The following is a 144,179-nucleotide window of genomic DNA, read 5'->3' on the forward strand; positions in this document are numbered from 1 at the left end:
ATGGTATCTAATGAGGAGTTGCACGGCGGTTCTCGACCACCTCCTGCAACGGCGCACAATGTCAACGGAATTACCACATGCCCCTCTATGCAGGACAGGCGGATGCCATTTCAGGGGGGGGCATGTCATGGCACCTAACTGCGTCAAAGTACACTTAGGCACCATTTGCTCCTATCCAACCATTTACTGTTACAGTCACAACATGCAATGCAGTGTAGTGTTTGGAAATATGGAATACTGACCAGCTGCTCACCATTTGCTCCCTAGATTGCAACCGCTGCGGATGAATAGGAGATGGAGACATCCCCCGCATATAGTCCCCTGGTGGACTTGGCAACAATGGAGGACAGGCACATTATCCTCACCTATAGACTGGACAGGGCCACAATCACAGAGCTGTGTGCCCATTTGGAACCTGACCTGATATCTGCTATCCGTCAGCCCACGGGGATCCCCCCTCTTGTGCAAGTGCTCTCAGTGCTCCATATCCTGGCAAGTGGCTCCTTCCAAGTGACAGTGGGCTTGGCAGCAGGAATGTCTCAGCCAATGTTCTCAACAGTGCTGACCAGAGTGTTGTCTGCCCTGATTAAACACATGCGCAGCTACATCGGTTTCCCCCAGGTGGAGGATTTGGCCACAGTGAAAGCTGATTTCTATGCAATGGGACATATACCCTAAGTTATTGGGGCTATTGATGGTACACCTATTGCATTTGTCCCCCCCTGGAGAAACGAACAGGTGTTCAGAAATCGAAAGAGCTTTCACTCCATGAATGTGCAGATTGTGTGCCTGGCGGACCAGTACATCTCCCATGTCAATGCAAAGTATCCTGGGTCTGTGCATAATGCCTTTATCCTGAGGAATAGCAGCGTCCCATATGCGATGGCTCAACTCCAGAGGCACCGGGTGTGGCTAATAGGTGAGCCCTGGTTCCTACCCAGTAGGTGTTGGTGTATGGGTATGATGTGGGCCCTAAGGGTTAGTGTGTGTCTAACAGTTCTCCCTCGATATTTGCAGGTGACTCTGGTTACCCCAGCCTCTCATGGCTACTAACCCCTGTGAGGAATCCCAGGACAAGGGCAGAGGAACGCTTCAATAAGGCACATGGGTGAACAAGAAGAATAATAGAAAGGACATTCGGCATCCTGAAGGCCAGGTTTTGTTGCCTCCATCTAATAGGTGGATCCCTGTAATACTCACCCAAGAAGGTGTGCCAGATCTTCGTGGCATGCTGGATGTTGCACAACCTTGCCTTTCATCGCCAGGTGCCTTTTCTGCAGGAGGATGAGGCAGGAGATGGGCGTGTGGCAGCGGTGGACCCTGTGGACAGTGAAGATGAGGAGACAGAGGATGGGGACAACAGAAGTGCAATAATACAACAACACTTCCAATGACACACAAGTAAGAAACTGTGGGCCATATTTATACTTTTTGACGCACAACTGCGCCAACGCAGTTGTGCGTCAAAATGTTACCGCCAGCTAACGCCATTCCATCGCGCCATGCGGGCGCCTTATTTATGGAATGACGTAAGCCGGCGCTGCGGACTTGTACGCGTAAAAAAAAATGACTCACACCAGGCAGCGCCGGCGTATGGGAAAATGGGAGTTGTGCGTCAAAAAATGGTGCAAGTCAGGTCTGAGGCAAAAATCAGGCCTCACACCGGACTTGCGCCATTTTTTTTGACGGCCAACCTCCATTGACATGACTCCTGTCTTAGCAAAGACAGGAATCATGCCCCCTTGCCCAATGGCCATGCCCAGGGGACCTATGTCCCCTGGGCATGGCCATTGGGCATAGTGGCATGTAGGGGGGCCCAAATCAGGCCCCCCTATGCCACTTACAAAAAAACTGAAAAAAATACTTACCAGAACTTACCTTTACTTCCCTGGGATGGGTCCCTCAATCCTTGGGTGTTCTCCTAGGGTGTGCAAGGGTGGCAGGGGGTGTCCCTGGGGGCAGGGGATGGCACCTCTGGGCTCCTTCCAAGCCCACAGGTCCCTTAACGCCTGTCCTGACCCAGGCGTTAAAAAACAGCGCCCATCAGGCTGTGTGCCATTTTTTAAGGCCCACCCCGTCCTGTGCGTCAAAATGACGCAGAGTATAAATAAGGCGCACTGGCCTTAAAGTCATTTTTTGGAAGGGAACGCCTACCTTGCATATAATTAACACAAGGCAGGTTCCCCCTTCCAAAAAATTACGCACATGGTGGGATTTTGACGTCCGCGGGGTCGGGCGTCAAAGTATAAATATGGGGCAGGGTTTGCGCCGAATGTGTGTCAAAATTTTTGACGCACATTCGGCGCAAGCAGAGTATAAATATGCCCCTGCAATTTCACTTTATATTGACAGTTTTGTGTTTGACATTGTCACTGGCAGGCTGATTTTCCCACTTCTATGGCCACTTACTGTACCCTTTGGCATCTCTATTTTCAGATATTGTGCTTCACTCTTGGTGTGTTGACTGCAGCCGACTACAGGTCATTCCTATGTATACATTACTGTACAGTTGTATTGCAGTGTTTAAAAAGCATGTTAAACAAATACATAGTTCAATCATTTGACAGACTCCCTACTTGTATTTATTCAAATGGTGTTTATTTTAGTGCTAATAAGTAGAGGGGGATGTGTAATGGGCTGGTGTGATGGTGGAGGAATGTCCAGGATAGAGTCCAGTCTATTTGTATCACAGGTGCATTGTCCAAGGGGGCATAGGAAGTGGAGCAATGGCAGGTCAGGGTGGACAGGGTTACTGAGTGGGACAGAAGGGTGACAATCAGGAGAGTTTTATTTCCTGGCGGGGGTCTTGGCAATAGTCTCTGACTTCTGCCTGGATGACAGGGACCGTTTTCCTTCTGCAGGGGGTGGGGTGCTGGTGGCCTGTTGTTCCTGTGGCGGGCCTCCTCAACACTAGCAGCAGCGGAGGTGGAAGGCTGTTCATCGGTTTGGCTAGTGTCAGGGGCCCGCAGGTGTGCCACTGCCTCCCTCATGGTGTTGGCCATGTGTGCCAGCACCCCTGCAATGGTGTCCAGGGTGGTGTTGTCCTTCAAGGTTTCCCTGATCTCCAGGTACTGTCCCTCCTGCAGCAGCTGGGTCTCCTGCAACTTGTCCAGTATCTGGCCCATCGTCTCCTGGGAATGGTGGTATGCTCCCAGGATGTTGGTGATTGCCTCCTGGAGAGTCGGTTCCCTGGGCCTGTCCTCTCCCTGTCGCACAGCAGTCTTCCCAGCTTCCCTGTTGTCCTGTGCCTCTGTCCCCTGATCCATGTGCCCACTGCCACTCACCCCAGGTCCCTGATCATCCTGTGTTTGTAGGGTGGCCTGGGGTCCCTGTAGTGGTGGACACTCTGCTGATTGGCGTGTCCTGGGGACAGAGGTATGGGCCCGCTGTGTGGGTACTGTGCTGGTGTTTCCTGAGGGGGGAGGCTCTGTGGTGGTATGAGACTGTGCCAGGGTTACCGACTGTCCGGAGATCCCTGATGGGCCAGGTTGGTCATCCAGATCCAGGTGTCCAGAGCTGCTGTCATCACTGTGGGCCTCTTCTGGCGGTGAATTTGATGTTGCTGGCACCTCCTCTCCAGTGACGGTGGGTGGGGGACCTATGGGGATGTAAATGTAGTGTTTTTGTTTCTGTGTGTGTCAACTTCTGCATGGGTGTGTTGCCCTGTATGGTTGTTATTGCCCGTTCAGCTTTGCCTTGTGTGAGTAGTTATTTGGTGGGCGAGGTGATTCTCTCTAGTGTGCATGCTTTAGTGATGGGTGTCCATGCAGGTCTGTGATGGGGGTCCGTGCATTGGTGTTACATGCAGGGCTTGGTATTGGGAGGGTGGGTTGTGATGGTGGGTGTGTGTGAGGTGGTGGAGTGATTTGAGTGAGGGTAAGGGTGGGGGTTTGTGATGGCATGCAGGTGGGGGGGTGATAGTAATAGAGATTTGACTTACCAGAGTCCAGTCCTCCTACTCCTGCCAGGCCCTCAGGATGCATGATTGCCAAGACTTGCTCTTCCCATGTTGTTAGTTGTGGGGGAGGAGGTAGGGGTCCAGCGCCATTCCTCTGTACAGCTATTTGGTGTCTTGCTGCCATGGAACGCACCTTCCCCCATAGGTCCTTCCACCTCTTCCTGATGTCATCCCTTGTTCTGGGGTGTTGTCCCACGGCGTTGACCCTGCCCACGATTCTCCGCCATAGTTCCATCTTCCTAGCAATGGATGTCTGCTGCACCTGTGATCCAAATAGCTGTGGCTCTACCCGGATGACTTCCTCCACCATGACCCTTAGCTCCTCCTCTGAGAACCTGGGGTGTTGTTGAGGTGCTATGGGTGTAGTGTGAGTGGTGTGGGTGAGGGTTTGAGGTGTGCTGTGTTGGGGTGTGCGATGTATGGTGCGTGGATGGTGTATAGGTGATGGTGGTGTGTGGCTGTGGTCTTGTCTGTGGTCTTGCTATCTCTCTTGTGGCACTTGTTTGTAGTCGTAATGGGTTGCGGGTAATGCGGGGGTATGTTCTATAGTGGTGACGGTGTGTGGGTGTGGTGTGTGTATGTGTGTTAGGTGTGTGTTATTCAAATTGTCCTATGTGGTGTTGTTTTGTTTGTGTGTGTGTATTTTGAGCGCTGCGGTATGTACCGCTAATGGTTTAGCGCCATTGAATGTCCGTTGCGGTGATTCGTGGGTCCTAATGCTGTTGGTGTAGTTCAGTTGGCATAACGGTGTGGGTTTTGCTATCGCCAGTTTATCACTGACCTTTGGGCTGGCGGACCTGTGTGTGTGGCTGCATAGTGACGGATTGCTATGTGCGGGTCATAATATGGGTAGCGGTAATCCGCTGCGGCGGCGATATGTTGGCAGCAGTCAGCATGGCAGTAAGCGGTACTTACAGCCAATGTCATAATGAGGGCCTATGCCACTCCACTCTACTTTACACCACTCTACTTTACTCCACTCCACTGTACACCACTGTACACCACTGCACTCCACTCCACACCACGCCACTGCTACTCTATTGCATGCCAGTGTACTCTATGCCAACATTTGACACTTTTCTTTATGCCACTGTACTCCGCACAATACCACTTTATGCCACTACAATCTATGCCCCTCTGCCAGTCTACTCTGCACCACTCTATTCTACGCCACTCTGTGTCACTCTACTCTATACTACAGTCTATGCCATGCAAGTTTACTGTATGCCACTCCATTCCATTTTACTACTAGACCCTATTCTATGCCACCCTACTCTATTGACTCTATTTTACACCATTCACTTCTGTGCCACATCACTCTACAAAACTGTACACATCTCTGCTGTACTCTGTGCTACCCCACTCCACTCCACACAATGCCACTCTACGGCACTCTACTCCACTCTACAGATTGCCACTCTTTGTCACTCTGCACCACTTAACTCTATGCCACACTACTCTATGCTAGTCTATGCCAACCCACTCTGCACCACTCCACACCACTCCAGTCTACTCCATGACACTTTATTCCATTCCACCACCACTCTATGCCACTCTACTGTATGTCACTCTACAGCATTCTACTGTACAGCACTCTGTGCCACTCTACTCTATGCCATCACATTCTATACCAATCAACTTTATGCCACTCCACACCAATCTACGTTATGCAACTTCACTCTACACCACTTGTTGCAATTCTGCTCCAAGCCACTCTATGCCACTACACTCACTGCCACTCCCTGGCACTCTACGCTACTCCACTATATGGCACTCAACTATACTCCACATCACTCTCCTCTACCTCACTCCACTCTATGCCACGCCACTCCAGTCTACACCACTCTACTGTATTCTACACCGCTCCCCTCACATCAATAGCACTCTACTCTGCTCCACTCTATGCCGCTTCATGCCACTTCACTCCTCTCAATGCAACTCCCTTCTGTGCCTCTCTACTCTACACCATTCCACGCCACTCAACGCCACTCTGCTGCATACCACTCTACTCTATGCCACTCTACGCCATTCCACTCCACAGTGCAACTCTAGAGCACTCTATGCCACTACAATTTATGCCACTCTATATCACTGTACTAATTTCTACTTTACTCAACACCACTGCACTCTACTTCACTCCATTCTATGACACTCCCCTCCACTCATCTTTACTCTATGCCATTCTACTTTACACTACTCCACTCTATACACCACTCAACTCCACTCTACACCACTCCATGCCACACAGTACTACTCTATAGCACTCTAGGCTGCTCCACTCCACTCCATGCCACTCTACTACCTGCCACTCTACTCTATTCCACTCTACACTACTCCACTCTATTTTACGCCACTACACTCCCGACAGTGACACTATTTTTTTGGGAAAATATATTTATTGGGTTTTCTTTGCATACAGCAATTGCAATTGGCAGGGTCCGTTAAAATGATAAACACAGTGGTACATGACATGAGCATCGCATTGTGTAAGAGAAAACATGAAAAAGAAGTTAGGTAATTATGTGTAAAACAGCAATGTACCTAAAAGACCAGCCAATGAGTGACTATAAATGCCAGGAAAGCATTGCCACAATAGGAGGGGCTGCGGGTATCACCATAAACTGGGCTGGGACTGATGATGTATGGGGCAGTGGCAGGACACATCTTTACAGAGGAGAAATTAATGTGCTTGGGTAGAGGGACTAGTGGTACCAGAGTAGTGGAGGATGTGGGGGTAGAAACAGTGATCAGTCGTGAGTGCAGGGGTTCCCTATCACAAATGCAGTGAGCAGAGGTGCAGCGTGTGTAGTCATGGTAGTCATGGAGGAAGGTTGTCATTCCCCACCTCTTGTAGGAACTGTGAGAGGAGGGTATCCCATTGAGGGAAATAATTTGCTTGCGCAAGGTTTGAACCTCTTCATAGTAGAAGACACACTCCTCAGCAACGCCTCATTTGCATACTGCCCCATACCACGCCTTCAGTCATGGGGCTTTTGGAGAGTGCCGATGGAAAGTGAGCACGTGCTCAGCAAAGGAGAATCAGCAGGGATGCAAAGGGAACATGTAGCTTGTGTTTGCGATATTTGAAAATGCCTAAGGAGCATGTCTCCCAGGTGTGTATATCTGGTAGTCTCATGCCTTTCCGCAAGGTAGTGTGCACCTTGCTCCAGTAACTATGTAGAGATGGGCAAGATCATAGCATATGAGTAAAGTCTGTGTCAGGGGTGTGGCAAAGCGGGCAGTCCTACTGCGCACTGGGGAAGTAGCAGTTGTATTGGGGTACGGTGAGGTATGCTCTATGGAGTATAAAAAACTGAGGGCCTGATTTAGATGTTGGCGGTAACAGTCCCTCTGTCAAGTTTTCGACTGAAAACCCATCCACCGCTGTGACGGTCCGCCCACCTTACTTAGATGTTAGCAGGAGCAAAGGTGAAAGACTGCCGACGATCTACCATCACCACCAAGAATCACCACCTGCGTCGACGGCGCAATAGGCTAAAGCGTCTGGCAGCTGGACGTCAGCTTTTTTCTCGTTGACCCAATCATGATGTGCATTCCCTTCCAGTGCAATTGTGGCAGCTAAACCTCCACACCTGAGTTGGTGGATTGGAAGCCACTTAAACATGAAACTCACCATTTTTTATGTTTTTCACATTTCTTGCTGCCAAGAAGCCCTCTTGTACCAGTCCTGCCATTGTTCCTGGGCCAGGTCCAAGATGGAAATCAACACCATTGTCGCCAGGACAGAAGGTAAGTCATGGTTATTACTTTTATCCTCTGAGCTTCACATTAGTACTGGACTTGTGCATTGGTAAATATATTTTTGGAAACACCTTAATTATGCGCTATGCTTAAGTGTATAATGAAGTAGTCAGAAAATGTATCAGAACAGACCTCAAGATGTGAGTAGCACCCACCAATCTGGTATGAACTGCTTTCATGGCAATGGACACCTACACAAAGTCACAGCAATCATGGAGAGGAATGTGTCAGCAAAGGTGTGTGCAATAATTTCCCCAAAATATTGAAAGCATCAACTGAAACATTAGATCCAAATCTGACCCAAACAATCCCATGATAAAGTAGAAATTCCTCTACAACATGCAAACGGTAAGTGTACATAGAATGTACTACCAAGCTTACCACCAAACTGCAAACATGGCAGAGATGTTGAAGGTCACAGGTCCCCTTGGTGTGTGAAATATATTACAAACATGAGATTTCACCTAACTGTAAGTGTCAGGTTCTCTGTGTAATGCATATGTGCATATTACTGACACATCATATCAAAATAATCACACATGCAGTCTCCAGTCACACTGACAGAAACATATTTAATTGGGTCTAAGTGTCCTGTAACAACATGAATGCTTGCGCCAAAATTAATATGTCCATCTCAAATGTACAACACTTATGTATGCAATTTTTTAAAATTAATTTCAATCTACAAACTATGCTGGTCACTGTCACAAATGAGCGAAAGAGCAAAGCACACACATTAGTAGAATTACATTATCAGAAAACAATTAGTAACATTCATCAAATAAGGAAAGGACAAAGGTGGTCTCAAAATAAAAATATATTATAAACATGAGATAAATGTCTCATAAAAAAAATTAAAGAAACAGTACATAAGATAAAAGGTGCTATGCATGTAGTCCACAGTGTGGGTGCATGCCCACAATGTGCCTCCTAAAGCCACTGCCAAAATAAACCTCCTTTGGAAGGGGCATCTATGGGCCCGAGAGCAGGCGCCTCAATGATCTCACTGGGGGATGGGGCTCCTTAGTTTTGGGAGGGTGGTTTTGCTTTTGGCAGGGGTGGATTGGTAGGAGTGGGTTGGGATTTGGAAGGGGTGGAAAGACATTTGGGAGGTGTAGATTTACGTTTGGGTTAGGTGGTATGTGGAAGGGGTGATTTGGGAGGTGGAAGGGCTGGAACGATGTTTGGGAGGTGCGGTTTGGGGGTTTGGAAGGGATCGGGGCCAGGGAAAAAAGTAGGTGCTCCTTAGGAAAATGGGTAGGGTGTTCTTCTGGGATTAAGAGTTGGGAGGTAGAGGGAGTGTCTGTGTCTGTTGTGCATGTGTGTGTTGAAGGTGTGGGTGCCTGAGGGTCTGGTGTATGTGCTGTATGTTTAGATTTGTGTCTCTTACTGATTGTTGGGTGGGTGAGAATGGGCGTTTCGGTTCAGTGTGTGTGTATGTGGATGTGTGTGTTGTTGATGTGGTGTGTGTTGGTGTGGTGTCTGTGGGTGTGCAGTTGCATAAGTGTGTGGTGGTGGTTCGCTGACTGGGGGTGTGCTGGTGGTGTGTGGGGGTGTTGGTGTAGTGGTAGATGTTGTGTCTGTGGGTGTGCTGATGGTGGGTGTGTGTGTTTGTGTCATGGTGGGTTGATGCCTGTGGGTATGCTTGTGGTGGAGGAGGTGGTGGTGGGCTAAGTGGCGTCTACATGTATGTATCTGTGTTGGTGTGAGAATGTGCTGCTTGTGGTTGTTGTAATGGTTGTGTGCAAATGTTTGTGTGTGCTTAGGATAGGGATGGGTTGAGGGATTTTTGATGGGGAAGGGGTACGGGTCTGGGCACGAGGTTGGGGTGAGTGTGAGGCTGTATCCAAAACAGAGGCCGGACCCTTGAATAACCACTTTAGGCCAAACAAGACACTGTGAGTGCCACCCAGGTAACCAGTATCTAGGTGTTCTGGGCATCCCCTGCTTGTATGCAGCATACTGAAAAGCACCTCACTTGCCCCCTAACCCTGCAGCTTTTCCTGTATGTGATGCAGACCATGGATTCTGACTATTGGAGGCTGAGGCATGAAGCCAATGTAGCTGTGTGAGGGGTATGTGCACAGATTGCACGTAGGAGACTCAGCATATCCTAATTTGTTTGCACCGCTTAGGAATCCAACAATGTTAGGAGAAGTCCGCTTCAATGAGGCCCATGGAAAACACGGAGGTCAGTGGAGTGGGCTTTCGAGCTCCTGAAGGCTAGATTTAGGTGCCTTGACAATACTAGTGGAGCCTTCCTCTACTCTCCCGATAAGGTATGCCAAATCATGGTTGACTGCTGCATGCTCCCTAACATCACCCTCCAATGGAACACTGCCCTATAATCGCAGGTGGGAGACTGTGATGATCCACTGGGTGAGGATGATGAAATACCCAATTAGGATGACAGTGGTGAAGAAGGAGTTGACTTATGTCAAGATGTTATTGACCACTTCTTCATCTTAGTGTAAGTGTACCTTTGCAAATTGTAACCTCCAATGACAGAACAACTTGTGACATAGGGAACATATCAGTCTGCAATGGTAATTTGTTATGAACGGTCAGTGCAGGAAAGTCCAACGCAAAGATGTTAGTGGATCAGTGTTTCCCTACATTGACTACTATGTTTCTTGCCATAGAGTAACTTTGCTTGTGCTAAGTATGTATATTCTCCTAACTTGTCATTTGAGTTAAATGTAATATGTGAAATCATGAATACTCCCTTGGTATTCTTTTTTAGGGTCCTTCACCATTTCATCTTCATTTGGACCTTTCAAAGTTGTGACATTTGCAGTGATATTGTGTTGGTTGAAAGTAAAAAGTTAACATGTGTTGATCCTGGGACAGGCACCCACTTGGGATGGGCAAATCTGGTACCAAGACAACTTACACCCTGATAGGATAGAAGTTCTGGAGATTGTATCTGAATTGTTTCCTGGGTGATGGTGCCATCAAGACAATATGTGCCACTTACCTTGCTCTGACCACATGTATATGCCAAGCCCAGCATACTGTTCCTCCTTCACATTGGCTAAATCTTCAATTTGTGTTCAGTGGAAGTAGCTGTTAATGTATCTCCTCACAGACGATAGCCCTTTTTTATAGCACACCACTGACTGTTGGTTGTGTAAGATTCTGCCACAGTGTCCTGTAATGGTCATGTGGCCACAAAATGTGTTACTGCCATGATGTTGACTGCTGGTGTTAATAATGTAGGATTCCTATTGCGAGGGCAGGATGTATGACTCCAGCTGAGGTCATGTATCCATGGTAGTTTGCTTATTCAATGTGCTCCCATGTGATATTCCCTTTCTCCCACCTTGTCAAGGTCATGGAGTGTCCACCTCTGAACAGGACGTGCTATTGGGGTCCTTCATATTTTGGAGACATCTGTTCAGAATTTCTTGATAAGTAGTTTCAAACATCTGTATGAGAACAATAAATTGGGATTTTGTTTTGTCTGAATGAAACGGGGCACACATTACCTCGTGGTATTTTATATTTAAAACTGTTGGGTCAATACATTTGACAAAATCATAATGAAGACAAAGATGTAAGATTGAATGCCACTATAGAAGCACCAACACTCTTGTAGTTTCTTCCCATTGTACCAAGCAAAATAAAAGTGTGCAAAATAATGTGAACAAGGTAGCAAAAAATGTCTGTCATGGTAGATGAAAGTATAGTGGTAGAGGCAAAACTGGTTGTAGTCCAATGTCCAAAATACAACTGTCCTCAGAAAAGGTAATTGAGTCCCAGAAATAGTCCACAAAGTGAATGGTAGACACACACAGGAGGACATTAGGTATGATGTCTCTTGGAGGTGTTGGTGGAGGTCTTACTATCCTCTCCTGGCAGGCTGGATGACTGTCCCCTCCCGGGTGGATGGGGGCACAGGTGCAGAGACTGGGGTGGGGGGGAGCAAGTCTCTCTTGTGGCAGGGCCTCCCTGTCTGTGTCTGGCAGTGGGTAGTTGGGCCAGAGGTATAGGGATCACAGACAGGGGCTGATGGAATTGGGAAAGCCCTACTCATGTGGAGCTATATATCAAATAGCACCTCAGTCAGGGAGGTCATATTTTCATTATGTTGACATATTTCCAAAATTAACTCCCTCTGCACCTCTTTGATCTCTGAGCTAAATTACTACCTGGCCCATTATGGCTTGGGACTGTTATACTACCCCCAAGGCTTGGTCAATGGGGGTCTGGCTGACAAAAATCCCAGTGTCCTTACATTGGTGGCCCACAGATTCTCTCTCACTACCACTATGCCCCACTACCCTGTGCACTTGGAGCAGTGTGCCCCATCTCACTGGGTCCTGGCAGAACTTGATGCAGAGTGACTTAATGGAACAACACCTGCCAGGACTTAGGGGGGAGGCACAAGATAGGTGTTGGGTTTCTTGGTATACAGGAAGTGAAGGTGTCCTGCTGCTGTGATGGTGTTTCAGTTGGGGTAGGAGGTGTAAATGTGGGCCGAGTGTGACTCACTGGGTCTGTCTGACCAGACGGACCAGATGGACCAGCTGGCTCTGGATCATCCTGACTTGCAAGAGTAGACTCCTTACTGAAGGCCTGTTCCTGGTCTGGAGTGGAGGTGTTTTGGGTGACAGATGTTGCTCCATAGGTCAGGGGGGTTGGACCTGAAAAGAATGCAGAGAAAAATTGATTAATATCTAGTTTGTGCATCCTATGGGTCTCTGCTTACAAATGGGATCACCTAAAAAAGAAAAATCAGAGTATTAGTATGATTAGGGCTTTGTGTGCTTTTCATATTTTTACATGTTCAGGCTGATTTACACAGATACAAAGGTGGTCATTACAACCCTGGTGGTCGGTGTTAAAGCAGTGGTAAAACCACCAACAGGCCGGCGGTAAAAAAAATGGAATCACAACCGTGGTGGAAGCCGCCAACATAGACAGCCACTTTAACACTCCGACCGCCACGGCGGTACAAACAAACACCACAGCAATAACCGCCAACAGACAGGCAGAAGACAATGTACCGCCCACAGTATTACAACAGGCCAATCCGCCACCTTTTCTGGGGCGGATTCACCGCAAACAAAAACACGGCAGAAACAGGACTTGGAAGGGAAAACGCTCACCTCTGCACACCCCACGAGGAACCAGGATGCCATGGAACCGGAACTCCAGATTCTCCCTGCCTTTGTCTTCCTGCTCCTCTACCAGGAGCACGAACGCCGGTGGCGACGACCACGGTGAGTACTGCACCTACGACACAGGGGAGGAGGGGAGGGAAAATAGAGTGACACACACACGCAACACTGTATTGATACCTTACAGTTACACCCCCAACCCCCCCGGAAGAATGCAAAGACAAAAGGAAATGATTTGAACGTTTGTAATATATTAAAATCCAGTACTCAAAAATATATATACACTACAAACAAATATATACAAAAAAGAATACAAGTCCAGGAATTGCACCATTAAAGTCCGAGGACCACTGGGCCCAAAATGCATGGGCGAGGCCCACACTCAATACCTGATCAAAACGGAGACAACACTGCAGGGGCATCAGATAGAAATACAACAGGCACCTCAGGGGGAAGGGAAGGAGGGGCACCTCAGCCGGATGAGTGCACGATGCCAGATCCACGAGAGGGCTCCATACCCACTGCTGTATCCTGGGGAGTGCAAAGCCACAGTCTCACAAGTCTCTCCAGTGGGTGGGTTGCCCACAGCTTTATCTCACAAGTCTTTTCAGTGGCTGGGTTGCCCATTGCTTTATCCTGGGGAGTGCAAAGCCACAGTCTCACAAGTCTCTCCAGTGGGTGGGTTGCCCACTTCTTTATCCTGGGGAGTGGAAAGCCACAGTCTCACAAGTCTCTCCAGTGGGTGGGTTGCCCACTGCTTTATCCTGGGGAGTGCAAAGCCACAGTCTCACAAGTCTGTTCAGTGGGTGGTTTGCCCACTGCTTTATCCTGGGGAGTGCAAAGCCACAGTCTCACAAGTCTTTTCAGTGGGTGGGTTGCCCACTGCTTTATCCTAGGGAGTGCAAAGCCACAGTCTCACAAGTCTCTCAAGTGGGTGGGCTGCCCACTGCTTTATCCTGGGGAGTGCAAAGCCACAGTCTCTCAAGTGGATAACAGTCTCCACGGTTCTGGAGGGGGCTTTGCGCCCAGAGTGCTTCATCCTGCCAAGGACAGAGGTAGTGGATGTCTTTCTCCACTGGTTCTGGAGGGGGCTTTGTGCCCAGAGTGCTTCATCCTGCCAAGGACTGAGGTAGTGGATGTCTTTCTCCACTGGTTCTGGAGGGGGCTTTGTGCCCAGAGTGCTTCATCCTGCCAAGGACAGAGGTAGTGGATGTCTTTCTCCACTGGTTCTGGAGGGGGCTTTGTACCCAGAGTGCTTCATCCTGCCAAGGACAGAGGTAGTGGATGTCTTTCTCCAGTGGTTCTGGAGGGGGCTTTGTGCCCAGAGTGCTACAACCTGCTCGTGGTGGACTCAGTAGCGTCGGAGCTTTCTTCTCTCATTGGCCTGCGGTGCTGGTGGCGGCGGTGTCCTGTGAAGCGGTGCTGGTGGCGGCGGTATCCTGTGAAGCGGTGCTGGTGGCGGCGGTGTCCTTGGCAGCGGTGCTGGTGGCGGCGGTGTCCTTGGCAGCGGTGCTGGTGGCGGCGGTGTCCTGTGAAGTGGTGCTGGTGGCGGGGGTGTCCTTGGCAGTGGTGCTGGTAGCGGTCTTGTCCGCCGTGCAAGTTTGCAGCAACTTGTCTTTCTTTCTGTGCCCCTTCCCCACCTTGGATGGTGGCGCAGCTGTCTTCCCACTCCCAACTGTACTCATGGGAGAGCCTTTGGTGCCAGATGTGTTGCCTTTCTCCTGCCGAGCAGTGGCCAACTTTTTATGCTTCTGAGGTGGGGGACTGTCCGTCGTCTGGCTCCTTGGCACACTGGCTGCCCTGCTGCTTGGTGCACTCCAGAAGCCGGTTACCGCTGGCACCACTGTTCCCGGTGATGTGGTGGCTGAGGTGCTGGGTTGGGACCTGGAAAGGCAGGCCCTAGGGGACTGAAGGGGTGGGGGAGGTGAGGGGAAGAGGTCAAGGTTGGACAGGGAACATTTTTTGGACACATTGGGACGGGTAGATGGAGACGGTTTGGGAGTGGAGAAAGAGGTAGTGGTTGTATGAGGTGTACGTTTGCTGACTTTGGGTGAAGGTGCATGGGCTGGAGGCTGTCGTGAGGTGGATGGCTGTTGGGTGGGTGTGTGCCTGCGTTTGTGTGCCTTGGGAGGTGGGCTCACAGACACACTGGGAGAGGACACAGGGGCTGTGTGAATGGTAGTGGGGGTGGTGAGTGCACATGAGCAGGTGTGGTGATGGGTGTGCTGGTGATGGACATAGTGGCTGAAGATGTAGTGCATGCAGGTGTGAGTGGAGACGATACTGGGAGGGAGGAGGGAGATGAGGAGGAGGGGGACACAGTGGAGGCAGTGGATGTTGGCATGTGTGCGTGGGTATGATGCTTGTGTGAGTGCCTGTGGGATGTGTGGTACTTATGTTTGCCAGAGCTTCCCTTGTGTGTTGAGGTGTGTGCATGCTGGTCTGATGGTGTGCTTGGGATAGGCTGAGGTACAGGGGATTGGGGCTGGGTGGAGGAAGTTGGAGGGGGGGAGGCTGGACACAGGGACAATGGCTGCCATCAGTGCTGAGGCCAGAGTCTGAAAAGCTCGCTGTTGGGCTGCCTGACCAGAATGAATGCCCTCCACGTATTCATTGGTCTGTTGCAACTGCCTCTCTACACCCTGGATGGCATTCAAAATGGTAGACTGCCCAACAGTGAGGGATCTGAGGAGGTCAATGGCCTCCTCACTGAGGGCAGTAGGGCTGACAGGGGCAGGGGCTGAGGTGCCTGGAGCAAAGGAGATGCCCACCCTCCTGGGTGAGCGGCCATGGGGCACACGCTGAGGGGCTGCTGGGAGGGCGGTGCTGGTAGGGGGGTGGCGGCTGTACCTGTAGATGCGGGGGGCACAGAGGGGCCCGCCACCGCAAAGGAGCTCCCATCAGAGGAGGAGTCCGTGTCGCTGGTCTCAACTCCCGTCCTCACCGTGGAGCTCGCCCTCCGTCCCACTGGTGGCTTCAGACTCCATTGTGTCGCCCTCCAGGGCCATGTGGGATGCAGCTTCCTCCTGCTCCGGTAGCACTGCTCCTCCGCCTGATAATGCTAATGCACACAAGAACAGGGAGACCACAAAAAGGGGGGGGGGAAGACAAAAGAAAGACATGTTCAGTGCATGCAATACCGCTACCGTCGGCGGACACTACAGACACAGAAGCCCCCTGCACTACACAGTGCACTTTGAGTACCCTAATTAATCACAGGGACATGGGTTACAAGGCCTATGCCCGATTGCTGCACACATGGAAGTCAAAGGAGCCTGACTAGGTGTAGTTGCCTCTGAACACAGGTGGAGGGGGTGCCACATGGCCTGCCTTACGAAGGGACCTTGTCTACTAAACACGCCCTGGCCTAGGGGAACCCACAGCCCACCTCCCCTACCCAGACACCTCCAATGCGCGCTGAATCAGCTGAATGAGAGTGTACTCACCCCCTTGTGGCTGCTGTGATGCCCTCAGGTGCCCATCCAACTCCGGATACGCCACCGCCAGGTTCCGGAACATCAGGGGGGTCATGGTGCGACGGGCACCCCTCCCACATTGGGAGGCCATTCCCAGCTGGGCCTCTGCCATCTTCTTGCTCCAGCGGCGAATGTCCTCCCATCTTTTCCGGCAGTGGGTGCTCTGTCTGTGGTGGACCCCCAGGGTCCGGACTTCCTTGGAGATGGCACGCCAAATATCCTTCTGGTGGGCGCTGACCTACAGGAATAGTACAGGGGAAAAGGAGAAGGTATAACCGTCCGCACAGTCATTGGCCCGCATCCCTTGCCATGACGCACATACACTCACTGTCGTTTCATGCACGTCTCATTATCTCCCCCCTATCTTCTCTCCACACCACTCCACACAGGCATTGCCCACACAGCATGCTCACGGTGTACTTACCTGTTTGTCTGGAGGACCGTAGAGTAGCGTGCACTGGGGTAGGACCCCATCCACTAGTTTCTCCAACTCCTCTGTGCCGAAGGCAGGGGCCCTTTCCCCAGACACATGAGCCATTGTCTCTTCCAGACTGAGGTCACAGCAGCACTTGCAGTGTAGGTCCTCTCCTGTCGAAGATCAGGTATCAAGTGAGTGAACAGAGAGAAAATGGCGGTCATGTCCACGGCGCTGCGTACCGTCACCGCCGGCGTACATCGTCATTGGCTCTTGGGACCCATAGGGTCCAATGTTAACCAATGCAGGATTGCGCCGCGGTCTTCGACCGCCTACCGCAACGGTGTACAACGCCAGCGCAGTTACCTCATATCTCCTTGTCCCACATTACAGGTCAGGCAGCCGCCATTTCAGGGGGCCACAATGCATTCATTTTAAATGCGTCACACATATCTAGGCCTTGCATACACACTAAGACAGGCACATAATGGATTTAAAAAGTTGTGGAATAAAGTTGTGTTTTCGTACCTCAGTGTTGGCTGACTCTCTGCTCGCTCTTCTCCTCCATAGAGCACGTCCGCTGGGGCAGGTGAAGAGATGGCGGCATCCTCCGGTGTACAGGCCACGGGTGGACCTGTTGACAATGGAAGAGCGACATGTAATTGTCACCTACAGACTGGACCGTGCCACAATCCAGGAACTTTGTGCCCAGTTGGAGCCAGACCTGATGCCAGCTATCCGCCATCCCACAGGAATCCTCCCTCTAGTGTAGGTCCTGTCAGTACTCCATTTCCTGGCAAGTGGGTCTTTTCAGACGACAGTGGCCATAGCATCAGGGATGTCCCAGCCTATGTTCTCCAACGTGTTGTCCAGAGTGTTGTCTGCCCTGCTGAAACACATGCGCAGCTGCATCGTTTTCCCTCAGTTGGAGGATTTGCCTACAGTGAAAGGTGACTTCTATGCCCTGGGACATATCCCCAACATCATTGGTGCCAATGATGGGACACATGTGGCCCTTGGTCCCCCCCCACACAGGAGTGAACATGTGTACAGTAACCGGAAGAGTTACCATTCGATGAATGTGCAGATGGTGTGTTTGGCCGACCAGTACATCTCCCATGTGAATGCCAAGTTTCCTGGCTCAGTGCATGACGCTTACATTCTGAGGAATAGCAGCATCCCTTATGTGATAGGGCAACTCCAGAGGCACCGTGTATGGCTATTAGATGAGGACATGGACCCTATACAATGTGACTAGGTGTTTGGGTCTGGGGATATCCCTAGAAGTTAGTGTGTGTCTAACAGATTTCCCTCAACATTTGCAGGTGACTCTGGTTACCCCAACCTGTCATGGCTACTGACCCCAGTGAGGAATCCCAGGACAAGGGCAGAGGAACGCTACAATGAGGCCCATGGGCGAGCTAGGAGGGTTATAGAGAGGACCTTCGGCCTCCTGAAGGCCAGGTTCAGGTGCCTCCATCTGACAGGTGGTTCCCTATTCTACTCACCAAAGAAGGTGTGCCAGATCATCGTGGCCTGCTGTATGCTTCACAACCTGGCTTTGCAACGGCAGGTGCCTTTTCTGCAGGAGGATGGTCCAGATGGAGGTCTTGTGGCAGCTGTGGAGCCTGTGGACAGTGAAGACGAGGAAGCAGAAGAAGAGGATGTCGACAACAGAAACAACGTTATCCAGCAATACTTTCAGTGAGACACAGGTAAGAAGATATCACTGCCTGCTACATCTGATACCCTTGTTCTACCTCTCATCTGTCTGTCACTTTCACCCAGTGTATGGACCCTGAGTTGTCACTTTCCCTTTCAATTTCACAGATGTGGGTCCCACTGTGTGACATCTGCTTTGTTTCCTCATGGACTAGAGCTGTGTGACATAGGTATTTTGACAATACAATGGATATAGCAGTTTACCACAGTTATTGCAAATACACATTTTCAAAAGCACAGACTGACTCCAGATAGTTTTGTGATTTAAGAGTGTTTATTTAAGTGCTAAATAGTGGAGGGGGTTGTAAAATAGTCAGGGGTGATGGTGGAGGAATGTCCATGGCAGAGTCCAGTCTATTAGTATCACAGGTGCATTGTCCAAAGGGGCATAGGAAGTGGAGCTAGGGCAGTTTAAGGATGGACAGGGTGACAAAGTGGGACAGAAGGATGACAATCAGGGTGGTCCCATTTTTTGGCGGGGGTCTTGGCATTGTTCTCTGTCTTTGTCCTGGATCTCAGGGACCGCTTGTGGGGTGGTTCTCCATCTGCAGGGGTTGGGGTGCTGGTGTCGTGGTCCTGTGACGGTGCCTCCTGTCCACTAGCGCCGGCGGAGGTGGTGGGCAGTTCATCGTCCAGGCTAGTGTCAGGGGCCCCTTGTGCCATAGTGTTCCTCCTGGTGTTCACGAGTTCCTTCAGCACCCCTACAATGGTGCCCAGGGTGGTATTGATGGATTTGAGTTCCTCCCTGAACCCCAAATACTGTTCCTCCTGCAGGCGCTGGGTCTCCTGAAACTTGGTCAGTACCGTTGCCATTGTCTCCTGGGAATGGTGGTAGGCTCCCATGATGTTGGAGAGGGCCTTGTGGAGAGTCGGTTCCCCTCACACTGGCACAAGCCACCACAGAGCCTCCTCCCTTAGGAAATACCAGCACAGCACCCACCCAGCGGGCCCATCCCTCTGTCCCTAGGACACGTCAAGCAGCAGTCTGTCCACCACTACAGGGAACCCAGGCAAACCCACCAACCCAAGTAAATCAGGGACCTGGGGGCAGTGGGCACACGGTTCAGGAGACAAAGGCACAGGAAAACAGGGGAACTGGGAGGACTGCTGTGCGACAAAGGGAGGACAGGCCCAGGGAACCCACTTTCCACGAGGCCCTCTCCAACATCATGGGAGCGTACCATCATTCCCAGGAGACGATGGCAACGGTACTGGCCAAGTTTCAGGAGACCCAGCGGCTGCAGGAGGAACAGTATCTGGGGATCAGGGAGGAACTTAAATCCATCAACACCACCCTGGTCACCACTGTAGGGGTGCTGAAGGAACTTTTGAACACCAGGAGGGACACTGTGGCAGAACAAGGGGCCCCTGACACTAGCCTGGATGATGAACAGCCCACCACCTCCGCCGGCGCTAGTTGACAGGAGGCACCGCCACAGGACAACCACACCAGCACCCCACCCACTGCAGAAGGAGAACCACCCCGCAAACGGTCCCTGAGATCCAGGACAAAGACAGAGAACAATGCCAAGACCCCTGCCAGGAAATGAGATCCCCATGAATGTCATCCTTCTGTCCCACTTCGTCATCCTGTCCATCCATCAACTGCCCTAGCTCCACTTCCTATGCCCCTTTGGACAATTCACCTGTGAAACAAATAGACTGGACTCTGCCATGGACAATCCTCCACCATCACTCCTGCCCATTTTACAACCCCCTCCTCTATTTTGCACTGAAATAAACACCCTTGAATCACAAAACAAGCTGGAGTCAGTCTGTGCTTTCACAAATGTGTATTTGCAATAACTATGGAATAAAGTAATGTCGATTGTATTATCAACATACCGATGTAACACAGCTCCAGTCCATGAGGTAATATAGCAGAGGTCACACAGTGGGACCACATCTGTGAAATGGAAAGGCAAAGTGACAAGTCAAGGTCCATACACTGGGTGAAAGTGACAGACATATGATAGGTCTAACAATTGTATGAGAGGTGTGAGGCAGTGACATCTTCTTACCTGTGTCTCACTGGAAGTATTGCTGGATAACGTTGTTTCTGTTGTCGATATCCTCTTCTTCTGCCTCCTCTTCTTCACTGTCCACAGGCTCCACAGCTGCCACAAGACCTCCTTCTGGACCATACTCCTGCAGAAAAGGCACCTGTTGTCGCAAACCCAGGTTGTGCAGCATACAGCAGGCCACGATAATCTGGCACACCTTCTTTGGTGAGCATTAGAGAGAACCACCTGTCATATGGAGGGACCGGAACCTGCCCTTCAGGAGGCAGAAGGTCCTTTCGATCTCTCTCCTAGTTCGCCCATGTGCCTCATTGTAGGGTTCCTCTACCCTTGTCCTGGGATTTCTCACTGGGGTCAGTAGCCATGACAGGTTGGGGTAACCAGAGTCACCTGCAAATGTCGAGGGACAACTGTTAGACACACACTAACCCTTAGGGACAACCCCAGACCCAGACAACTATTCACAGCATATAGGGTCCTTGTCCTCACCTATTAGCCACACACAGTGCCTCTGGAGTTGCCCCATAACATAAGGGATGCTGCTATTCCTCAGAATGTAAGGGTCATGCACTGAGCCAGAAACTTGGCAATCACATGGGAGATGTACTGGCCGTCAAACACACCATCTGCACATTCATTGAATGGTAGCTCTTCCGGTTTCTGTACACCTGTTCACTCCTGGGGGGGTGGGTACCAAGGCCACATGTGTCCCATCAATGGCACCTATGATGTTGGGGATATGTCCCAGGGCATAGAAGTCACCTTTCACTGTAGGCAAATCCTCCACCTGAGGGAAAACAATGTAGCTGCGCATGTGTTTCAGCGGGGCAGACAACACTCTGGACAACACGTTTGAGAACATAGGCTGGGACATCCCTGATGCAATGGCCACTGTTGTTTGAAAAGACCCACTTGCCAGAAAATGCAGTACTGACAGGACCTGCACTAGAGGGGGGATTCCTGTGGGATGGCGGATTGCTGACATCAGGCCTGGCTCCAACTGGGCACACAGTTCATGGATTGTTGTACAATGAAGTCTGTAGGTGACTATTACGTGTCTCTCTTCCATTGTCGACAGGTCCACCAGCGGTCTGTACACTGGAGGATGCCACCATCTCACCACCTGCCCCAGCGGCAGTGCCCTATGGCGGAGAACAGCGAGCAGAGAGTCAGCCAACACTGAGGTATTACTAAATGTCATTAGCCAACATTTGTAAATCTGCAATGTGCCTGTTACTGTGTGTATGCAAGGCCTAGATAGGTGTGACACAGTTAATATTAATGCCATGTGGCCCCCTGAAATGGCAGCTGCCTGACCTGTAAGGTGGGACAAGAGGATATGAGGTAACTGCACTGGCGTTCTACACTGTCGTGGTAGGTGGTCGAAGACCGCAGCGCAATCCTGCATTGGTTAACATTGGACCCTATGGTCCCAGGAGCCAATGACGATGTACGCCAGCGGTGAGGGTACGCACTGCCGCGGACGTGACCGACATTTTCTGTCTGTTCACTCACTTGATACCTGACCTTCGATAGGAGATGACCTACACTACAAGTGCTGCTGTGACCTCAGTCTGGAAGCGCCAATGGCTCATGTGTCTGGGGAAAAGGCCCCTGCCTTCACTTCGGAGGAGTTGGAGAAGTTAGTGGATGGGGTCCTCCCCAGTACACGCTACTCTACGGTCCTCCAGACAAACAGGTGAGTACACTGTGAGCATGCTGCATGGGCAATGCCTGTTTGGGGTGGTGTGGATGCAAGATAAATGGGGGTGGGTGGGACTGAGGCCTGCATGTGCGGACGGTGAGTGTATGTGCGTCAGGGTAAGGGTGGGAACGTGGGCCAATGACTGTGACGGTCCGGACGGTTAAAGTTTTTCCTTTTCCCCGGTACTATTCCTCTAGGTCAGCGTCCACCACAAGAAGGATATTTGGCTTGCCATCGCCAAGGACGTCCGGACCCTGGGGGTCCACCACAGACAGAGCACCCACTGCCAGAAAAGATGGGAGGACATTCGCCGCTGGAGCAAGAAGACGGCAGAGGCCCAGCTGGGGATGGCCTCCCAACGTGGGAGGGGTGCCCGTCGCACCATGACCCCCCTGATGTTCCGGATCCTGGCGGTGGCGTATCCAGAGTTGGATGGGTGCTTGAGGGCACCACAGCAGCCACAAGGGGGTGAGTACCATCACATCCATCTGACTCTGCGCGCATTACGAGGTGTCTGGGTGGGGGAGGTGGGCAGTGGGTTACCCTAGGCCAGGGCAAGCTTTTTAGGCAAGGACCCTTTGTGAGGCAGGCTTTGGGGCACCCCAACCAAACCATTGGTAAGAGCCATCTACATCTAGTCAGGATCCTGTGACTTCCATGTGTGCAGCAATCGGGCATAGGCCTTGTACCCGATGGGCATGTGATTAATCTAGGAACTCTAAGTGCATGGCGTAGTGCAGAGGGCTGCTGTGTCTGTAGTGTCCGCCAACGGTAGTGGTATTGCATGCACTGAACATGTCTTTCTTCTGTCTTTCCCCCACCCTTTTTGTGGTCTCCCTGTTCTTGTGTGCAATAGCATTCTCAGGCGGAGGAGCAGTGGCACCGGAGCAGGAGGGAGCTGCATCCCACTTAGCCCTGGAGGGCGAGACAACAGAGTCTGAAGCCACCAGTGGGACGCAGGGCGAGGGGAGCTCCACGGCGGGGACAGGAGGTGACATCAGCGACAGTGACTCCTCCTCTGATGAGAGCTCCCTTGCGGTGGTGGGCCCCTGTGTGCCCTCCGCATCAACAGGTGCAGCTGCCACCCCCCCTACCAGCACCGCCCTCCCAGCAGCCCCTCAGCGTGTGTCCCATGGCTGCTCACCCAGGAGGGTGGGCATCTCCTTTGCCCCAGGCACCTAAGGCCCTGCCCCAGTCAGGCCTGCTGCCCTCAGTGAGGAGGCTATTGACCTCCTGAGATCCTTCACTGTTGGGCAATCTACCATTGTGAATGCCATCCAGGGTGTTGAGAGGCATTTGCAACAAACAAATGCATACCTGGAGGGCATTCATTCTGGCCAGGAGCCAGGCAGCCCAACAGAGAGCATTTCAGGCTCTGGCCTCAGCACTGATGGCAGCCATTGTCCCTGTGTCCAGCCTCCCCCCTCCAACTTCGTCCACCCAGATCCAATCCCCTGCACCTCAGCCTATCCCAAGCACACCATCAGACCAGCATGCACACACCTCATCACACAAGGGTGGCTCAGGCAAACATAAGCACCACACATCCCACAGGCACTCACACAAGCATCATTCCCATGCAGACATACCAACATCCACTGCCTCCACTGTGTCCCCCTCCTCCACGTCGTCCTCCTCCCGCCCTGTCTCGTCTCCACTCACACCTGCATGTACTACATCCTCAGCCACTACCTCCATCACCAGCATGCCCATCACCACACACCGCTCACGAGCACTCACCACCCCCACTACCATTCACACATCCCCAGTGTCCTCTCCCAGTGTCTGTGAGCCCTCCTCCCAAAGTACACAAACGCAGGCACATACCCACCCAACAGCCATCCACCTCACAACAGCCTCCAGCCCATGTACCTTCACCCAAATTCAGCATTCGTACACCTCCTACAACCACTACCTCTTCCTCCACTCCCAAACCCACTCCATCTACCCGTCCCAGTCTAAAAAAAAAATCCTGGCTAACATTGACCTCTTCCTTACACCTCCCCCACCCCCGTCCGTCTCCTAGGGCCAGGCTTTCCAGGTCCCAACCCAGCACCTCAGCCACCACATCACCCGGCAAAGTGGTCCCAGCAACAGCGGGCTTTTGGAGTGCGACAAGCATCAGGGCAGCCAGTGTGCCACGGAGTGAGGGCAAGGACATTCCGCCACCTGCGAAAGTAACAAAGTTGCCCACATCCCGGAGGGAGAAGGCGAAAACACCTGCCACCAAAGGCTCAGGGAAAACAAAAGGGGATAGTGGCAATACAGCTGTGCCACCATACAAGGTGGTGAAGGGCTAGAAAATCAAGGGCAGGTCAGGAGGGCATGGTGGCACCGACTATGGGACCAGTGTCACACCTTCTGTCCATGTTGACGCCAACCGGTACGGCAGAGAAGACCGCCACCTGCACCGCCAACTGCACTGCCACATGCACCACCACCAGCACAGCAGTCACTGAGCCCGCCACCAGCACCGCCGCCACAGAGCCCACCACCAGCACAGCCACCACATTGCCCGCCACCCGCACCGTCACCAGCACCGCCGCCACAGAGTCCGCCACTAGCACCGCCACCACAGAGCCCGCCGTCAGCACCGATGCCACAGAGGCCGCCGCAAGCACCGCTGCCTCAGAGTCCGCTGCCAGCACGGATGCCACAGAGGACGCCGCCAGCACCGTCGCTACTGACACCGCCGCAAGCACCGCCAGTGGCCCGCGACATCCTGAACCAATGGCAACACCGCAGGCATGGCTGCCATCCCCAGTGGTCAGTAGACCGAGCCTGGTGGTCAGTTCCAGGACCATGGGCAGCTTCCATGATGCAACACCTTCAGTGGAGAAAGGCATCCACTACCTCAGTCCTTGGCAGGATGAAGCACTCTGGGCACAAAGCCCCCCGCAGAACCAGTGGAGAAAGGCATCCACTACCTCAGTCCTTGGCAGGATGAAGCACTCTGGGCACAAAGCCCCCTCCAGAACCAGTGGAGAAAGGCATCCACTACCTCTGTCCTTGGCAGGATGAAGCACTCTGGGCACAAAGCCCCCTCCAGAACCAGTGGAGAAAGGCATCCACCTGAGTGACTGTGGCTTTGCACTCCCCAGGATAAAGCAGTGGGCAAACCACCCACTGGAGAGACTTGAGAGACTGTGGCTTTGCACTCCCCAGGATAAAGCAGTGGGCAAACCACCCACTGGAGAGACTTGAGAGACTGTGGCTTTGTACTCCCAAGGATAAAGCAGTGGGCAAACCACCCACCGGAGAGACTTGAGAGACTGTGACTTTGCACTCCCCAGGATAAAGTAGTGGGCAAACCACCCACTGGAGAGACTTGAGAGACTGTGGCTTTGCACTCCCCAGGATAAAGCAGTGAGCATGGAGCCCCCTCGTGCAGCAGTGGCGTTGTGCACTCATCCGGCTGAGGTGCCCCCTCCATCACTTCCCCCTGAGGTGCCTGCTTCATTTCGATCTGATGCCCCTGCAGTGTTCTCTCTGTTTGAAGTCTGGTATTGAGTGTGGGCCTCGACCATGCATTTTGGGCCCAGTGGTCCACGGACAATTATTGGTGCACTATCCGGACTTGTGTAGTTGGTGTACATAATTGTATATACTGTGTTTCGACTTTTGACTACTGTTTTCTTCATGTTTATAATCGTTCAACTCATTTCCTTTTTTCCTTGCGTTCTTGAAAGGGGGGTGGGAGGGGTAAATGTAATATTGCAGCATGTATTTGTGTGTATGTTGTTGTGGGTGAGGGTGGGGTTGAGGGTGTTGCGTGTCACTCTTTTTTCTCTCCCCCCTCCCCTGTGTTGTAGCTGCAGTACTCACCGTGGTCGTCGCTGCTGTCTTTGTTGCTCCTGATAGAGGAGAAGGAATACCATTGCAGGGAGTATTTGGAGTTCTGGCTCCATGGCGTCCTGGTTCCTCGTGGGGTGTGGAGAGGTGAGTGTTTTCCTTTCCAAGTCCTGTTTCCGCCGTGTTTTTGTCGCGTTGGTTCCTCCCCCGAAAAGGTGGCAGATTGACCTCTCATAATAGTGTGGGCGGTACATTGTCTTCCGCCTGTCTGTTGGCGGTGACCGCTGCGCTGTTTGTTTGTACCGCTGTGGCGGTCGGAGTAATAAAGTGGCTGTCTATGTTGGCGGTTTCCGCCACGGTCGTGATTCCATTTTTTCTTCCGCCGGCCTGTTGGCGGTATTACTTATTTATGCTTTTTTGCCGCAAAACTGCGATAACCCAGTTTTTTAGGCAAAAAGTTTAGTACCAGCTTGCGTCATTTAGCAATGCTAGCCGGGTGTCATATTTATTGAATGGCGCAAGCCAGCACTAAACTTGGGCTAGCATCTTAGAAGAAGACGTTAGCCGGATGGGGGTGGTGGTAGAGAAGGATGGGGTTGCGCGTCGAAAATGACGGTAGCCTGGTTAGTGGCAAAAAAATGCCTCCAACCAGATTAGCGCCATTTCCTGCCACACAACCACCAAAAACATGACTCCTGTCCTGTCAGGAGTCGTGCCCACCACCCCAATGGCCAGCACAGGGGACAAGTTAGGGCCCCGGATGGCAAAAAAAAAAACGTACCCTACTTACCTAGATGGGGTCCCCCATCCTCCAGTGTCCCTCTGGTGGGGGCATTTCTGGGGAGGGCACCTGTGGACCCATTCCATGGTGCTTAACCATGGAAATGGGTCCAAAGGCCCCCTAACGCCTGGTCTGACCCAGGGGTTAAATAATGGTGCAAAGCAAGCTTAGCACCATTATTTAGCCCCTTCTCCCACCCGTGGGTCAGATTAGCATTGGGGGATAAATATGGGGCTATGGGGATAGCACCATTTTTTAGATAGAAATGCCTACCTTGCATCTCATTGACACAAGGCAGATGCACGCATACAAAAAATTTAGCAAAATCCTAGTTTTTGAGGTGTGCTGTGTCTAACATCAAAATATAAATATGGAGATAGGTTTGCGTCGAATTTGCATAAAAAATTACACAAATTCGGCACAAGTGAAGTATAAATATGGGCCATAGTTTTCAATGAATACAGTGGAGATTAACACACATTTGCAACATGGACACACATATGAGTATGATGTGAATCAGTGAAACAACCTACTTAGAAGCAGTATACCTTCATGTGCAAATGGATGGAGTTTTGTACCTGTTTTTGTGAGAACAACAACATACATTGATATACAGCAGGGGACTAAGCAAATGCAAGGGATGATCCATGGGGCACAACAGAGAAACAAACTTGACATTTTGCTTATTGATACAAAAGGGAAAGGCAACCATGATGCTAGTAATTGGTGTGATACAAGATATTTTGTGGAGTCAAGTTTAGATATATCTGTTTTGATATGGGTGTTGCACCATTTTAGATGTCTACCTTAAGGACAGGGCCCCAATTGTGATTGTTGAAACACTGCTAAGTTCAACTTACCAGACTCCACTCTACCAGGAATTCCAGTCAAGTCTTCAGGAAGTAGGATCAGCAAGACCTTCTCCTCCCAGGGAAAGATTTGTAATAGGGGTCTGGGAGAACTACTACCAGTCCTCTGGGCCTCAGGTGACTCTTGGAGGCCACGGAACACACTCTCCCCCACAGGTCATTTGACCATTTCCTAATCCCCTCCTGTGAGTGCAGGTTGTTAGCTACAGCATGCAATCTGTCAGCTATTCTGGCCCCAATTTGCCTTTTTTGGGATATTGTTGTATTTTGGCCTTTTGCTCCAAACAATTGTGGCTCTACTATAATGATTTCATCCACCATGACAGACAACTCTTCCTCTGAAAAAAGTGGATTTCTTCTCCCTGCCACTGTGCAAATACTGAAAATTGTCAGATTAAGCAGAAGGGGGTAGAAACAAAATATGGGAACAAAAATAAAAACAGAGGGAGAGCAACACAGCATGTGAAAAAAACCTGTGTCCTTGTTGAGAGACTCAGCTTCAAAACTGCTACTGCAGTGGAATGGCAAAGGATCATAGTATGAAATGGAGTGTGTTTTATAGTGTGTTTTGCAGGTGTTCACAATTTTCCAATAAGCAACAGGCATGGGCTACTAGCAGCCAACCAATAGCCACAACCATAGTAGAGTACTGAACGGGTCCTGCAAAGGATTCCCGCTGTCATGGGCCTGCTGCTGAACCACCACCAGCACAACTGTGTGTTCTAAATAGGCTCTGGGGGATCCTGCCATCACAACGGTGATGGAGGGCCTGCTCATCGGCATTGGAGTTTGCCGTGTCGGATGCAGCTTGCGCAACGGATTGGACTCTGTTGTGTCTGTCTTTGGCTCAGCCGCAATACACCTAATACGGCATGCGGAAGACCGTAGCCATGACGGTCTTTTCTGGTCTGAGCCTGACGCGGCTTGCGGTGTGACTGTCAAGTTCTAAATCAGGTTCTTAATGTTTTTAAAACTGGAGTTACAGGAAACCTGTTGGGGAAATTGTAAGACTTGTTCCTCACACAGTGACACTTTACGGAATTCTGTGCCACTACACTCTACACCACTCTATGCCACTCTACTCTGCACCACTCTATTATACTGCACTCTACACCATTCCATTCTGATCTATGGCACTCCAATCTATGCTACACACTCTACGGTGCACCACCCCCACACCACTCTATGGGGGTCATTACAACCCTGGCGGACGGTGTTAAAGGTGCGGTAATACAGCAAACAGGCCGGTGGACAAAAAAAGGGAATTATGACCCTGGCGGAAACCGCCAACAAAGACAGCCACTTTAACACACCGCCCGCCACGGCAGTACAGACAAGCAGCGCGGCGGTTACCGCCAACAGACAGGCGGGAGACAATGTACCGCCCACACTATTACAACCCGCCAATCCGCCACCTTTTCCGGGGCGGATTCACCGTGGATAAAAACACGGCGGAAACAGTGTCTGCAATGGGAAAACGCTCACCTGAACACATCCCACGAGGAACGAGGACACCATGGAGCCGGAACTACAAATACTCCCTGCCCTTGTCTTTCTGCTCCTTTACGACCAACAGCTACGTAGGCGCAGAAGATACCGGTGAGTACTGCATCTACGACATGGGGGAGGAGGGAGGCAAAAGTCAGGGGGACACCCACCAAACACCCCCACCCCCACCCTCGCATTATACAACATACACACCAATGCAGTCACAAAAATCACATTAACAATCCCCCCGGAAGAATGCAAAGACAATGCGAAATACGGGCAAACATTGTAATGTGCCAATATACATGTCATACAAAAATATACAGATATATATCTCTAAATCACTCTTATTTACACATACAATCCGAGAAGTAGTGCAGATATGTACACAACAATGTCCGTGCACCAACAGTCCAAAAATGCATGGGCGAGGCCCACAATAGATACCTGACCAAAATCGGAGAGAACACTGCTGGGGCATCAGATGGAAACACTACAGGCACCTCAGGGGGAAGGGAAGGGGGGGCACCTCAGCCACATGAATGCGAAGCCAGATCCACAACGGGGCTCCATGCCCATTGATGTATCCTGGGGAGTGCAAAGCCACAGTCTCTCAAGTCTCTTCAGTGGGTGGTTTGCCCACTGTGCCATCCTGGGGAGTGCAAAGCCACAGTCTCTCAAGTCTCTACAGTGGGTGGTTTGCCCACTGTGCCATCCTGGGGAGTGCAAAGCCAAAGTCTCTAAAGTGGGTGGGTTGCCCACTGTGCCATCCTGGGGAGTGCAAAGCCACAGTCTCTCAAGTCTCCCAAGTGGGTGGTTTGCCCACTGTGCCATCCTGGGGAGTGCAAAGCCACAGTCTCTCAAGTCTCTACAGTGGGTGGTTTGCCCACTGTGCCATCCTGGGGAGTGCAAAGCCACAGTCTCTCAAGTCTCTACAGTGGGTGGTTTGCCCACTGTGCCATCCTGGGGAGTGCAAAGCCACAGTCTCTCAAGTAGATGCAGGTCTCCACTGGTTCTGGAGGGGGACTGGTGCCCAGACTGGATGAGTCTCCCCATGAAAGTTCCTGTCCTGTGACTGTCCCAGCTGCACATGGGATAAGGATGCCTGATGTGGCGGTCCAATCATTCCTACACGGTGCATGCCCTATTCAGCGGTGCTTTGCCATGGCGGTCTTTGCCCTGTTCAGCGGTGCTTTGACATGGCGGTCTTTGACCTGTTCAGCGGTGCTTTGCCATGGCGGTCTTTGCCCTTTTCAGCAGTGCTTTGACATGGCGGTCTTTGCCCTGTTCAGCGGTGCTTTGCCATGGCGGTCTTTGCCCTGTTCAGCGGTGCTTTGACATGGCGGTCTTTGCCCTGTTCAGCGGTGCTTTGACATGGCGGTCTTTGCCCTGTTCAGCGGTGCTTTGACATGGCGTTTCTGATACGGGCATTGGTGTGTGGCATGACGATCCCTACAATGGGCATTGGTGTGTGGCATGACGATCCCTACAATGGGCATTGGTGTGTGGCATGACGTTCCATCATTGCCCAGCGGGGCTGTGGCGTCCTGGCCCCTCCTGGGCTGTGACTGTGGCGGTGGTTTCTGGACCAGTAACAATACTTGTGCCCTCCTGGGCTGTGACTCCGGCGGTGGTCTCCTGACCAGTAACAATACTTGTGCCCTCCTGGGCTGTGACTTCGGCGGTGGTCTCCTGACCAGTGACGATACTTGTGCCCTCCTGGGCTGTGACTCCGGCGGTGGTCTCCTGACTAGTAACGATACTTGGGCCCTCCTGGGCTGTGACTCCGGCGGAGGTCTCTGGACCAGTAACGATACTTGTGCCCTCCTGGGCTGTGACTCCGGCGGTGGTTTTTGGACCAATAACGATACTTGGGCCCTCCTGGGCTGTGACTCCGGCGGTGGTCTCTGGACCAGTAACGATACTTGTGCCCTCCTGGGCTGTGACTCCGGCGGTGGTTTCTGGACCAGTAACGATACTTGGGCCCTCCTGGGCTGTGACTCTGGCGGTGGTCTCTGGACCAGTGATGACGGTGCTGGCGGTTGTGTCTGGACCGCCGGAAATGATGGCGCATTTCTCCACCGTGACACTCACAACAGGCTGGGCAGACTTCCTCTGGACCTTCCCCACCTTTTTTGGATTTACAGCTGACTCACCAATCGCCTTCGATCCCATGTCACTTGTTGTTCCACCAGGAGTCTTAACACGGTCCCGTCGTCCACTCTCCAATTTCAGAGCCTTTACAGGGGGTGGGCTGCCAGTGCCTTGGCTCCGGGTCCTACTGCCTGCCCTGGTGGCCGGTGCCCTCCAAAAACCTGGAACACGCACCACTGGTACTGGAGGCTTTTTGGCTGAGGCGCTACGACGGGACTGATGAATTGGAGGGGGGGTGTGGGGGCAAAAAGGTCAATTTGACATAGGGACAGTTTCTGACGGACACTGGGATGGGTAGCTGGAGGGTGTCTGGGAGTGGAGGAAGAGGAGGTGGTTGTAGGAGGTGTCACTTTAGGTGTTTTGGGTGCAGGTGCAGGTACTGTAGGCTGTCGTGAGGTGGATGGATGTTGGGTGAGTGATTGCCGGCGTTTGGGTACTTTGGGAGGGGGTGTCACAGACACACTGGGAGAGGACACAGGGGACGTGTAAATGGCAGTGGAGGTGGTGAGTGCAGGTGAGCGGCTTGTGGTGCTGGGTGTCCTGGTGCGAGTCCTAGTGCCTGTAGATGTGGTGCATGCAGGTGTGTGTGTAGACGAGACTGGGAGGGAGGAGGGAGAAGAGGAGGAGGGGGACACAGTGGAGACAGTGGATGTTGCTGTGTCTGTATGTGGGTGAGGCTTGCGTGAGTGCCTGTGGTGTGTGTGGTGCCTATGTTTGCTTGAGCTACTTGTGTGTGTTGACTTGTGTGCATGCTGGTCTGTAGGTGTGCTTGGGATGGGCTGGGGTACAGGGGATTGGGTCTGGGTGGAGGAAGTTGGAGGGGGGAGGCTAGACACATGGACAATGGCTGCCATCAGTGCTGAGGCCAGAGATTGCAGGGTTCGCTGAAGGGCATCCTGACCAGAATGAATGCCCTCCAGGAATGCATTACCGTGTTGCAACTCTCGTTCTACACCCTGGATGGCATTGACAATGGTTGACTGCCCAACAGTGAGTGACCTGAGGAGGTCAATGGCCTTCTCACTGAGGGCAGCAGGGGTGACTGGGGCAGGGCCTGAGGTGCCTGGGGCGAAGGTGATGCCCACCCTCCTGGGTGAGCGGGCATGGGGCGAACGCTGAGGGGCTGCTGGGAGGGCGGTGCTGGTAGGGGAGGTGGCGGCTGTACCTGTAGAAGTGGGGCGCACATATGGTGCCGCCACCACAGGGGAGCTCCCATCGGCGAACGAGTCCGTGTCGCTGGTTGGTGATCCAGTGGCCGACGTGAAGCTCCCCTCGCCCTCCGTCCCACTGGTGCATTCAGAGTCTGTGGTGTGGCCCTCCATGGCCATGTGGGATGCAGCTCCCTCATGCTCCGGTGCCACTGTACCTCCGCCTGATGATGCTGATGTACAAAAGGACAGGGAGAGCAGGAAAAGGGGGGGAGACAGAACAAAGAGAGTTTTAGTGCATGGCATACCGCTACAGTTGGCGGACAAGACAGATGCAGCAGCCCCATGCATTACGCTGTGCTCCTGACCTCTGCACATGCAATTTCTGGGATATGGCCTACATGGCAATGGTGGAAATCTGCGCACATGGATGCCACAGGGGCAACTATACCTCAACTTAGCACTCTGCTGAGGTGGGTTAGAGTGCCACATGGCCTACATAACGGAGGGGCCTTGCTTACCTAACTCGCCCTGGCCTAGGGACACCCACAGCCCACCACTCCCACCCAGACCCCTCCACTGCACGCAAATTCCGCAGAATGAGGTTGTACTCACCCCCTTGTGTCTGCTGTGATGTCCTCAAGCGCCCATCCAACTCCGGGTAGGCCACCGCCAGGATCCGGAACATCAGTGGGGTCATGGTGCGACGGGCACCCCTCCCACGTTGGGAGGCCATCCCCAGCTGAGCCTCCGCCGTCTTCTTGCTGCAGCGTCGAATGTCCTCCCATCTCTTCCGGCAGTAGGTGCCCCGTCTCTGGTGGGCCCCCAGGGTCTGGACCTCCTTGGCGATGGCACGCCAAATGTCCCTCTTCTGGTGGGCGCTGACCTACATGACATGCACAAGGGAAGAGGAACAGTCATTACCAACTGCACCGTTAATGTGAGTGGCCCCCTCCCTACTCTGACCATGTGGCCCATTCATTCCCATGCATTAATGTACTATGAACTCTGGCCCCTTCCCTCTTCCACCCAGCCCTCTCCACCCAGGCCTAGCCCATACAACGTGCTCCCTCTGTACTAAACTGTTGGTCTGGAGGACCGTAGAGTAGCATGTACTGGGGGAGGACCCCATCCACAAGTTTCTCCAACTCCTGTGCAGTGAAGGCAGGTGCCCTTTCCCCAGACGCAGCAGCCATCGTCGCTTCCAGACCGAGGTCACAGCAGCACTAGCAGTGTAGGTCCTCTCCTGTCGAAGGTCAGGTATCTAGTGATTGAACAGATAGAAAATGGCGGTGACGTCCGCGGCGGTGACGTATGCGGCGGGGAGCATCATCACCGCCGGCGCACCTGTTCATTGGCTCCTGGGACCCATAAGTTCCAATGTTAACCAATGCAGCAGTGCGCCGCGGTCTACGACCGCCTACTGCGACGGTGTGCAACGCCAGGGCAGTTACCCCACAATCCCATTGTCCCAGCTTAGAGGTCAGGCAGCCTCCATTTCAGGGGCCCACATGGCTTCATTTACTACTGCGTCACACATAGCTAGGCCTATACTCAACACACATACAGGAAGGGTTTATTGTCTGGTGTAGTCTTGTGTGTAACTGTGGGTACATACCTGGACGAATAGTGACTGGTTCTTCGCTGTTGTCCTTCTTAGCTGGGACATATGAGAAGATGGCGGAATCCTCCGGTGTACCGACCGCTGGTGGACCTGTTGACAATGGAAGAAAGACATGTCATCGTCACCTACAGGTTTGACCGTGCCACAATCCAGGAACTATGTACCCAGTTGGAGCCAGCCCTGATGTCACCAATCCGCCATCCGACGAATCCCCCCTGACGTGCAGGTGCTGTCAGTGCTCCATTTCCTTGCAAGTGGGTCTTTTCAGACAACTGTGGCCATGGCATCAGGGATGTCCCAGCCTATGTTTTCCAACGTCTTGTCCAGAGTGTTGGCTGCCCTGCTGAAACACGTAAGGAGATACATCATATTTCCTCAGGTGGAGGATTTGCCTACTGTGAAAGGTGACTTCTATGCCCTTGGACATATCCCCAACGTCATAGGTGCCATTGATGGGACCCATGTAGCTCTGGTCCCCCCCCACAGGAGTGAACAGGTGTACAGGAACAGGAAGAGTTATCATTCGATGAATGTCCAGATGGTCTGTTTGGCAGACCAGTACATCTCGCAGGTAAATGCTATGTTCCCTGGCTCTGTGCATGACGCCTACATCCTGCGGAATAGCAGCATCCCTGATATGATGGGTCAACTCCAGAGGCACCGTGTATGACTATTGGGGGACTCCGGTTACCCCAACCTTTCCTGGCTATTGACCCCAGTGAGGAATCCCAGGACCAGGGCACAGGAACGGTACAATGAGGCCCATGGGCGGACTAGGAGGGTAATTGAATGCACCTTCGGCCTTCTTAAGCCAGGTTCAGGTGCCTCCATATGACAGGTGGATCCCTATTCTACTCGCCGAAGAAGGTGTGCAACATCATCGTCGCCTGCTCCATGCTCCATAATTTGGCATTGCGACGCCAGGTGCCTTTTCTGCAGGAGGATGATCCAGATGATGGTGTTGTGGCAGCTGTGGAGCCTGTGGACAGTGATGAGGATGAAGCTGAGGAAGAAGAAAACGACAACAGGGATGCAGTCATACAGCAATATTTCCAGTGACACACAGGTGAGAACATTTTCGTGTTTAACATTACATTAACTTTCACACGTCTACCTCTATCCTGTACCTACATTTCACTCACTATTTGTTAATTGAGTTGTACCCTTCCATTTCAGTTTCACAAGTGTGGTAACCTACGTGTCAACTGCTTGCATCCTTGAAGGGCTTGTGATGTGTGACATTGGTATGTTGGCCTTACAATGGGTAACCCATTATGACACTGTAATTGATAATACAAAGTTCCAAATCATAGACTGACTCCAGATTTGTTTGTGTTTCAAGGGTGTTTATTTAAGTGCCCAAAAAATGAAGGGGGGTTGTAAACTGGTGATGGGGGATGGTGGAGAAATGTCCATGGCAGAGTCCAGTCTATTAGTCTCACAGGTGCACTGGCCATCTGGGCATTGGAAGTGGAGCTGGGGCAGTTCAAGTATGGACAGGGTGACAAAGTGGGACAGTGGGAGGACAATCAGGGTGGTCTCATTTCCTGGCGGGGGTCTTGCCATCTTGCTCTGTCCTGTTCCTGGATCTCAGAGACCGCTTGCATGGTGGTTGTCCGTCTGCCGGGGGTGGGGTGCTGGTGTGGTGGTCCTGTGGCGGGGCGTCCTGTCCACTAGCGCCGGCAGAGGTGGTGGGAAGTTCATCGTCGTGGTTAGTGTCAGGGGCCCCTTGGAGTGCCACGGTGTCCCTCAAGGTCTTTTGAATGTCCGTCAGCACCCCTATGATGGTGCCCAGGGGGGAGCCGATGGTCCTGAGCTCCTCCCTGAACCCCAAATACAGCTCTTCCTGCAGACGCAGGGTCTCCTGCAACTTGTCCAGGACCGTTGCCATCGTCTCCTGGGAGTGGTGGTATGCTCCCATGATGGAGGATAGGGCCTCGTTGAGAGTGGGTTCCCTTGGCCTGTCCTCCCTCTGTCGCACAGCAGCCCTCCCAGTTCCCCTATGTTCCTGTGCCTCCGTCCCCTGGACCGTGTGCCCACTACCACTGCCCCCAGGTCCCTGTTGTTGTTGGGGTGGTGGGTTATCCTGGGTGCCCAGTAGTGGTGGACACACCGCTGATTGACCTGTCCTGGGTAGGGAGGTTTGGGCCCGCTGGGTGGGTGCTGTGCTGGTGTTACCAGAGGGTGGAAGCTCGGTGTTGGGCTGTGGCTGGGCAAGGGGAACCGACTGTCCTGAGGCCCACGATGGTCCGGGCTGGTCATCAAGATCCAGTGGGGCAGAGCTGCTGTCGTCACTGTGGGCCTCTTCTGTGGGTGGAGTGGTGTAGTCTGGACCCTCTGGTGTGGTGACGTTCCTTCGGGTTCCTGCAGGGGTATAAGAACATGATTATTGCTGTGTGTGTTTCATGGTGTGCAATGGGTGGGTGTGCGTGAACCCCAGTGCAGGCATTCCTGTGTGGGGGCTTGTGTGATGATGGTTGGGGGGGTGTTCTGGGTATGTGCAGTGAGCATGTTTTGGTGAGGGGTGAGCATGCTTAGTTGTGTCATGCAGGGCTTGGTGTTGGGATGGGTGGTTTGTGTTATGGGTACATTAGTGAGGATTTGGGGTGATAGGGGAGGGTGTGAGGGTGGGGGTGTGTGATAGCATGCAGGTAGGGTGGGGATGTGATAGTTAAGATTTGACTTACCAGTGTCCCATCCTCCACAGACTCCTCCGAGGCCCTCAGGATGCATGATGGTCAAGACTTGCTCCTCCCATGTTGTTAGTTGTGGGGGAGGAGGTGGGGGTCTGCCGCCAGTCCGCTGTACCGCGATGTTGTGCCTGGAGACTGTGGAACGCACCTTCCCCCGTAGGTCGTTCCACCTCTTCCTGATGTCCTCCCTATTTCTTGGGTGCTGTCCCACGGCGTTCACCCTGTCGACTATTCTTCGCCATAGCTCCATCTTCCTGGCTATTGATGTGTGCTGTACCTGTGATCCAAATAGCTATGGCTCTACCCCTAGGATTTCCTCCACCATGACCCTGAGCTCCTCCTTGGAGAAGCGGGGGTGTCTTTGGCGTGACATGGGGTGGTGTGTGTGATGTGTGGGGTGGTGTTTTTTGTTGATGAGTGTGGTGTGTGTAGTGGTATGTGGTGTTTTGTGCGTGGATGTTGTGTGGGTGATGGTGTTGTGTGCCTCGGTGTGATGGGGTTGTCAATAGCTGTGCTCTATCTCTCGCCTTCTCTCAGAATTTCTGGTTGTAGGGGTTTGTGGGTGTGTATTTTATATTGTGTTGGGTGTGTGGGAGTGGTGTGTGTATGTGTATCAGGTGTGTGTATTTGTAATTGTGGATTCGTGGGTCGTAATAGCATGGGAGTGTTTCTGTTGGCGTGGAGGTGGAGGATTTGTTTCCGCATGTTTATCGCTGACCTTTGGTGTGGCGGTGTTGTGTGGGTGTCTGCATTTCGGCGGATTCCGAGATGTGTGTCATAATAGCTGTGGAGGTCTACCGCAGCTGCGGCGGTGTATTGGCGGTCTTCTGCACGGCGCTAAGCGCCTTATACCGCCAATGTTGTAATGACCCCCTATGCCACTCTATTCCACGTCACTGTACTCCATCTCATTCAATACCACAACCTCTGTATGCCACTTGGTTCTATGTCACTCCACTCTACATCTCTCTTCTCTATGGTACTCCTATCTACACCACTCTACTCTATGCTCCTCCACTCTATGACACTCTACTCTACACAACTTTACTTTGTCACTCCACTCCATACCACTCCACTCTATGCCACTCCATTCAATGCTACTCTACTCTATGCCCTTCCAGTCTATGCCACACCAGTCTTCCCCACTCCAGGCTCATTTACGCCACTCTATTCTTTGCTACTTGTCTCCAGACCACTCCACCATACTGTATGCTGCTCTACACCACTCTACTTCATACCACTGCACTCTACTCTATCCCACTCTACTCTGTGGCACTCTATGCCACGCCCCTCCATTTCACTCCACTCTATGTCACTCAACTCTTTGCCACTCTATGCCACCGTTCACTAGTTCACTGTATGCCAATCAACTTTACGCCACTCGACTTTACTACAATTAACATTATGCTACTCTACTCTATGCTCATTGCCTCTCCATGGCCCTATACTCCACTCCATTTTACTCCACACTACTCTGCACCACTCTACGCCTTTCAATTTCATTCTACACTACTCACATTTACACCATTCCAGTCTATGCCACTCTACATCAATCCATTCCACTGTATGCCATTCTACTCTATGCCACTCTATACCACTCTACTCTACGTCACTCTACCCTATGCCAGACCATGCCACTCCATTGCACTCCACACAGTGCCACTCTGTGGCACTCTAGGTGTCTCCACTGTACGCTACTCCACTCTAAGCCACTCTGCTTCACGCCAGTGTAGTCTACACCACTCCACTCCATGCTACCCTGCTCTACTCTAGTCTTTGCCACTAAACTCCACACTCCTAAACTCTCTACTCTATGGCACTCTACACCACTGCACTCTGCTCCACTCTACTTTATGCCACTTCTCTTCACTCCACTCCACACCACTCTATACTACTCTACTCTATGTCACTCCACTCTACACCACTCTACTCCAATCTATGCCACTCTAATCCACTGTACGGCCACTCTACTCCACTCTGTCACTCCCTCTACACCACTTCACTCTGCTCTGTGCCACTCTTCTCATTTCTACCACTCAACTCTATACCACTCCAATCCACTCCACTCCCTTCTACTCTATGTGACTCCACTCCACACCACTCTACTGCATGGCACTCTACTCTATGTATTTCTACACCATTCAACTCCACTCTACACTACTCCACTCCACACAGTGCCACTCTGTTGCACTCTATGCCACTACACGTTACACCACTCTGTGCCACTCGACTCTGTTCCACTCTATTCTATGCCACTCTACACCACTCAACTCCAATCTACACCACTTCACTTTACTCCATGTCACTCTAGAGTACACCACTCCATGCCGTTCTGTCACTCCACTCCACCCCACTCTACTTCACCCCAGTCTATACAACCCCACTCTATGCAACTATTCTATACTACTCTACTCTGTCACACTACTCTACACCACTCTACTCCAATCTATGCCACTCTACTCCACTCTACGGCCACTCTACTCCACTCTATCACTCCACTCTACACCACTCCACTCTGCTCTGCGCCACTCTTCTCATTTCTACCACTCAACTCTGCTCCACTCAACTCTGCTCCACTCCAATCCACTCCACTCCATTCTACTCTGTGACTCCACTCCACACCACTCTACTGCATGGCACTCTACTCTATGTATTTCTACACCATTCCACTCCACTCTACACTACTCCAGTCCTCACAGTGCCACTCTATTGCACTCTATGCCACTACATGTTACACCACTCTGTGCCACTCCACTCTGTACCACTCTATTCTATGCCACTCTACACCACTCAACTCCAATCTACACCACTTCACTTTACTCCATGTCACTCTAGAGTACACCACTCCATGCCGCTCTGTCACTCCACCCCACCCCATTCTACTTCACCCCATTCTGTACAACCCCACTCTATACCGCTATTCTATGCTACTCAATGCTATGCCACTCCACTCTACACCACTGTACTCTGTGCCACTCTATTGCTCTCTATGCTACTCTACTCTACATCACTTTACTCTATGTCACTCCACTCTATGCAACTCAACTTTTTGCAACTCCACTCTAGGCCACTCCACTATACACCACTCCAGTCTATGTTACTCCACTCCATTCCACTCAATGCCACTCTACACCACTTTACTCTACACCTCTATATACCACTCAATTCTACACCACTCCATTCTACTCTACTCTACTCAATGCCACTCTATGACACTCAACGTGACTCCACTGTGTGCCATTCCACTGTAAGCCACTGTACTGTATGCCACTCCAGTCTACACCACTCTATGCCACTCTACTCTTTACCACTCTACCCCATGCCACTCCACTCTAGGGCACTCTACACCACTGCAGTCTACTCCACTCCACTCCCATCCACTCCATGACACTCCACTCTCTGCTACTCTTCTCTAAGCCACTCCACTCTATGCCAGTGCACTCCACTTCACTTCTTGCCACGCCACACCACTCCACTCTATGCCACTTTACTCTACACAACTCTACTCTAAGACACTACACTCTACACCACTCTACCCCAATCGATGCCACTTTACTCCACTCCACCGCCACTCTACTCAACTCCACTCTATGTCACCCCACTCCACTTTGCTCTACGCCACTCCTGTCATTTCTACCACTCTACTCTGCTCCACTCTACTGCTTGCCCCTCTACACCATTCCATTCCACTCTACTCCACTCAGTGCCACACTATGGCACTCTATGCCACCACATGTTACACCACTCTGTGCCACTCTACTCTGCACCACTCTATTCTACACCACTCTACACCACTCAACTCAAATCTACACCACTCCATTGTAGGCCATGCCACTCTAGAGTATATCACTCCACGCTAGTGTCACTCCACTCTACACCACTCTACTTCACCCTATACTATGCAACCTCACTCTGTGCCATTATTCTATGCTACTTAATGCTATGCCACTACACTCTACGCTTCTCTGCTCCATGCCACTCCATTCCACTCTACGCTACTCTACATCATTTTACTCTTTGCCAATCCACTCTGTGCAACTCCACTTTTTGCAACTCCCCTCTAGGCCACTCCACTTTACACCACTCCAGTGTATGCCCTCTACTCAACACTACTCCATTCTACTCAATGCCACTCTATACCACTTTACTCTATGCCTCTATGTACCCCTCTACTCTATGCCTCTGCATTCTACTCTACTCCACACAGTGCCACTCTATGACAGTCAATGTGACTCTACTGCATGCCATTCCAATCTAAGCCACTGTACTTTATGCCACCCCAGCCTATACCACTCTACGCTACTCTATGCCACTCTACTCTTTGCCAATCTACTCCATGCCACTCCACCTTACTCTATGGCACTCTACACCACTGCAGTCTACTCCACTCTAGTCTATTCAGCTCTATGCCACCTCCATCCAATCCATGCCACCACACTCTAAGCCACTACACTCTACTTTATTTCGGTCTATGACACTGCACTCCACTCCATGCCACGCCACACCACTCCACTCTGTGCCCCTCCATGCCACTCTACTGCATGCCACTCCACTCTATTCAATGCCACTCTACACCACTCTGCTTCGCACCAAAGCAGTCTACTCTACTCCACTCTACTCTGCTCCACTGCACTCCACTCTATGTCTTTCTCCTCCACTCCAGACCACTCCACTCTAGGCCCCTCTATTCTGTACCACTCTACTCTATGCCAGTCCACTCCAAGCCACTCCACTCCATGCTATGGCACTCCACTTTATTTTTTCTGCTCTACACAACTCAACTCTACTTCTCTTCGGTCTACGGCACCCCACTCCACTCTATGCCACTTCTCTCCACGCCAAAGTACTGTATGTCACTCTAGTCAATGCCTTTCTATATCACTCCACTCTACACCACTCCACACAGTGCCACTTTACAGCACTCTGTGCCACTACACTTTACAGAACTCTATGCCACTCTTCTCTGCACCACTCTATTCTACGTCACTTCACGCCACTCTTGGATCAATCAACAGCACTCCACTCTATGCCACGCCACTGTAGTGTACACTTCTCCACGCCACTCTATGCCACTGCACCCCACTCCACTCCATCTAATTCCATGCAACCCCACTCTAAGCCACTAGTCTATGCCACTTCACTCTACGTTAATGTTCTCTATGCCACTACATTTTATGCCATTCCACTTTACGCCACCCCACTCTACTTCACTCAAGTCTGTGCCTCTCTACTTTACACCACTCTTGTCCACTCAGTGCCACTCGACTCCACTCCACTGTATGTCACTCTATGACACTCCACGTGACTCCACTGTATGTCACTCTACTCAAAGCCACTGTTGTCTTTGGCATTCTAGTCTATACCTCTCTATGCTAATCTATGGCACTCTAATCTTTGCCAATCTACTCCATGTGACTCAACCCTACTCTACTCTACACCACTGCAGTCTACTCCACTCCACGCTCTTTTATTCTACACCACTCAACTCTATGCCACTCCCCTCCACTCCATGGCACGGCTCTCTATGCCACTCTACTCTACACCACTCTACACCACTCTACTCCATGCTACACCACTCCACTCTATGCTACTTCAATGTAAACCCACCCTACTTTATGTCACTCCACTCTACAACACTTCAGTCTACTTTACACCACTCTATTCTACTCCACTCCACTCAAAGCTACTGCCCTCCACTCCATGCCATGCCACACCACTCCACTCTATGCCACTCCTCTCCACACCACTCTACTGTAAGTTACTCCACTCCACACAAAGTCACTCTATGGCCCTCTATGCCACTACACTCTATCCCACTCTATGCCAGTATACTCTGCACCGCTGTACTGTATGCTACTCTGTGACACTCCACTCCCCTCTACACCACTCCACTGTATGCCATGGCACTTTACTGTACCCCACTTCATGCTGCTCTACGCTATTCTATTCCATGTCACTAGTCCACCCCATTCTATGCCACCCTACTCTACATCATTCTATGCCACTCTACTTCACTCTACACCCCTCCACTTTACTCTATACCACTCCACACATTGCCACTCTTTGGCACTGTACGCCACTCCACTTTACTTTTTGCCTACTCTACTCCACTCCACACGTTGCCACTCTACTCTATGCCATTCTACTCTATGCCAGTCTATGCCAATCTACTCTACATCACTCTACTCTTTTATACACCACTCCTCTCTACTCCACACCATGCCAGTCTACTCCATGATAGTTTATTCCACTCCAGCACCACTCTTTGTCACTCTACACCACTCTACTGTATGGCACTATGTGCCACTCCACTCTATGCCACTCCAGTCTATACTAATCTACTTTACGCCACTCCACTCCACACCAATCTATTTAACTCCACTTTACTGTTGTGAGGTTTCTTTAGCTATTGCACAGGCACATTATTTTAGCTTAGGCCTGCAGCTTGTGCCCTTTCACTCTGATATATGCAATTTAATTTTTCTTATTATTGTAGCAAACCTTTGTTTTAGTGGAGATGTTTTTATTATTTTATCATGGTTTCCTTTTGCACGGAATTCTATTATTCTTTTCTCTCCATGACATTTTCATTCTGTGATTCATTCACGGTTGTACATGATAAGTTACGAGTTATTGCCAGCACAAAGTGCTCATCATGTCCCCAACTCTCCTACACAGAAATATATGTGTTGTCACGTCAGGGCAGTTTTCTCAGAACACCAGATGTTTTAGTATAAAACACCTCACTGCCCTCTACACGATAGAGGGGAATTCCAACCAATTGTCATCATACACCGCAAGTCACTTTTGCATTTTCTGCTGAGACCTGACACAGTCTCTCCCTCCATGGGAGAGGATTTGTAGTAGACCAACAGACCTCTTCCTTACCTACAACCACAGGTATCAGATTATCCTGGTGTGTCGATGGGCAGATTAGGGCTTACGCTGCCATGTTATTGTATGGTATCGTAGTAGTGCAGGTAGGGATTCTAAAAGCATTGTGACAATATTTTGGGAGGGTGGGAAGGTGGGACTTTCCTATGTTTCACTTTCCTTGTCACTGCCATGCTTTTATTATGTTTTATAATCCTTATAACTTCGATACATGCCTTTTTACCTAGAATGCAGTTGATTCAATAAAACCTATTATCCCTAACCCTTCCTCTGTTTTGCCTTTGTATGTGTGAGATGTATGAGACTAAGAGAAAAGGGTAAGATTTGTTCCACCATGATTTCCCTAAGAAATCCAGATGTCATGCGACGGGCTGACACAAATTACCTTTTACCCTTGGGTACTGGTGAAGTGCTGCTAGCTGGCCGGACAGGTTAGGCTTGCTGCTGTCACACAGTGCAGGCTCAGACATGCCATTGTACTGTATGCCACTCTAGTCTTTGCCGTTCTACAGCACTCCACTCTACTCTATGCCACTCTATGCCAGTTTGCTCTGCACCTCTCTTTTCTTCACCTCTCTATGCCACTCCATTCTACTCCACTCCACTGTATGCCATGCAACTCTACTGTAAGCCACTTCATGCCACTCTATGCTATTCTACTCCGTCACCCCATTCTATGCCACACCATTCTGTGCCACCCCTCTCTACACCACTCTATTCTATGCCACTCAATTCTGTGCTACTCTATTCCACTCTACACCAGTCTACGGCACTCCACTTTACTCTATGCCACTCCACTCCACACAGTGCCACCCTACAGCTCTCTATGCTTTGCCACTCAATGCCACTACTCCACTCCATTCTATGCCACTCCACTCTACACCATACTATTCTACACCACTCAATTCTATGCCACTCTAGTCCACTCTATGACACTTTACACCAGTCTATGCAAACCCACTTCAATGAATGCCTCTCGACCGTGTGCCATACCACTCTACTCTATGCCACTCCACTATGCCATGCCACTCTAGTGTACACTACTCCCTGCCACTGTATGCAACTCCACTCCACACCACTCTACTCAACCCCATTCTATACAACCCTACTGTACGCCACTACTCTACACCACTCAATTCTGTGCCACTCTTCCCTAAGCCATTCCACTCAACACCACTATACTGTATGCCACTACATTCCACTCTATGTTACTCTACGTCACTTTACTCTAAGCCACTCCATTCAACACCAACTCCACTTTGTCACTCAACTCTATGCCACTACAATCTACACCACTGCAGTTTATCTATCAATCAATCAAATAATTTCTTAAGCCCATTACTCACCCGGTAGGGTCTCAAGGCGCTGGGGGGGAGAAGGGGTGGGTTGGGGCGGGCGGTTACTGCCTGAAAAGCCATGTTTTTAGGTGCTTTCTGAAGGTTAGGAGGTCCTGGGTCTTGCGTAGGTTGGTGGGGAGGGAGTTCCAGGTCTTGGCGGCGAGGTTGGAGAAGGATCTGCCACCAGAGGTGGTGCGTTGGATGCGGGTGACTGTAGCGAGGGCGAGGTCGGCGGAGTGGAGCTGCTGAGTTGGTATGTGGAAGGTGACTCGTTCTTTGAGGTAAGCCGGTCCAGTGTTGTGGAGGGCTTTGTGAGCGTGGACAAGGATTTTGAAAATGATCATTTTCTTGATGGCCAGCCAGTGTAGGAATCTGAGGTGGATGGATACGTGTTTGTGGCCACTCTACTCTACACCACTCCATTCCACTCAATGCCACTCTAGTCTACACCACTCTATTCCTCTTTACTCTATTCCACTCCACTCCATTCAATGCCACTCTACGACACTCTACTCTAAGCCACTGTACTATATGCTACTCCAGTCTACGTCACTCTATGCCACTCTACTCTTTGCCACTTTACTCCATGCCACCCCACCCAACCCTAAGGCACTCTCCACCACTCTACTCTACACCACTGCAGTCTATTCCACTCCACTCTATGCCACTTTGCTATACACCACTCTACTCTACGCCACTCTACTCCACTCTACGCCACTCCACTCTAAGCCACTCCACTCTACTCTACACCACACCACTCTATGCCACTCCACTCAAATGTACACCACTCTACTCCACTCCACTCCATGCCACGTCACACCATGCCATGCCACTTCACTCCACTCTACCCCACTCCACTCTACTCTACCCCACTCCACTACACATAATACCACTTTATGCCACTCTATGCCACTCTACACCCCTGTATTGTACGCCACTCCACTCAATGCCAGTCTACACCACTTTACACCACTCTAAACCAGTCCACTTTATACCACTCCACTCCACACAACGGCACTCTGTGGCACTCCATGCCACTCTACTTTACTCTGTGCCACTCCACTACACAGAATGCCAACCTATGCCATTCTAAGCCAGTCTACACCGCTATTCTCTACACCACTTCATGGCACTCCACTCTACTCCATGCCACTTTATTCCACTCCACACCACTCTACGCCACTCTACTCTACACCAATCCACTTTATGCCATTCCATTCCACACCTATCTACTTTACACCAATCTACTATACACCACTCTTTGCCACTCCATTCCAAGGTGCTCTATGCCACTTCACTCTACATGACTCCACTCCGCTCATTACCACTCCATGACACTCTATGCCACTCCACTCTATGCCAGTCTACTGTATTCTATGTCACTTTAACCTAACATACTCTACTCTATGCCATGCCACTCTACTTTATTCTACTGCACTCTACACCACTCCACTGTCTACACTGTATGCTTCTCTACCCTGCGCCACACTACTCTACTCTATGACAGATTCGTTGAATTTCCCAAGATTACTGGTCCTGAACCAGTCAAGGGACGTTTTCTGTAGTTACCCCAACCCTAACGCTTGTGGAAACCCCGAATTCAGGAAACAAAATATTGGCACAGGGACTTCAGGTTTCTAGCCATCTATGTATGAAAGGTGCAGTCAATGTTTGTGGATTCTAATATCCTAGTCACAAACATTTAGGAAACTGATGCCCACCAGAATGCTCATGCAGAACACAATGTAACAGACACTCCAATTTGTCCTTACTTCCAAACAATCAGAGGCATTCTGTATCATCTGGCACCAGGAACTCAACGGAAACAGTTACTCACATCCCAAGTTTACCTCAGCAGACATCCTCATCACAGTAAGGCATACGGGAGAGGAGAAACTGTAAGAGATCATTCTCAAAGGATTCTATTGGCTTGGTACCTATCAAGAAACTAAAGAACTACTGTGCCAGTTGCTCAGTCTGTCAAATAAAAAATTCAGCCAGACATCTCATGGCTGTCCTACAGGTCATACCCCTATTGAAGACACTTTTCCAGCAAATCGGACTCCTGGAACTCTTAGGAAGATGATGCTGCCATATTCATATAATCATTGATTATGCCACCAAATAGCCAGTGGTGTTCTGAGAGACACTACTGCTGTCCACATAGCTGATGTGCTGGTTCCATTCTTTTAAAGAGTGGGTCTTCTATGCTGAAGTTTTACAGACAAGGTAATAATCTGAAATCTTTGTTATTCAAGCAGCTGTGTTGTCTATTGAACATACTGCAAATCAAGACATTAGTGTATCATCCTCATGGAGATGGACTTTTTGACAGACTCAATCAGGCAATTATGAAAATGCTGAAAACTGTCATGGGGCAGACAATGAAAACTGAGGAAAAAGTACTTCCTTTAGTACTATTTTCTAAATGCAGCAGCCCTCGGTGGTCTATGAGAGTCAGTCCGTTTGGGTTGTTTGTTCAGAAACTATGAACTATCTTGGACCTTATATTGGAAGAATGGGAGGAGGCGGCACCAACACAACCTACCTTAGTAGAATATGTACGGGACCTCCAAGAAGGTATCCAGAAACTATAAGACGTAGCTGCAGAGAACTTAAAATAAGGCCAGAAAAAACAAGAAAGTATGACAAAAGAGGAATCCGACTTCTCACTTTGAACTCCGGAGTGCTAGTATTGTTACCTGTGACTGAAAATAAAGTTGTAGTGCTATGGTATAGACCATCCAAAGTACAAAAAGGCTTAAAATGGGTCAGTACTCATATCCACCAATCTGATTGGCGTTACATGAATCTCCTGTAGAAATGAGTTGTACCTGAAGCAAAGGGGTTGCTTGGAATTTTTGATACATGTGGCCATATTATAACTTAGCTATTCCACTTTCAGTCACCTAGAACACAGATTTGATAATGCCTCAGTAGAATCCCACCAAAACTTAGATCTCTAAAATGTATTGGGGAAAATAGGACAAGCCTTCACCCCTCTACTGAGTCACACTATTTTAATCAAAAATCAAATGAAGACCAGGCCTGGATAAAAGTATGTTTATATCCAAAGTAGATCCCAAAAGCAAGAAGAAAGGTGATATCCCAAGAGATACAAAACATGTTGCCTTTAGGCATCATTGAGCCCTTACAAAGTGACTGATCCTCTTCAATAGTAACAGTGGCAAAAATGGATGAATCCCTTAGGTTCTGTATAGACTTCAGACATATCACTGCCATCTCTTTCTTTGACACTTCTGTGATATCAAGTGTTGATGAACTGATCAATGACTGGGCAAGAGATAAGTACATAAGTACTCTACATCTGTTAAAATGGTATTGGTAAGTCTCTTTAACACCCTTAGAAAAACATAAAATGTATTTTTCCTACGCCTGATGATTTATTTTCCTAGTCTAATGAAAGTTCTGAGTTTCCTTGTAGAAATCATTGCTGGCTCCTCATCATACTTAACAGGTTGGAGTACATGGCAAAAGGTTTGGTTGGTTTTGTGTGCCTTGATGAGGCTCACAGGACAAATGGCTACTCAAAAGAGGATTGACAAAAAACGTAAACTCTATGCTTCTGTGCCTGCAAACAGAGCTGCAGAACCTGCAGGTACTTTTTTGGTGCCACCAAAGTTGGTAGAAGAGAACCCCATGACTCCTGGAGACGGTTGCTTTTTCTGCCTTGCACAAATGTTGAATGTTAGCTCCCAAACTACATTGTTTGCAATGTTTCTGTTCGTGTGTTGAAGCATGGTAATGTATATAAGTACTCTTGTGGCACAATTATACTTTAAGACATTCAATTACAGTGTTAGGACTGTATTCCACATAGTATGCACCAACATTCACTCACTGGTATCAGAAATGTACATGCTCGTGAAGGTGGTCAGGCTTGTTTTAATCAGCCACACCGGACTGTGGAAGAAGAGGGGGGGTGCTAATCTTTTCATGTCTGTTGCAGCTGCTGTAGGTACAACTGCACAGGCTGAGCAGAGTGGCCTCTTCTGTGCTCAACAATAGCTGTCCAGATGATATAAATGTCAATGTGTTTATGGTCGGCAACATCTGCCAAGCTGCACTCTGCAATGGTGCTAAATACAAAAAAGAGTATTGAAATATTATTTTCCGCCATCATCTCTTATGTCCCGTAAGTGGTGTTGGTGATTTGAGTTTCTACGCCTCTTTCCACATTTCGGCTTATTCCTTATCACCTGTTAGACTTTTCATACTTGGTGGGGTCTCCCCTAACTTTTTGCCTCTGTTTCCCAGGTTGTTGATGTGTGCTGGACTCTGTTTTTGTTACTCTGGACACCTTACCACTGCTATCCAGTACTAAAGTGCAGGTGCTCCTGTATAAAATGTGTATGTAATTGACTTTCCATGATTGGCATCTTTGATTTACTGGTAGGTCCCTAGTACAGTGCACTAGAGGTGCCCAGTGCCTGTAAATCAAATGCTACTAGTGGGCCTGCAGCACTGGTTGTGCCACCCACATTAGTAGCCCTGTAATCATCTCAGACCTGCAACTGCAGTGTCTGTGTGTGCATATTTTAACTGCCAATTCGACTTGTCAAGTGTATCCACTTGCCAGGCCTAAACCTTCCCTTTACTTACATGTAAGACACCCCTAAGGTAGGCCCTAGGTAGCCCCATGGGCAGGGTGCAATGCATGTTTAAGGTAGCACATCTACTATTGTGTTTTATATGTCCTGACAGTGAAATACTGCCAAATTAGGTTTTCACTGTTGCAAGGCCTATCTCTCTCGTAGGTTAACATGGGGGTTACCTTTAAAAATTATTAAAGCATAGATTCTCTTTGGGACCAGACAGACATGTGGAGTTTGGGGTCTCTGAGCTCACAATATAAAAATACATCTTTTAGTAAAGTTAGTTTTAAGATTGTGTGTTTGAAAATGCCACTTTTAGAAAGTGGTTATTTTCTTGCTTAAACCATTCTGTGACTCTTCCTGTTTGTGGATTCTCTGTCTGGGTCAGTTTGAGAGATGGGCTGTTTGCACCTCTCTCTAGAAAGTGACACAAAGGGAGTTGCGGTGTAACCTGCATATCCTGATGAGCAATCTGTGCTAGGAGGGAGGCGAGGTGTGGTCACTTACACCTGAAAGGGCTGTGCCTGCCCCCACACAAAGCAGTCTCCAACCCCCTGGTGTGTGTCTGGGGCCTGGCCTGGGCAAAGCAGGATTTAACAAACAAGATAGACATTCCTTTGAAGTAGGCCTACTTCAAAGGCCAAAATGGGTATAAAAGGAGCACTCAAAACCACAGACTTTAGATCACTTCTGGACATCAAGAAGAACCTCTGCCTGGAGAAGAGCTGAAGAGAAGTGCTGCCCTGCCTGAGACTGTGCTTTGTGGAGCTGTCCTGCAGTTGCTGCTTCTGCCTGTGCCTGTGCCAGGGGACACGGATTGGACTGTGTGTGCCTTCCTGCTTGTGAAGAAATCTCCAAGGGCTTGTCCTGAGCTTGCCTCCTGTTGTTGAAGTATCAGGGCCATCAAATACTTCTCTCTACCAGCACCTGGACTCTCTGCTGAGACTCCTGCCCTGCCAAGTTGTGCCCTATCCAGTTCCTGGGGCCTTGAAAGGTGAAGCTGGCAGACGAAGACTGAAAATCCACACACAGACCGCCATGCGGGGAAAATATAGACGCACCTTCCGAGATGCGGATGAAAAACGACGCGCTGCCGGCTTTGCTGCAGAAATAGATGCTCCACCGGCATCGCGGCTGAAAAATCGACGCACGTAGCTGGAAGAACGATGCGTAACACCCGCTGACAGAGGCTGATAACGTCGCAACCCACATTGCGCAGTTTTGCTGATAAGGTGCGGCAGGATTTTTTACACAAACCTTGCTGGATGCGGAAAAACAACGCAACGCCTGCCTGGACCCGAGTGCTTGCCCGCATTGACGCATCACTCTCCTGCAGAGAGGAAAAATTATGCACGCCAACCAGACGGGAGAAGGAGAAACTATGCACGGTCTCGCTTGCGGGTGAGAAATCGACGCATCACTAACTTTTTTTGACACACACTCGCCCGTGCGTGTTATTTTGACACTACCCAGGTACTTTTCCACGCTAACAGTGTTTTTAATGTTTACTAAAGGATTTAAGACTCTTTTGATTTTAAAATTAATAACTTGACTTGTGTATGTTGGATTATTTGTCTTTTTAGTCTTCCTTTGTTTAGATAAATATTTCCTATTTTTCTAAATCTGTGCTGTGTCATTTGTAGCGTTTTCACTGAGTTACTGTGTGTGTTGGTACACATACTTTACACCTAGACTCTGAAGTTAAGCCTGCCTGCTTGTGCCAAGCTACCAAGGGGGTGAGTTGGGGTTAACTGAGGGTGATTCTCCTTTACCCTGACTAGAGTGAGGGTTCTTGGTTGGACGGGGGTAACCTGACTGCCAACCAAAATCCCAATTTCTAACATCACCGATCATTCCCATGTCTGTCTGAATTACGAAATTAGTTTAGAAAAACATTTATTTTTACTGTAATAGTTTGTACGTGGACAAGCACTCATGAGCATCTGGATGCTTGTTAGTGTTAATAAATCTACAGGTATGTGTTGCTTGAATATTGTGAGTACAGTTAGTATATTGTTAGCAAACAATTGTAAATGAAACAACAATTTAGTATTCTGTTTTTGTATGTCTGTGTATATTTCTATTTTCCTTGTGTTTTTTCAAAAATATATGATCTTGCAAGCTTGATATATCTAAATTTTAGTTCGATGTGTTCCACTGTGGTGCTCTGTGTGTGAGTGGATTTGTATTCATTTTAATGTGTCTGTCTGTGCTGTGTGTGTTTGCGTGTGACCATGTGTTTCTCTTTGCTAGAAAACAAGGCTTAAGGTTGTGCTTTCCTCTTAGAACTTGACAAGTGTGGGGGAGAAATATTGCAAATCCGCTCATACTGAACCATTCCTAGAAAAAGAGGGGCTGGCAGTCCCGGCAGAGTGTCATGATAATCTGGGCTGAGAATTTGGGTGCATGGAGAATGCAGTATCGTCCTGTCTCCGAACTATGGGGCAGATTTATGGAAAGTGGTGCTGCACTGGGTGCAGCGCCACTTTCCCTGCACCACTTAGCATCTCCCTACCACCACCATGTGTGCGCCATGTTTAAAATACGGTACACCATGGAGCAGGATAGGGGCAATAGCGTAATTTCTCATGACACTCTTGATGTACTCTGCATGAGTAGCGCCAAAATATTGGCGCTACTCCTGCGGAGTACATTGGGCCCCATTCTAAAGAAAGGAAGCCCCCTTTTAATGCCTGGTCTTGAGCAGGTATTAAAAGTGCCGTAAAAAATGCGCAAGGAACTCTCATTAATTTCCTTTCTCCATTTTTCCGGCTCCCCTAATGGGGGAACGCCCCCTTTGCATACATTATGCCTGGCGCAAGGATAATGCAGCACAAAGGGTTACAGAGTGACGCAATGCATGCATTAGGCCACTCTGTAAATACAATACAGGGATTTCGGCATCGTTGGGCCACATTAACGTCAAAAATAATGATGTTAATGTGGCACAAGGTGGCGCTAGAGCATTATAAATATGCCCCTATATTTCCCAGCAAGGTCATGAACTCTCATGTAGCCTGGATACACAGGGGGTCATTCTGACCCTGGCGGTAAAAGGCACTTACCGCCGGTCAGAAGACCGCCATAATCCCGCCGCGGCCGCGGTAAACCGCCACGGCCATTCTGACCCACAACTGCCAAACTGCCAAAAACCCGACATCCACTGAAGCCCGCCTCATCAGCGGTCAGCGATAAACTGGAGATGACCAAACCTCCACCGTCACGCCAACACAAACACACCCATGCCATTACGACCCACGAATCCACGCGGCGGTCTTTCAACCGCGGTATTCCATTGGCGGTACACACCGCCGCGCTCAAAATACCCACACCTTTACAAAACACAGCCACATTGGACAATTCAAAATACACACACCTGATACACATACAAACACCACTCCCACACACCCATCACCATATAAAACACACACCCACATCACCCACAAACCCCCACAAAGCGAAATTCAGAGACAAGGCGCAATACACAGAGAGAGAGCACAGGGAACGCAAACCACAACACACACAGGAACCCAACATCATCACCCACACCACATCTACGCACAAAACACCACACACCACTACACTCATCACCACAAACACCACCCCACACCTCATCCACACCACCTCAAAGACACCCCAGGTTCACGGACCAAGAACTCAGGGTCATGGTGGAGGAAATAATCAGGGTAGAGCCCCAGCTCTTCGGCACACAGGTGCAGCACACCACAATAGCCAGGAAGGCGGAGCTATGGCAAAGGATCGTCGACAGGGTCAACGCTGTGGGACAGCATCCCAGAAATCGGGAAGACATCCGAAAGCGCTGGAACGACCTATGGGGGAAGGTGCAGGCGATGGTGTCAAGATACAACATCGCTGTGCAGAAGACTGGCGGCGGACACCCACCCACTCCACCCGAATTCACAGCATGGGAGCAAGAGGTCTTGAACATCCTGCATCCTGAGGGCCTCGCTGGAGTAGGCGGAGGAATGGACTCTTGTAAGTCTAATCTCAACTACTTCACCCCCCCCAACCACCAGCATGCCAACCCACACCCCCACCCTCACCCCTAACCCCCCAGCACACATACTCCCTGTTAATGTCTCACCAGCACAACCCACCCATCCCAACCCAAACCCCTGAATGCCAGCACAAACCATGGACACCCAGCACCTAAACATGACCACTGCACATACCCATCCCCCCCCACAAACCACCCTCACAACTCCTCCCACATGGGACTGCCAGCACTGGGGGACAAGGGCACCCACAAATCGCACGCCACGGCACACACAAAATCAATAACCATATTCTTCTACCCCTGCAGGGCCCGAACGCCAACACACCGGCCAGGAGAGTCCAGATTTGTCCATCCCACCCCCAGAACAGGCCCCCAGTGATGACAGCAGCTCTGTCGACCTAGAACCTGATGACCAGCCCGGACCATCGGGGACCTCTGGACAGTCGGTTACCCTCAGTCAGCCCCAGGCCACAGCAGACCTACCCCCCTCAGGAAACACCAGCACAGCACCCACCCAGCGGGCCCATGCTTCTGTCTCCAGGACAGGTCAAGCAGCGGTGTGTCTACCACTACAGGGCACCCAGGGTAACCCACAACCCCAACAACAACAGGGACCTGGGGGCACTGGTCGTGGGCACACCGTCCAGGGGACAGAGGCCCAGGAACAAAGAGGAACTGGGAGGGCTGCTGTGCGACAGAGGGAGGACAGGCCTAGGGAACCCACTGTCCAAGAGGCCCTCACCACCATCATGGGAGCGTACCACCACTCCCAAGAGACGATGGCGACGGTCCTGGCCAGGTTCCAGGAGATCCAGGCCATGCAGGAGGGCCAGTACATGGGGTTCCGGGAAGAACTGCGCACCATCAGTTCCGCAATGGGTACAATCGTGGTGGCACTCAACCAGATTGTCACCACATTGCGGGACCATGTGGCCCCCCAAAGGGCCCCTGCCACTAGCATGGAGGAAGAACAGCCCACCACCTCCGCCGGCGCTAGTGGTCAGGAGGCCCCGACACAACAGCAACGGCCCTCCCGGACCCCACCCCCTGCAGAACAAGAACCACCCCGCAAGAAAGGCCTGAGATCGAGGAAGAAGACAGAGTAGGATGTCAAGACCCCCGCCATGCACGGAAACCCCCGGATGTCATCCCACTGTCCCACTTGTTTACCCTGTCCAACCTTGAACTGCCCCTGCTCCACCTTCCACAGGCATATGGACAATGGACCTGTAGGAACGACAGTCTGGACACTGCCATGGACATGCCTCCACCATCACCCTGTTTGAACTATGCACCTATCTTAAAACTTCAATAAACACAATTATTGCACATTAACCAACTGGATTCTGCTATCTATTTATTTAAACCAAATGTATTCGATATAACCAACAAAACATTTCTAGTTACATTGTGATGACAACATACCAGTGTCACACAGCGGTAGTCCATGGGGAAAAAAACCAGAGGGCACTCCGTGGGGATCAGATCACTGAAATAGGAAGTGATATACACAACTAAGTTACCATACATTGGGGTGAAAGGTCAGACAGTAGAGAGCCACTACAGTTACAGATATAATACAATGTTGGAGTAGATTATTACCTGTGTGTCACTGGAAATACTGCAGTATCACTCTGTCCCTGTTGTCTGTGTCGTCCTCTTCGTCTTCCTCCTCTTCACTCTCCGCAGGCTCCACAGCGGCCACAACACCACCATCTGGACCATCCTCCTGCAGGAAAGGCACCTGGCGTCGCAAAGCCAGGCTGTGAAGCATGCAGCAGGCCACGATGATATGACACACCTTCCTTGGTGAGTACATTAGGGATCCACCAGTCATATGCAGGCACCTAAACCTGGCCTTCAGGAGGCCGAAGGTCCGCTCAATCACCCTCCTAGTCCGCCCATGGGCCTCATTGTACCATTCCTCTGCCCTGGTCCTGGGATTCCTCACTGGGGTCAATAGCCAAGGCAGGTTTGGGTAACCAGAGTCACCAATTAGCCACACATGGTGTCTCTGTAGCTGTTCCATCACATAAGGGATGCTGCTATTTCGCATGATGTACGCGTCATGCACTGACCCTGGGAACTTGGCATTTAAATGGGAGATGTACTGGTCAGCCAAACAGACCACCTGGACATTCATCGAATGATCATTTTTACGGTTCCTGTACACCTGCTCATCGTCTTTTGGGGGAACCAAAGCCACATGGGTACCATCAATGGCACCAATGATATTGGGAATGTGTCCAAGGGCATAGAAATCACCCTTCACTGTAGGCAAGTCACCCACCTCAGGGAAAATGATGTAGCTCCGCATGTATTTCATCAGGGCAGACAACACTCTGGACAACACCTTTGAAAACATAGGCTGAGACATCCCAGATGAAATGGCCACGGTAGTTTGAAATGATCCACTTGCCAAAAAATGCAGTACTGACAGCACCTGCACTAGAGGCGGAATCCCTGTGGGTTGGCGGATGGGCGACATCAGGTCTGGCTCCAGCTGGGCACACAGTTCCTGTATAGTGGCACGGTTGAGTCTGTAGGTGAGTATGACGTGTCTTTCTTCCATTGTCGACAGGTCCACCAGCGGTCTGTACACGGGAAGATTCCTCCGTCTCATCGCAAGTCCCAGCGGACGATGCCTAGGAAGGACAACATGGAGCACAGAGTCAAGCAACCCACAGGTAAGTGCCCACAGCATGCCCAGTACACGTATCTCTCGGGATTGAATGGCTAGTATGATTGTCGGTGCAAGGCCTAGCCATGTGTGACGCAGTAGGAATGAAGCCATGTGTGCCCTTGAAATGGCGGCTGCCTGACCTGTGAAGTGTGACAATGTGAAGTGAGGTAATAGCACAAGCGTGGCACACCGTGGCGGTAGGCGGTCGCAGTCCGTGGCGCAAAGCCGCATTGGACAACATTGAACCCTATGGGTTTCAGGAGCCAATGGTGGTGAGCGCCGGCGGTCGCCGTACGCGCCGCCGCGGCACGCACCGCCGCGGCCGTAACCGCCATTTTCTCTCTGCTTGATCACACGAGACCTGAGCATCCACAGGAGAGGACCTATACTACAAGTGCTGCTGTGACCTCGGTCTGGAAGTGACAATGGCTGCTGCGACTGGGGAAAGGGCCCCCGCCTTCAGTTCCGAGGAGTTGGAGAAGCTCGTGGACGGGGTCCTCCCCTAGTATGCGCTACTCTACTGGCCTCCAGACCAACAGGTGAGTACACGGGGGGCAATGCATAGTGCCCAATGCCTGGGCTGAGTGGGGAGGATGTACGATGGAGGGGAGGGCAGCGAATGACGAATGCATGGCACGACAGATGAGAGCATGTGCCACATGGCAAGGTTGGGGAGGGGGGGCCACTCACATTGAGCATGCAGAAAAGTGATGATGTTTCTCTTCCCCCCCTGTACATGTCACATAGGTCAGCGCCCATCAGAAGATTGACATTTGGCGTGCCATCGCCAAGGACTTCCGGGCCCTGGGGGTCCACATCAGAAGGGGCACCCACTGCCGCAAGAGGTGGGAGGACATCCGCCGTGGGAGCAGGAAGACCGCGGAGGCTCTGCTGGGGATGGCCTCCCAACCTAGGAGGGGTGCCAGTCGTACCTTGACCCCCCTGATGTCCCGGATCCTGGCGGTGGCCTACCCCGATTTAGATGGGCGCTTGAGGACATCACAGCAGACACAAGGGGGTGAGTACCAGCACATTCAGCTATTTAGCGCGCAGTGGAGGTGCCTGGGTGGGGGAGGAGGGCTGTGGGTATCCCTAGGCCAAGGCGATTTCTGTAGGATAGGCCTGTCCGTGAAGTATGGTCCTGTGCCCCCGCCCCCCAACTCTGTAGGGTGCCTAGTAACGCGATTCATGGACCAGTATATACTGTGTGGGCAGTTGTCGCCCATAGGCTTGTAGGGCATGTCCCATTGAATGAGTAGTGTACCCCAAGTGCGCAGCGTAGTGCAGGGGGCTTCTGTGTCTGTCCTCTCCGCCAACGGTGTCCCCAATGCATGCACTCAACTTGTCTTTATGTTTTCCACCACCCCCCCATTTTCTTTGTATTTCTGTGAATGTGTGCATTAGCATCATCAGGCGGAGGAGAAGTGGCATCGGCGCAAGAGGGAGCTGCATCTCACATGGCCCCGGAGGGCCATGCAACGGACTCCGACATGACCAGTGAGACGGAGGGCGAGGGGGGCTCCACCACGGGGACCCGTGGAGACGGCAGCGACACCGACACGTCCTCGGAAGGGAGCTCCCTTGCGGTGGCGGCAACATCCGTGCCCACCGCAGAAACAGGTACAGCCGCCACCCAGCGCACCAGCTCTGCCCTCCCAGCAGCCCCTCGGCCTTCGGCCCGTGCCCGCAAGGACAGGAAGCCGGCCATCTCCTTCGCCCCAGGCACCTCAGGCCCTGCCCCAGTCACCCCTGCTGCCCTCAGTGAGGAGGTCATTGACCTCCTGAGGACCATCATTGTTGGGCAGTCTACCCTTTTGAATGCCATCCAGGGTGTGGAGAGGGAGGTGCATCAAAGCAATGCATACCTGGAGGGCCTTCATTCGGGTCAGGCTGCCCATCAACGATCGTTCAACGCTCTGGCCTCAGCACTGACGGCAGCGATTGTCCCTGTCTCCAGCCTCCCTCTTCTGACTCCCTCCACCCAGTCCCACTCCCCTGTTCCTCTGCCTATCCCATCCACACCTACAGACCAGCCTGCACACACCTCAACACCCAAGGGCAGGTCATCCAGACATAAGCACCACAGGACACACAAGCATTCACCCAAGCAACATCCAGATGCAGACATGCCAACAGCCACTACCTCCTCTGTGTCCCCCACCTCCTCGTCTCCCTCCTCCCTCCCTGTGACGTCTCCACACACACCTGCAAGCACACCACCATCAGCCATTGCACCCATCACCAGCACACCCTCCACACCAGTCCGCACACGTGCAGTCACCACCCCCACTGCCATGTACACGTCCCCTGTGTCCGCTCCCAGTGTGTCTGTCACCCCCGCTTCCCAACCACACAAACGCAGGCAGGCACCCAAACAACAGCCATCCACCTCACGTCAGACTCCTGCCCAAGCACCTGCACCCAAAGACAGCACACTTGACTCTCCTACAACCACATCCTCTTCCTCCACTCCCATACCCACTCCAGCCACCCTTCCCATGGCTCCAAAGAAAATTTTCCTCTCTAAAGTGGACCTCTTTTCCTCACCTGACCCACCCCCTCCATCCCGTAAGAGTTCCACAAACACCTCAGCCACCACCAGCCCAGCAACTCCCAAGAACGTTGTGCCTGGTTTTTGGAGTCCGCCCTTTCCTTGGGCTGGGACATCGTCCAGCAGCAAAGGCACAGCCAGCCCCCCCCCTGGGAAGAGGACCAAAAAACTTAAGGGCAGGCGCGACAGGCCTGATACGCCTGCCCCCAAGGAGGGTAGCCTTGCACCGTCACCTGCCACATCGGCTAAGGGAGCCAAGGGCCACGGACAGTCGGCCAAGGAGGGCAAGGGCAGCAAGGAGCAAAAGGCAGGGAGCAGCCGACCTGCCCATGAGGGCCCTCCCAGCCCCATTCCGGGGGTATCGAAGGAGAGCCAGGGCCCCAGGACTCCATCACAGGAGGGCCCCGCAACGGAAAGGTCCGATGCAGAGTGAGCGGCAAGTATTGGCCAGGTGTGGTTCACTGGAAACACAAGACAGGCACCGCTGAACAGGGCCCCGCCGTGAGGAGCACCGCTGAACAGGGCCCCGCCGTGAGGAGCACCGCTGAACAGGGCCCTGCCGTGACCAGAACCGCTGAACAGGGCCCCGCCGTCAGAAGCACCGCTGAACGGGGCCCCGCAGTGACCAGAACCACTGAACAGGGCCACGCCGTGAGAAGCACCGCTGAACAGGGCCCCGCCATGAGAAGCACCGCTGAACGGGACCCCACCGTGACCAGAACCACTGAACAGGGCCCCGCCGTGAGAAGCACCGCTGAACGGGGCCCCGCCGTGACCAGAACAGATGAACAGGGCCCCGCCGTCAGAAGCACCGCTGAACGGGGCCCCGCCGTGACCAGAACCGCTGAACAGGGCCCCGCCGTGAGAAGCACCGCTGAACAGGGCCCCGCCATGAGGAGCACTGCTGAACTGGGCCCCGCCGTGAGAAGCACCGCTGAACTGGGCCCCGCCGTGAGAAGCACCGCTGAACGGGGCCCGGCCGTGACCAGAACCGCTGAACAGGGCCCCGCCGTGAGAAGCACCGCTGAACGGGGCCCCGCCGTGACCAGAACCGCTGAACAGGGCCCCGCCGTGAGAAGCACCGCTGAACAGGGCCCTTCCTGTCAAGCACCGCTCCGCTGGGCCCTTCCTGTCAAGCACCGCTCCGCTGGGCCCTTCATCTCAAGCACCGCTCCGCTGGGCCCTTCATCTCAAGCACCGCTCCGCTGGGCCCTTCCTGTCAAGCACCGCTCTGCTGGGCCCTTCCTGTCAAGCACTGCTCCGCTGGGCCCTTCATCTCAAGCACCGCTCTGCTGGCCCCTTCCTGTCAAGCACCGCTCCGCTGGGCCCTTCCTGTCAAGCACCGCTCCGCTGGGCCCTTCATCTCAAGCACCGCTCCGCTGGGCCCTTCATCTCAAGCACCGCTCCGCTGGGCCCTTCCTGTCAAGCACCGCTCCGCTGGGCCCTTCCTGTCAAGCACCGCTCCGCTGGGCACTTCATCTCAAGCACCACTCCGCTGGGCCCTTCCTGTCAAGCACCGCTCTGCTGGGCCCTTCCTGTCAAGCACCGCTCCGCTGGGCCCTTCATCTCAAGCACCGCTCCGCTGGGCCCTTCATCTCAAGCACCGCTGGCCCATTGGCAGTCCCGGTTCTCTGTCGGGCAGGCCTTCACGACGCACTCTGCCCACCATGCCTCCTCCATGACCAGTGGTCTCTGTAATCCACCTGATGGACTGTGGCTTTGCACTCCCCAGGATGGCACAGTGGGCAATCCACCCACTGTAGAGACTTGTGAGACTGTGGCTTTGCACTCCCCAGGATGGCACAGTGGGCAATCCACCCACTGTAGAGACTTGTGAGACTGTGGCTTTGCACTCCCCAGGATGGCGCAGTGGGCATGGAGGCCCTTCGTGGATCTGGCGACAAGGACTCATGTGGCTGAGGTGCCCCCCCTTCCCTTCCCCCTGAGGTGCCTGTCTTTTTAATTTAGTGATGCCCCAGCAGTGTTCTCTCCAATGGACTGGATCTCGTGTGTGGGCTTTGCCCATGTGTTGCTGCACATTGGCCCACGGACCTTTGGACTTTGATTGACTGGGCCAGACTTTTGCTGCTTGTATGGATAGAGTTCTGGATGTGTATTCATTCTTCATATATTGCTAAGGTCGCTATACTTTATTGTTGCAATAATATGGTTCTACTTTTACATTCATTGACTTTTGTCTTTGTTTTTGGGGGGGGGAGTTGGGGGAGTCACTCTGACTTTTTTATCTGCATAGGTGTGTAGGTATTTCGGTGGGGGTGAGGGTGGGGGTGGGTTTGTGGCGTATGTGTGTGCCCGTAACCTTTCCTCTTCCCCCCTCCCCTGTGTCGTAGGTGCTGTTCCGATTCCGCGTGGAGTGGGTCGAGGTAAGCGTTTTCCATTGGAGATGTCTGTTTCCGCCGTGTTTTTATCGGCGGGGCTCCCGCCCCGGAAAAGGTGGCGGATTGGTGGGTCGTGATAGGGTGGGCGGTACATTGTCTGCCGCCTGCCTGTTGGCGGTGACCGCCGCGCTGTTTGTTTGTACCGCCGTGGCGGTCGGAGTGTTAAAGCGGCGGCCTGTGTTGGCGGTTCCCGCCAGGGTCAGAATTCATATTTTTTGGCCGCCAGCCTGTTGGCGGGTTGGCCGCCGCTTTAACACTGACCGCCAGGGTCAGAATGAGGGCCACAATGGCTATGAACATTTAGGTATAACTAGCCTGGTGACCCTGGTGACTATTTTTGAACATTACTACAAATTCTTATGAGACAGAAACTTATTACTCTTCTCTTGAATGCTGTCTGTGACGGTGCAGAAAGTAATATTGAGCGGAGCCAGGACTAAGAACCCATGTTATGCATAAGTTTTAAAGCATAAGGCATTAGAGCTTGTATGTTTACAAAAATTGCTAGAAAAGGAATAGAAGAATATTTAAAGTATATTAATTACCCAGCAGTGCTGGAATTAAATAGTATACTGCTATACAAGACCAGAGTGTCAAGCAAATGTAGCTTCCGCCTCAAACACACCGAATACATACACTAAGCTTATCTCGCATTCAAAATCCTTCATAAAACCTTCTTTATGCACACACTGCCCCAGGTATAGAGATTGTGAGGCAGATTTAATCCATGTTTGGGTGTGCCAATTGTACAGATGTTTTGGGAAAAAGCAATCTTGGACCTGCAGCTAATGGTGGTCATAGTGTGTAAAATGAGCACAAGAGAATGTTTACCCGGCCCACACGTAAATCCTAATAGGAAGGGACTTGCATGAATGGGTCCTTCCAGAAGAAGTTTGTTACTGGTCAGAACAGACAGTGGATTCACAAAAAGATCTAGCAGACTGGAGAGTAATATGTGAAATGTTACATGAAACAACCAGGAGCTCACTGGTGACTAAAGTCACTTCTTGAACGACAGAAGGCTGAACCTGGCTGTACACACCGTACACCTGCAACGGAATCTCCATAACCCCATATCTATGCTGTAAAACAATTCTATGGCTTATTTTGTTATTCAGCGCTGCAAAGTGACATTGCTGTACTGACGTGGCACTTGTTAGGCTTCGCTTTGTCTTGTGACTGTTTGCTTACAATAAAAATGTTTTACAATTACCTTTCAGTGCTGCACATATCAGGTAGAAACTATAACTCACCTTCCACATAGAGGACATAGTAATGACGTGTGAGGTAGTTATTCAAGTCACATGTGAATGTAATTAATGAGTATATATTTTAGGTACTAAGGTCCTCATTCCTACTCTGGCGGGAACCGCCATATGGCCGCTCCGCGGTCGAAAGACCGCTGGGGCCATTCCGACCTTCCCGCTGGGCCGGCGGGCGCTAACATTGTTAGCGCCCTCCGGCCCAGCGGGAAGGCGGCCTGCAACACTGAAGCCGGCTCCGAATGGAGCCGGCGGTGTTGCAGGTGTGCGACGGGTGCAGTTGCACCCGTCGCGCTTTTCACTGTCTGCTAAGCAGACAGTGAAAAGCATTCTGGGGCCCTGTTAGGGGGCCCCTGCACTGCCCAGGACACCCGTTCCCGCCAGCCTGTTCCTGGCGGTGAAAACCGCCAGAAACAGGCTGGCGGGAAGGGGGTCAGAATCCCCAGGGCAGCGCTGCTTGCAGCGCTGCCCTGGCGGATTCGCCCAGCCGGGGGAAATCTGGCGGGAAACCGCCGGACCCGGTTTGCCGCGGTCAGAATGGGCCAGGAAGCACCGCCAGCCTGTTGGCGGTGCTTCCGTCATTCGCAGCCCTGGCGGTTTTTACCGCCAGGGTCAGAATGACCCCCTAATTATTGGTATATTTGGCTCCAGGAGATGCACGTTCCTCAGCAAATTAGAGAGAGTTGTTTACAAATAGAGATTGCGAAAATATATCCACTCACTGTTTCAGTTAAGAGTAGATGTTTCGAGGCAGTTACTAAAGACATCTCTTTGCTCTTAGATCTCCTCTAAAGCCTTCAGACATTATTCACCACCAAAAGTGCCAAATCACAGTGATGGAGTCCAGTGTTTCGGTTTTCTTTTTTATTCCATCCCTTTCTCCTACCACTTTCCTTCATATTCTTGTGTACGTCGTCATTGCCGGTGGACCAGAGAGGTGGTAGAGTGCATTGCTGCACATGGATTCCAAGCACAAAGTTAATGCATGTTAACATTTTTAACATTTTTGTGTATGTTCTTCGTCCATTGTTTGCCAAAAGGTTACAAAGACTTATGAAAACTGATATGTATTCAGTGTATGTCTGTCTGTCCACACACAAGATCTAAGGGACTTAAAAATGCTTGCAAACTGCACAGCATAGTAGTTCCAATTCATTAAATGAGAAATGGGCTTTGTCTCATTTTATCATATGGTGATGTAATTGACTTTGTACATCATCTAAATAAGAGGAATTCATGATAAGAGACCATGCTGCTCTCATTCCATTATATAATATTCAGCCCTGATCTACACTTTTATGACACTTGATTTTCAACTACACTACATATACCGCTAATGTACTGTGAATGTGGCCTTTGCAAATGTAATACATTGAGACACTGGTCCTATTTCGTTTCCCGGTACACAAGTATATTGGTTGTAGGATGCCAGCCTTTTGAAAAGATTGACCCAATGATAATACCCAATGACGGGTTGTGAATATATACTACGTGGTTATGAAAGACATATCGTGATTTATGCCCACCCCACTCCCTTTTGTGGTTGAGTTGAGCTTAAATAGGCAACACTGATTGTTGAAAAAGTACTTCCAACATGACAGCATAGCATTAGGGTTCAGTGGTCTAGCACCCATGATTCTGAATTTGCCATGAGTCAGGACGCCCAGCCAACAACTTTTTGCCCTGAGACACCATTGGACACATTAGGTCTGATTCACAAAGTTAAACGTACACTTTTGTGTAAGTTTACAATTGTTTGCAATTTACAAAGGAGTTTAATGAGTAGTACTTAGAGTAGTGATAGAGATACCTTTATGACTAAGGAGTCTGCGCACATGTGGTAGAAACTCCACACATAAAAATATAGGCAGTCGTAAAGATACTGTTCATAAAATTCCTTTGTAACTTGCAAAAAATCGTAAACTTACACAAAACTGTATGTTTACCTTTGTGAACCAGGCCCTCTTTATGTAATCCTGTGCAGGCAGTGTGGAATCGTAATAGATTTTTTTTTTTTTATGTGAGGCACAGCGTAATTACAGAAAGTTTGAGGAGGTGTACAGAATAACATCTTTTGATGGGACACACTGATAAATACATCTCTGTGCTGTAAATTCTGTTCAAAATTGTATTCAAAAGACACATTTTCTATTTACTTTGAGTTGACACAGATGTTAGACTAGCTAGATTGTATTCATTACTGAGATGAGGGAAGGCCAATGTGTGGAGCACTGCTAAGGAAGGCACATTTGTCTCAAGATTAAAATATATATATATAATGAAAAAAACAAAGGTCAAAGCTTAGTTATGGTTAGGAAAACATATTTTCCCTACACAAACCAAGTTTAAACTACACACATTTTAAACATTCTAAAGGTATAGTTATAACTTTCATTTACAATTCATCCACCACCTTCGAATTTGTTTAAGTAGGGAACCTTGTTACACACACTTTAAAGCTTGCTAACCAGACAACACTAACTATAACTCACCACTCTACCATGCAATGTGTTGTGACAAATAATGATACTCCTCTGTACAATACTACACTGTACATGACTCTCCACCACTCTACTGCATGACACTATAATCTACAACACTGAACTATACAACACTCTACTCCAAGGAACCCTAGTCTATGCCACTACACTCTGTAACACTATGTTACACTCTGTGCCACTCTACACTCCATAGTGGTGACAAGTATCACAGACTGGAGCAGTGAGCTGTACAGTGGAATGGTGTGTCAAACAGTATAGTAGGGTGCTGTAGACTGTGAGAGTGGAGTAGAGTGTTTTGGAGTGGATTAGGGTGCAGGAGAGTGTCTTAGAGTGGAGTATCATCAAATGGAGTGTTGTAGATTACAGTGGAGGAGAGCGTCATGGAGTGGAGTGTTGTGTCATACAGTGGAGTGGCGTATCGTAGAGAAAAGGTGAGTAGCATGTCGTCAAGTGTCTTACGTTGTAGACCAGTGGCATAGAGTGGAGTGGCATAGAGTTGAGTTGAGTGTCATAGAGTGACAGAGTGTAGTACAATGTTATAGAGTGGAGTTGCATACAGTGGAGTAGAATTTCAGACAGTGGAGTAGTGTAGAATGGAGTATATTACAGTAGCATAGAGTGGGATAAAGTGTAGTAGAGTGGAGTATAATGGAGTGGAGTACACTGGAGAGGGTAGCATAGAGTGGAGTAAAGTGTCAGAGTGGAGTGGTGTGGAGTGGCATAGCATACAATTGAGTAAAGTGTCATGAAATAGAGTATCTTATTCTTCAGTGGAGTGGAGTGGGGTGTCATACAGTACAGGAAAGTGATGTAGACTGCAGCAGAGTGGCATACAGTATTTTTGAACTGGCGCATGAAAACACTGTCCTATCAGTCTGCAGTGGCAGGCTGGGAGCCATTTTATACTTTGTCACACACAGAGTACTGCAGCCCTGAGCGGACACTCTTCCTTTCATGCCCTGGGTACCATATACTTGAGACTTACAAGTAAGCCAGATCTTGCCAATTGGGTGCATCCAATTCAACATGTAATTTGTATAAAGTAAAAATACTGACACTGACGTCTGGTTAGCAGGCCTCAGCGCACTCTCAGTGTAGGAAAACCAGCAGCGTAAGTCCAAAAATGTAGGGGTGAACAGGCAAAAAGAGGCATTTCCTTACATGAAGGGCTCCAAGTAAGGTGTAGGCACAAAGCCCAACCCTTTGTTAAAGACTTTAGGCTGAAAGTTGTTAAGGGTGATATCTGTTAAGTTTTCAACCAATGCTATATTTTACTTGTGCTCGGTTATGATTCTTTCCTCTTACTTCTTGTTACTATCCGGGGCTCCGCAGTCGATTGAAACTGGAGGTTATCTTTTTGTTTGCGTCTGCCTCAAAAACATTAATGGCCTTGTGGGAAAGGTATTTTGGGTGGTTTCTGAGGACAAATGTCGGACCAACAGCTACTACCGGTGGGGGAAATTGAAGGCTAAATTGGCTAATGCCTCTGGGAAAGTCAAAAGTAAGGGGCATATTTACACTTTTTGTGATGCTCCGATGGCGCTGTGCACTGTGCCTTATTTACAAGGTGGCATTAAGTCACTTTTTGTGGCTTAATGGCACCTTGTAAATACGGCCCCTTCACACACAGCACTACGCGTGGAAGGGGCGTGCAATGGGTATTGGTGTGAGTATTCCACAGCAACACCCATTGTATTTTGACACTGCCCCAGATTTACAAGAAACTGTAAATCTGTGGCAGTGTCAAAATCTAATGCCACCCCAGGGGTGGTGTTAGCATGGCGCAACGAGTAGAAATGCTTTAATTTCTCCTTGTTTTTTGCTCTTTCTATCTGTGCTGCATTTTGCAGCACACATAGGAAAAGCAAATCGCCATTGAAGATTGTTTTTGTGCAGGAAGGTGTCCCTTCCTGCACCAAAACAATCTCCCCCACAATGCAGCCGTCCTTGCACCATGGTGCAAGGGTGGCAGCATTGGCGCTTAGAAGCTAATTAAGTGCTGGCGCAGGGGGAAACACAGGGATGCGCCATATTTTTGTAAGTGTACCTTATCCCTGTGTTTCTGAACTGATGCAGCATGGTGCTGCCAATTTGGGCACAGCACTGTGCCAGTTGTTTGTAAATATGCCCCTAAATGACTATCTAAATGTTGTAGGTCTCCTTCTTGGACGAGACCCTGTGAATTAATCTGTTTCATGAGTTGAGTGTAATATTTGTCTGTTACATTTGGGAAAAAGTTGATTCGTGAGAAAAGTTCTTGATATCTTTCTGCAACTTTTGATTTTGGATGGCGTAAAGAAATCTTTGTGTTTTGCCATTTCCTTATTAATCTCATCCAGCTGTTTCTTAAAAACTGTGATCCTTATAGACAATTTCAAATTGTTTTCGGTAGTTTGGATTGGCACTAGCATGGCATCTGGGATCCTCTTCTCAGTAGTATTAAAAAGGCTCAGCCAATCCTTCATGCATTTTGACACAACAAATACCCAGTCCTTTCTGAATGATATATCATTCAGAAAACATCTAGGTTTGTTGGTAACTAGGAGTCCTTTTGGGGATGCTTTGTCCCTAAGTTAGCCATCATGTTAGCTATAGGAAACACAGTTTTAAACTGGTTACGCTAAAGCTAGGAAATGGAGCCCACATCATTAACGTATAAGAGCGATTAGGAGATTCTGATATCACCCAACAATGATGATGCTGTAAGAATTGTTGTTACCATATCATCATCATGTGACAAATCAGCCTGTTCAGCCATGATGTTAACTGTAGATGAGGTTGTGTAATGTGGGTTTGGGTTAACCCTGTAAGGTCAGAGGCTCTCGGTATCCTCAAGGTATGTCAAACGATTGTGTTGATCACACCTAGCTTGGAATCATGCTACTCACATATGAAAGCATTATGTATAATTTCCACAGCTGATCCAGTGTCCTAACTGCAAAAAATAAATAAAAGAAAGCGAGGAGTAGGTAGACTGAAGGTCATCCTCCCAATAATGAGGACAAGTCAATAAGACACTAGATTCTGAGAACATGATCCTCAAAGTACTATCAATGGTTATGTATGAAAACAACGAAGAAAGATTATTATCTGTATATTGTAACTAAAAAGGATGCAGACCCTCACCCACCAACCTGTGTGCCATGCTTCATGATAGGGTTGCTCCTTATCTGGATACTATTGTTGGTGATCAAAATGGGGTTCATCACCTTCAAGCTCTTTAAAGTAGATCATTGCATATTGAACTCGAGACAAACAATGATATCCACAAACCACACCCCTAAAATGACTTGTAGGTAAACTCCCATTTCTTTATTTCTGATAACTATAGTAAGGTTAAAAAGAAAACATGGGACCTAGACAGGATAGGTAATGACCCTCAATCTCAGGGGCTTCTGAATAGAGACTAAGATTCCCATTTTGCAGAACCTTTTCACTTTCCCACAGAGCAATAGATAAAAAAATCATAAACTCAAGCTTTTTACTGGCATACTCAACATCTGAAGAAAGCCTCGACACCTTCATTCACAAGCTCACCTATATCAGTCCTGCCTGCTGTCATCTTATCAAGAAGAGTTCAACCTTCTATCAGTGTTACTTATTGGGATCCTGATAGGTCACCTTTTACCCTTGTTGCTACAGTGAAGTAAGGGTTTTTCATTCATGAACTGAGTAAATAATTCAGGGGCCTCAGGCTTTTCTCATAATAAGTATGAAACAGGAGGTTTTCTATGTAATCTCTACTCTTGAGTAATGGTAATTTTCTAAACAGTAAATAAATGGTTTTGTGTTAGACATGTCAGCTTTAGGGTGGTGTTCCCCAAGCTTTTCTTCTGTTACTTCCTCTTTTTTTGTTGGCCTTAGGCCTCTGAGCACTTTACCACTGCTGGCCAGTGCTGAAGTGCATGTGCCCTCTCCCCAAACATGGTTTGATTGGTACATCCACAACTGTCATATTTAATTTACTTCTAAGCCCCTAGTAAAGTGCACTAGATGTGCCAAGGGCCTGTAAATTAAATGGTACTGGTGGGACTGCAGCACTGCTTGTGCTACCCACTAAAGCAGTATTTAAACATGTCTCAGGTTCTGCCATTGCAGGGCCCGTCTGGGCAGTTTACACTGCAATGTCAACTTGGCATTTAAAACCTCTTGCCCAGTCTTAAACTCCCTTTGTATTATTGATAGGTTACCCCTAAGGTAGGCCATAGGTAGCCCATAGGGCAGGGTGCTATGTAACTAAATGGTAGAATATGCACTTTTAAGTTTTACATGTTCTGGTAGTCGAAAGCTCGCAAATTAGTTTTTTACTACTGTGAGGCCTACCTCTCTCATGGTTAACATTGGAGAATCCTTTTGACATTTAATAAGCTGGAATTCCTAGTGAAGGAGTAGGCAGATCATGTTTAGTACCTTTGAAATTGTAATGACATTGTCTTTAATGGTAAAGTCGGTTTTATGATTACAATTTTTACGTTGCCACTTTTAGAAAGTTGGAATTTTCCTGCTCTTAGCCCTGTAGACCTGCAGCCTGACTTCGAAACAAATCAGGAGCAGAGTGAAAGGTGGTTTCCTGCATTCTCTCTAGACAGCCTCACACAAAGGAGGGGTAGGTGTGATTGCCATTTGCATATTGATGGGTCATCCTGGGCAGGATGGGAGGAAGGAGCTGACACATACCTGAATAGGCAGTGTCCTGCTCCAACACAAAATACTGCTTGCCCCCTGTGTAGTAAGTCTGGAGCCAGGACAGGAAGGAAGAATCTCTGTACACTTCAATGGCAAACTGGGTATAAGTACTGGGCCTCTGACCCTGTCAACTCACTACACTTCTGGACCTGTGGATACTCTGCCAGAAAGAAGGACTGCTGTTCTGCTACAAGGACTGCTACTTTCCTGGACTGCTGCTATGGAAGATCTGCTTTTCTGCTGTGATGACCTGCTAGCTGCCCTCTGCCTGGGTGGGAAGTACTGGACCTACAACACGTGAACCCAGAGTGACCCCTAAGAGCTTGTCTGCTTACCTCCTTTTCTGAAGTCTCAGGGACATCAAAGTCTTCTAGCAACTCTAACCCAGCACCTGAGCTATTGCCAACTGTGAGCACTCCCTGCTAAATGATTCCAATACAGTTCTGGACCCTTGGAAGTGGGTTTTTCCTGTGCTGAACCAGCAGAATCCATGCATCTCCGTTGTTGCGCCGGTTGAAACCGACACATCTCCTGCCGACACATTGCCACTCCTCAAAGACATCACATCGCCAGCAGCGTAGCTTGGTGACACATTGCCTTCATCGCAAAGTGTTTGACACCACACTGCTGCTTGAGGACATCACATTGACAACTTAACAGCTTGGTGATGATGCATCCTAGACTTCGTGGATTGGAACCAATGTATCACCTTTGCATCGTCCCCTATGCTTTTGGCATCGGATCTTCAACATTGACACAACTCTCCACAGAAGGTACTTTTTAGCAGTACAAAGTTAGGCCCTGTATCCGGCCCACTGTGGGCATGGCAGACCTTATTTTATTTTATATTAATAAGATAAGGTGTCACGTAGAGGGTAAGTCATCTATTACCCAAAGAGGTTGACTCAAATCTTTCGACTCAGACAGGATTGTGAAATCATCCAATCAGACATAGTGAACCAATGAACATAAAATAAATCATCCAATAATCAAAATATTCAATTTAGAGCCAATAATTTAAACACACCATATGTGGCCATGACTCACCACACCAGTTTATTGCTTTGTAGTGTAACAATGCTAAGATCATGTAACTCATGCGCAAAACCAAATTATTATAGAAATACAGAAACATCACAGGCTATCCAAAACACCTAAAGAATCTCAACCTAACTAAAGCATTTATCATTAGACACTCCAAAAGAACAATGCAGAATAACAATAGAATTAAGTGAAAATTAGAAACAGCATACATTTAGTTTGTGCAGTTGAAATAATTACAATCAATTAATAAACATTCAAAATCAAATATTAAGCCAGGCATCCCTAACTAGCATTGTAATTCGAAAAGCATGTGTGGGCTTCATGCTACAATAAAAATAAGACAAAAATTATTTTAGAAAACATCTAACTATGGCGCTAACCAAAGTAAGCAGTTGGACTTTCTAAGGGAGAAAAACTTGCAAGAAAGACAAATGCACATTGGTTATACCTCTCCTAAATAGATCAGCAATCAGTTGTGTCTTCATCAGCAGAGTGCAGGAACATTAGGTCTTCATTAATCAGCATCAGGACCTGAAAGGGAAACAGTTCAGGAAAGTTGGGCCTAATATAAATGAACTGTTAAAATCATAGACAATAACTAAGCAATATAATCTGGCTGCACAGAAAGCTAAAGAGAAAAACTCTTAACTTACAGAACCTAATCATAATCATATTAAAGTCCCAAAAGTTACTAACTAAGCTTCTATTGGACAAGACTATGAGGTGGTTTAGTGTGCCACCAATAAATCATAATCTGCACTTCAGATGTATCTCTTCTTGGTCTCTGCATCCAGGATTGGTTTACGCTGTCACTCCTCTCTCGTTTCCAGTCATCATCTTCCGTGATTAAATACATTTTAAAATGCAAAATGAAACACGACATTGAGCACTGAGGCTCACTGTATTAAACTAACAATTTTTAACTTGAGGAAATATACAACATGAGCAGTAAAAGCAGGAGAGAAATTTCCACTGTGCAAGTCACACAGGATGTTTAAAGGGACATTATTTTGCTAACTTAGCACAACATTTAAACATCATGTTTTTGGAAAAGTACTAAAACCTAAGGCCTTTTAACTAATGCTAAAACTGAATAATAAAACATTTCATAATACATTTAAACCATTGGCCTTTTAGTACATATTAATAATTATCCCTTGTCAGTACATTCAATTATGATTAAACAAAATAAATTTTTTTATTAGACATGATTTTTTCATCTCAAACTTCATTGTGGCTGACACCAGGTCAATCACATTTCTGAGCGCACGTTTATTTTTCTAACGCATGTTTTTCAGTTAGGCCTTTTAATGTGTGTTATTTCACAATATGTTTTAGTGACACATTTTTTATTAATAATGTTTGTTCTCTAACACCACACTCCATTGTGGTCGACCTGAACTTTTGGATTTACCCCGTTTTAGCACGACCAGATAGCCCTGGTTGACACTTTAAGATTTTAAGCACTACATTTGCAGATATTCAGTAGAAATTCATATCTCGACCTCTACTTATTGGGTTTTTGCTTTTTTGGTCTTCGTTTACACATAAAAATATATATATTTTTTAACTTGGTGTGGAGTCTTTGTGGTGTTTTCACTGTGTTATTCTTTTAGGTGTTGCACAAATACTTTACACATTACCCTCTAAGTTAAACCTGCCTGTTTTGTGCCAAGCTAACAGAGGGTGGGCACAGGGTAATTTATGGTGTGCAACTGACTTACCTTGACTAGGATTGTGATCTTTACTTGGACATACCTCTATCAACTAGAGACACAATTTCTAACATGTATATGTTGATAGGAACTAGTAATTCTATAAGGAATTCACAGTATGAAGTGGAGGGTTAATGACCACAGTAACCAACCACTGAAGTCAGCATCAGTTACTAATCAGTTTCAAAATACAATTCTTTCATTGTTCGGAGTATTGGTCATTACTCAAGTGTGCTGGCCCTGGCCCATCATTTCCTAATGCCAACAGATGTTGTTATCATGCACCATGTCTTGATGCGGACCCTTATATTCATCCACTTGAATCAAAAAGTCACCACACAGTTCAAAAACTGTCCCTACATTATCAGTTGTGTTTACCAGCAGCTTTGGTCTGAGCATTGTGCAGCTCGCCTTATTGAGTGCTTTTTGCAGAGATGACTGCCCTTTTCTAAAACATGGATTTGTTCATATTTTGTGGCTCTATCTTGTCCATGGTTGGTGCATGTTTTGTTTTCCCTTACTTTTTCCCATTAATTGCATATTATTGACATTTGTCACATGTATCTGCTGTTACATCATTGTCTACGTACCTGTGTTTTTGATGCATGTATTAACAGACTACAATCAATGTACGCTGTCACATATTTAAACTTTTCAATCACAATATTCTGGATCACATACCAAAACTTTATACCTCTCACATTTTTGAGCCTTCATAACAAATGAAACACATGTTGACTGTGTAGCAAGAAAACGTGTAAATAGAACATCCAAAGAACAAACAAGAAAAAATTAATTTATTTTCAGACTATATACTGTGGCATACGCTTACAATTCAAAATTTCCTAATCACAACTGATATGCTTCTCTCATTATTGTTAATCATGCACGCTTCAGTGTTCTACTATCTTATTTCGCATCCAGCATAGGAAGGGTGTATAATAAGGGTTACCAGGGATTCAAGAAGAACAGTCACCCAAGCCCTCATCAGCAGCAAACTTTACTACGGAAACGCCCTCTACACAGGAGCCCTGGCCAAACTCCTCAAATGACTGCAACGCATACAAAACGCCTCCGCACGCCTGATCCTCGATGCCCACTGCCACAGCCACATCACTCCCCTTCTGAGAAACCTACACTGGCTCCCCGTCAACAAAAGGATAACCTTCAAGCTCCTCACCCATGCACACAAGGCGCTCCACAACACCGGCCCAGCCTACCTCAACAGACGACTCAACTTCTACACCCCGCCCCGCCAACTCCGCTCAGCCGACCTTGCCACCATCCCCCGCATCTGAAGAGCGACTACCAGAGGCAGATCCTTCTCCCACCTCACCGCCAAGACCTGGAACAACCTTCCCCTGCCCCTACGACAGACCAAAGACCTGTTGTCTTTCAGAAAGCGGCTCAAGACCTGGCTATTTGAGCAGTAGCAGCCCCCCCCTCCTCAGCGCCTTGAGAACCTCGCGGGTAGTAGCACACTTTAGAAATACAGTGATTGATTGATTGATTGATTGACCATTAAGTAGCTTATGAGATACTGGTAGGTCATCAGCACCCTGAAAATACCTTGTGGAAATAAGCCATAAAGAGGGTCTGCGCAGATTGAAGAAGGTGGTACTGCTAGGCTCTAGACCCTTAGAGTCACAGCCAGCCAAACCAATGGAAAGGCACCTTGGAGGTGGAAGCCCTGGGTGCAGAACTGCAACGGGTGGTCACTAACACAGCTGTAATCTTATTAGACATGGTGTCTGTGGCAAAGGTGATAATATCCATTGATAGCGCGGAGAGATTTTCAATTATCAGAAGTAGCTCTCACTATAGAAAAGGTTGCAAAACATCTGGTATTTATGTTTTAGCACACCCAATTTATATTCAGTTTATTACATTAAGGGACTACTTTTTAGTGTGCATCGCCCAGGGTTACTGTTATTTGTTTAATGTAAAAGTATATATATATATATATATATATATATATATATATATATATATATATATATATATATATATATATATATATATATATATGTAAGCTGCAGAGACATGGGTAGTCCCTCATAACACGCAAGTTGTACCCAATGATGTGTAAAGAGACATTGTTAGGAACACAAGAAGTACAAGCATTGGCAAATCCAATAGGTCTCCCCTTTTAAAGGGCTAGGTATTGGCTTGCATGGGGCAGAACAAAATCGAAAATGGCTGCCAATGCTTGGTGGCACAGGCAGATGCATGAGATGCCATTTGGAATGGGTTTTGTATTAAAGAAAAGCCATTTCAAGATGGCCAACATTGTGTGAACGCTTCATGAAATTATGGCATTTTCACTCAACCGTTTCACATGGCGAATAGCTGTTTTAGAATGGTAAATTGAAAAGATAAAATGCATGTGGGAGCCCTAAATATAGGAAGTGAGAAGCCCTTTAGCACTTTGCAGTGGCTGGGCCACTCAAAAAGCATATAAACACAGGGAGCAGGATACAGAGCAGGATTGGGAGCAACGTACATGGAAGCGAGCGGCCTGGCAGGGTTGGGTAGCTGGCAGGCCCTAGCAGAAAATAACACAATATAATTAAATAACGAAGAAAGGAATCAGGGGTGGGGCAGCAGTAGACAAGCAGGTGAAGTGGACAGCAGTAGTGACTGGATAGAAGATATAGAGGACAGCGATGCATTCCTGCAGAACGCTGAAAGGAAAATAAACAAGCATTTGTAATACAATGGGTCTCGCGTTTGATTGAGTTAGAACTATTAGCGTTGTAAATTCGTAACTGGACTTTTGTTGCCACATAAAGTAAAACTGCATTAGGGGTGTCTGGCTCTTCAATACGGTGTCATAGGTGATGCATTGTTCAACTAGCTGTATTTACAGATCTTTCGCTGCCCACCTCTGGGCATGAGTCTGATGACGCTGAAATGAAGGTTTTATATTTTTAGTGCTTAAATGTAGTGTAGCAATAATCAAGTGTGACTTTAATCGAACTAAATAAGATTGTACGGGGACAAATGTGCCCTCAGAGTAGTTTGCCAACATTTATAAGCGTGCTTTATATAACGTGATGTATTAGAATTGTGCTCATTTGACATAATCGTAAACGTGTGTCATAATTTGCTTGTTAGAAATGTTTAGCTTAGCATTACTTTAGTGGAGGCTTTGGCCTAGTTGCCGTGTCTCACGGTTTAGATGCTCGTATTTTTCCAATGTGCTAATAAAACGTGTATTCTTGCTTGAAGCTGTACTTTTCCAGTGAGATCGGTTCACATGCTTATCTTTAAGGTTTCGTGCCAGCCTGGCATCTTCTTCTTTGCTCCAAGGTCAATCTGCAGGTGCAGACAATGGACGCTCTGAAAGTGAGTTAATTGGTAAAATATGTTGCAACTTACGTTCCCGACTCCAAGGATAATGTATGCCTAGGTAGAAGCTTGTGAACTGTAGTTTTTGATTGGACAATTCGAAGCCAACCTATGAACCCTCCAATGGAAGACCCTACTGGATTTGAACTGTTGTCTATTTAAACCAGGTGCACGAGAAGAAAGCAGCCATTATTGCCATTACCAGCGATTATAGCCATTACGGACATTGCAGACATTACCGCCATTACCCGCCATTTTGCAGGACATTGCAGCTATTATGGCCCATTTTGCTGCGACGCCATTTTGAGAGACTTTGATGCTTTCTCTAATCGAGAGAAAGAGACTTTAAGTAATTCTCGCCCTAGAGACTTTAACTTTGATTCGTCCCTTTGCATGAAGTAATAGTTGTCCTTTTATCTTGCCGCTGTGAGGCAATTGCCCCGTCCACCCTACCCCTTTGCCCTGTCCCATGCTGGTCGAAACCGGTACCTATGCTGATCGAAACCGGTACCTGTGAGACGAAGACTTCCTTGAATGCTGATTGAATTTGGTAAATATGAAAGGAAATGTACAATTGCATTGTGTTTCTTTTTAGGTAACCAACTGCTGATTTTTGATAAGAGCCCTAGTTAGGAGTTTTCCAAATTAATGTTGCTAAATAGTTTTTGCATGAAATCCCACATGCAGATGCTAATTTGAGGTTAGGTGAGGATCCTTTGTTGCACAATGCAATTTGAGACCTTGTTATGCTGACCAATGTATGCAATTAGCCCATTACAGATTATAGTTTTAGTAGTTTGTGTTGCTATCATCGAAGGTATTGTTATTCAAATGCTGCATAGATTGCATCTTTTCCGTCGTTATGGACAGCTATTAATGTTCATTTACATATATCATTGGGTGTTGAGACACATCTATATTGTGCTAGCTTTGTTAATATAGGGAAATAAATTCATTAACTTTGCATAAACTGGTGTGGTTATTCATGATCGAAAGGTCATGGTTTCGCCGAAATGTATTCCGAATTAATTGTGAAGTGTTATGTTGATCAGGGCATTGCTTATGTTCGATATTGATTATTGATTTGATTAAATTGATCACTCACGAGTGAAGAGAGTCCCACTTGGTCAAAAGATTCATCGACCCAAGAGCGTCCCAATACAGGTAATTTATTAGGTCGGAACGCTCTACCAGTAGATGGTAGCAGAGGACGGTTTCGCCCTTTTGGACCCCTCACTCGAGAGGTACATGGTGTTGAATTAACGGTTTCGCCTTTGGGACCGCAATCGAGAAGTTTGAATTAGATTTTTCTTGGGTAAAACAGATTGAGAGAATGATGATGGGCTAAGTCCCCCGCGACTTTCCCGGGATCTCGGAGCTTGCGAATCGAGAGAATGGAGGTGTGGAATCGGCGTTGGCGGTACTAGTGATGGTATGAGTGAAGTTAGGGTTTTGCGCTTGCACAGCTTATTGCCGCAGATTGTGTGAAAAGGTTGCGAGGATTTTAGAGAATAGCGGAGGTGCGACTCCGAGTGTAGAAGTAGAGAAGTCGTCGAACTTCATAGAAAATAGCGGAGGTGCGACTCCGAGTGTGAGAGTAGGGAAGTCGTCGAACTTCATGTGCATGTGGCGCTTCGTGCAGAAAAAGGTCCACGTGGTTGTTGTTGTTGAGACGGGCCCTGCGAGGTCAAGAGACTCCGGAGTATGTTGAAAAGTGTATGAGACACTTGTTTTATGTTGTGGTCTGGTCGGTTTAATGGGTTGACCGGGCGTGGTCAACGAGTCGGTACGTGTGTTAAGGGAGTGAAAGAAACTTCGACTTCGGGCTTTGACAAATTCTAAGTGCACTAGAATAGATCATTGACAAGTTGAGAGCAGAGTCTGCGGGTCAGATTTGCTTGCGAAAGTGGGGACCGAGAAAGATGGAATAACTGCCGAGGCTAGTGAAAAATCCCTAAGGTCCTGAAGCGATTGTGTTACCCTTCCTGTAGTAAACCGACAGATCTGTTTTATTATTTGGTTGCTCGCGATACAGGCTAGAAGTTGTTACGAGAGGAGCTGAGTGAAGGAGGACTAGCCGCGAGGCTTTGTCAGCCGCAGAGTGTGTGAGTGTGACGTCACTAGGAGCCGCGCTGGGATAGGTTGGTTGCAGAGAAGGGTCCCGCACGGATTGGACGCGGTCCGTGGGGCTCGATTGGAAGGGGAAAGGCAAGCGAAGAGTATTCCGGGAATTAAAGTCACCTATTGATTACAAACTTTGTGAAATAAAAAGACGAGAAAATGAAATTTTTGAAAGCATTAAAGAGTGCGATGAAGGGGGAGTCTTACATTAAAGCGAGCGTAGGAGAGGAGACGCCACCCGAAGGTACACCAGCTTACATTGTAATGGAGGAAAAGGGGGTAGCTCCGTGCCTTTGGCTAAAGCAATGGCACAAGTTGACAGAGAAACATGGGAGCGTAGCGTTCCCGATCCATGGGACATTCAATATAAGGATCCTAGAGAATTTGAGATTCGCGATGTACGATATGAAGGTACCTCCAAGGCCAGCACAGTTTGAGGCTCTAGCGATTTGGGAACTAATAGCTAGACAGCAACAGCAAAAGAAGTTCGAGACCAGGATAAGGAAAGTAGAAAAGACACTAGCGGACGCTAGGTGGGATAATGCACAGAAGGTGTGGAGGTCTGATATATTGCAGGGGATAAAATTGTTTCCCGCAATTGCAAAGGAAGAAGAGGCGACAGGTAAGAAAGCTACCTGTAAGACAGACAGGAGGTGTTCCAGAGATAGAGAGGACGAGTTAGAGGATGAGGAGTTCATCATGCAATTGCTGAACGACCGTCCACCACCTTATGCAGAGAGTGGACAAGGTCCAAGTACCAGTTCTGCCCCTCCGGCACCGGTACAGAATAATGAAACTCCGAATTCAGAAACGCCATCGGGATCTAAGGACCCGAGTTTACTGTTCACCCCGCAGATACCGCAGGTTAGGAGAATATATTCAGATGTGCCTATATTGAAAACAGCAGAAAATGATCAGCCGCAGGTCCCAAGGTACTACAGCAGTGACAACGGTATGGGAATGATTCTAGATCCAACCGTAATGGGAGTACAGAATGGTCGCCACCCAACATTGGCACAAGCTGAATCAACCCAGTTTTTGATGCCTCAAAAGCAGATGCATGGGGGAAACGCACATGCTCAGATGACGGGGAGTCAGACGGGCATGCCGGCAATGATGACCCATAGTGTGGGAATGAACATGCCTCAAAACCTGGGAAATGGACAGAACCCAGATGCGATATCCCTACCCATTACTGTAGGTCCACCGGTACCTTTGTACAGTCAGCCTAACTCAGGTATGAGCGGTCAAGGATTAATGGTGCAGAATGGGATAGAAAGGAGGTGCATAGAAAACACTCCAGAGACAACTCCGATAGTGGCACAGCCAACTGGATCTGGGTCCTTGATGGAGTTTAGTCCCATATGTGCTCAGTCAACAGTGGTGAGGTCGAGTCCCCCACTGATGATACCGCTATCATCGAACACTGAAAAGTTGCCGCAACCATCAATGGCAGTCGATGTGAATGCTACACTGATGGGGTTGAATGCGCAACAGCTGACACAATGGTTCAACAGTCTGAATTCCACACAAAGCCCAGCCAGTGGGAAGGGAGAAGACTACCTGAATAGGGTAAGGTTGAACATGGAAGCAGAAGAGTTGGTGGAAGGGACTATGGGTGTGAATAGGTTAGAGTCCTACTCGGAAGAAGAGCTGAGGTATCTATGTCCCAGGATTACGAGAGAAGTGAACAAGGTACACAGAAGGTTGCAAGAAATAGCGGACAAAAACGGGGTTGAGATAGACAAGACAAAGCACTTGAGCAGGAGCTATAGGTTGGATTTCGGGACTACAGATTTTGAACACATGAGGTCAGCAGGCATGAAAACGCACCTTAGAGAATTGCTGCAGAGTGCACAAGTGTGGAGGTGCTTAGACAAATGGGAGAGCAGGTGGGCAAAGAAAAAGGAAAAGAAGAAAGACAGTGTCCCAGAGCACAACGAGAAAAGACCACAGAGTAGTGATGCGATAGCCATGTTACCAATGAGAGAGACAGCAGGGGGAAAATTAATACATGTACCGTGGCACAGGAGCGACATTCAGTCTTTTACGGATGATTTTCCCAAATTGAGAGAGAAACCGATTGAATGGTATCAACAGACTGATAGGTTTGTGAAGCTTGCAAAATGTCTTTGGGAAGACCTGAACACCCTCTTTGAGATTGTGGTTCCGGCAGATTTGTGGGAAGAATGCAAAAGGGCTGTAGGTTGGCCGACAAGTGAACCAGAGAGAGACAGGGATACGGGTGCACCGTCACCTATGGTGATGAGCTTGTACTATAAGGTGATTGAGCATTTGAAGACGAAGGTTGCAGCGAAAAATGTGGATTGGCAGAAGATTGATCGGACTGCCCAAGAGGCTAAAGAGTCAATTCATGGTTACTATGAGAGGTTGTTGAAGGCGTTCAAGAACTACAGTGGCACGGAAACAATAGAGGCGAAGGACATGCTTCATTTTGTGTTTAGATTTGTGGAAGGGCTGAGACCAGAGATAAGTCAGATGATAAAGACGCATTTGATTTGTTGGCAGTCGAAACCGATTGCTGAGGTGTTGAATTATGCGAAATACTGTAGCGACGAAATTGAAGTGAAACAGAAAAGGTTGAAAGAGAAAGTGATGATGATGCAACTTAAAGCAGCTCAGACAGGTTTGCAAGGGTTGCAGGGGTTTCAACAGCAGATACCGCAGCCGCAGCCGCAGCCGCAGCCGCAGCCGCAGGGAAACATGGTGTTTCAGCCACAGGCGAGAGGCAGAGGCAGAGGAGGTTTCGGGAGTACTGGTCCGGATTTGAGCACTGTTGTGACTTCGAATGGTGTGCAGGCAATGAAAAGGGTGATGCTGTGTCACGTGTGCGGAATCGTCGGACATTGGAAACGCGAGTGCCCGATGATGGTGCAGGAAGGTGCAGGTGTTGGTCAGCAAAACAATGATGTCAATGCATTCCAGACAATGAGGGGACCGAAAATGAGAGGTCCAAACCCAAATTTTCAGACCATAAATCAGCTGCAAGGATTACAGCCCATGCAGCCGCAGCAGATGCAGATGCCCCGTATGCAGATGACGCAAATGCAGCCAATGCAACAGCAGTTACCCATGGTACCTAATCAGCAAATGCAAATACCTTTGGCACCAATGAGTCAGCAGCAAGTGATGGTTCCTCCACAGGTCTCGAGTCAGGTGATGAGTACAAATGGCACAGTACAACAGTTCCCATTACACAGTTAGAATGGAATAAACGATGGATGGGAGAGTGAAAGTTCAGATGAGGAGGGAAATTGTGTGCTTGCAGCATCCTTGGAAGTTGATCAGAAGGGTCCGTATGTGGAGGGAAGAGTTATGGGTCAGAGAGTTTCATTCTTGGTTGACACAGGAGCCACACGTTCAACTGTTAGGAGCATTGAAGTACCAAATTTGCCCCTCTCAGGGAGAACAGTTCAAGTGGTGGGAGTAGCAAACAGGTACCTGACAAACCCAATCACAGACCCAGTACCAGTCAGAATTGGTAACTATCAAGGGTTACATAATTTTGTGGTATGTGACTCAACCCCGATAGCACTGTTAGGGAGAGACCTATTGTGCAAATTGGGATGTTCGATTATGTGTTCGTACGATGGAATTAGAATTCAGACGAGCAGTGATGGGGAAGAAGAGGACAGTGTAGAAGGGGACGAGATGGAAATTGACGATGAAAAATATCCTCTGATTAACCTTCTTCCGATGATAACTGAAGAAGATATTTCAGCTGAATTACGGGAAACAGTCGGAAAGGAAGTGTGGGATATGACAGGAAAAGAGGTGGGATTGGTGAAAGGAGTGGAACCAGTGAAAGTGACAGTAAAACCCAATGTAACCTTTCCCCAGACCCCGCAATACCACATGGCACAAGACACCCTCATGAAGGTCGCCCAACTGATTGACGAGTTTGTAAAGCAGGGAGTGCTGAAGGAAGTGTTAAGCAGTCCATGTAATTCACCAATCATGGGACTAATAAAGCCGAGTGGAAAGGTCCGAATTGTGCAGGACTTGAGGAAAATAAATGACATCGTAGTCAAATGCTGTCCTGTAGTACCGAATCCAGCTGTGATAATGTTTCAAGTCCCTTGCGATGCCGAGTGGTTCTCAGTCATCGACTTGTCACAAGCATTCTTTTCGGTGCCTCTTCATGAGGACAGCCAATTTCTCTTTTGTTTCAAATTCTTAGACAGAGTTTACAGTTGGTGTCGAATTCCTCAAGGGTTTTCTGAGTCACCGTCAATTTTTAATCAGATTCTAAAGAAAGACTTGGAAGCGTTAGAATTGCCATTCGAGTCAGTCCTAGTACAGTACATTGATGACTTACTGATTGCATCCAAGACAGAAAATGGCTGCACAGCCGACACCATTGCCCTACTGAACCACTTGGGAGGGAATGGACACAAGGTGTCTCCTTCAAAGTTGCAGTTCTGTCAGAAGAAAGTGAAATACTTGGGTCATCAAATAGAGAAAGGGTCACGGAGAATAATGAAGGAAAGAATAACAAGTGTACTTCAAATGACTCCACCAAAGACGAGGAGGGAAGTGAGGAAGTTTTTGGGGATGGTGAGCTACTGTCGCCAGTGGATTCCCAACTTCTCCACTCTAGCAAAGCCTTTACTGAAACTGACCCAGAAGGATGCCTTGGATGAAATTGAGCTGAAAGGAGATGAGATGGATGCTTTTATTGAATTGAAAGAATGCATGTGTAGGGCTCCAGCTTTAGGTATGCCTGATTACACAAAGCCTTTCACATTGTTTTGTCATGAACGTGATGCATGTTCTTTGTCTGTCTTGACCCAAGCCCATGGTGGCATAAACAGACCAGTAGCGTATTTTTCAGCTACTTTGGATCCGGTCGCAGCAGCACTTCCAGGGTGTTTGCGCGCCGTAGCAGCAGTTGGTATCAGCCTCACACAGAGTGAAGGAATAGTGATGGGACACCCATTAACAGTCATGGTCCCTCACTCAGTTGAGATACTTTTGACCCGCTCCCGAACGCAACACATGACTGGAGCAAGACTCACAAGGTATGAAACGATAATTCTGGGCTCACCGAATGTGCAGCTGAAAAGGTGCACCACGCTGAATCCAGCAACCTTGCTTCCCGGTGAAAATGCTGAAATTGAGAACGCTGAAGACGTCGAGCATGACTGCCTTCAGGTGACTGAATTTTGCACAAAACCCCGACCTGACATTAAGGATACCAAGCTTGATGAAAATGACCAAATTGTTTTTGTTGATGGGTCATGTTTAAGAGATGCATTGGGAATATTGAAAGCAGGATATGCTGTATGTACTGTAACAGGGGTCTTGGAAGCGTCCTGGCTTCAAGGAGTGTATTCCGCACAAGTAGCAGAACTTGTAGCCCTTACAAGAGCATGTCAACTGTCTGCATTGATGAAGGTTACCATTTACACTGATAGTCAGTACGGGTTTGGAATTGTGCACGACTTTGGGCAACTATGGTCACAGAGAGGTTTCCTGACCTCTTCAGGGTCCCCAGTGAAAAACGGGGAGAGAATAAGGGAATTGTTACACGCCATTCAAATGCCAGCCGAAATTGCAGTGGTAAAGTGTAGTGCTCATACAAAAGGACAGGACTATGTTTCTCTGGGAAATGCATATGCAGATCAGGTCGCAAGATTTTGTGCCCTGAACTGTATATTGCTCAGGGATGAATGGAATTCGATAAATGAGCCAGAGCTCGAACCAGCTGAAGCATTTGCCTTGAAAGTCGTAGATACAATGGATGAACTAAAAGCATTACAGAATAGCGTTAGGGAGGATGAAAGAGTTTCTTGGATTAAATCACAATGTACAAAGAGACCAGATGAGATATGGGTTTCAAATGAGGGAAAATTTGTTTTACCAAATTGTCTCTTATCGCAGCTAGCGTGGTTCTATCATGGGCAGGCTCACCTAGGGAGAGATGCCATGATAAGATTGTTCAAAACTGATTGGTTTAACCCCAGATTTCGTCAAGTTGCAGAAGCAGTTTGCCATCGTTGTGTCATTTGTCAGCAGATGAACCCAGGAAAGGGAACAGTTGTGAACATGAGCCACATCGGTAGGGCAGGCGGCCCGTTCAGCAGGATGCAGATGGACTTTATTGAGATGCCTGTGCATGGCGGTCTGAAGTATGTGTTGGTGATTGTGTGCATTTTTAGTCACTGGATTGAGGCATACCCCACACGTAGAAATGACAGCCTTACAGTTGCAAAACTATTGTTGAGGGAGTTGATACCACGTTTCGGATTCCCGATCTCTTTAGAATCAGATAGGGGAAGTCACTTCAATAACGAGGTGATAAAGTTACTTTGCGAAGCGCTGAACATTGAGCAAAAACTGCATTGTAGCTATCGCCCTGAAGCCTCTGGACTGGTGGAACAAATGAATGGTACACTGAAATCAAGAATGGCGTAAATATGTGCATCGACAAATTTGAAATGGCCTGACGCATTGCCTTTGGTGTTAATGTCAATGAGAAACACCCCTGACAGAAAGACTGGATTGTCCCCGCACGAAATTCTCATGGGCAGGGCCATGAGACTTCCTGCAGTTCCCGCAAACGCGCTTTTGAATATTACAGATGATATGGTGTTAGACTACTGCAAAGGTCTGGCTGACGTGGTTCGCTCTTTCTCTCACCAGGTGGAAGCAACCACCTTGCCACCGATCCAAGGTCCAGGACACACACTGAAAGCAGGTGACTGGGTCGTGGTAAAGAAGCACGTGAGGAAGTCGTGTCTGGAACCCCGTTGGAAAGGCCCTTTCCAAGTGATCCTGATGACCACTACCGCTGTGAAGTGTGCGGGAGTTCCCAACTGGATTTACGCCAGTCACACAAAGAAAGTGTTGTGTCCCACAGATGAGGAAGTTGAAGCGCTGAAACTGCCAGTACCTGATAACAAAGTGCCAGGCGCTGAGACAGAGCAAAACAGAACTAGAAGCGAACAGGCAGAAATAGTCGAGAGAGAAATATTCTCTGAGGACGAAGCAACCGATTCACTTGGGGAAGACCAAGGAGAAACATCAGACAGCGACGAAGCAGCTGAGGGTGACAAAGAGCCTGAAGCAGCTGAAGGTGACAAAGAGCCTGAAGCAGCTGAAGGTGACAAAGAGCCTGAAGCAGCTGAAAGTGACAAAGAGCCTGACGAGAGTAACGGTGACGAAGGGCTCGAAAGAGGTGAAAAGGCAGGAGAGCCTGATCAGAGGAGGGCTTTCCCAGAAGCAGACGGTACAGAAAAAGAAAAGGAAAACGTGATTGACTCCTCAGGAGGAGGGGACAAAGCAGAACCGAACGAAACTGTTCAAACGTCTTCAGAAGAGATCGCAGGTCCATCAAGTGGACACAGTGCAAAGAAAAGACCCAGTATATCACCAGTAAAAGTAAGAACTAGAGAAACGTTGAACGACAGTGAAGGGCCAAGAGTGAAAGAGAAAAGAAAGGAAGTGTCTGTCGTGGTACCAACATCAAGTGAAGAAAAAGACTTGGCCAAAGAGGAAAGTACCAGTGAGGCAGAATCAAAGAGAGATGCAAAATTGAAAAGGAAAAGGATACCAAACAGGAGATATTCCGGTCCAGAATGGGCATATGTAGTCCATGACGATTGGACTGACGAATTTGTATCTCTTAGCCTCGAGAACGAAGAAGAAGGGATACCAATAGAAAAGAAAAGTTTTATGGACACTGTTGATTGAAAAGCTGGTAAATGACATTGCTTGCTACAATCTAACGTGATACAACCAGCTGAGACATTGCTAAACCGGATGAGACATTTGCTAACTTGATAAGACTTTGATAACCTGATTGACTCTTAAACCTGATTTGAGACAACTTTGCAACTGAAAAAAAAGAAAAAAAAAAAAAAAAAAGAGAGTGAGTTATTGAACTTTGAAAAAAAAAAAAAAAAAAAAAAAAAAAAAAAGACTGAGTTATTGCCGAATTGAACTGAGGTATTGCCGAATTGAGACAAATGCTGCTAACCGATAAGTGACTTGGCTCCTGAAGAAAACTGTGTGAACATTGCGCTCGTTCAGCCTTGTAACTGAATTGCTAAATCGTTTCTTTTATAAGTGCTTCTAGCTCTCTGATTCTATACAGATCATGACACAAAACAGTAGAGTGAAATGTTGTAAATATGCGTGTATAGGCTTGATAGCTGCATGTGTACTAATAATAATAGCAATAGTGCTTGGAACGCGTGGTAAGGGTGAGAATGAGAAAATTGATGCTTCTACTTTTGCTCCTGTTACTGTCACTGAACTAACCGCACTGAAAAGACTAGAATTAGATGAGAGACACTTGCATGATAAGAAGGAGCTTTCATATAATGTTTTCTATCGCTTGCTAACAGAATATGTTGAGACTATGGATGCGAAAGATTGTTACGTGTGTACACAGATACCGACATCGGTAACGGAAGGGGTGACTTATCACCACATGCCTCTTACATATGGGATTACATGTAGTATAGTAACTTCTAGATTTTATGGTCAAACCAACATACAGTATTTTTACTCAAATTATGATGTTACCTTTGCATATGTTCCTATAATCACACAGCTTAGCCAGATTGCTAAAGATTGGGATGCTAAAATAATGAGGGAATTTTTCGAGCCAATGCAACCTTTTGAAACAGCTCACGCTCATAGGGAAAACCTTACCTGCTCCCTCTCTGCAGTAGAAATTAGCTTTTTAGATCGCACAGATGATAGAAGGGCACAAATGAATGCGAAATTAGAAAAAGAGCTACATAAGAGGACTTCAGTAGATAATTATGCTTTTGCCGCAATAAAAACACAAGGGAGAATAGCTTTAGATGCTTGGCATGTAGGGAAATTTTGTATATATCGTGGTGAATCTTATTATGACAACATTTTTGTGGGAGCGAGTGAGTGTAAACATACGTTTATCTTTAAGGCCAAATGGACATTCATGCTGAACGGACTTGACCCTGTCATACCAGGTGTATATTACATTTGTGGGCATAATGCCTATTATCGTCTTCCAAAAGGATGGTGGGGGAGATGTTATTTGGGTATAGTGTTCCCAAAGGTTTATCAACTGGAGGACCTATCGGCGATTCCAAAGCCGTCTGGATCTCATCGTATCCAGAAAAGAGAGACCGCAGCTGCTGTGGTAGGAAATATATTTGGAGCCATGATTCCTTCATTGGGAGTTGTGTTGAATTCCATCAAAATAAGAAAGTTGTCTACTATAGTGGATAACATGTTGACAAAGTTTTCAGGTGCTATAATCCTGATGGATGCTGAACTTGCAGCGGAAAGAGCTATGACTCTTCAAAACAGGCTTGCCTTAGACATTCTTTTAGCAAAGGATGGCGGCGTTTGCAAAATGCTTGGTGCGCGCCACTGTTGCACTTATATTCCAGACAGTGTGAAGATTAAAACAATGCTTGCGAATTTAACGAAAGAGAGTGCAGACTTGAAGGAATTGAAAGAACCAGGAGTTTGGGAGAAGGTTGGAAAGGGAATTGCGTCAGTGGGAAGTTGGCTTGGTGGCATTTGGAATGGAATATTATTAAAAATAATACAGGGAATATTAATAGTACTGATTTGCATTTTGGGAATTTGGGGAATAAAAAGGGGAATAATAATGATCATGGCAAGAATTAAAAGAAGGAAGGAAGAGAAAATGATGAAAAGAATGGCAGAAGAATACAAAGCAAAAACAAGGGGAACCAAAAGGCAGAGAGAACTGACAGAATTTTAATGGAATAAAATTTGTGGGAATGATTTTGTGTGAGGACAAGTAGTCATCAGAGGAGGGATTGATGACGCTGAAATGAAGGTTTTATATTTTTAGTGCTTAAATGTAGTGTAGCAATAATCAAGTGTGACTTTAATCGAACTAAATAAGATTGTACGGTGACAAATGTGCCCTCAGAGTAGTTTGCCAACATTTATAAGCGTGCTTTATATAACGTGATGTATTAGAATTGTGCTCATTTGACATAATCGTAAACGTGTGTCATAATTTGCTTGTTAGAAATGTTTAGCTTAGCATTACTTTAGTGGAGGCTTTGGCCTAGTTGCCGTGTCTCACGGTTTAGATGCTCGTATTTTTCCAATGTGCTAATAAAACGTGTATTCTTGCTTGAAGCTGTACTTTTCCAGTGAGATCGGTTCACATGCTTATCTTTAAGGTTTCGTGCCAGCCTGGCATCTTCTTCTTTGCTCCAAGGTCAATCTGCAGGTGCAGACAATGGACGCTCTGAAAGTGAGTTAATTGGTAAAATATGTTGCAACTTACGTTCCCGACTCCAAGGATAATGTATGCCTAGGTAGAAGCTTGTGAACTGTAGTTTTTGATTGGACAATTCGAAGCCAACCTATGAACCCTCCAATGGAAGACCCTACTGGATTTGAACTGTTGTCTATTTAAACCAGGTGCACGAGAAGAAAGCAGCCATTATTGCCATTACCAGCGATTATAGCCATTACAGACATTGCAGACATTACCGCCATTACCCGCCATTTTGCAGGACATTGCAGCTATTATGGCCCATTTTGCTGTGACGCCATTTTGAGAGACTTTGATGCTTTCTCTAATCGAGAGAAAGAGACTTTAAGTAATTCTCGCCCTAGAGACTTTAACTTTGATTCGTCCCTTTGCATGAAGTAATAGTTGTCCTTTTATCTTGCCGCTGTGAGGCAATTGCCCCGTCCACCCTACCCCTTTGCCCTGTCCCATGCTGGTCGAAACCGGTACCTATGCTGATCGAAACCGGTACCTGTGAGACGAAGACTTCCTTGAATGCTGATTGAATTTGGTAAATATGAAAGGAAATGTACAATTGCATTGTGGTTCTTTTTAGGTAACCAACTGCTGATTTTTTATAAGAGCCCTAGTTAGGAGTTTTCCAAATTAATGTTGCTAAATTGTTTTTGCATGAAATCCCACATGCAGATGCTAATTTGAGGTTAGGTGAGGATCCTTTGTTGCACAATGCAATTTGAGACCTTGTTATGCTGACCAATGTATGCAATTAGCCCATTACAGATTATAGTTTTAGTAGTTTGTGTTGCTATCATCGAAGGTATTGTTATTCAAATGCTGCATAGATTGCATTTTTTCCGTCGTTATGGACAGCTATTAATGTTCATTTACATATATCATTTGGTGTTGAGACACATCTATATTTTGCTAGCTTTGTTAATATAGGGAAATAAATTCATTAACTTTGCATAAACTGGTGTGGTTATTCATGATCGAAAGTTCATGGTTTCGCCGAAATGTATTCCGGATTAATTGTGAAGTGTTATGTTGATCAGGGCATTGCTTATGTTCGATATTGATTATTGATTTGATTAAATTGATCACTCACGAGTGAAGAGAGTCCCACTTGGTCAAAAGATTCATCGACCCAAGAGCGTCCCAATACAGGTAATTTATTAGGTCGGAACGCTCTATCAAGTCTGACAAAGTGCTGATTCACCTGTGATTTAATTATCGCTGTTTGCCGATGCACAGCAGCGCTGCTACTGCCAGTTCCAGACAACATTTGACAAGATAAAGACAAAGATGTGAATCAAAATGGATTTTTAAAAAAAACAGTCAATACCACGGCTTATCTGAGCACGAGAGAGGATATTGTCTCCTTGCATGAATGTCTAAAAAAGGATCTTGGCTGGGATAAAAGGCAAACCGAACCCAGAGGAGGGGCCATCACACACTGTAACAGGAGGAAGCGTGATGTAGTGTGATGGCCAACAAACATATTCACTTAGTGAAATCACCTGTTAGAGGGAACTCAGCACACAAAGGAGGGACATTTCACAAAATGCACCAATAAAAATGAAGCATTTAAAACAAGCACTACAAAGAACAATTAGCAAGAGCTGGCGTGGTTAAAAGCCCACAGAGAGATTACAACAGGCTACAGCTCTTACTTACGCGACCCCAAAATGATACTCCTCTCTCGTCCGCAGTTGAGACAAGTCAACAAACTGAAACATGGTAAACAAGGAATGATCCTGAGGTTGTCCGACACAATAATACACAGGAAAGCTATTAAATAAGGAGCATGAGACTGAGATACACAATAAAGCCATCCAATCATGAGCAAGGTGCTGATCCAAAGCAAATCTTATATTGCATTTTAAACAATATGTCTTGACCACAAACAGCTGAAGCTGTCTGCAAGGCAATACCTAAAAACGTGTGTCACTGGGATAAACTAAACTTGTTAAGGAGAACAAACGATGAGGTCAAGATGGTGTGGTACCTAGGGCGTCAATGTGACTATTCAGGAGTGGTAATGTGGTCCAGGTTGTCTTGTCAGTACTACTTCAAATTGGCACAGCAATATTAGCACTAACAATGAAGAAATGACGGTGGTATTTGCAGAAGAATACTACTGACCGTGATAAATTGCGTTCCAGATCATATCATAACAGACGGGCTCTGCCTTATCAATGTGTGTGCTAGCCAGCAGGTCTCGGGCATCCCAGGTGTCAAGATGTGTGGCTCCAGTTCAGGGAGAACTGAATAGGTCTTCACTTCTATTTGATGTTGCATTCATGTTACACATTCTGTAATAAAGAACATTTGTCCATCAATCTGCGCTCACAAAAATCACACTATTATAAACATTTCCAATTTACATACTACGATGCAAGGTGAAAGATACAGTAGTAGAAATATCGTATTTTAACATTTTCTCAAATACCAGCCATTCCGGTGGCCTAAACTTTCACTGCACGAAGTCCAGAGTTAATTAACGCATCCACTTGTCACCACAAATAGTTTTTTTTTTAAGTGGTTAAATTCTTTATTAAATCAAGCTTTGAAAAGGTGCAGAAATGAGAAGCTTGCAAAGTGCATGACATACAGCTCACTGTCATTTATGCTACGCGCTAAACAGCATGTTTCTGGAGAAATCTTTTCCCTTCCTCGGAGCATCACTGAAGCGAAATGTGAAAACAGAGCAACGGTTTACCCAAGTTTATGTACAATTGTAAAACCTTTAGTCGAATCATTTCAATTATTCAGTCAACTTTTTTTAAAAGCGTTTAAACCAATGGGCTATCGTTTCACAAATACCAACGTCAATTAACTAATCAGTGTTCTGTTTTTAGTTTGCCAAACAGCAATAATTAAAATGTATTCCATTATGGCATAAAGATGTACTGCCTGTTCAAGTTAAGCGACAAAAATAGAAGTCTAGCGCCATTTAGTGTTTTTTTTTCTCCATAAAAACCTTCAAATAACAATTGACCACTTTGGCGTGCATTGGACAAGACACTACAGACAGCACAACAACAAAATCGAAAATTATTAAATAGAACTGAGCCGAGCTAAAGAAAAGCCGAAAGGGGGCGTGGCCAACCATCATGGTTGTGTGGACGTGATACTCCGCGCGGTAACCTACAGACTTCGCTATGCTTGGCGTCATCCAGCCACCCTCAGACCTCTAAATTACCGGGGCAGACGGGCAGAGCTTACCTGCAAAGCAAATGCTTTGCTTGGTTCTCCCGGAGTGCATGAGATCGCCACTGCTTGCTGCTGTGTGCTTCGGGGACCTGTGGCGACACCGGAGCAACTGCAGCGAGGCTGCGTCAATGCCATTTGTGGGGCTGCCAGACCAAGCTCACTGCTGCCAGAGATAACATGGACCGCACCTTACTTCAACCTAGCGGTATGGAGAGTGGGGGCAAGCACGTGGCTCAGGAGAGCCGCCATCTGACAGTAAAGCGTTCTGCCAAAATGGCAGCGAGTAGTCTCGGGGAACATCCTCCTCCTTAGAGAGCTGAACGCCCCACCTAGAGACGACCGAGCCTCCTATGCGCGTCAACTGAAATAGCCGGTTCTGAGCAACATCTAATGACCGCAGTGCAGCCCAGGGCCAGCATTCCTGACCTTGTTATGGCACCAGCAATGTTGCCAGACCTTAACTTCACTGAAGGTGGACTGTGGAACCTGATTTTCCTAATGAATAGCTATGTCTCTGTTACTAACAAGGGCCTGAATTGCTGCATTCTGACAGGGCGCAGCCTGCAACACTCTTGTGGCTGTGCATTTGCCTGAATACAGAGGTCCCCTTCTGAAGGGACATCGGCAACCTCCTTCTCACCACCTCGCCTCGTGATCAGGAGCGCACCTAGGGATCAGTAGCACAGTGGGGTACCCTGGTGATTTCCTATATAGTAAGTCCTTGGAGGCGTTGGTGCAACAACAGTTTTCTGTTTGATTCTTTCTATTGTGGCTCCTCGAGACACCCTCTCAACACTATAGGAGCACTGATTTTCCCTCCCCTTCTACAGATACTGGGACTGAGAGCTATCGGATCATCCTGAGCCATAGTAGCATTGGTGACTGCTCTCTCTACCTCCCTCTGCTCCACTAGCTCAGCCCTAATGCCACCAAAGAAGGCTCAAACCAAAAGGGTGTCTAATTACTTTGTGCCTGCAGAAACGAGAGACACAGACGCTGCCTCTAACTCCAGGACAGCAATATCCCTGACTAAGGAAGATCTTTGCTCCTCCCTGCAAGACTTTAAGAAATAACGTTGAGAGGAGCTTAAAAAAGACATGGCCACCTCATTTGAGGCCTTCAAGACAGATGTCAGTACCTGCCTGGCCTCTCTTCAAGCCAATATAAACTATGTTGGTGCATGCACATTGGACCTAGAGACAAAACATCAAGATTTGAAGCAACTGTTGAGTCCAATAAAGCACACCATGGCACACCTCTGATCCCAGCCTAACTGTGCCCTACTGAAGTGCGAAGATTTGGATAATATATCTAGAAGAGACAATACAATAATACATGCGTTGGAGGAGAGGATCGAGGTACTGGACCTAGAGGCCTTTGTTATAGGCATGTTCCCAAAACTCCTAGGCAATGAAAGACCGGAATTGTGGATAGAGAGTGCCCGCAGGTTTCTGGAAGCAGGAAACACCCTGGAGACATCCTCTTCAAGCTTTGCTCCTTCATAACTCTGGAACTGATTCTACAAACAGCTCGATGGAGAGACACAGTCCCCTTTCAAGGAGCAACTTGCTCACTTTTCCAGGATATCGCTCCTGCCACTCTGGTAAGACGTATCCAAATTAAAGCGGCAGTCTATGCCTTACACCAAAACCACATCAAATACGCTTGTTCTACCCTTTGGCATCGCTGTTGAATTTCACAATAAAATACACCACTTTATGGAACTAGAAGATGCCGCCTTCCTGTTGGGCCTGACTCTGACTGATGCTCCACAACCTGACCAGCATAGAGGTGGAAGGGTTGATGGAGAAAGATTGGTGCTTTTCTACCTAGGCCCACACACAAGGAGATTTCTAGGCTCTGTACTCACTCACCTTTTGGATGGTGCTTAATGCCATATTGTAGAACATCAAGGGTTTAAATTCCCCACATAAGCGCCACCAACTTTGGAAATATATTCTTGATTGGAGTCTTGACATTGTAGCCCTTCAAGAAACACACATTAAGCAAAGCGAAGACCACAGACTAAAATTTAATGGCATCCTCTGATATATAAATCATCAGCCACCATCAAACATAATGGAGTTGCTCTGCTCTTTCACTCTTACCTGAAATTCTAAATCACTGGTAGTAAATCAGACAAGGAAGGGAAACTATTGATGGTCAAAGGTTCTATAAAAGGCAGCCTTTACACCATATATGCCTCCAACTCAGGTCAATCTGACTTTCTAGTCTCCTCCCTTAAATTGCTGGGTAGATTTTTTGAAGGGTCCATCATAGTGATGGGAGGCTTTCATCTCATTTGGGACCCTACTCTAGACAGCACTCATTCTCATAGAATGCAAACTGGCATATTCACTAAAATCGCAAAATCGGCATTATGCCAATTAGGCTTAATAGACGCATGGAGTGACTCACATCCCACTACACAAGACTACATATTTTTCTCACACTCACACCGTACGTATTCTAGATTGGATCATATTTTCGTCAGCCAATCCCTACAACATGTCATTAGCGGCCAAAAAGCCACCCTATTCTTCTTTCAGATCACACCCCAGTGGAAGTGGTATTGGTCTGGCATGGTCAGAAACCCACTTTCTGAAGATGATTCTTTCCAACCACCCTCACTCGAGACCGCCTCTTCTGCGATGAGGTGAATGAGGAGAATATTTCGAACTGAACAAATCTCAGGATACGAATACCTCAATAACTTGGGATGCCTTTAAAATGGTGGTCAGGGGGGAATGTATCCCTCTGATAGCTACTTGCACCCAAAAGAAATCTCGGGAACGTCAGGCATTAGAAAATGAACTTGAGCTAGCTGAACAACATTATAAAACTTCACCAAACCTAGCCCTTCAGTGGAAGATTACGGCACTAAAGGGAAAAATTAAAGCCATCATTGCTAATAGAGTAGGATTAAATCTACTTCATTTTAGGAAAACCACATATGAACAGGGAAATACAGCAGGTGCTCTGCTTGCGAGGCAACTTCGAGACAAACAGGAAAAAAACATATTACTTGAATACAGGGAGATGCAGGGGAGGTGCAGGACTCAGAGAAGGGGAAAGCTCAAGCGTTTCGAGAATTTTACAAACGCCTTTACACCTCAGAGCCAACTTCTGATGACAAGCAATTATCTTACCTAGATGAGGTTACACTACCCCAAGTCCATACAACCCTTCAGGAGTCCCTGGAGAGCCCCATGATGACTGAAGAGGTCCAGGCTTCTATTGATTCCCACAAGTTACATAAATCACCTGGCCCGATGGGTTTATGGCCCAGTTTTACTGGACTTTTAGTTCTGATTTGACTCCACACTTGACAGCACTTTTCAATCATATTGCTGAGACATAAGTGGTAACTTCCTCCATGGGGGAAGCCTTGATTTCTGTCCTCCCAAATCCAAGGAATGATCCCCTCCTCTGCGCTTCCTACCAACTGATTGCATTACCTAATCTAGATGCCAAATTGTACTTTAAAATAATTGGCAACCATTTGGAGGACATCATGCCAGAATTGATCATCCAGACCAGTCTGGTTTCATAGGGGGAAGACAGACCCACAACAACTTGGGAATAGTGATCCATTTGGTCGAAAAAGCAACCCAAAAGAACATCCTGGTGATCTTAATGGTGCTAGATGATGAGAAAACCTTCGAACTAATGGAGTGGCCCTTCCTCTTTCATACACTCCGTAGAGTTGGATTTGGGGATTGTTTTATCTCCATGATAACTGTTTATCTCCATGATACTGATTATAACTGTTCACACTCTAGAGTATTAGTGAATGGGACAGCTTCAGACTTCTTCCACCTGGAGCGTGGCAGGCCACAGGGCTGTCCTCTCTCTCCTGTATTATGTGCCCTCAGTATAGAGCCCACAGCTGACAGGATATAAACAACCGCCTCTATTCAAGGACTTTCTTTCAGCTCAGTAGACCACAAGCTCTCTTTGTTTGCTAATTACATTCTGTTGTCCCTCACCTCCCCACAGACCTCACTCCCAGCCCTACAAAGTGAACTCTGGTGATACAAGATGGTTGCAGGGTTCCAGGTCAATCTACATAAATAATTTCTGCTCAACCTGACGGTCCCAACACCAGTCATGGAGAGCTTTGCGGAAGCCTCTTCCTTTCAATAGGTGAAAAAAGAAATTACTTATTTGGGGATCAAAATTACTCCTTTTAATGGACTTTTATAAAGCAAAATACCCTCCCTTATTCCGGCATCTAAAAGTAGATCTCAAACAATGGGTTCCTTGTATCTATCTTGGTTAGACCGCATTCCCAAACACATCTGATCCCTGCAGGAGGGTGTGTGGACTTTTGGGTGACTTTTAACACACATGGTGGGATTGTCCAACGATAAAACCCTATTGGGCTGAGATTTTGATGCAGATAAAAGACATTCTGGGCTACCTCATTCCCACTGCCCCTGAATTTGTTCTCCTGGTCATATGAGATGAGTCCCTTAAACATCAAACAATGGGAGGCTGGTCTATTCTATGGCTTTGTCTAGAAGCAACATCACAAAACAAAATAAAATGATGGACGGAGTGTTGAAACGTTTCAAACACCCACCCCCAGTCACAGATCTGGGTTTAATCCATCATTATTGTGCTCGCAACGTCACCCCAGTTTAGACCCCCAGCCATATGCAAATCAGTCTTGATCCTGTTCTCCATGGGAACAGTCCAGCCCGAACTGCTAGACCAGGTCCTCCCTGGACAGGAAACAACAGGCTCTTAAGCACTCCTACCCCAATAGTGTTAGTGGGCATATACTACTGGGCAGGGTCCTGTGGGTTTCAGGTTTGCAGCTAATGGCATTAGGCAATGTACCCCATGGACTGGTGACTATCTTTGTAACTGGTAGTGCATGGCCTAGTGCATATGGCTGCTCCCTTTGGGTTGTGTACGCCAACTGTAGTGTTGTTGCTGGCATTGACCAAGTGTATCCTCTGTCTCTCCCCTCTTTTTGTTTTGTCACCCTGTCCTTGTGTGCATTAGCATCATCTGGCAGAGGAGCAGAGGCACCGACGACGGAGGGAGCTGCATCCCACATGGGCCTGGAGGCTGAATCCACCTTCGGTGAGGGCACTAGTGGGACAGAGGGCGAGGGGAGCACCACAACAGGGACAGGAGGGGAGAACACAGACAGCGACTCCTCCCATGGAAGCTCCCTGGTGGTGGCGGACACCTATGTGCCCACCCCAACAACAGGTACAGCCGCCACCCCCCCTACCAGCACCCCTCTCCCAGCAGCCCCTCAGCGTGTTTCCCGTGCCCGCTCACCCAGGAGGGTGGGCATCTCCTTTGCCCCAGGCACCTCAGGCCCTGCCCCAGTCAGCCCTGCTGCACTCAGTGAGGAGGCAATTGACCTCCTGAGATCCTTCACTGTTGGGCAGTCAACCATTCTGAATGCCATCCAGGGTGTCGAGAGGCATTTGCCACAAACAAATGCATACCTGGAGGGCATTCTCTCTGGCGTGGCGGCCCAACAGAGAGCATTTCAGCCTCTGGCCTCCGCACTGATGGCAGCCATTATCCCTGTCTCTAGCCTCCCCCCTCCAACTTCCTCTACCCAGTCGCAATCTCCTCAACCCCAGCCTATCCCAAGCACACCTTCAGACTAGCATTCACCCAAATCAACACACAGAAGTGGCTCAGGCAAACAGAAGCACCACACTTCATCTCACAGGCACTCGCACAAGCACCATCCCCATGCAGACACACCAACATACACTGCCTCCACTGTGTCCCCCTCCTCCTCCTCGTCCACCTCCCTCCCGGTAGCATCTCCACTCACACCTGCATGCACTACCTCCGTCACCAGCACACCTATTACTACACGCCCCTCACTGGCAGTCACCACCCCCACATCCATAGACACATACCATGTGTCCTCTCCCACTGTGTCTGTGACCCCTCCTCCCAAATTACAGAAATGCAAGCACACACCCACCCAACAGCCATCCACCTCACAACAGCATCCAGCCCATGCACCTGCACCCAAACACAGCAGACTGACACTTCCTACAACCACTCCCTCTTCCTCCACACCCAAACCTTCACCCTCTTCCCGCCCCAATGTCCCTAAGAAGATTTTCCTGGCAAACATTGACCTCTTCCCTACCCCTCCCCCCTGTCCTTCCCCTCTGGCAAGGGTGGCCAGAACCCAGCCCAGCACCTCAGCCACCAAGGCCACGTCCGCTGTGGTTGCTGCAGCTGTCAGAGGCTCAAAGGGGGCACCTGTCAGCCCAGCCAGTGTGGCACCAACCCCTGCCAAGGCAAAGAACATTCCGTCACCTGGCAAGGTGCAGAAGGTGACAGCATCCAGCAAGGGGAAGGAACCACAACCACCCAGCAAAGCCACCTCAAAGACTCTAGCTGCCAGACCCAAGGTGACACCACCACCTGCCAAGGGCAGGAAGGGGCACAAACCACCAGCCAAGGCACTTCAGCTGTCCAAGCCTGCAGGTGAAGGCCTGGTGGCCACCAGCACAACCACCAGCACTGCCACCTACACCGCAGCCAGCCCCGCCACCTGCACCGCCACAAGCACTGCCACCTGCACCACCGCAAGCACCACTACTGTCAGCAGCAGCAGCCCTAGTGGGCAGCCGTCCGAGCCTGCAGGGGAAGGGTTTGAGCCTCCCCCACCACTGGCAGCACCGGCACCTCCACTGTGGCCAGCACCGCCACAAGTACCTCCGCAAGCCCCGCCGCAAGCACCGCTGACAGTAGCACCACTGGCAGCAGCCCCAGTGGGCAGCCGTCCAAGGGTGCAGGAGAAGGGCTGGAGCCTCCCCCCACCACTGGCAGCACCCTCACCACCACTGACACTACCACTACTGTGCAGCCGTAGCTGCCGGCGGATGGGCTGTAGCCCTGCCACCATGGACTATCATGCATCCTGACCACTGCACATCTCGTGGCTCTGACACCCCGGTGAGGGACTGTGACCTAGCACCCCCCAATTGCTGCATCACTGGGCACAAAGCCCTCTCCAGAACCAGTGGAGAAAGGCATCCACTCACCCTATCCTTGGCATGATGAAGCAGACTGGGCACAAAGCCCCCTCCAGAACCAGTGGAGAAAGACATCCACTCACTCTATCCTTGGCAGGATGAAGCAGACTGGGCACAAAGCCCCCCTCCAGTGAAGAAGCCATCCACTAGAGAGACTGTGGCCTTGCACTCCCCAGGACCAAGCAGTGGGCAAACCACCCACTTGAGAGACTGTGGCTTTGCACTCCCCAGGACCAAGCTGTGGGCAACTCACCCACTAGAGAGACTGTGGCTTTGCACTCCCCAGGACCAAGCAGTGCGCAAACCACCCACTTGAGAGACTGTGACTTTGCACTCCCCAGGACCAAGCTGTGGACAAACCACCCACTAGAGAGAGTGTGGCTTTGCACTCCCCAGGACCAAGCTGTGGGCAAACCACCCACTGGAGAGACTTGAGAGACTGTGGCTTTGCACTCCCCAGGACCAAGCAGTGGGCAAACCACCCACTTGAGAGACTGTAGCTTTGCACTCCCCAGGAACAATCTGTGGGCAAACCACCCACTAGAGAGACTGTGGCTTTGCACTCCCCAGGACCAAGCAGTGGGCAAACTACCCACTTGAGAGACTGTGGCTTTGCACTCCCCAAGACCAAGCAGTGGGCAAACCACCCACTGCGGAGACTTGAGAGACTGTGGCTTTGCAGTCCCCAGGACCAAGCAGTGGGCAAACCACCCACTGGAGAGATTTGAGAGACTGTGGCCTTGCACTCCCTACGACATCGCTGTGGGCATGGAGCCCCCTCCAGGAGCAGTGGCATTGTACCATCTTCCGGCTGAGGTGCCCCCCCCTTCCCTGTCCCTCTGAGGTGCCTGTGTGTTTTCGACCTGATGCCCCTGCAGTGTTCTCTCTGTTTTGAGGCAGGAGTTAAGTGTGAGCTTGGCCTATGTGTTTTGGCCCAGTGGGCCACGGACTATTTATGTGTGGACATTGTCCCTCATGTTGTATATATTGTATATATTGTACATACTGTTTATATATAGCTGAACGTATTTCTCTTAGATTCTAATATTACACTAATTTGACTCCATTCCTTTTGTCCTTGTGTTATTCCAGAGGGTTACGAGGTGTATATGTAATGTTGTTGCATGTGTTTGTGTATACGGTGTTGGGGTTGAGGGTGGGGGTGGGGTGTTGCGTGTATGTGTCACTCTCTTCCCCCCCCTGTCTACTAGGTGATGTACTCACCGTGGTCATCGTCGCTGCCGTTGGTACTCCTGATGTATGAGAAGATACACCAGCATGGGCAGGACCTGCAGCTCGGGCTCCATGGCGTCCTGGTTCTTTGTTGAGTGTCGAGAGGTGAGTGGTTTCTGTGGGTTGTAATGGGGTATGCAGTACATTGTCTTCCACCTGGCTGTTGGCGGTTACCGCTGCGGTGTTTGTTGCTTCCGCCGTGGCGGTCAGAGTGTTAAAGTCGCTGTATGTGTTGGCGGTTTCCGCCGTGGTCGTGATTAATTATTTTTACCGCTGGCCTGTTGGCAGTATTACCGCCGCTTTAACACCGACCGACTATGTTGTAATGAGGGCCTATGTCTACTAACATTATATTTTACCAAGAAAATAAATAAAAGAGTTGAGAAGAACAGCGGAAGAATGACATTGACAAGCGATGATAGTCTCAAGAGTTGGAAAGAAATTTCATTGTGCTACTTTCCTACATCAAACATCATAGTTCATGTATTTCATTCATGTGCAATATTTGTTTCTTACACTTTCTGAGTAGGTTGGTTTGCTTTTCAATGTGAGTGGTTAAGGCCTGAAGCCTGTGACGCGTGCCCCTTGAGTCCACACGTCCGTAGTGATACTTGCTTACATCGCATTAACCATGGATACAGTTATCTCAGTCATGCCAGGAGAGTAACACAGGCCCCTGCAGCCCATACGCCGTAAGTAGGCCTCCAATGGTCGCTAAGTCCTTTGAGGGGGTCCTGTAATGACCCACCCAGCTCTTTGGATCATACCTCCTTGTCATTCCTTTCTCCCGGATGCACACCAAATTTGCCAGACGTGACCAGAGGCTGTAAATAAATGGGGGAAAGACCGCATGGGGTCTTTCCACCCACATTATGTTACTGGTGTGTGTCTCGCATTATTGCTTGAGCTGCGATTGGGGCCTGGTGCATGCTAGCCCAGCAGTGACCTGTTCCAAGCCAGGTCACAACACTGGCGATGAGGGTCTCTCATCCACTTACCCTGTCTCCACTGACAACCCTGCCAAGGAGAAGGCTGCGTGCCTGGAACATGATGCTCTCTGCCCGCAATTGCTGTTTGCCGCTGCGTAGATAATGTAATAACATAGAAAAATAATGTACACATTTGAAAATGTGACTACGATGAATAGCCGTCAATGTTCACGAAGTATACTTAGTAATAGTTTATTATATGAAATGTTGAGTATATGTTTGACTAATGTAGTAATATGTCATATTAGGAGTTATGCATTATATATTAGCTTTATTAATTGTAGGCCTTAACTTAGCAAAGGTCTTGGCCTGGTTGCCCGGCCTCATGTCAAGCTGTATTTCTTGACGTTTATTAAAATGGTGGTCCTAGAAAATTAAACTGTGATTTTCCATTGTACTATTTAAATGTGCTTGTAGCTAAAAGTCTTTCTCATGAGAACCGATTGCTAGAAGATGCTGTTCTCGCTAAATGTAACATTTTGAGTGTAATGTGTGTGAGACTGACTTTCTCAGGAGAACAATGGAGACACTGACTGGAGTATAAGCTGCAACAATTTTGCAACCTGATTAGCCGGACGATGAGAACATTACAAGAGAAGCTAATCCGTGACATGTGAACGGAGTAGTGGTAGAATTCATAGATTTAAAGTTTTAATTTTATGAGACAAAGTGTGAACATGCGATCCCTTGACCAATAGCGACATGTGAACAGAGTAGTGGTAGAATTTATAGATTTGAAGTTTTAGTTTTATTGGACAAAGTGTGATCATGCAATCCCTTGACCAATATGGACTTGGTAAATAGTTTTAGGAAATTTAACTTAACAGGACTGCACCAAGGGAAGACAAGCATTCTCTCTCTATTCTTCTTGAGGGATTATCTCTATTCTTTCGAGTTGCTTAAAGACTGCTTTTCTGAACTTGGATGCTGAATCCTGATGCCCTGCTGACCTAACTGATGTCCTGATGACGAAGACTATCTTAGCTTGCCGATCCAATTAAGGAGAGGTATTATTGTACTCATGTGTTTTTTTTATGCCTATTTGCTTTTTCTTTCCAGGTACTTATTAATTTGTACTCTAACCTTAGAATGTGTAGTCGTTCAAGCTTTGATTAGATTGTGTTTCTTTCGCAGGTTTAGCCAGTGTTGTTTTTGTATGTGTATCATTTGGTTTTGAGATTATCTCACCAGACATTAGCATTGTTAATATAGCGAAATAAATATACTAACTGTTACTAAAGGTTTGGTTATTCATGATTGAAAGGTCATGGTGTGTGACAATTATGGCCTCCACTGATTATTAATGTTAATTATTGATTATTGATCTGTATGTACTGGAGTTATGGTGGGAACATCTTAATTATGAGTCAAAAGGTTCATCAAACTATTTTTGTCCCCTTGTAAGTTTACTTAGTAAGGTCTGACACGCTAACAGAGATCGTAGCAGAGATGGATGGTGTGTCTCTTTAAGAGCCCATCATAGACATCCGGAACAGAGTAACAGGCACTAACAGGACAATAGCATAGACTGATGGTTTGTCTCTTTAAGAGTCCATCATAGACATCTGGAATAGAATAACAGGTATTAACAGAGATAGTAGTAGGATTGATGGTCCCAGAGATGATAGCAGGAAGACATCAAGATCAACGGAGATGGTAGTAGCTTGATGATTTGGTCTTTTGAGAGTTCAATGTTACTGAGATTTGGATTTTATTTGTCAATGATGTTATTTGGAGAGAAAATGTCTCCCTAAGTCCAGAAATGACTTTCCCAGAATCTTGAAGCCTGCCAATGGTTGTTTGAGGATGTTCCCTGCATTTTAGTGATAGAATGAATGTAGTAGGGTTTTGCGCTTGCACAGCTAAAGCAAATCACAGGTGAATTGTGATGTTTGTGAGGGTTTATGGAGTTTGTGTACTCCAAATGAAGTTGTAGAAGGAGTGTGCGTACTCCGCAGTGTGAGAGTAGGGAAGTCGTCCAACTTCACAAGTGTGTGGAGCTTTGTGCTAAAAAATTGCCCATGTGGTTATTAATGTATGAACCCTGCGTAGTCTAAGACTCCGGAGTATATTGAAAAGTGTATGACACACTTGGTTTCATGATGTAATTTGTCTTGTTTAGTAGGTTGATCGGGAGTGGTCGACAAGTCAGAGTGTGAGTCAAAGTGAGTGAAAGAATATTTCGACTGAGATCTGGCGAGTCCTATGTGCACCAGGACAGATCACTGATCAGTTGAGAGTAAAATTTGCTGGTCGAATTGTGCTTGTGAATTAGGGAAACGGAGAAAAAAAGAGTAGCCGTCAATGAAAAAATCTGTAAAGTTTCTGAAGCGATTGTGTTACCTTTCCTGTAGTAAACCAGCAGATTTGTTTTTGGATTTTAAGTATTAGTGCTCGCAATTTTTGCATTAGTTTTGTGTGAATCGGAGTTTGGGAGGACAAGCCGCAAGACTTTGTCAGCCGCAGAACGTGTGAGTGTGACGTCATTGGAGCCACACTGGGATAGGTTGGTTAGTGAGAAGGGTCACGCACGGATTGGCAGCCATCCGTGAGAGGCAATTGGTTGATAAAGTGGGCGAAGAGAATTCTGGGATTAAAAGTCACTTCCTGATTTGATTTTGAATAACAAAAGGTCAAAAAGATGAAATTTTTAAAAGCTTTAAAGAGTGCTTTAAGAAGACATACGTACATTACAGCGAGTATAGGTGAAGCTACACCGCCAGAAAATACACCAGCTTACATTGTATTGGAAGAGAAGGGTGTAGTGCCATGTCTTTGGCTAAACCAATGGTGCAAAGTGACACAGAAAGATGGGATCTTAGCATTTTCTACAAATGGGACGTTCAATTTGAGGGTTCTAGAGCATTTAAGGATGGTGCTATATGAATCGAAGCCCCTTCCGAGACCAGCACAGATCGAGGCATTAGCGATTTGGGAGCTAGTAGCCAGACAACAGAAAATTGAGAGGAGAATGAGAAAAGCAGAAAAGACTTTAACAGAGGTTAGGTGGGACAGTGCTCAGAGAGTTTGGAGAAAGGAGACTTTGCATTGAATTAAGTTGTTCCCAGCGATTACGCAGGCCAATGAGAAGGAAGGAAGGAAAGCTACTAGAAAGACTAACAGAAGCCCGTCCGAAAGTAGGGAGGCTAGAAAGTCTTCAACAGAGGTGGAAGAATCAGATAATGATGAGTTCATTTTCCAGTTATTGAGAAATCGTCCACCACCATATGCAGTACATGAGAGTGATCCGAGCACCAGTGCTGATCCTACAGCTCCGACACAGGTTAATGGGATAGAGAGTCCGATACAGGTTGATACTAGCCTGACACAGAGTCCGATGAGGGGTAGTCATAATGCATCTACTACTCCAGTAGTAGAAAATCAGGTGAAACCACTACAGGTTCAGAGAATTTACCCTGATGTGCCCATTATGGAAACAACTTTGAACTTAATGGTGCCTACGGAACAGGTTTTCCCTAGACCGATGTTGGTTCAGACAGAACCAACTCTACTTTTACTGCCCCAAGTGCAGCCACAAGTCATGCCCAGGTTCACTCCAGTAACAGGGACACAGTCAGATATGTCTTCCGTGATGAATCAGAAAATGGGAGTTACTCTTCCACAGAACTTAGGTACCAGAACAACCCCAGGTGCTATATCTTTACCTATTACTGTTGGTTCAGCTGTACCCCTATTTGCACAAAAGAAACCTAGTATAGGTGAACAGGGTGTCATGACAGAATGTAATAAGGGAGGACATAACGAAAACACTTGAGCAGTCTCCCCTGTGGGACAGACTTTTGACGGATCGAGATCATTGTTGGACATTAGTCCATTTGGAGTACTCCCATATACTATGGTAGGGTCAAACACTAGTCAGAGTTTGAACTTGTTGACACCGCAGACCCCAAATGCAGTTGCACAGCAGGTGCCACCATTCCAAGCCAGAAACATCATGTTGCAAGGATTGACAGCTCAGCAGTTGACTGAATGGTTAGACAAGCTGAATACCCTGCAGAGTGTTCCTAAGGGAGAGGAGTGTTTGAATTATGCTAGGGAGGCATGGAAGTGGGTGAACTCATTGAAAGAACTATGGGTGGGAACAGGTTAGAATCCTACACAGAAGCAGAATTGAGATACCTATGCACGAAGATTACAAGGGAGGTGAGTAATGTGCATCCGAAGCTAGCAGACCTGGCAGAGAAGTATGACATAGAAATAGAGAAAACAAAGCATTTGAAAAGGAGTTACAGATTAGATTTTGAGACTAAAGATTTTGAACACATGAGATCTGCCGGAATGAAGGCACACCTCAAGGAATTGCTTCAAAGTGGCCAGACCTGGGGAGCATTAGACAAATGGGAAGGCAGATTGGTAAAGAAAAGAGACAAAATAAAAAGGGATTCTGTGGAGACGACTGCAAATGTGCACCAAGGTCAAGATCCAGTGAAGATTTTACCAATGAGAGAGATTGCAGGAGGGAATTTTATTCATGTCCCTTGGAGCGGAAGTGACATTCTATCATTTACAAATGATTATCCAAAATTGAGAGAGAAGCCAGTAGAGTGGTACCAACAGACAGACAAGTTTGTGAAACTCCCAAAGTGCCTGTGGGAGGACTTGAACACATTACTAGAGATAGTAGTTCCAGCTGATCTGTGGATAGAATGCAAGAGGAGTGTAGATTGGCCAACAAGCAAACCAGAGAGAGACAAAAATAAAGGTGCACTGTCTCCTGAGGTAATTAAATTTTACTATAAGGTGATTGAATTTTTTAAAATGAGAATTTCCCCCAAGAATATTGATTGGTAGAGGATTGACAGGACAGCTCAGGAATCAAAGGGGTTGATACATGTGTATTATGAGAGATTGTTACAGGCATTCAAGCATTACAGTGGTACAGAGACAATTGTGGCGAAGGACATGATTCATTTTGTGTTCAGATTTGTGAAAGGATTGAGACCTGAAATTAGCCATATGATTAAGAGTCATTTGATTTGCTGGCAAGCAAAGCCGATTGACGAGGTCTTGCAGTATGCAAAGTACTGTAGAGATGAAACTGATTTGAAGCAAAGGAAGCTGAAAGAGAAGGTGATGGTGATGCAGATTAAAGCTGCTCAGACAGGCATGCAAAGAAAGTTTCCACAACAGTTACCACAGCAGCAGCAGGGAAACATGGTGTTTCAGCCCCTGATGAGAGATAGAGGTCGCAGAGGTAATGCGAATTGTGGTCCAGACTTGGGTACTGTATTGGTTCAGAATGAGGCACAGGGAATGAAGAGAATATTGTCATGTCACGTTTGCGGAGCCGATGGACATTGGAAACGGGAGTGTCCGATGGTGGTGCAGGAAGGTGTTGTTCAGCAAAGTAATTACATCAATTTGTTCCAGAACATGAGGGGACCAAGAGTGAGACGTCCAAACCCAAATTTTCAAAATAATGTGAATCAAATGCAAATATTCAACCCATGCAGCAGGTGCAAATGCCACGTGTACAAATGACATAGCTGCAGCCAGTGCACGAGCAGGTTCCCATGGTACCTAGACAGCAAATTCAAATTCAAGCCCTAATGGAACAGCAGCAAATGATGCTTTCTCAACAGGTCACAGGTCAGAAGCTTATCTAAAGTAATAACACAGTACACCAATTCCTGTTACTCAGTGAGAATGGAATAAACAATGATTGGGGAAGTGAAAGTTCAGATGAGGAGCCATGTGTGCTTGCAACCTCCTTAGAAGTAGATCAAAGAGGTCCAATGTGAAGGGAAAAGTTATGGGTCACAGAGTTTCATTCTTGGTTGACACAGGAGCCACATACTCTACAGTGAGAAGTGCGGGAGTTCCAAACTTGCCCCTTTCAGGTAAAACAGTTCAGATTGTAGGGGTGGCGAATTAGTATTTGACCAATCCAATTACATATCCAGTTCAGGGTAAAATTGGCAACTTTCAGGGACTGCATAAATTCGTAGTCTGTGATTCAAGTCCAGTATCCCTACTGGGAAGAGACTTGCTGTGTAAAACGAAATGCTCAATTACTTGTTCAAATGAGGGAATTGAGATTCAGATGAATAGTGATGATGAAGATGATCAAGCCCCAGAAACAGAATGTGAGACTACAAATGAGGAATACCCTCTGATTGAATTTTTCCCAATGTTCAAAGTGAAGGAGCGTCATCCTGATTTGCAGGGAACGGTTAAGGAGAAGGTGTGGGATCTGACAGGAAAAGAGAGAGGTCTGATAAAGGGAGTTGAGCCAGTTAAAGTTACTGTAAAGCTGAATGCAGTTTTTCCTCATCTCCCAAAGTACCACATGCCACAAGATGTCCTTATGAAGGTCGCTCAGATAATTGCAGACTTTGTAAAACAAGAGGTTTTGAAGGAACTATTGAGCAGCCCATGTAATTCACCGATAATGGGTTTGCAAAAGCGCTGTGGGAAAGTTTGAATTGTCCAGGATTTGAGAAAAATAAATGAGCTTGTGGTCAAATGTTTTCCCGTGGTACCAAATCCAGCTGTGATAATGTTTCAGATTCCGTGTGATGCTGAGTGGTTCACTGTCATTGATCTGTCACAAGCCTTCTTTTCTGTGCCTCTTCATGAGGACAGACAATTTCTCTTTTGTTTCAATTTTATTGTTGGTGCAGAATTCCTCAAGGGTTTTCAGGGTCACCATCCATTTTCAATCAGATTTTGAAAAAATAATTTAGAGTCGTTGGAATTGCCTTTCCAATCGACCTTGGTAGAGTGCATGGATGACTTGCTGATTGCGTCCAAGACAAGGGACGTATGCAAGTATGACACGATTGCCTTGCTGAACCATTTGGCAAAGAATGGCCATAAAGTGACTCTGCTTAATTTGCAAGACTGTCCGAAAGAAGTGAAATACTTGGGTCACCGGATTGAGAAGGGATCGAAAAAGATACACAGAGAAAGGGTTATGAGGATATTGCAGATGAATCCCCCGACTACAGAGAGAGATGCCAGGATGTTTCTTGGGATGGTAGGCTACTGCCACCAATGGATTCCCAATTTTTCAGTCATTTTGAGACCACTGCAGAAGCTGACTCATAAAGAAATCACTGATCCCATAGTGTTAGACCAGGCTGGAATGAAAGCGTTCACTGTATTGAGAGAGAGTCCATGCAAGGCTCCGGCTTAGGGCATGCCTCACTACACGAAACCTTTCACTTTGTTATGTCATGAGCATGATTCGTGTTCTTTGTCTGTCTTGACGCAGGTCCATGGAGGTGTAAACCGTCCAGTGGCAAATTTTTCAGCTACTTTGGACCCAGTCGCAGCAGCCTTACCATGTTGTTTGCACGCAGTTGCAGCTGTTGGTCAGAGCCTTACACAGTGTGAAGGCATTGTGCTGGGATATCCTTTGATTATAAAGGCCACTCACTCTATTGAGATTCTACTTATGAGGACGAAAACACAATATTTGACTGGTGCAAGATTTACCAAATATGAAACAAGTATTTTAGGGTCACCAAACTTGTCATTGAAAAGATGTACAGTGCTAAACCCAGAAACCTTACTTCCAAATGAAATGTTGAAATTGAAAAATCGGAAGACATTGAGCATGATTGTCTTGAAGTAACTGATTTGTGCACAAAACCGAGACCTGACATTAGAGATACTCGATTGGAAGAAAATGACCAAATTATCTTTGTTGATGGTTCCTGTCTAAGAGACAATACAGGGACCCTGATATGCTGTGTGCACAATTACTGGCATTCTAGAAGCCTCTTGGCTTCGAGATGTATATTCTGCCCAAGTAGCGGAACTGGTAGCCCTTACTAGAGTGTGCCATGTTTCTACTCAGCTGAAAGTTACAGTCTATACGGATAGCCAGTATGGATTTGGAATAGTCCATGATTTTGGCCAGTTGTGGTCACATAGAGGTTTCATGACCTCTTGTGGTTCACCAGTGAGAAATGGTGAGAGAATTAAAGAACTGTTACATGCTATTTAAATGCTGAAATGATCGCTGTGGTGAAATGCAGTGCACATCTGAAGTCGCAGGACTTTGTGTCATTGGGAAATGGATATGCGGATCAAGTCGCAAAGTTTTGCGCATTGAACTGTATATCGTGGGAACTGTTACCTGAAGAAGACGAAACATGTCCAAGTTTTGCATTGAAAGTGATTGACACCTTGGAGGAATTGAACATTTTGCAGAATAATGTTGACAGGGAGGAAAACGTTCATGGAGTAAAATCAAGTGTGTGCAAAGACAAAATGAATTGTGGGATTCAGAAGAGGGTCAATTGGTTTTGCCCAAGAGTCTGTTGTCTCAAATGGCTAGGTACTATCAGGGTCAAGCACATGATAAGGTTGCTTAAACATGATTGGTTCAACCCAAAGTTTAGACACGTTTCTAAAGCAGTTGTGTCATTTGCCAGCAAATGAACACGGTAAAAGGGGCAGTGGTTAATTTGAGCCACGTTGGAAGAGCAGGAGGTCCATTCAGCAGAATGCAGATGGATTTTATTGAGATGGCTGTGTGTGGCGGTTTGAGATATGTTTTGGTGATTGTTTGTATCTTTAGTCACTGGATTGAAGCATACCCTACACAAAGAAATGACAGTCTCACAGTAGCAAAACTACTGCTTAGGGAACTGATACCACGCTTCGGGTTTCTGATCTCTTTAGAATCAGATAGAGGAAGTCACTTCAACAATGAAGTAATTAAATTACTGTCTGCAGCATTGAACATTGAGCAGAAGTTGCATTGTAGTTACCTCCCTGAAGCATCAGGACTAGTGGAACAAATGCATGGTACCTTGAAGTCAAGAGTTGCAAAGATGTGTGCGTCCACAAACTTGAAATGGACTGACGCATTGTCTTTAGTTCGCCGCATGAGATCCTTATGGGTTGAGCCATGAGGTTGCCAGCGGTGCCTGCAAATGCACTTGTGAACATTACAGATGATATGGTGTTGGACTACTGCAAAGGTCTTGCTGATGTGGTTCGCTCTTTCTCTCAACGGGTGGAGGCTACCACACTGCCATCGATATATGACCGAGGGCACAATCTGAGAGCCCGTGACTGGGTTGTGGTCCGGAAACACGTGAGGAAAATGTGTTTGGAGCCTCATTGGAAAGGACCTTTCCAGGTAGTTCTGACAACTACCACAGCTGTGAAGTGCGCTGGGGTTCCGAAGTGGATCCACGCCAGTCACGTGGATCCACGCATGTCCACTGGATCATGAAGAAGAGTTGTTGAGAATACAAACAACAGCAGAGCAAGTCTCAGGGCCAGAAGAACAACAAAGAGAAACTGAAACCGGATCTGAGCCCGTTGAGGACGTTTCAGTCACTCCTGTGAAAGACGAAGAAGAAAACCTCCAGGAGGGTGATGGGGAGCCTATCTCAATTTAGGCAGCAGGAGAGCCTAGTCAGAGGAGGGCTTTCCCAGAAGCAGATTATTTTGAGAGACAAACAAAGCAATTGCCAGACACCGGGGGGAAAGGAGTTGAGGCGGATCGAAGTCACTGTGGTCCGACTCCTCCTGAACCAGTTGCAGGTCCGTCAAGAGAAAACACCATAGAACAAGGAGAAGTTTCAAGTTCGACTCTGAAAAGAACATTGAACAAAGGTCCACTGAAAGGAGATAAGTGGCCAGAGTTGTAAGGAAAGAGAAAGGAAGTGGTTGTTAGCACAACAATTAAAGAAGAAATGGATACAACAAGGAGAAAAGATCTGAGTGAAGGAGAATTAAGTGGTGATCTAAAACTGAAAAGAAGGAGAATAGCAAGTCGAAGATACGCAGGTCCTGAATGGGTGAATGCAACTACTAGCGAATGGCAGCAAGAAGTTTTGTCTTTTTGTCTTGATAGAGACATTCCGGGTCAATATTTTGGCACTTGAAGGAAGCTGATGAAGTGAACTGTCGAAACAATCTGAGAAAATACATTTTTGTGAGAGAGAGACTGTTGAAAGTAAAAGGTAACCGGAAAAGACTTTCATAAACTGATTTGACTTTTGAATCCTCATTTTGACAAGCTGCTTACCGATTTTGACAAGGGATCCTGGAAGTGAAACCGAGAGCTGTAAATAACTGCTGAAAGAAGATTTTGGATTTTGCTGCAGTTTTTCTAAATTTTCTTCTGTATTCTGATTCCTTACAATTCATAAGTAACATTAGCCAGCAGGGGATGAATAATAGGTGCTGTAAATATATTAGTATTGGTTTGGCGGTGGTATGTGGGATATTGTTTGTGGTATTGATTATGGGTACGTCTTTTCTTGATAAGGGTGGAGCCAACCATACTTTTGGTTTTGAGACTACTACTGTACTAACAACAATAGAGAAATTTAGGTTAGATGAGAAGTATTTGCATGAGGGTACTAATGCACAAGGAGAGCTTTCTTCTAATGTCTTCTATTGCTTGCTGAGTGAGTATGTTGACATAGATGCAAGGAATTGTTATGTGTGTACGCAGATTCCTTCATAAGTTTAAGAAGGAGTTACTTACTATAGTCTACCTCTAACAGATAGAATAAGTTGTAGTCTGCTACTAACAAGATTCTATAACCAGGAGTACATTCAGTATTTGTAATCCATTTATGATGTTGTGTTTTCATTTGTTCCTATAATTAGATATTTGAATAGGATAGCTAAGGATAATGACATAGTATTAGTTAGAGGTTTCCTTGAACCTACATTGACATTTGACACAGCTTACGCTCACAGGAATAATCGAACATGCTTGCTTACACCTTTAGAGAAAAGCTTCTTAGATCACACAGATGACAGGAGAAAGGCATTGAAGGAGAAATAAGAAAAAGGCTTAGAGAAAAGGCCTTACAAGAATGATTATGCTTATAGTGCAATTAAAACAGAAGGGAAATTAGCTCTAGATGCACAGCACGTAAGGAAACTTTGCTTATATAGGCCTAAAAAATGTGCTGATATTTTGTTTGTGGGAACGAGTGAATGTGGACATGTGTTTATATTTCAGAGTAAATGGACATTTATGTTGAATGGACAGGACCCGTCAATTCCTGGGATTTATTACATCTGTGGTCCTAATGCGTATTACTGTCTTCCAAGAGGATGGTATGGGACATGTTCCTTGGGAATAGTTTTCCCTAAGATTTTTCAAATGAATGATTTAAAGAAGAAGAAGATGATTTAAAGAAGTTTTCCGAAAATGACTGAATTACATCATATGAGACAGAGGAGGGAGTCTCCTTCTGGTATAGTGGGAGATATATTTGGAACAATGATTCCTTCAGTGGGAAATGTTCTGAATTCGATAAAGATTCTAAAGTTTTCTACTATTGTGGATAACATGCTGACAAATTTTTCAGGAGCCATACTCCTGATAGATACTGAGTTAGCTGCTGAAAGAGCTATGACGCTTCAAAATCGCTTTGCTTTAGACATTCTTTTAGCGAAGGATGGTGGAATTTGTAGAATGATTAATTCGAGGCACTGTTGGTCATTCATTCCTAATAATAGTAAAGAAATTAGAGACTTAGGGCCAGATGTAGCAAAGTCCGATTTTGCGAATCGGAAATTGCAAGTCGGTGCGGCTCGCAATTTCCGATTCGCAAAATCGGATGCAGTACGGTGTCTCAGACACCGACTGCGAGTTGATATGGGGTCGCAAATACCCACCTCATTAATATTAATGAGGTGGGTCGCATTTTGCGACCCCATAGCGAGTCGCTGCACTCACAGGGATGATGGCCTGCTGAAGTCAGCAGACCTCCATGTCTGTGACTGCTTTTTAAATAAAGCAGTATATATTTTTTTACTTTGCATCCCGTTTTCCTTAAAGGAAAACGAGTTGCAAAATAAAAAAAATAACGAAACCTTTTGGTTTCGGTTTTTCATAGTAGGCAGTGGTCCATTGGACCACTGCCTACTCTGAAAAACCCTTATTGGCAACATTCACAAAGGGGAAGGGGTCCCATGGGAGCCCCTTCCCTTTTGCGAATGTGTTACCACCAGTGTGACACTGGTGGTAATTGCGAATTGCTTTGCGACCGCATTCGCGGTCACAAAGCAATTTAGCATTGCGATGCGAGTCGCAAATAGGAAGGGAACACCCCTTCCTATTTGCGAGTCGCATTCACAATTTGCGAGTCGGTACCGACTCACAAATTGTGAATGCGACTCGCAAAAGGCTTTTTTGCATGGTGCAAACTGCGATTTTTGCAGTTTGCACCATGCAAAAAGCTTTCTACATCTGGCCCTTACTTACTAATCTGACTAATGCAAGTGCTGATTTGAAAGAATTAAAAGAACCAAGCCCCATATTTATACTTTTTTAGCGCCGTTTTTGCGCTGCTTTTTGATGCAAAAACTGCGCAAACTTACGAAATGCAATTGTAAAAACTGGTGCAAATGCGGCACTAAAAAAGTATAAATATGGGCCCAGGTGTTTGGGAAAAGGTTGCCAAAGGTTTTGCTTCAGTGGGAAATTGGCTGAGCAACATTTGTAAAGGGATTTTGTTGAAAATTATACAGAGGATATTAATTATTGTGGTTTGCTTAATTGGAATATGGGGAATATGTAAATTGTGTAAAAGGATTAAATTAAAGAAGTCAAAGAATGATCAGAGGAGGGAAGAAAAGAAAAGGGAAACATTGTTTAGGGATAATTCGAGAAGGGAATACAAATATGAGGGGATTGAAATGACAGAATTTTAGCTGATGCAAAAAATTGTGAGTGATAGTTTGGTGTGATGACACATTTAGCCATCAGAGGAGGGATTGCTAGCGCAGGTGTTTTAATAAAAATTATTAATGAGTGTTCATGTATTATGAGTAATGGATTTGCATAGAAAATGTAATAATATCGAAAAAATAATGCACACATTTGAAAATGTGATTACGATGGATGGCCGCCGATGTTAATGAAGTATACTTATTAATAGTTTATTAATATGAAAAGTTGAGTATATGTTTGACTAATGTAGTAATATGTTATATTGAGAGTGTTGCATTATGTATTAGCTTTATTAATTGTAGGCCTTAACTTAGCGTAGGTCTTGGCCTAGTTGCCCGGCCTCATGTCAAGCTGTATTTCTTAACGTTTAATAAAATGGCTGCCCTAGAAAATTAAACTGTGATTTTCCATTGTACTGTTTAAATGTGCTTGTAGCTAAAAGTCTTTCTCATGAGAAACGATTGCTAGAAGATGCTGTTTTCACTAAATGTAACATTTTGAGTGTAATGTGTGTGAGACTGACTTTCTCAGGAGGAGAACAATGGAGACACTGACTGAAGTATAAGCTGCAACAATATTGTTACCTGATTAGCCGGACAATGAGAACATTACAAGAGAAGCTAATCCGCGACATGTGAACGGAGTAGTGGTAGAATTCATAGATTTAAAGTTTTAATTTTATTAGACAAAGTGTGAACATGCGATCCCTTGGCCAATAGGGACTTGGGAAATAGTTTTAGGGAATTTAACTTAACAGGACTGCACCAAGAGAAGACAAGCATTCTCTCTATTCTTCTTGAGGGTTTATGTCTATTCTTTAGAGTTGCTTAAAGACTTTGCTTTTCTGAACTTTGATGCTGAATCCTGATGCCTTGCTGACCGAACTGATATCCTGATGACGAAGACAATCTTAGCTTGCCGATCCAATTGAGGAGAGGTATTATTGTACCCATGTGTTTGTTATGCCTATTTGCTTTTTCTTTCTGGGTACAAACCGTACTGTTTTGATAGAGCCATAGCTAGATGCTTTCCAAATTTGTGTTTACTAAATTGTTTTGCATTAAGCCCAACATACTGATGCTTATTAGGATTCTTACTCTGCTAATAGGGAATAACGTTTGATGCTTTTCTTTGCTGGATCTAAATGTATGTGATATTGTTTGCACAATTGTTCCTGTTATTAATTTGTACTGTAACCTTAGAATGTGTAGTATTTCAAGCTTTGATTAGATTGCGTTTCTTTCGCAGGTTTGGACAGCCTGTGTTGTTTTTGTATGTGTATCATTTGATTTTGAGATTATCTTACGTGACTTTAGCATTGTTAATATAGGGAAATAAATATTCTAACTGCTACTAAAGGTGTGGTTATTCATGACTGAAAGGTCACGATGTGTGACAATTACTGACTCCATTGATTATTGATGTTATTGTTTAATTATTGATTATTGATCTATCTGTACTAGAGTTATGGTGTGAACATCTGAATTACGATTAAAAAGGTTAATCAACCTATTCGCATTCCCTTGTAAGTTTACTTATTAAGGTCTGACGCTCTAACACCGCCACATACCTGCAAGCTTCCAACTGTTCCCCCTACTGTCGGCCTGCTGCTGGCAGCGCAACTGACGTAACAATGTCTCAGGCAATACTTATGCTGAATAACGAGCCTGCCTGCATCCCCAGTGGCTTGCAGACTGCCTCTGCAGTCGGCCATAAAGCCCCGTCCCAAGCCCCCAGAGCAGCCACATGCGAGGCCGTTGTTCAAAGAGCTGACCGAGGCCATCCTCGCCTATCCTCACCCACAGCAGCTTCCACACGCTGAATTGAACTGCAGCACACCTGACTAGGTGAACAGGAGTATTTAAAGTGCACTGGACTTACATGTGAGTATTATGACTGTGCCCCACATGCTCAGATTAATCCAACCTGCAGCGCACATTTCCACACAGCACACCATTGAGGCCTGCTATGCCCTAGCAAATCCCCATGAACACCTTGCACCACTCTGCTTGGAGCCCCAAGAACCCCCTGCAATGCAGAACCAGGTGTTTTACACGTAAATGCCCCAATAGAGGAAAGAAAGTGAAAGAAGAGCATCTGCGAAAGCGCACACATTACGCCACTGCTGCTGAAAGAGCACCCTAGAGTAGAGGACTGCATCACTGGTGTGGCATTCAGGCGTTTCACACCCCATCCAACATGGAAGATGACCAGGCACCTGCAGCAACCCCCATGCACTTCCCTCAACAACACACTGTAGTAGGGGGCGTGGCTTGGCCCACCAGCAAGATGGACGTCACTCTGTGAGGCTCTGCTGGGCTGGGGTCCTATTGTCTACATTCCTCCTTGGAGCGGCCCCTATCATGTGCCATTTCTAGAGGGGAGCCCTCCTGTTAATCCCCCAGAGGCAGCGTGTTGTCTTTTTTGGCGGCTGTGGCCGCGGCTGCCCCGGGTGCTCTTTGCCGGGAGAGGCCGGCCTGAGGATTCCGGCACCTCTCTGGGGCCTTCTGCGGAAGGCATTTGCTGCCTCACGGATTGAGCTGTCCTGGGGCCTTGCTGGTTTTCCCAACGGGTCACTGGGGTGGCACTCAGGTTACGGAGCGGCTGTGGACAGTGGGGGTGAGCTTCTGCTCACCCCGAGGCTGAATTGGCGGTCAGGTCGGACCGCGGCCTCGTGTGGAGCGTGGCCTTGATTGGGGCGGGGCCCGTGCTCCGCTCTGGTGCCTGCGGCCTGCACGGCTGAAGAGGGGTCTGTGTGGGCCGGCTAGTGGCGTCAGCGGTGGGTCCGTTCTTCGCTGGACGAGGTGCCTGGCAACAGCGTGTGGAGGTGGGTGCCCGGGCTCCTGCTGATGGAGATTCTATTGGGGGCCTGAATCTCCTCTGCCAGAACTTTGCTGCATGTGGAGGTGGATTCGCGCAGCTACTGCGGTGGGTGCAGGTGGTGCTCTGACTGGGGGTCCTTCGGGGATCAGGTCGGTCCGCGGGCCATTGGTGGTGCTGTGGGAGTTGCTGGACTGGGCTTGACGCCGGAGCTACTCCCTGCGTGCTGATTCCAGACCTGTGGTGCAGGACAGGTTGCTGGACTGGGCCTGGGGACGGGGTCTGGTCCCTGGTTTCCCAGGATCGGCTCCGACGGGCCGGCATACCTGGAGGTTTGTTTCGGGGGTCTGGTGACCTGATCTGGTGGGCGGAGATCCTCTGGAGACGGCTGAGACTTGTGGAGTGCAGGCGACTGGGCCCGGTGTGCCTCCCATTACTTTTGTGGTGCTGATCTGTGCTGCTGCACTGGTGGGAGCTGTTGACATTCCTTGGCTGGTCGCCTTATTTGTCTCTTGTGGTCCAATTGAGGTCTATTGTTGGGGCTCCGGGCTGCTGGACTCCATTGTGGCAAAGATGGGCAAGGCGGAGCAGAAACCTACCATTGACGGAGGTAGGAAGAAGGGTGGAGGGTCTAGTACCCCTTCGGATGGGCCGTCTGCGGAGGAGGGGGCTTCAGACGCCTCGGTCAAGGCTATGTTTCTAGACTTAAAGCATAGCCTCGAAGGTACAGATTCCAAGCTTGACCATCTGACGGACCAGCTGGACCGGATCAGGGCCAGAGTGGACGATGATGACTTCCGGTTTGACCAGCTGGAGGCGCGCACTTCGGAGATCGAGGATCAGCGACGGGGAACATTTGCTGCCTATGAAGCGTGTATTGGAAGTGATTTGCAGCAAAAATGAGGACTTGGAGGCGCGGTCGTGCCGCAATAACATTAGCATAGTTGGTCTTCCGGAGTCCACTGCGATGGGTAGGATGGAAGACTTTGTGGAGTCCATGATGTCTGATCTTTTCCCTTGCGAACTCTCTTGATTGCTGTTGGTGGAGAGGGCACACAGGTCGTTGGGCCCTCGACCGCCAACTGGCACCCCTCCGCGGCCTATCCTTGTTCGTCTGTTAAATTACCGTGACAGAGATACAGTTCTCCGACTGGCGAGGGAGCAGCGATCTATAATTTACCAAAACTCTGAATTGAGCATATTCCCTGAGTACACCCCGGGAGTACAGGCTGAGCATAAGGCTTTCCTCCCGATCAAATGCACCCTCAGCCAGACTGATGCCAGATATTCTCTTATCTATCCCGCAAAGCTGAGAGTGCAACATGGGGTTAAACTACATTTCTTCACGGACCCGAAATTGGCGGCTAAGTTTGCCAAAACAGTTCCTAAGAAGGCAGCATCGGGGGAGGCGGCGGCTTCTGGAGTTGAGAGAGATGCATTAAGTGACAATGACTAGAATGGTGGGCGGTGGTTAACTCTGCTCTCTCTCTGGTGGTTATTTGGGGGCTCCCTGTTACCGGTATTGACACTGGGTTAATTGCTTACTTTGGCTGCTCTGCTGTATAATTCATTCATGGGTTCTTTCCCCCCTTACCTCCCCTCTTTCAAGTGGACGGTGGGATGGACAGCCTGGCCTGCGCCCCTTGGATGAGTACTTTTGCCATGGTTGGGATTTTAGTTCTGTCAGGGGTGGGCTCTCTGCTATGACCCGATTGGGGGGGTCTGCGTGGGAGGGAGGAGTGAGGCGATTGGTTTTTGTTTCTTGTTCTTGTTCTTATCTCTTTCACTCTATATTTCTGCCTATACGAGGTGGGCGATTGTCGTGAGGCCCTGTGGTGGGGCGGTATTTTTGATTGGAAGATGTGATGGTGCACGGAGATGTGACTCTGGTGCGCTGTCTTACCTTGAATGTGCGTGGCTTGAAAGATGAGCGCAAGGTGCGGTTATTGTCTGCTTATGTGAAGCGACAGGAGATTGACATATGCACGCTGCAGGAGACCCACTTATTGGCCGCGACTCAAAACCGGTTGAAAGCAGGCTGGATTGGAGAGTATCATGGAGCGATGTTCTCGCGCTATGCAAGAGGGGTTGCTATTTTGCTGCGGAAGGGACTACAGTGGTGCACTCACAGAGTGATTGTGGACCCCAATGGCCGATATGTCATGATGAGTGGAATGCTGTTAGATAGAGCTTGCCGGCTTGTTTCTATTTATGGTCCTAATACCGATGACCCCAAATTGTTCTGAGAAGTGTGGCGGCTGATTGAGTCGCTGGGATGTGGCACCTTGATTTGGGGAGGGGATTTCAATTTTATTCTGGACTCTGGATTGGACCGCGAGAGCCTGGCTAGAGTACAGCACGTTGCTGCTGCTAAAGCCCTGTTGTCTGTTATGACTGAGGGGTCCCTTGGTGGATCTATGGCGGGAGCGGCACGGGGATGCTAGAGAGGGCACCTGTGTTAATTATTCTCATAATAGCTGGTCTCGTATTGATCGTTGGTTAGGCACGAGGGTTGTGGAGCTTTGGACGCGGTCGGTCGAGCACATGGCGCGCACTTTGTCAGATCACTCGCCTGTTAAGTTAGTGCTGGCTGTGCCGGGAGGGCCGGTGTGTGCGTATGCGTCGCGTTTACCGCATGGAGCATTGCGAGATCAGGTGTTCCGGGAGGAAGTTCGCGAGGCCATTATTCACTATTTTAACGAGAATTGCGGGTCGGTGAGTTCCGCTGGTACCTTGTGGGAGGCATTTAAGGTGGTAATTCGTGGGGTATGGCTCTCTAAACAGCATGGTGTGCTGAAGTCACTGCGGCGGGACTTGGTGGACTTGGAGGCGCAGATAGTTGAACTGGAGGGGCGTCTGGTTGTTGACTGGTCTGCGGATACGCTCTCAGCTTTACGAAGAACTGTCACACAATATGAGGAGGCCTCTTTGCGCGAGATCTGCTTTCTGGGGAAGCATGCCAAGGCAAGGAGGTACGGGGAAGGTGAGAGGGCAGGACGCACCCTTGCGAGTATCCTGCTAAGGCCATGGGCTAGTAACTATATTGTCGATCTGAACGAGGGCGTGTGGCGGGGTCGGATGGCGTCCTGCAGGTCTTTGCTGACTTTTTTGCAGAATTGTATGCAGAGTCTTCTGGTCCGGACCAGGTGGCCACGCAGGACTATTTTTCAGAGATTAGCTTTCTGTGGTTTGATGACTCGCATCGATCCTATCTAGACGTCCCCTTCACTGTGGAAGATGTCAAAACGGAGAATCGTAGCTTGCCAGGCAATAGATCACCCGGAATGGACGGTCTCACCCTGTCTTTTTATAAAGAGTATGCGGATCTTCTAGCACCTCACTTGTTGGAGGTGTACGCGGAATCTTTGGAAACTGGGGTTCTCCCTGCCTCCTTGCGTGAGGCCCTGATTGTCACAATACTAAAGCCTGGCAAGGATCCGTGCAGCTGCAACTCGTATCGACTGCTCTCTGTGATTAATATCGATAAAAAATCTTGGCCAAGATGATTGCGACGAGATTGCAGCCCTTGCTTCTGAAGCTGGTCCTGCCTGACCAGTCTGGGTTTGTTCCTGGTCGGTCTACGACTTATAATCTTCGTACGTTTTTTGCTGTCGCTAGTACAATTACAGCTGAGGATAATGCAGCAGTGTTTTCTTTAGATGCCACCAAAGCTATCGATTCTCTGGTGTGGTAGTATATGTTTATGCTACTAGCCAGAGTGGGGATGAGCACTAGGTTTGTGCAACTGATCCGCTTGCTGTACTCAGAGCCTACTGCTCGACTTCGTGTGAATGGGATTGTTTCTGGTCCCTTCCGGGTAGCTCAGGGGACCCGGCAGGGCTGCCCTCTGTCTCAGCTACTTTTCGCGATTGCCATTGAGCCCCTCGCGGCAAGGTTGCGACAACATCATAACCATCGTGGACTGGCATTTCACCATCGCCCTATCTTGATATCCATGTACGCAGATGATATTGCATTGTTTGTACGCGAGCTACGTGATCAGCGATGAGAAAGTAAGGTTTGGTGCAATCTCTGGGATCACGATTAAGTGGTCTAAATCTGTGGCGATGCCTCTTTCCGTGGGAACGCCACGATTTTCTTCCAGATACCCTATTAGGTGGGCTGATGGACCGGTGCGGTACTTGGGCATTTGGTTAAGTGGAGAGGTAGAGACACTATGCTAATTATGGAAGAGCAATGACGTGGCTGGAGGACAAGGTGGAGGCCTGGCGTCCGTTGCCGCTCTCACTCACGGGAAGTATTGCGATTGCTAAAATGGTGGTGCTTCCTAAATTTTTATACCTGTTTGTGAATTTACCTCTTATTCTTACGGCTATTTTTTTGCAGAGACTCCGGTCTGTGCTGATACGGTTGGCCTGGGCGGGAGGACAGCCCAGAATCTCTTGGGCTAAGTTGACGCTCCAGTTTGAATTGGGTGGTCTTGCTGCTCCGGACTTGGACCTTTGCTATCATTGTGCGCAGGCTCATTATGCATATTTCTGGATACACCCTATCCGATACTAATCGCATCATGCGCCTGAGAGTGATGCGGTGTGGCCGGACGGTTTGTCATGGATGATTGGGAACCCTTCCCGCCTTGGCTGCGTGGTGTGGATACTGTGGCCTGTACGATGCAGGCCTGGGCTGCTTTGCTGCGCCGGGTAGGTGTGAGTGAGCCGTACGCCACTTCGATGCCGGTACTAGATGTTGTAGACGAGCGGATGCACCAGGATGCCCGATTGCGTAAATTCCTCTGTGAATCAAATTTAACTCTCCTGGGAGACTGGTTCGTAGAAGAGCAGCTTATCTCGTTGGAAACAGAACTGGGGGATGGACATAATTCTGCGTTGCATCGGTTATGTGTGCTGCGTATTGGCGCAATGCTTCGTGCCCGCTTCCCGGGCCTTCCTGAGGCCCCGCTGGTGTGTCAGGCGCTGGAGGTGTTGTATTGTGCGCAATCCCCTCGCCGGCTCATTACTAAGTTGTATAATAGCTTGCAGAGTGAGAAGCAAGGAGCGGCGACAACTGCTAAGGTGTGGTGGGAAGTGGACATTGGTGAAGAAATTTCTGATGAGATGTGTAAGAAATGTTGTGCGCATATGCAGATGCTCTCCCCAATTATAGACTACGTCTTATTCACTTCAAATTCTTGCACCGCTTGTACCATACTCCCCACGGTTTGCGTGACATGACTGCGGATTGACTCTTGTTGTGAACGATGCGGTGCGCCCGACGCAGATTTTATCTACCTTGCGTGGAGTTGTGCGGCGGTTCACGCTTACTGGAATGAGGTGATGCATATGATAGAAGTGATAACTGGCCTGGTTCTGCCCTACTCCCCTAAGCTTGCGCTGCTTGGCTGTGTGGACGAGATACCGTTTGCCCATAGGAGGCTCGTGGGCCTCCTGCTGCTGCTGGCGAAGCGTAGAGTCGCGATGTGCTGGGGGCGTGGGAGATCCCCTCGAGGATCTGAGTGGCTGCAAGATGCTGCTTTTTGCCAAGAACAACTAATGCTTTACTGTGAGTTGATGCCTGAGGGATACCGACCTCTGGATATCTGGGCCCCATTACGCCTTTTCTTGGAGACCAACCTGTGAGATTGTAGATGGGAAACTGTACCCTGCCACGTGTATTGTGATCAGAACTCTACATGTGCTCTCCGTGAGCTTTGATTGATTTGCTGGAATTGACGCTGCTCTGCTTCTGCGTCTCTTCTTGACCCACCTTTTTCTCTTTTCTCTGTTGAGTATAGATATTCTATACAGCCCTACGGATGTTTTTTTGAGTCTTACTTTCTGTCTCTGTGATTACCGCTACCTTTGCATGTCTACCATGTGCGACACCAGACATATTTGACAGGTTCAATGGTTTACGTGTTCATGAGATTGACATATGGTGGTGTAGATTTCTGCGAATGATATTTGTTAATCTGATCAGCATCTATATGGCACAGTCTTTATTAATTTTATGTGGTGGGCTGTTTCTGTTGTTGTTACAATAAAAAGAATTTAAAAAAAAGTATAGTTTCAAATATTCAGCAGTAGTTGTGGAAATTACCTGCAACATAAAGGATGGTTTTAAATATCTATTAGGAGTTGTGGAAGTTACCTATAATATAAAGTATCGTTACAAATATTCAGCAGTAGTTGTGGAAGTTGCCTGTAACATAAAGTATAGTTTCAAATATTCAGCAGTAGTTGTGGAAGGCACCTGTGACAAAGTATAGTTTTAAATATCCAGTAGCCTATATCCACAAGGAGAACAGATATATTGACACAGTAACATACAGCTTAGCAGATTTTGGATGAAATAGGCAGGGACATCGTAAGGATTTTGGGGGCCCTGGGCCAAACATATTTAGGAGGCCCCTGTTCAGAACAGCTTTGAATTTATGATCCAATGTCAGCTCTTTCATGCTTAGTTTGGTGTGGTGACAGTGCACAGGTGCACACATCTAAATTCTAAATGTGTTTACATCTACTATTTAGGGATAGTGATGTGTGTCTACAATATTGTAACAGAAGCAGCTCACTAATATTACTAATGTCTGTGACACTCTCTTATGTGTGAGGTGCTGTTCTGATGTAAAAAAAACTTTTTTTATGGATGTTGCATGAAACCTAAACAGAACCTTTCTCTGCAAAATATCTGGAATAGACTCACACATCAACCACATCAAAAATAAATTCAAGGAAAATGGTATTAAAAAAAAACAAAAAAACACAGTAGTAGGGACACTTCCACAGTTCAGCGAGCTCACAGGCCCGAGAACAGCATCCCCTGGCTGGAAGATTTGGATAGGGAAGCAAGAGAACTACTCCAACGCCACTCATGAATGGGACGGAGCTGTGAACAGGTCACTTCTTTTACACTTTGGTGGGGACGAGATATAGAAACTCTTCAAACAACTTCTCAACACCGGTGCAAAAGATGACTACAACGCAGCAGTGAGAGCACTCAACACTCAATTCGACCTACAACTAAATCCAGAATTTGAGGGCTTTAAGCTCCACCAAGCACACCAAAGAGAAGGAGAAATCGTGGATCAATTCTACGGCCGGCTCAGAGAATAGCCAGCACGTGCATAGCGAATGACTAGCCCAAGGAAATAAGAGTACAGATCGTTCAAGGGTGTCATAACAAAACGCTCAGAGGCCTCATCCTGAGGCAGCTGAACCTTAGCTTGGATGATAATTTCATAATGGCATGGTTACATGACATCCCAGCAGCCAGGGCCATCGATAACACAAGCCCCTGAAAAATCTCTCGTCATAAAGATAAAATGCACCGACGCAGTACAAATTCAGAACGTGAAAGGAAGACCTAGGACATAGACCTCTGTGAGACAAGAGCCACACGTCCCATACTGTGGGCGGGAACATGCCCTGAAAGACAACCCAGCACAAAGCTGGGTGTGCTGTAACTGTGGGAAGATGAACTACTTTGCAACTGTCTGCTGAGGAGGTGCCCGAGGAGAGGAGTGAGATGGAGATGCGCCCCCGCCAGAGCAGTAAAACAACTATCGCTGGAAGAACCAGAATCACCTGAGATGATGCCTCACACATCGAGGCAGAAGAACACCCCCAAGGACTCATCACCCTATGAGGAAAAGGTCTTCCTCGTTTCATTCACAAATGACCTGACGCGACATAGAAGACCTCAGTAGACCTGTGTGATTGAGATAGCAGGATCCCAGGTGAAAGCCCTCATAGATTCTGGTGCCTCAGTCAACATGATGTGCATGCAGCAATAACTCCAACTGTGCCCAGCACTAGTGCCCTCCAACACATGATTTGTTTTACGTATGGGAGCCTCACGCCTCTGTCACTGAAGGGATGCATGATGGTCAGTGTCAAGTGGGATGGCAAAGAGGTCGAAACCACTTTCCACGTCATTGACAAAGAAGCTTGTACGCTTCTTGGCAGCCACTTGGCAGAAGACCGGGGGTTGGCAAAAGTGTGATGGCTTTTCCAATAGATTAACTGCTAAGCTAATTCCCTGAACTATTCACCGGCCTTGGGTGTCTGAAGACCCCACCGATCAGGCTGCACATTGACAAGTCGGTGTAGCCCAGCCCCCTAAGACACCAACGCATCCCTTTCCACCTCCGTCCACTAGTGGAACAGGAACAGGGCAAGCTGGAAAGCCAGGGAGTGATAGAAAAAAGTATTCGGACCGATTCCATGGGTATCCCCCATCGTGATTGGGGAGAAGTCAAAACAACCAGGGAAGATTCCGCTATGTATCAACATGTGGCTCCCCAACTAAGCAAGAAAGCAAGAAAGACACATAACACCCACAATAGACCACATATTCACTGATCTGATCGGCTCTAGGTGCTTCTTCAAGTTAGACTAGAATGCTAGATACCATCAGTTATGTCTGTCCAAAGGGAGTCGGTACATAACTACATTCTCAATGCACCTGGCACTACTGTGATATAAGTGGCTGAATTTTGGTATCTCTTCTGCAGCCAAGATATTCCAGGACGCCATTCGTGAAACTCTCTCAGGGCTCCAGGGTGTCATGAACATGAGTGATGATAAACTCATTCATTCCACAACTGCAGAGGAACATCATTGGCACCTTCGAGCCACTCTCTAATGCTTGTTGGAGCATGGCCTAATTCTTCACAGGAAGAATTGCTCATTCTTCCAGACGTCAGTTGAGTTCTTTGGGTACATCTTCAGACAGGAAGGCATGCAGGTTGACCCAAGAGAATCCTAGGCAATCCAGCAAGCCCCAGCTCCAAAGACTGCTACTGGAGTACACAGTTTCTTAGGGATGGCCACCTATTGTGGGCAATTCATATCCAATTTGCCACGATTGCAGAGCTGCTTCGGGCCCTCATCAAAGCTGATGCACCCTGATCATGGGACCAGAAAGAGGAGGAAGGCTTCTAAGCCCTCAAGAAAGCACTGATAAACTATACAATGATGGCGTATTTTGACCCCAAGAAGAAGGCAGAGCACTTAGTAGACACCAGCCTGGTAGGTCTGGGAGCTGGTCTCACCCGGGAAGTGGAACCCAGCAGATGGGCACCACTGGCCTTTACAAGCAAAGCCTGCATGCAGACTGAGAAGCACTATGCACAGATTGAGAGAGAAGCCCTTGTGATAAAGTGGTCCTGTGGACACTTCCACCTTTACCTCTGTGTGTGAGGCCTTTCAGAGTTGTCACCGACCACCAACCCTTGTTCCCCTGTTCAATGGCACAGCACCACATCTTCCACCACTTATAGAACAATAGACCATCCAACTTCTGCATTACCACATGGAGGTGTCCTACCGCCCTGGCACCAAGAACCCGGCTGATTTCTTATCACGTCACCCACCTCAATCTCCAAAAGCAGCACAGCTCCTGATGAAGCGGCTGAGGAATACATGCAAGTACTGGTTCATGGTGCCTGCCCCAGGACACTTGACCTAAAGGAAATAGCAGATGCCGTAGTTGACAATGCAGTACTGACCAAAGTGAAAAATGCCCTAGATGGAGGGTCCTGGTGAGTTTTCCTTAAGGATGCCAATGACTTGGCAGGCCCCGACAGAAAGGCTAACCAAATTCTTGAGGGTCTGCAATGAGCTGAGCGCCACCCATGATGGCCTCCAACCACAAGGACACCGGCTGGTGATTCCTGCCAGCTTCTAACAATGGCTGACCATGTTAGCCCATGGAGGGCATCAGGGCACAGCAAAGATGAAGTCCCACATGCGTGAGAAGGTATGGGTTCCCCACTTCGAAGCCCCTGTGGATGACTTTGTGAAGCAATGCCCGGCATGCCAACTGACAAGCACAGCCAAAGCTCCAGTGCCCGTCATCACAGAGGAGCCTTGTGCCATGCTCCAGTCAAAAGTCAGCCTGAATTTAATGACTTTCCCAAACAGAAGGACCACCATGGCCCTGGTAGATGGACAATCAAAGTACCCGATTGTTGAGGTGATTGACTTCACCGCAGTTACCAACATAGCACATGTATTTGAGAAGATATTCACAATTTTCGGACTCCCTAAGGAAATCAAGACCTACATTGGGCCACCATTTCAAGCAACAGAATTCAAAGATTTGCTGGAACGTTTAGGCATACAGCACCGGCCCATTACTCCTCAATGGCTACAGGCAAATGGTGAGGTAGAGTGTTTCATCCGCACATTAAACAATTCCCTCTGGATTACCACGCTTGAAGTAGCCAGCCGGCCTCAAGCTCAGCCTCCAGCATTTTCTGAGAAAATACAGAGGAACCCCACATTGTACCAAAAACAGCAGGCCCCCTGGTGACTCATGTAGAATGGAGAATGGTGCAACACCATATCAACCTGTCGAAGGTGGCTGCTGCCTCTTTACCACCATGAAGAGACCCAACCAAGAAGATTGGGAAACAACACCCAAGCCAGCAAAAGGAGGCATGTAGTTGCACGCCACCTGGAGACCATGTAATCATCAGGGACAATAGACCCAGATAGAAGTTTGGGATGCCTTTTGATCTTGCAGTACAGACAGTCCTTGCAGTGGCCGGCCCAATGGTCACTGCCAAAAAGGGGGTTGAGCGAGTGACCCAGAACATCTTGTGGTTCCAGAAGGCAAGATTTGTTGAATCCCCTAAAGTCACTCCAGAGATCAATTATGCCATTTGATGAACAAGAACCTGGCGAACCAGCACCTCAAGACCCCACCAATGAGTGAGGAAGCTCAGAACAAATATCTGAAACATATCCTGACACCCAGGAAGACACAGGCCGCTCTCGCCACCAGCTGTGTGGTCTCCGGCTAAACCCACCACCAAGTCAGAAACTCAGAGACTTTGTGTGCCACTTGACTGAATGAGCATTAATGCCAAGTTGGGGAGGATTGTAATGACTTGCCCAGCTGTTGGGATCATACTCCCTTGTCATTCCTTTTCCCCCGGATGCACAGGAACACATCCTCCTGCCAGGCGTAGCCAGAAGCTATAAATAAACGGGGGAAAGGCCACATGGGGTCTTTCCACCCAGACTATATTACTGGTGTGTGTCGCGCACCATTGCTTGCACTGTGAGTGGGGCCTAGTGCGTGCTAGCCCAGCAGTGACCTGTTCCAGTCCAGGTCACAACATGTCGCATTCAGCCCAATGCTAATGTATATCTGTGAGGTAAGGGAGACTTGGGTGCCCCTCGTCACCTGCAAAGGGGTGGGGGGGCAGCATTTTGGGTTACGCCACTGAGTCAGGCCAGTAGATAGGAGTTGACTTGTACACCAAGCAATCCTAGTTCAGAGAGAGAAAGGAGTTTGATGACAGGTTGAAGTGTTCCATGAAGACATCTACCAATGCTGCAATGAGCACCAGCAGAGACCAAATGGCATCAAGTAACATTAATAGAGGTGAGGATATGCAAGAGGGTATGGACTGTTATTTGTAGGTCTTTTGGTCGCCTAGGTGTGTGTGCTGAAAAAAAAAAGAAATAGGGAAATGTTAAGACATGTCATTGTTGATACCGCTGTATAGGTTGTATGATAGAACCACGCATGCCGGAACAAAACATGCCTTAACAACCCGGTCAAAACCCACCCTAAGCCCTAAATCCACCCCACCGCTAAAAAACTACCCACCCACCCTGCCCTAATCCCACTTACCTCACCACATCCTCTCCAATCCTTCCTCCTCTTCTCTCTTACCTCCTCCTGCCCTTCCTTAAACTTTCCCCACCCCTTTATACATAAACTACCCCACCCCCACCCTAAGCCCTTAATGAAAAAAATACCTAAACCCCCATACTCCTGCACCTAAAAATAAAAGAAATTGCCCGACCCTGCCCACCCTAAGCCCTAAAGAAAATACCCAAGTCTGCACCCTTTAGAAAAAATAGCCGCCCGACCCCCCCCACCCATCCCAATCTCTAATCCACCCTCCACCCCTGCCCCATCCCCACTTCCCTCACCGCATCCTCCGCATCCTCTCCCGAACAACGCATGGCTTTTTCTGTGCCTTAACCATGCATTTACGTAATTTAGCACATGCGTGGTTAAGGCACAGAAAAAGCCATGCACTGTTCTGGCAAGCGTGGTTAAGCTTGCGTGGTAAATGTCCGCGTCCTTAAGGATGCATGGTTAAGGACATTTCCCTGCTGCATATCATGAATGCTGTCATGTTTTATAACTATAATGTGAATGCCATTTTTTGTATTTGCTATCCCATAGCTCAGAAACAGAGTGCACAATGTTTTATGTAATACGATGCGGTCATAGAATTTTTTTTCCAACCATGCTGCACATGTACTACATGGCCTAGAAAAACACATTGACAAAGACAATAGATCTAGCATAGGGAAGCCAATTGGCTTTACCAAGACTTCTTACGTACATTCAATTTAAATGCGCAAAATTCACGCACAGCACATTTAATTTTAACCAGTATTCATTTATTGCATATAACACAATTGTTTTTTGAAGTTTCTGACATAAATCATGGGAATATATGAAACACATGAATGAAAAACTGCACAAACTATCAAAAAGTATACAAAGATCACTGAAGTCTTTAAAAAAGAAGAACAAATGTACTAGCAAAGTTAGTGGTGTTATTGTTTTTCCTTTTTAGGATTTTCCTTTTGTATTTCTACATGACGGTGTTCATAGCTTAACTTTGATTGTTGATATCTGCTCATATTAATGACTAAGACGTGTTCACTGTAAACAAAACAAGGATATGTGTGGGCTTGAAGTTGTTGTCTGTGTGCATGTTGCATCTAAAGAGGTGAAACCAAAATTCTCCCAAAGCCGTCAAGCAGTCTGGAGCACAGATAAAATTAAACAAGCATTGGCAAAGTCAATAGGCCTCGCCTATGCAAGAGCTATTTGTTTTGGCAGCGTGGCTGCTGTTAAGCATGGCTAAAGGTTAGTGGCATGGAGGAGAGTGATGTGGAGTGTCATAGAGTGAAATGGCAAAGAGTGGAGTAGAGTGTTGTAGAGTGGAGTGGCAGAGAGTGGCGTGTATTGGAGTGGCATAGTGTGGAGTCATGTAGAGTGGCATACACTGGAGTGGCAGAGAGTAGAGTGGATTGGCGTAGAGTGTTGCAGACTATAGTGGTGAAGAGTGCAGTGGCACTCTGTGCAGTGGCATTGAATTCAGCGACGTGCAATGCACAGAATGCAGTGGCGTACATTAGAGTGGTGCATAGTAAAGCGAAGTGGTGCAGAGTAAAGTGGCACAGAGTGAAGTGGTTTAGAGTTGAGTGATGCAGAGGGCAGTGGCGCAGAATAGAGTCAAGTGGCCTACAGTGCACTGGTGTAGAATGCACAGTAGAGTTGAGTGGCATAGAGTGGTGCAGAGTAGAGTAGTGTGGCATGTTGCAGAGTAGAGTATAGTGCCATAGAGTGCAGTGGCATAACGTGCAGTGGCATAGAGTGGAGTGATGCAGAGTACAGAAGCTTAGAGTTCAGTTGCAGAGAGTGCAGTGTTGCAGAGTAGAGTGTCAAAGTGCAGTGGTGTAGGGTGGAGCAGAGTGACAGAGTACAATGATGCAGAGTAGAGTGTAGTTGTATAGATTGCATTGGCATAGAGTGCAGTGGTTAAGAATAGAGTGGCATAGAGTGTACAGCAAAGTTGTGTAGAGTGCAGTGGCATAGAGTGAAGAGGTGCACAATAGATTAGAGTGGCGTACAGTGGATTGGCGTAGAGTACAGGGGCATAGAATTGAGAGTTATAGAGTGAAGTGCTTTGACGCTGAGTGTATTGGCATAGAGTCCAGTGGTGTAGACTGCAGTGTTGCAGAGTGGCGTAGGGTACAGTGGAGGAGAGTGGAGTTGTGCAGAGTAGTTTGGTTTGGCCTGGACAGGAGTGGTATAGAGTGCAGTGGCGAAGAGTGCAGTGGTGTAGAGTAGAGTGGCCAAGAGTGCATTGGCAGAGAGTAGATTGCTACAGGGTAGAGTAGAGAGGTATAGCTTGAAATGGCATAGAGTGCAGTGGCGTGAAGTGGAGTGCTGCAGAGTTCAGTGGCATGGAGTGGTGTAAAGTGGAGTGGTACAGAGTAGAGTGCCGTAGTGTGGAGTGGTGCAGAGTAGAGTAGAGTGGCATAGAGTGGAGCATTCATGGTGTGGTAGACCACTGCCATTACAGACAACACATTTTCAACTGAAATTAAAATTACATTTGCACAGACAAACAGTTTACTAATAAAACTATACAGTGCATAGTCCAAAATATGCAGAAATTGCATCACCTAGTTTAATGATTTGTTTTGATCATATTAAAGTATTTATTTCCATCACACTTCAAAAATAACATAAAATGTGCTTCATTTGTGCATTCATAATTGTGATATGTTCTGAAATACTTACACACTTAATTTAAATGTTGTTCTGTGCCAGAAAAAAACCCTCTTTCCTACCCACAGCATCCAGCAAGATTGTCACATAAATCGTCTCATTTTGAAGTCAGAGAAAGAAAAGTAAACAAGCACCCTTTGAAGACAGCACCTGACATTTGACCTTGGTCTTTGAATGCACAGCAAATTTGACGAGATAAGAACAAGATTTAAGGCCTATTAACAGAAAGTGAGTTTATCGAAGGATACAGACAACACAGTTTCAGCAACAGGAGGAACAAACTGAACCTGGAGAGCCTATAGCAAATAAACCCAGCAAATGGAAAGCCAAAAAGTGCAAGTAACAAACCACAAAGCTAATGTTGATCACTGAGCGGAATGCATTCCTAGGTCAACTTTCTTAAATTCCCCAAGCCGTCTTTAGCAAACCAGACAGCTGCGCTATTTGGTAGGCTGCAACCTAACTAGCTGCCATTGCTAATGAATGAAAGCAAAATAAATAAGAGTGACAAGGAAGCCAATCAATGGTAAGTGACGGGTTGCCTCTAAGCCCCTTTTAGATTTGTTTAGAAATTAGATCTCACAGCAACAGCCCATGGACTTTCTCATGTGAGCCCTAAAAATGGGTTCCCAAAATTTCAATGGATCTCCTCTTTCCTATGTAAGGTGATACAAGTGCTGCTCTGCCCCATATAGACTGTGACCCAGTGGATGTGTATCCGTGTTGTTTTTGGTGAGGTGTAGGCTCAGACATTCTAAGGTCACTTCTATAGTGATAGACATAAGTGGAATCATCCTTGCAGCAGACAGTTGCTCCAAAGGGTAATAGGTTTAGGTAGCCCTTGGCTGGAGTGCCACCAAGTTGTTGTTGGGCAGAGAAAGACCCTGCAAAGCAGATGCTGATTGACAAACTTACGATTTCTTGCTATTTAGGTTGAGGTATGGTAGCACGTTTGTTGAAACTCAAATGCTAGCTGACCCACCTAGTTGATATTGTTTTAGAAGAACCAAAAGTGTCCCTCGTATTCTGAGAGTGTGGGGAAAAGTTTATTTTTTTTTGTTTGCAACCGCCATGCATTGATTGGTGGGCACCAATGGAAAACATCAGCATTTAACCCCTCCCATGCCCGGGACGAGCTGGTCTCGTCCAGGCACACAGTTGCTGTGTGCCTGGGATGAGACCAGCTCGTCCTGCACCCGGCCCACGGGGCGAGTGCTAGCGCTCCCCCTGTGGGCCTCCCACCCATACCCTCCAGTCGGGGATGGAAGAGGAGTCGCTTCCCCTTACACCTGCCAGCCCGCAAGTGACATCTGATGACGTCAGCGTGCAAATCGCGTGCTGACTTCATCAAAGGTCACCTCGGATTGCTTTTGCATTTCTCTTCCGACCGGGAGATGGGTCGGGAGAGACAAGAAAGGAAAGGCCTTTCCTTTCCTTTCTGGTCTCTCACAGCATTTCTGCTACCCAATCGCGATGCGATCGGGCAGCAGAAATGCCCACTAGACACAAGGGACTTTTTTTTTTTAGGGATTTTCAATAAAGGGAGCGGCCCCTTGGGCAAGGGTTGCTCCTTAGGGGCCATATTATTTTTAGGCCGATCTGCCTTCCAGGTGGAGGGGGTGTAGAAAACCCCTAGACACCAGGAATATATATTTTTTTCTTTTTGTATAGGGAGCGACCCCTTAGGCAAGGGTCACTCCCCTGGGGGGCAAATTGTACTTAGGCCATTTCTGCCCCCCTATTTTTGTTAGGCCAATCTGCCCCCAAGGGGGGCAGAAAGCACTAGACACCAGGGATTGATGTGTGTGTATGTGTGTGTTTTGTTTGGGGGGCTGCCCCTTGGGCAAGGGTCGCTCCCCATGGGGGCTCATTACTGTTGGCCATATCTGCCCTCCTTGGGAGCAGATTGGCCGGGGCAGAAAGCCCACCAGAGACCAGGGAAGATTGATTTTTTTTTCAAAATAAGAGAGTGGCGGTATGGCCATACCCCCACCCCAAATAAATGGGGCCAAACTTGTTCTCCCCACCAGTGGGCAGATGGGGCAATTACCCCCAATCCACACCCCGGGGCAGAATGACTACTAGATGCCATGGAATTTTAAAAAAAATAGTGGGGTGGTGGCTATCAACCAGTATGGGCCTGGTTATGTCCCCACCCCAACTGAAGGGGGTAACAGTGTTTCAGCTCTCCCCCCAAACATTAAAACATGTTATCCCACGGCAAGCAAGAGGCCATTTGAATATTCTGGGTTTTGGTTTTACATTTGGGCCATGAGAGCTGGGTAACTCTCAAAATCGTCCCACTAGGAATGGTGAGGGCTGCACTTTTTGGCTTTGGGACGCTGCCATGTAGAAAAATCCACAAGACCTAGACACATCTGAAAACTAAACATCTGGTTGAGTCCAGGGTGGTGTGCTTCACATGCACCGCACCATTTTCTTACCCACAATGCCCTGCAAACCTCCAACTTTGATGGAAATCACACATTTTCCCCACATTTTTGTGATGGAACCTTCCGGAATCTGAAGGAATCCACAAAATTCCTACCACCCAACATTGTCTCATCTATACCGATAAAACTTCTGCTGCACTTGACAGCCTAAAAATGTTTTTTTTCAAACTGCCCTTTTAGACCCGCTTTCATTCCCCCTCAATTTCGAAATGTTTTTGGCTCTTCCCTGTCACAGCACTTGGCCCACCTACACAAGTGATGTATCATTTTTACCAAGACACTGAGGGGAAAGTTGGGTGGTAGGAAATTCGGCCCGGTGCGGTGATCCCACACAGAAATGCGGGAAAAAAGTGGGTTTTTTTAGCTAAATTTGAGGTTTGCTGAGGATTTTGGGTAAGAAAACATTGGGGGATCCACGCAAGGCACACCTCCCTCGACTCCCTAGGGTGTCTAGTTTTCAGAAATGTCTGGGTTTGGTGGATTTCCCTAGATGGCAGCTGAGCCCAGGACCAAAAACGTAGGTGCACCCCCACAATAACAGGTAGTTTTGTATTTGATAATTTGGATGTGTCCAGATAGTGTTTTGGGGCATTTCCTTTTGCGAGCACTAAGCCTAACCACACAAGTGAGGTACCATTTTTATTGGTAGACTTGGGGGAACGCTGGGTGGAAGGAAATTTGTGGATCCTCTCAGATTCCAGAACTTTCTGTTAACGAAATGAGAGGAAAACGTGTTTTTTGGCCATATTTTGAGGTTTGCAAAGGATTCTGGGTAACAGAACCTGGTGAGAGCCCCACAAGTCACCCCATCTTGGATTCCCCTAGGTATCTAGTTTTCAAAAATGCACAGGTTTGCTAGGTTTCCCTAGGTGCCGGCTGAGCTAGAGGCCAAAATCCACAGCTAGCCACTTTGTAAAAGATAGCTCTGTTTTCTTTGGGAAAATGTGATGTGTCCACGTTGTGTTTTGGGGTATTTCCTGTCACGGGTGCTAGGCCTACCCACACTAGTGAGGTACCATTTTTATTAGGAGACTTGGGGGAATGCTTGGTGGAAGGAACTTCATGGCTCCTCTCAGATTCCAGAACTTTTGGTCACCAAATTGAGAGGAAAAGGTGTTTTTGGGCCACATTTTGAGGTTTGCAAAGGATTCTGGGTAACAGAACCTGGTCAGAGCCCCACAAGGCACCCCATCTTGGATTCCCCTAGGTGTCTAGCTTTAAAAAATGTACATGTTTGGTAGGTTTCCCTAGGTGCCGGCTGAGCTAGAGGCCAAAATCTACAGCTAGGCACTTTGCAAAAAACATGTCAGATTTCAATGTAAAAATGTGATGTGTCCATGTTGTGTTTCCTGTCACGAGCATTAGGCCTAGGGTTCTTGATAAACCTACAAGCCCTATATATCCCCACAACCAGAAGAGTCCAGCAGACATAACGGTATATTGCTTTAAAAAATCTGACATCGCAGAAAAAAGTTACAGAGTAAAACATGGAGAAAATGGCTGTTTTTTTTACCTCAATTTCAATATTGTTTTATTTCAGCTGTTATTTTCTGTAGGAAACACTTGTAGGATCTACACAAATTACCCCCTGCTGAATTCATAATGTTGTCTTATTTTCAGAAATGTTTAGCTTTCTGGGATCCAGCATTGGTTTCACACACATTTCTGTTACTAACTGGAAGGAGGCTGAAAGCACAACAAATTGTAAAAACGGGGTATGTCCCAGTAAAATGCCAAAAGTGTGTTGAAAAATTAGGTTTTCAGAGTCAAGTCTGCCTGAAAGCTGGGAGGATGGTGAATTTAGCACCGCAAACCCTTTGTTGATGCCATTTTTTGGGGAAAAACCACAAGCCTTCTTCTGCAGCCCTTTTTTTCCTATTTGTTTTTAAAAAACGAAGTTTTTGCTATATTTTGGCTAATTTCTTGGTCTCCTTTAGGGGAACCCACAACGTCTGGGTACCTCTAGAATCCCTAGGATGTTGGATAAAGGGACGCAAATTTGACATGGATAGCTTATGTGGACAAGATGTTGTGAGGGGCTAAGCGCGAACTGCCCAAAATAGGCAAAAAAAAAGGCCTGGCACCTGAGGGGGAAAAGGCCTGGCAGCGAAGGTGTTAAAGGCCTGAGGTAAATAGGGTGGGCTTTCACAGGCTCTGGTCATTGTGGTCCTGAGGAAGGTGGCCCGATGGTTTGTTCGTTCTGACATCAGAGCTGCATGAAGTAACTAAGTGGCTTCCCATCTCTTAATGCAGCAGAGAACTATTAGTCGATTGGTTCTGAAAACACACCAACTTTAGGCACGATTCCTGTTAACCATCAATTTCAAATGAAAGCCTACATTTGTACCAGTGTGGCTTTTTTGTCTTGGGCAGGTATTTCTTCACTTTTTCCCAAAAAGATTCCACTTTGGCTTATATACACTGCTTAACAATGCCCAATTGTATTCTGATGAAAAACAGACAGGTGTCTGGGCTTTTGCACTTACTGGCTGGGAATAATACTACCAATCTTTTCACTATCGTATTAAAAGCTGATACCAGGTCAGCACATTGCCCTCTTATGGCGCTAACTGCAACAGAAAGTCATTAAGTTTGACCACCTCTAGATTGGCCTCACAGGGTGGGCCTCCTCCACATCTCCCTCAAGTAATCACTTGGCATACCCGGAATGAGAAGTCCTTCTATTAGCAGGGATATGAATGACACCGTGACCTATTTTATTAACCTCCATGTACTGCTTTCTGTCATCAGAATAAACAATGCCACCGGCATGTCTCTTGTGACTCAAACTCTATAAAAAAACAGTCTTGTTTGTTAGTTAAAGAAAAGGCAACGATGCACTTACACGTATGCACCAGCTACAAATATTATTTGTGATATTACAAAAGTTAATACTTAATAAAGGTATTTTAAACAAATTGACCAGATTCTCACCTACTTTTCCATTTACATTTTGGCACACTCCACATCTTAGATAAAAATGGTCATTCTTTGAAAACCGTGCCAGTGAACACCTCGCATGGTGCCGTCAGATGCCTAAAGGCAATTTGATATCCCCTTTTTCCAATAAAGCCATCCCGATCCTTTGCCTTTGGTGAGCATAAGGTCCACTGCCCCATTAAATTAAGTCTTTGTCTCTGAGGAAGACCTTTTGTCCAAACAGCAGTTCACAGGATTTTACTCTAGGAATGAAAGACAGAATAGCATAAGAAAGATGTCTGTATGTATTAGGGATCAAGCCAAGCAGTAAGACTGAAAATTTAAAATAGTGTACCGGACATGGGTGATAAGAAGGTCCAACATCATTGTCAGCTCAATTTCCTTTGGTCCATGTTTCTCAGCAGAACGGGAAACCTTTCCCTAGCTAATTTCAAGACCCCTAAAAGACTTGCCTTCTTCAGTGATGCACATATGATCTTGAAACCTGTACAAAACCTGTTTCTAAAATCCCATTTCCGCCACCTTAGGAAAATTCCTTAATGTGTCAAATATTTAAAAAAACAATATGTTGGGGAGCCCAAACTTCTTCACTCTGCTTTCTGAACACTTATACTGCTACTTGGAGGATTTGCTATGGTACATGGCTTATGTCATATGTGGTTCACCCTCTTATATTTTATATTTGACCACCTGCTGTGCTGCTTCCTTGTTTTACCCTGCCCTTGTCTACAAATGATACTGGAGAGTCCATTCCAACAAAGTGTACATGAATGAGTATGAATGTAGTACTTAAACTGATTTAAATACTATACCCCACACCCTGATATTCCCATACTCAATTTTTCACATTTGATGAATCTAAAAGACTGGTATGCTTTCCTGCCCCCTTTTCAGACCTTGGCATGTGGTTTACCTCAACGAATCAGGGAACATATATATATTCTTAATTCTTTATCATAGAATGTCAAGGCATCACTAGTACACCAGTCATGCAGCCTCTGAATTGAAAGCTATTGCTAAGACAGCCCAGCCAGCAAATAAACATACTCTTCATACAGAATTGTGACCAAAATCACCAATCCCATGCACCAATTTTCAGTGTAACTAGGAATGTATAATGCAATATTTTTTCACCTGGCTCCACCCATGCCTTGCCTATTTCCGTTTTTCATTCATCTAGAAATGCTCCAGCCATACCACATTGTTGTTCCACTCTACAGGCATGCATGCTGTTGCCCACTTCCTATACTCAATTTAATCTGCCAGGTCATCACCTGGTCTGATAATTTTCTAAACAAATCATATGTTTCTTCAGGCTTTTTTGCCTTCTAGCAGCAACCATCAACTATGCCCTTCCTCCCCTCTCCTATGTCCCCCTTGGGCGCACTTATCTCTTTCACTGATTTCTTTATTTCTTGTAGCCTCTCCAATTTTGCTTCCACCGTCACCTTTTCTGTCCCTGCCTCCCTTTTCAGTACCCAGTCGACAGATGGAAACTATGGCTAAAACTAGCAAATTTCGGTATCCCGGCTAGCCTTATTAGAGCCCTGGAGCTCTTGCACAAGGACACTTGGGTCCGAGTAAAAATCGGTGATGGCTCTCAATTATCTTGATCTCTTAAAACTATGCAGGGTCTTAAGCTAAGCTGTGTACTCACCCCTACCCTATTCAATCTGTTCCTATTGGACTTAACTCCCGCTGTGAATGCAATACATTTTCACCCTCCCAAGCTGGGGGGTTCCAGCTCTCAAGCTTGTTATATGCTGACGACTTGGTGTTAATAAGCCACACGAAGGTTGGCCTGTAACGCCTTTTCGACGCAATGTTGGCTTACCCAGTTAAGAAAGGCCTGGTAATCAACAAAAACAAAACAAAGATCCTGGTTCTCAAAGGCAACCGCTCGAAACAGCAAATGTGGTTCCTGGAGAAAAAGAGGCTTGAGTTCACCATCAGCTTTAAATATTTGGGTGTCTATTTCAATGCAAATGGAAACTATGCAGATCAGTTGGAAGAAATCAGAAGAAAAGGAAAAGCCCTATGCCCTGGTCTCAGATTTCTAGACCCCAGACTTAAAGACCCCAACCTGTCTCCTATCCTGCAGGTGGCTCAGGCAAGTGTAGTGTCTACACGGGCTTAAGGGAGTGAGGTACCTAAGGGGAAAGACTGTGAAGTATTGGATAATATGTTATTTAAGATCTTGAGAGCAATCTTTCAGCTTTCTTTGTATGTGTCGCCTGCTCAGATCAGACTTGAATTTGGGATTACTAAGTAAGCTTTGGCACGGATGGGGACTTTTGTACTGCAATGTCATACATTAAGGTCTGCAAAAGAAAAATCTCTGGCCCATCACATATGCTTTGAACTGAAATCCACACTCAGTTCCCAAGCACAATCTTACTTGCATCAGTCTCTGAACTCCTTGAATTTACAGCCTGCTTGGGATTTACCAATAAGCTATCAGGAGTTTAAAAGGATAATAAAGATAACTAGCAAACAGCTTTTCCTGCTTGAAGACAAGGCCACCCTACCATGACGAAAACATGGTTGGTTGACACCCTCAGCTTACGAGCTGCTGAAACACCAGAGTTACCTCAGTGAGCCCTTTAAGGAAAAACTAATAGGCACTTGTGAAAAGTGTTGCTGCACCTAGTAAAGCGCCCCTTTTCTTGCGCTCCTTAGCGCCCCCCCCAACGCTACCATGTGTGCGACATAATAAGTCTCTGGTCCAAGCCACAAGCATTCTACACCATTGCCCGAATAATGATCAAGGGCACCAGCACACTGAAATCAGGCAACAAAGTTCAGCAAATACAGGGTAAATACTGCTAAATAAGGCAACATAAGCACAGTGCTACAGAGGGTCTTGCGAGCTCACATAACTCTCCTGCTGCAAGTCATCCATGTGGCCCTACCTGTCGTCTCTTAAGGACCTCCTTGGCTGCTAGGGCAGCATACCAGGCTCATACTTCTTTTGCACTGGTGAAATGGGAAGACACAATAACCAAGCTGAAGGTCACCTTAGACATGTGGTCATGCTTGGCACCAGAAGGATGGCCCACCCTCTGGCAGCTCCCGAAACACTACTGCAGTGTGAAGTTAGATGGTATATTTGTAGGCTATGCAAACAATGCACGGTGTGGATAGTCACCCAAGCTAGGCGGCCACCCTCCTGCATCATTATAGACTTTAGAACTTGTCAGTGACAATGTGACTTTTACAGAAATCCTAAAAATATCCTTTATCCTTCTATAGAGATTGATCATAAATGTTTAAAATGTTTTGCATCTGAAAAAATGTTCAATTGCAAGCGTTAAAAAGAGGCTCCCATTGATTACAATGGGCCTCTGGGTGCTTTGCAGGATTAGCGTCATAAATTTTGATGCTAATCTTGCAAAGAGCCGGAATAGCGTAAAAAAGGATGGCGCTCGTCACCCTAACAACCGCCATGGTGCGCTGTATTTTAAATTCGTCGCTACCATGGTTGCATTAGAGGGGCGTTAAGGGGCGCAGGAAAAGTGGTGCTGCACTAATTGCAGCACCACTTTTCATAAATCTGCCCCCAAGAATTGCTGAGCTATAAGAATGATTATAGCAACAGCACACTATGTAAATAAATTAAATAAGAAGGAGCAGAAAGGGAATTGGCCACAACTGTTTTACCCACAAGGGTCACAGTTGACTTTAAGAGTTCATAACTCATTTTCTACTGGTCGATGTCAAGATTTGCCAGATTCCATCCTGGCTAGCAAGGACCCCAGTTTAGGGTCAAGGTGAACCAAATGTTAGAATGGAATGGTAAGCCATAGAAATATTGTTCAAAGTGTCCCACACTCACTGCGTACAAGGTTATCAAGTTGTTGACACTTCAGTGGGTCCTCCACACAAAAAACGAAGACCTAGTGTTCCTGACAGGCCGACAGCAATTGGATATGGGTCCCCTTGAAGTCAATAATTTTGGCAAAGCCGGGGACTTAGAGACATGAATGAGTTAAGTTTTGCTTAAGGCTTGATCCAGATGCACCCTAGGGTAGAGGTCAATCACTTGGTACTATAGTGTAGCCATTTTTAATATAGCTTCATGCATGTTAGGTTAACATATTAGGCCTCTGTGCACTTTGCCCTAGATATCTTTTATTCAGCCTCACACTGTTATTTTACAATAACCAGTTTTACTGTCTTGTTTTTATTTCTTTCTATCACACTGTTTAGCTTAGTTCCGCACTGTGTTCTCAAACAATGCATTCTTGCTCACCCTGTGCTTCAGTCAAGGCTACAGTCTGGTACATTGCCGGTAAACGTGTAGAAGTTTAGTCTCTAGTGTTCGTAGAAAATACACATCCTTATGTAGGGACATTTTCTTAGAACATCTGCGTGTTAGTTATAAAAACACTTTTTAGTACTAGTACAGGTCAGAGAGAGATTCCGACCAGGAACCTACAACTAGATGCTGACTGCCCCGTTGCAGATGCTGATGCAGATTACAGGCCTTTGCTCAGGTATGAGGGTTGATGTCCTCCCGGGGGAACCTGAAAGGCAGGCTTAGAGCTTTACATGCTGTGCTCAGAATATAACTTAGAGAGAACCTAATCTAGTTGCACTATGATAGCCTTATTCTTGTGCTTCACTCTCTTCGTTACTATTTTTATCCTACTGTGTTGTGTAGTTCTGGTTATAGCAGCTCATGCTTTGCTATCTAAAATGCAGTTGTTTTATTAAACCAATCTTTAAAACTTAAACTGCCTTTGTCATTTATATATGAGACCGCACTATGTATGAGAGAACCGGTTGTGACCTGGGTGACCACGACTTCCCTGGGAAGTACTAAGATGTCATGCGCTCGGCTGCCCAATTGTCTCTTCCCTTTGGGAGAGATGAGGCACTGCTAGTTAGCCGGAGCAAAACCCAGATTTAGAGTGACAAGGGTCCTTCACGGTGGGTCAGACTTAGTCCCCCACACTGTGAACGATGTTGCCGCTCAAAATCCAGTAGTCTCATTAAGATAATGAGAAGCTACGTGACATGGCGCCGCCAACGTTTGGTCAGGCTCTAATTTTCAGGTCCACCGAGATATCTCGGTCTCATATAATATAATGATCCCTCAGTTCTGTATACGGAGACGTCCGTGGTACTGAGGATTTCCACCACCGCCGTATAGGTAACCCTATTTACAGCAGGTGGTTGTTCAAGCTTGAACCTTAAAAGGAACAAAACCCATCTTGGTGTGCCTTCTCTGCATTCTTGGTGCAGTTATAATGGCGAATCCCCAGGTTGTACAAATAGCTCTTAACATGAGACAACCACTCACAGCACATTTGCTAGCACACGGCCTTACGGTCCAGGGCGGACCAGTCACATTTGTGGTAGACGCCCACGCAGCCTATAGAACAGAACTTTTTTACTCTTGGGTCACATTTCCAGCAGTTGATGGGAACACAAATACATTCCATGCATATACAGTAGTGAACGCGCCTGCACAATACAGGGCGTACGCATATTTAGAGATACCTCTATCTTATCAAGAACATAATAATTGGCTTGATGGCGCCCTACCCCATACGATATTACCAGTAAGGTTAGGTCCACTAAGTAATGATGGTCCTACCTGGCCTTTATTGGCCACATATACACCTCATCCTGCGGCTCCAAATATGGCGGTGGCTGAGGTTCGATGCTTATATACTTACTTAACAGCAATATATAGACGATTAGTACAATTTGTGATGCAGACACTAAATACAAACCCAGCGCGTGCTGCTCCATCACAACCACACGCAGTTACACCAGGTATAAATCCGGTGACTGTACACTCTATTATGGGTAAAGTCCCAGCAAAGCGGGAGGAGGCTCCATTTTGGCTGGCACAAAAAATTAATACTCTGGAGGCGGTATTTCCCCATACGGGACCTCAGGACAAACATAGAATACTAACTATGTGTTTACCCTTTGGGATGGTTCCCACAGTGGAACATTGTAATACATGGGGCATGGTGTTTGCCGCGCTCTATACAACGGCACACGGTACACCGTCACTAGCCAACATACCGGAAGTGCTTAAACAAATTCAAGATGAATACGGGGCTGCCCCGGCCTTAGATTTAGGAATGCAACTGATGGGCAACTTTGCCACAGTTTCTTTGATAATCCTAAGCAATCTTAAAGGGGAATCAGTTGCACTTGCAGTGCGCATGCATCTTGGTGATGTTCCGCAACAAGATCAGGAGCAGGAACTGCCTAAAATAATAGCGGAAACATATTCCGGTATCGGTCGAGATAGCCTGGGGGCTAGACCGCAAAAATTTCAATTTCAGGGAAAAATTAATAAAGACAATACTAAACAGCAACCTGAGGGTAATAAGAAGCGCTGGGAGAAAAAACAACAAACACCTAAAAAAGAAAGGGGAGAATCTCCACGTACGGAGACCCCGCAGAATAGGTATAATCTCAGAAATAGAGATAATATAAAAACGCCTGATAGATATCAATATACTGATACACGCCAATCTCGTTCCTTTCAGGACTCAACGGAAAAGAGAAATGAGAGAGGTGGGCGGTCAGAGCGGAGAACAGAGTACGTGAAACCAAGACAGGAATCACAGCGCTCTTCGGAGGTTTCTGTCAAGAAAGAAGAGAAACCGGTACAACAAAAACAACAGTTTAAAAAGAAAAAGGTGGCAGCAGTCTCAGTTAGACATGCCACTCAGGAAGAGGGTTCTCTTAAAGAACAAGAAATGGGCTCTAGCATTGCAAGACAGCGCGGCAGAGGTCACAATAGTTCGCCAGAATCTTCTAGAGCATCTGGAGGTGAAAGCAACTGATGACTTCATACAAGTAGAAACAGCAGATATGCGTGTCTCCGAACCCGATAGGGTGTTTAGAGTAACTTTACAATTGGAAGGAGACATTGAATGCACTATACACGCAATCTTTTGGGATTGTGTAGTTAAGATATATGACATTTTGCTGGCCGAACAAGATTGGCCGCCTGATTTTGTCCGCACCTGCCCAGCTGGGGAGGAGGTTATTAAACCTTCCTTCTCGCCCCTTGTTCCAGAGGAACTTGCTGAGTCCTTTTCTATAAAATGGGCTCTCGCACAGGCACCTGCGTTCTATAGAAATCACGTAGGGTGGGACAAGGATTCTCCACAACCGCAGTATCCCATAAAACATGAAGCAAGGGCACCGGTGAGAGAAATACTCAGACAATTAGAATACCAAGGGGTGATTGAACCCTGTGTCTCACAGATTGTAGTGTGGTCAGTTTTACATATTCGTTGCGCTTTAGCTTCAGGCTTTAGGCCTTTGTGCACTTTGCCCTGAATATATTTTATTCATTTGCTGACAGCTAAGAGCCTCTGTGCACTTTGCTCTACATGCTTTTTATTAGGCTTCGTACTGTTATTTTTCGAATAGCCAGTTCTACGGTGTTGTTTTGTTATTCATATCACACTGTTTTGCCTACTTCAGCACTGGAGTTCTCCATAACATATTTACTCTGTGCTTCAGTCAAGGATAAAGTCTGGTACATTGCCGATAGACGTGGTAGGAGTTTAGACTTGGCATTCCTGCGTAGGGACATTTTGTGATCACGATGACATGTTAGTTATAAAATCACTTCCTTGTCCCAATACACGCAAGAGGGAGATTCCGACCAGGTAACCAAAACTAGACGCTGACTGCCTCGTTGCAGATGCTGAACCAAGATCACAGGTCTTTGCTCAGGTATGAGGTCTGATGTCTCCACAGTGATTCTGACAGGCAAGCTAGAAGCTTAACATGCTGTGCTCTAAATAGAACAAGCAGAGGGAGAGTAGAAACTGTTAGACAATATGATAGCTTTGTTCTTATGTTTTACTCTCCTGGTGACTATTTCAATCCTACTGTGTTGTATTGTTCTGGTTATTGCGGCTCACGCCTTAATATCTAAAATACAGTCGTTTTATTAAAATATTATATAAAACTTATACTGTCTTTGTCATTTGTATATGAGATCATATTGGAAATAAGAGAGTTGGTTTGGATCTGAGTGACCACGACTTCCCTGAGAAGTTCCAAAGATGTCATGCGCTCGGCTGCCAAATCATTCCTTCCTCATGGGAAAAATGAGGCACTGCTAGTTAGCCGGAGCAAAAACCGGATTTAGGGTGACAGAGTTCTTTACACGTGGGTCAGACTCAGCCCCCCACACCGTTATCGATCCTGCCGCCTAGAAATCCAGTAGTCTCATTTAGAATAATGAGAGCCCACGCGACATGGCGCCCAATGTGGGGCCTGGCTCTGATGTTTGGGTCCGACTGACTCTCTTGGTCTCATATATATCTTATCAAGAACACCATAATTGGCTTGA

The 144,179-nt window shown here is 47.5% G+C and overlaps 1 long non-coding RNA gene across 1 annotated transcript; it reads right to left on the reverse strand.

Moving 5' to 3' along the window:
* Positions 1-11,306: 11,306 nt before the first annotated feature.
* Positions 11,307-91,836, reverse strand: LOC138259065 (uncharacterized). Its single transcript, XR_011198633.1, has 4 exons — positions 91,396-91,836; positions 90,313-90,482; positions 71,171-71,253; positions 11,307-12,366 (listed from the first exon to the last, which is right to left on the reverse strand). It is a non-coding gene; the product is annotated as an uncharacterized lncRNA (long non-coding RNA).
* Positions 91,837-144,179: the final 52,343 nt, after the last annotated feature.

The sequence above is a fragment of the Pleurodeles waltl genome, chromosome 2_1 (genome assembly GCF_031143425.1).
Source record: "Pleurodeles waltl isolate 20211129_DDA chromosome 2_1, aPleWal1.hap1.20221129, whole genome shotgun sequence".
Classification (NCBI taxonomy): domain Eukaryota; kingdom Metazoa; phylum Chordata; class Amphibia; order Caudata; family Salamandridae; genus Pleurodeles; species Pleurodeles waltl.